A 128442-nucleotide genomic window follows, 5' to 3' on the forward strand; every position below is an offset into this window, starting at 1 on the left:
GTGTCTTGTAGGGTACCTGTGAGACTGCACACGTAGGGGGCGTGTCTTGCAGGGTACCTGTCAGACTGTACAGGTAATGGGCGTGTCTTGCAGGGTACCTGTCAGATTGTACAGGTAGGGGGCGTGTCTTGCAGGGTACCTGTCAGATTGTACAGGTAGGGGGCGTGTCTTGCAGGGTACCTGTTAGACTGCACAGGTAGGGGGCGTGTCTTGTAGGGTACCTGTTAGACTGCATGTAAGATGCACGTCATGCAGGATTCCTGTCAAACAATACCCATATGCTTTTAGCCAAATGTTGGGGAAGTTATAACTTCCCACTGCAGTGGATCTTTAATCTATACATTGCTTGCTCAACGATTTGTGTACAAGTTTCCAAGTCTAATTGAGAGGTCGTTCCTAACTTAAAACATTGAGATATTGAACACATCAAATTGAATTGTTGATTTTTACATTTCTTTAAACAGCGATCGTTAAAAAAAACCCTAAAACCTCTGACTCCCCACCCTAAAACCCTATTTCCCACCCTAAAACCTATGACTCCCCACCCTAAAACCTCTGACTCCCCTCCCTAAAACCTCTGACTCCCCACCCTAAAACCTCTGACTCCCCTCCCTAAAACCTCTGACTCCACCCTAAAACCTCTGACTCCCCACCCTAAAACCTCTGACTCCCCACCCTAAAACCTCTGACTCCCCATCTTAAAATTCTGACTCCCCACCCTATAACCTCTGACTCCCCATCTTAAAATTCTGACTCCCCACCCTAAAACCTCTGACTCACCATCCTAAAACCTCTGACTCCCCACCCTAAAACCTCTGACTCTCTACTCAGACAGGAAAATCCCCCAGTCGATCAAGCCACAGATAACTGTGACCATTGACGTCAACTGTAACGACAGCCCGTCCCCAGAACAGTTTGAGGAGGCGATGAGTAATCGAATAGGTGACCTGGAGTGTAGGAGGGAAAACAAATGTGGTTACGTCATCAAGTCTGAGAGAAGGTGTGGCAGGAAGCGATCAACAGGTGGGTTTGGTAACAATCGATAAGTAATTATAATTATAAATACAAATACAAATACAAATACAAATACAAATACAAATACAAATACAAATACAAATACAAATACAAATACAAATACAAATACAAATACAAATACAAATACAAATACAAATACAAATACAAATACAAATACAAATACAAATACAAATACAAATACAAATACAAATACAAATGCAAATGCAAATGCAAATGCAAATGCAAATGCAAATGCAAATGCAAATGCAAATGCAAATGCAAATGCAAATGCAAATGCAAATGCAAATGCAAATGCAAATGCAAATGCAAATGCAAATGCAAATGCAAATGCAAATGCAAATGCAAATGCAAATGCAAATGCAAATGCAAATGCAAATGCAAATGCAAATGCAAATGCAAATGCAAATGCAAATGCAAATGCAAATGCAAATGCAAATGCAAATGCAAATGCAAATGCAAATGCAAATGCAAATGCAAATGCAAATGCAAATGCAAATGCAAATGCAAATGCAAATGCAAATGCAAATGCAAATGCAAATGCAAATGCAAATGCAAATGCAAATGCAAATGCAAATGCAAATGCAAATGCAAATGCAAATGCAAATGCAAATGCAAATGCAAATGCAAATGCAAATGCAAATGCAAATGCAAATGCAAATGCAAATGCAAATGCAAATGCAAATGCAAATGCAAATGCAAATGCAAATGCAAATGCAAATGCAAATGCAAATGCAAATGCAAATGCAAATGCAAATGCAAATGCAAATGCAAATGCAAATGCAAATGCAAATGCAAATGCAAATGCAAATGCAAATGCAAATGCAAATGCAAATGCAAATGCAAATGCAAATGCAAATGCAAATGCAAATGCAAATGCAAATGCAAATGCAAATGCAAATGCAAATGCAAATGCAAATGCAAATGCAAATGCAAATGCAAATGCAAATGCAAATGCAAATGCAAATGCAAATGCAAATGCAAATGCAAATGCAAATGCAAATGCAAATGCAAATGCAAATGCAAATGCAAATGCAAATGCAAATGCAAATGCAAATGCAAATGCAAATGCAAATGCAAATGCAAATGCAAATGCAAATGCAAATGCAAATGCAAATGCAAATGCAAATGCAAATGCAAATGCAAATGCAAATGCAAATGCAAATGCAAATGCAAATGCAAATGCAAATACAAATACAAATACAAATACAAATACAAATACAAATACAAATACAAATACAAATACAAATACAAATACAAATATATATATATATATATATATATATACTAGAATACCCGTCATCCGTTGGATAACTGTGGGTTTCGGGGGTCATCCATCAAAAAACATCACGTCTGTCACTCAGAGGCATAGCGACCCTTCCCGGCGCCCGGGGCCAAGTTTTCGATTTGAACCCCCCCCCCCCCAAGATTTCGATTTTCAACCCCCCCTCAAACTTTTGATGTGCAACCCCCCCCCCCCCCCCACTCAAACTTTCGATTTGAACCCCCCTCAACCTTTCAATTTATTTTTCCAAACCATTTTGGCGCCCGAACATATGTCGTCCCCCCCCGCCCCCCCTCCACCTCTCCTTCCCCCCCCCCCGCCTCCCCTCCCCCTCCCGCTCCCCCCCCCTCCTCGCTACGCTACTGCAGTGTCACTTATCGTCACAAAAAACAGACCCCACATTCAAAAATATGTTTTTTATCTTTTAAAAACACCGAAAACACCGATTTCGGACTATCCCTTCATATACTAACTTCATAGGTGACCTACTCAACTCTACTTCACCTGCCCAGTGTCCCGCCAAGTCTCAGACAACATGTTTTTATCGTTTAAAAAACGATTCCAGCCGAGCATGTATCTGACCACACTATCCATTCATATGCTTAGGACAAAGAAACAGATGAACTCTACTTCACCTGCCCTGTATCTTGCCAAGTTCAGATAGGCAACGTTATCATTCACATCTAAAAAAAAAAATTGAAAAAAAAAATTTCATTGACATATTGGTCTAGAACCCGTGCCTCCTGCATGAGAGCTGACTACGCTACCATTTTAGCTATTTACTCGTGACGTCACAAGTGAATTTTTATACTATACTATGTGTCTCCTTATGCAACTTTATTTACGCGTATAGATTCTAGATCTAGATCTAAAAATAAGTCTAGTAGTACTAACTTTCAAATTAAATTTTATCTTAAATAAGCCAAACAAAGATTTATATAAAATAATTAAGGCCTGAAATAGATTCTAGATGTAGAATTTACATTGAATCTAGTGACCTACATCTAGGCTAGATCTAGATCTAGGCTAGATTCATAAATTTCCTTCGATAGCTGATCTTTAGATCTAGAGAAATTTATCGTAAAACTAAATGAAAAAGACAGTTGAAAATTGATATAAGTGTTGGAACGTAATAAATACAGCAAACGGACGTATTGTTAAAGCTATGACCGACAGAAAATTAGATTTAGAACGCGTTAAACTTTTGAATGGGAACGCAATTTTCTTCAATAGACGCCGCCATTTTATTGTACTAAAGAGTAAACAAAAACCTGTGACGTCACTATTCCCACAAAGTTTAGTCAAGGTTTTAACATTTTAAAAAAAAATGGGTTATTCTGCGTAGGAATAAATCAATAAATTAATTAACGTCTTTAAATAAATTTGTGATCAACAGTCTGTCTGCATTAAAAAATTATTCTCTACCTGCATACCATTTTACAGCTTTCCAGATAGAGTCGAACATATCACAATTTTCGATCAGGCAAACAAATAAATATTCAAACATGTAAACAAAGTTGACTTTTAGTAGTATATAGATAGATATATATATACATTGTGAAAGAAGGGGGGGGGGAGAAAGAAAGACTGCTCTACCTACTCCCTATTTTATATCCCCAGGTGCTGTGGTCATGACGGTTGACCTTGAGGTGCTGGGTTACGATGATGTCAAGGCCGACTACTTTAGTCAGCTTTCTGGTACTTAAAGATTTTACTGGTTATCTACCATCTCTACCTGTCTCTATGTGTCGAAATTAAATTTCAGCCAACTGTTGGCTTTATGTCTATGTTCTAGATCCGACTTCATTTACCTAAATTTTTCAACTTAACTTCACTTTTTTTAAATGACCATACCAAGGCTAGTTTGATGCGCAGTTGAGCTCCGCCATCTTGGCCTATATTTGTATCCCAAGGATTTGTCTGCTCCACAGAAGAAGAAGCAGAACGCCAGATGGAGCACCTGTACACGCTGGAGAAGATGGTCAAGGAGATCTCGGACAAGAACGAGACTTTGTTCTCGCCTGTCGTGGACGGGGTCGAGTTCAAAGGTCACGTGGAGACCTTTCAGGCGGTGGTGACGTGTCAAGAAGGATCGGGGCTTTTACATGGATTCTGTGGTGTGTGGGTTTGTGTTGTGTGGGTTTGTGTGGTGTGTGAGTTTGCGTGGGCTGTGGGTTTGTGTGGTGTGTGGGTTTGTGTGGTGTGTGGGTTTGTGTTTTGTGGGTTTGTGTGGTGTGTGAGTTTGTGTGGTGTGTGGGTCTGTGTGGTGTGTGGGTCTGTGTGTTTGTCTGGTATGTGGGTCTGTGTGGTGTGTGGGTTTGTGTGGTATGTGGGTCTGTGTGGTGTGGGTCTGTGTGGTGTGTGGGTTTGTGTGGTATGTGGGTCTGTGTGGTGTGGGGTGTGTGGCTTGATGTAGCGTGTGGATTAATGTTATGTGTTATGTGATGTAAGTGTTTTTTTTTTATGTATGTGTTTTGTGTGGCGTATCTTTATGTATGAATTCACTAATTTGTGTCCTCAGTCGACTGCCCAGCCGGAAGTTACTCCACCGGAAACGGCTCATGTCTGCTGTGTGAGAAAGGTTTTTACCAGGACCAGGCCAAGATGTCCGAGTGTTTGCCGTGTCCAAACGGTCAGTACTGGTCAAAGTTGTAGTTTAACGATCAGTAGTGGTCAAAGTTGTAACTTAACGGTCAGTACTGGTCAAAGTTGTAACTTAACGGTCAGTACTGGTCAAAGTTGTAACTTAACGGTCATTACTGGTCAAAGTTGTGTCCAACGGTCAGTACTGGTCAGTTGTGTCCAACGGTCAGTACTGGTCAAAGTTGTAACTTAACGGTCAGTACTGGTTAAAGTTGTAACTTAACGGTCAGTACTGGTCAAAGTTGTAACTTAACGGTCAGTACTGGTCAAAGTTGTGTCCAACGGTCAGTACTGGTCAGTTGTGTCCAACGGTCAGTACTGGTCAAAGTTGTAACTTAACGGTCAGTACTGGTCAAAGTTGTAACTTAACGGTCAGTACTGGTCAAAGTTGTAACTTAACGGTCAATACTGGTCAAAGTTGTAACTTAACGGTCAATACTGGTCAAAGTTGTAACTTAACGGTCAATACTGGTCAAAGTTGTAACTTAACGGTCAGTACTGGTCAAAGTTGTAACTTAACGGTCAGTACTGGTCAAAGTTGTAACTTAACGGTCATTATCTTTCAAAGTTTTAGGTCGTTTGAAAGTAAATTTGAATGTCAAATTAATAATTTAAACTGTTATACAACAGCGTTCCTAAATACAATTAATAAAATTTGAGTTAAGAATAATATTTATTTACTTAAGTAATCAATATAACTCATTTTTAAAATATTTACAAATAGCCTACTGTAAAAATATATTCCTGCACACAATTTAATTTATAAATAAGATATATCTAGAGACGACCTTAAACACCTGATAGGTGTGTTGGACTGTGTATTTAACGGACAACCTTAAAGACCTGATAGGTGTGTTTGTAGTTTACTTGTGGTTTCCTTACACATCTCAGACACGACGACTTCCGGTGTTGGCGCCTACTCCATGGATGAGTGCACATCCACACCTGTTTTGTACGAAGACATCTTCCCACCGGTATATGACGGGGACGTGGGCACTGACGTCACACAGGTGACAGATGTTGACAATAGCACAGGTAAATCAAGGCACCACAGCTACAATACTACACGTTAGAGATAAATCTTCACTCTTACATTAAGTTCGTGTGTTGGTAATTGACTCGTCTGTGTTTATAGTTGACTTGTGTGTCAATAGTTGACTTGTGTGTGTCAATTGTTGACTCGGGTGTGTCAATTGTTGACTTGTGTGTGTCAAAAGCTGTCTTGTGTGTCAATAGTTAACATTTGTTTCAAAGTTGTGTTGGCTGTCAAAAGTTGTCCTGTGTGTCAAAAGTTGACTTGTGTGTGTGTCAATAGTTGACTTGGGTGTGTGAACAGTTGACTTACGTGTGTCGAAAAGTGACTCGTGTGTCAAAAGTTGTCTTGTGTGTGTCCATAATTGACTTGGGTGTTGTTACAAACACCACTCTATCAGCCACAGAGCTGGCGAACGTACCCGGGTTCGTTATACACAGATGGCTTAAAGCCCTATAAAAGGTAGCTGGCACAACAGTTCACGAGGACTCGTACTTAACGTCTAGGGGATACACTCGAGGAACTCCTGATACCAACAACACATTTAATCCATATATAACTTTTAATATGTGTACAAATTCAAGATAAGACTCTAGCTTTATACAGAATAAAATGAATGAGTAGAATAACGAAAACCCAACTTACAAATTGAAGAAAAAACACTATGTTACACTATCACAGGAGATGGCACTTATGAAAATCACCACAGCTTATACGACACTACTTAAATCACACAATATTACTTAAAACCACAAGTAATAAGGGAAAATGCTGCTTAAAACTACAAAGTACAATATGGCGGCTCATACGGCCACCTCTCTCAGAATGACTGATCTGGGCTACTATGGACTGCTGCGGTCGGCTGCTATGGACTGCTGCGGTCGGCTGCCCAGAAAGGGTTCTGCGCATGGATTTCATCAACTTTGGAAACATGTCCGAGTCAACCAATCGTAATTATAGAAGGATTACACCACAACTCGTGATGGAAAAGTACCGGGTATATGTCTTTCTTGAAACAATGGAAAAACACCGGTGATTACACCACAGGTCATTCATGGTTGGGTAATAAATGTAAACTAAAAAAGAATACAAGACCTAAGTAGGTCACAGTGTGTCAATAGTTGACTTAGGTGTGTCAATAGTTGTCCGGTGTGTCAACAGTTGACTTAGGTGTGTCGTTGTCCTGTGTGTCAAAAGTTGACATTTGTGTCAAACGTTCTGTGTGTTCTAGAACTGAATGCAACAGCACCAGGCTGGATAACATCTGGAACATCTGAGACACAAGTGACGACATTAAAAGATGGCACATCAGGTATATCAAATTATTTTTCTCTTATGCATATCTCATTTAATCATGTTACCCATTACAGCTTGGTAGATCCAAGTCAGGTACCTATTACAGCTGGATGAACTCAGGGAGCTTCTATGGGTTCAAACCCGTTAACCTGAATGAATTCAACACTCTATTCCCATACCAATATGCCACTGTCCAAACATTACAACTAAACCATACCAGAAAAGATTACAGTACAAAGCCAATAGCAATGTAAATAGAAAGTTATATTTCAACGCTAAGGGTAGACAAAGGTACAGAATATACAGAATATACAGAATATAGAACAAGTAGAGACAGAGATTTTTAACCCAATGGGATTCAAACCTACAAATTCACACGGCAACAAATCGCCTCGCCCTCCATGCATCAAGTCTGACCTGCAAACACTTCTGTCAATCAGCGCTACAAAAATAGAGCTATCATGGCAGACCACTAACACAGCTTGTGCACGGAAGACGCTGGCTGGCTTGACCTCTGAACCCCGAAGGGTCTGACCGCTATCCACATAATCACAACAAGGACCATTATTCGACCAGATAAGCGACACAAATACAGGCACGATGATACATACAAATAGTAGCTTCCTAAAATGGGTATAGTGTGAACGTGTAGATGGGATGGTGTACACAGTAGGATAACTCGCGACTGAATTAATGTGTACTAAAAAGTATGCTACCTAAATTGGTTAAAAATGTAAAAGATTTTTTTTTTCTAATTTATAACGGTTAATGTAAAACTGAAAAATTAATCTTTTTGATAAAATATATTTTGTGTCTATCTTGCTTTTATTTTAATTTCAAAGATTATTTTGTAGTAATAAAATACCTTATTATTCTACACTTGAGATATACATCAAAACAATATTTGCGTAGCTAACACAAAAATATGTTTAACGCCATTAGATACTGGAATAATGTTTCAATGTTTATTTATCGAGTCAAAATGTTTCTATTTCAAATTTTCCAGACGACCAGACCCTGACTGTTGCTGTTTCCGTTTCTGTTGGAGTTGTTGTCCTTGTTGTCGTCATTATAATCACTGTCGTCATTTACCGAAAGTAAGTTGTACGTCAGAAACTAGCAAATAGAAAGTAAGTTGTACGTCTGAAACTAGCAAATATTTACTAACATAGCCGCAAGATTTAAAAAAAAAAGGATTTACATAGTTATGATTGAATAATTCGACTTTTTGCACTCCTATGATTGAATGATTAAATAACTCGACCTGTTACACACCTATGATTGTATTATTGAATAATTCGACCTTTTACACACCTATGATTGTATGATTGAGAAATTCGACCTTTTACACACTTATGATTGTATGATTGAATAACTCGACCTGTTACACACCTATGATTGTATGATTGAGTAATTCGACCTTTTACATTGAAGGATGAAACAAAGACAGCATCTAGTGGACAGCTTCCAGTGATGGTTTTAACAGCAGCTGCTGACCATGTAAACTGTCTGTCAGTCGTCTGACACGTGTGTCTGTCCTACCCCTGTCCACTCGGTCACCTGATTTTTTTACAACATAACCACACGACCATCCGACCACATGACCACCTGTCCACCTGACCACCTGACCACATGACCACCTGTCCACCTGACCACCTGACCACATAACCACCTGTACACCTGACCACCTGACCACCTGACCACATGACCACATAACCACCTGACCACCTGACCACCTGACCACATCACCACCTGTCCACATAACCACCTGACCACCTGACCACATGACCACCTGACCACATGACCACCTGACCACATAACCACCTGACCACCTGACCACATGACCACATGACCACATGACCACCTGACCACCTGACCACATGACCACCTAACCACCTGACCACATAACCACCTGACCACCTGACCACATGACCACCTAACCACCTGACCACCTGACCACATGACCACATCAACACCTGACCACCTGACCACCTGACCACATGACCACATCAACACCTGACTACATGACTACATCAACACCTGACCACCTGACCACATGACCACCTGACAACCTGACCACCTGACCACCTGACCACATGACCACATGATCACCTGACCACCTGACCACCTGACCACCTGACTACCTGACCACCTGACCACATGACCACCTGACCACCTGACCACCTGACCACCTGACTACCTGACCACCTGACCACCTGACCACCTGACCACCTGACTACCTGACTACCTGACCACCTGACCACATGACCACCTGACCACCTGACCACCTGACTACCTGACCACCTGACCACATGACCACCTGACCACATGACCACCTGACCACCTGACCACATGACCACCTGACCACACCACCACCTGACCACACCACCACCTGACCACATGACCACATGACCACATGACCACATGACCACATGACCACATGACCACCTGACCCTCTATCCACATGACCACCTGACCAATACTTAGAGCCTATTTTTTAATACAAAAATTGTATATTAGAAACTCAATTTAAAAAGTTGGTCTATTTTGATCAATTGTTCCAAACTTATATTTCCTTACTTGAACATGATTTTGTATCATCACTAAATATATTATCACATTTTATTATTATGATGTATATATTTCATATAGAAATGTTTATTATTGTGAAAAAGTGAATTGTTGTCGAAATTATATTGTTGTATTTTATTATGTTCACTAGGTTTGGTTGAAATATTGTGAAACTAATTATCAAAATGTCGTGCACTATGTACTGCTCTGATTATGCAATTAACAATTTTATTTATAGTTGAGTTTTTTTCTTTACATTGATTGTGAAAGAGATCTAGAACTGTTTTTTTCCCACACCAAGACGCTGCCCAGTGTTGTTTGGCGCCACAGGGTCATTTGTGTTAGCTTCAAATAATAAATAACCTTTTCGAACGTGACGGTTCATGAGAGAGGTGAAGGGATTGTATGGTCAGCACCACACCCAGCCGCCTTTGCTTTCCCTGTGTGAGTCAGGTATCCATCAAGTCACAGGATTCGAACTCGAGTCCTTTGGGTTAGCAATTGTATGCTCCACCATCCTACCACAACCCCCCCCCCGCCGTTAGCTATAATGAAAACGTCGTATATTGAGAGTACGGTGAGTTGTGTACTTAACATCAGTCGTATTGTCATCCAAAGTGGCCCCCACCCCAACATAACAATGGATAAAACTTTTTAAAACTTAAATGCTAACTAGTTTGTCTGAAATATATGTGACTATTATTGTCAAACATTTCTAATGCAAATAATAATTCTAAAACCACAGTTATTGCGATTTTCAAAATCGAAATTTCAATTTAAAAAAGTAGGTTATCGTTGATTAAAGTCACCTGTCATAATTGTGTTATACTTGTGTTATACTTGTGTTATACTTGTGTTATACTTGTCATATACTTGTCTTATACTTGTCTTATACTTGTCTTATACTTGTCTTATACTTGTCTTATAATTGTGTTATAATTGTGCTACAATTGTGTTATAATTGTGTTATACTTGTGTTATACCTCAAACAAAATACCACAACATCTTTCACACAATTAAGTGGTATGTTCGTAACATTAGATAACGATTTGATTTAGGACTATACCACAATTTTCGAATAACAATACCAGTAATAAAGATTTCTAAAAAAAATCCAATTCTCAGAGTTTAATTTATATTTCCATTAAGATGATTTCCCACACAGGTCGGTGGTATTTTTTTTCCGGTCAGCCCAGGATATTCACGGTATCTATTTTTAAATATCATCTTTCGCACAAAACATTTTCCCGATTTTAGCGAAATAATCAGCTGCAGCTTCAGTCCATTCGTGATAGGTATATATATATATATATATATATATATATATATATATATATATATATATATATATATATATATATATATATATATATATATATATATATATATATATATATATATATATATATATATATATATATATATATATATATATATATATATATATATATATATATATATATATATATATATATATATGCCTTTCACTCTCTCTACACACACACACACACACACACACACACACACACACATATATATATATATATATATATATATATATATATATATATATATATATATATATATATATATATGCCTTTCACTCTCTCTACACACACACACACACACACACACACACACACACACATATATATATATATATATATATATATAGGCCTATATATATATATATATATATATATATATATAGATAGATATATATATATATAATATATATATATATATATATAAAATATATATATATATATATATGACTTTCTCTCTCTCACTATCTCCCCCTCCCCACCCCCCTAAGATTGCTTTACAAATTCCCAGTAACCATGTGACAAACATTTTATAAAAAAACAAGTACACTTGAGTGGGATGCAATTCAACAGCCTGACAGCTATTTTTAGCTACAAACACAACCCCTGTCAGCTAGGAAGTAAATTTAGAAGTTTTTTTTTTAATTTTTTTTTTTTTGTGATGCAGGTACAAAGGGTTGGCTTTTGGTTAGGTTCACGTCATTATGTGGGTTGGTGAGATGGTGTTTGGTGAGGTTTAGTGTGTGGGTTGGAGAGATGTTGTTTGGTGAGGTTTAGTGTGTGGGTTGGTGAGATGATGTTTGGTGAGGTTAAGTGTGTGGGTTGGTGAGATGGTGTTTGGTGAGGTTTAGTGTGTGGGTTGGTGAGATGATGTTTGGTGAGGTTAAGTGTGTGGGTTGGTGAGATGTTGTTTGGTGAGGTTTAGTGTGTGGGTTGCTGAGATGTTTGGTGAGGTTTAGTGTGTGGGTTGGTGAGATGTTGTTTGGTGAGGTTAAGTGTGTGGGTTGCTGAGATGTTTGGTGAGGTTTAGTGTGTGGGTAGGTGAGATGTTTTTTGGTGAGGTTTAGTGTGTGGGTTGGTGAGATGTTTGGTGAGGTTTAGTGTGTTGGTTGGTGAGATGTTGTTTGGTGAGGTTAAGTATGTGGGTTGCTGAGATGTTTGGTGAGGTTTAGTGTGTGGGTAGGTGAGATGTTGTTTGGTGAGGTTAAGTGTGTGGGTTGGTGAGATGTTGTTTGGTGAGGTTAAGTGTGTGGGTTGCTGAGATGTTTGGTGAGGTTTAGTGTGTGGGTAGGTGAGATGATGTTTGGTGAGGTTTAGTGTGTGGGTTGGTGAGATGTTTGGTGAGGTTTAGTGTGTGGGTTGGTGAGATGATGTTTGGTGAGGTTAAGTGTGTGGGTTGGTGAGATGGTGTTTGGTGAGGTTTAGTGTGTGGGTAGGTGAGATGTTGTTTGGTGAGGTTTAGTGTGTGGGTTGGTGAGATGTTGTTTGGTGAGGTTTAGTGTGTGGGCTGGTGAGATGTTGTTTGGTGAGGTTTAGTGTGTGGGTTGGAGAGATGTTGTTTGGTGAGGTTTAGTGTGTGGGTTGGTGAGATGATGTTTGGTGAGGTTAAGTGTGTGGGTTGGTGAGATGGTGTTTGGTGAGGTTTAGTGTGTGGGTTGGTGAGATGACGTTTGGTGAGGTTAAGTGTGTGGGTTGGTGAGATTGTGTTTGGTGAGGTTTAGTGTGTGGGTAGGTGAGATGTTGTTTGGTGAGGTTTAGTGTGTGGGTTGGTGAGATGTTGTTTGGTGAGGTTTAGTGTGTGGGCTGGTGAGATGTTGTTTGGTGAGGTTTAGTGTGTGGGTTGGTGAGATGTTGTTTGGTGAGGTTTAGTGTGTGGGCTGGTGAGATGTTGTTTGGTGAGGTTTAGTGTGTGGGTTGGTGAGATGTTGTTTGGTGAGGTTTAGTGTGTGGGTTGGTGAGATGATGTTTGGTGAGGTTAAGTGTGTGGGTTGGTGAGATGGTGTTTGGTGAGGTTTAGTGTGTGGGTAGGTGAGATGTTGTTTGGTGAGGTTTAGTGTGTGGGTTGGTGAGATGGTGTTTGGTGAGGTTTAGTGTGTGGGTAGGTGATATGTTGTTTGGTGAGGTTTAGTGTGTGGGTTGGTGAGATGTTTGGTGAGGTTTAGTGTGTGGGTTGGTGAGATGTTGTTTGGTGAGGTTTAGTGTGTGGGTTGGTGAGATGTTGTTTGGTGAGGTTTAGTGTGTGGGTTGGTGAGATGTTGTTTGGTGAGGTTTAGTGTGTGGGTTGGTGAGATGTTGTTTGGTGAGGTTTAGTGTGTGGGTTGGTGAGATGTTTGGTGAGGTTTAGTGTGTGGGTTGGTGATATGTTGTTTGGTGAGGTTTAGTGTGTGGGTTGGTGAGATGATGTTTGGTGAGGTTAAGTGTGTGGGTTGGTGAGATGGTGTTTGGTGAGGTTTAGTGTGTAAGTAGGTGAGATGTTGTTTGGTGAGGTTTAGTGTGTGGGTTGGTGAGATGGTGTTTGGTGAGGTTTAGTGTGTGGGTAGGTGATATGTTGTTTGGTGAGGTTTAGTGTGTGGGTTGGTGAGATGTTTGGTGAGGTTTAGTGTGTGGGTTGGTGAGATGTTGTTTGGTGAGGTTTAGTGTGTGGGTTGGTGAGATGTTGTTTGGTGAGGTTTAGTGTGTGGGTTTGTGATATGTTGTTTGGTGAGGTTTAGTGTGTGGGTTGGTGAGATGTTTGGTGAGGTTTAGTGTGTGGGTTGGTGAGATGTTGTTTGGTTAGGTTTTGTGTGTGGGTTGGTGAGATGTTTGGTGAGGTTTAGAGTGTGGGTTGGTGAGATGTTGTTTGGTGAGGTTTAGTGTGTTGGTTGGTGAGATGTTTGGTGAGGTTTAGTGTGTGGGTAGGTGAGATGTTGTTTGGTTAGGTTTTGTGTGTGGGTTGGTGAGATGTTGTTTGGTGAGGTTAAGTGTGTGGGTTGGTGAGATGTTGTTTGGTGAGGTTAAGTGTGTGGGTTGGTGAGAGGTTGTTTGGTGAGGTTAAGTGTGTGGGTTGGTGAGATGTCGTTTGGTTAGGTTTTGTGTGTGGGTTGGTGAGATGTTGTTTGGTGAGGTTAAGTGTGTGGGTTGGTGAGATGTTGTTTGGTGAGGTTAAGTGTGTGGGTTGGTGAGATGTCGTTTTGTTAGGTTTTGTGTGTGGGTTGGTGAGATGTTGTTTTGTGAGGTTAAGTGTGTGGGTTGGTGAGATGTTGTTTGGTGAGGTTAAGTGTGTGGGTTGGTGAGATGGTGTTTGGTGAGGTTTAGTGTGTGGGTTGGTGAAATGTTTTTTAGGTTTAGTGTGTTGGTTGGTGAGATGGTGTTTGGTGAGGTTTAGTGTGTGGGTTGGTGAGATGTTTGGTGAGGTTAAGTGTGTGGGTTGGTGAGATGTTTGGTGAGGTTTAGTGTGTGGGTTGGTGAGATGTTTGGTGAGGTTAAGTGTGTGGGTTGGTGAGATGGTGTTTGGTGAGGTTTAGTGTGTGGGTAGGTGAGATGTTTGGTGAGGTTTATAGTGTGGGTTGGTGAGATTTTGTTTGGTGAGGTTTAGTGTGTGGGTTGGTGGGATGTTGTTTGGTGAGGTTTAGAGTGTGGGTTGGAGAGATGGTGTTTTGTGAGGTTTAGTGTGTGGGTTGGTGAGATGGTGTTTTGTGAGGTTTAGTGTGTGGGCTGGTGAGATGTTGTTTGGTGAGGTTAAGTGTGTGGGTTGGTGAGATGGTGTTTGGTGAGGTTTAGTGTGTGGGTTGGTGAGATGGTGTTTTGTGAGGTTTAGTGTGTGGGTTGGTGAGATGGTGTTTTGTGAGGTTTAGTGTGTGGGCTGGTGAGATGTTGTTTGGTGAGGTTAAGTGTGTGGGCTGGTGAGATGTTGTTTGGTGAGGTTTAGTGTGTGGGCTGGTGAGATGTTTGGTGAGGTTAAGTGTGTGGGTTGGTGAGATGGTGTTTGGTGAGGTTTAGTGTGTGGGTAGGTGAGATGTTTGGTGAGGTTTAGAGTGTGGGTTGGTGAGATGTTGTTTGGTGAGGTTTAGTGTGTGGGTTGGTGAGATGTTGTTTGGTGAGGTTTAGAGTGTGGGTTGGAGAGATGGTGTTTTGTGAGGTTTAGTGTGTGGGTTGGTGAGATGGTGTTTTGTGAGGTTTAGTGTGTGGGCTGGTGAGATGTTGTTTGGTGAGGTTTAGTGTGTGGGTTGGTGAGATGTTTGGTGAGGTTAAGTGTGTGGGTTGGTGAGATGTTGTTTGGTGAGGTTTAGTGTGTGGGTTGGTGAGATGTTTGGTGAGGTTAAGTGTGTGGGTTGGTGAGATGTTGTTTGGTGAGGTTAAGTGTGTGGGTTGGTGAGATGTTGTTTGGTGAGGTTTAGTGTGTGGGTTGGTGAGATGTTTGGTGAGGTTTAGTGTGTGGGTTGGTGAGATGTTGTTTGGTGAGGTTAAGTGTGTGGGTTGGTGAAATGTTTTTTAGGTTTAGTGTGTTGGTTGGTGAGATGGTGTTTGGTGAGGTTTAGTGTGTGGGTTGGTGAGATGTTTGGTGAGGTTTAGAGTGTGGGTTGGAGAGATGGTGTTTTTTGAGGTTTAGTGTGTGGGTTGGTGAGATGGTGTTTTGTAGGTTTAGTGTGTGGGTTGGTGAGATGTTGTTTGGTGAGGTTTAGTGTGTGGGTTGGTGAGATGTTTTGGTGAGGTTTAGTGTGTGGGTTGGTGAGATGTTGTTTGGTGAGGTTTAGTGTGTGGGTTGGTGAGATGTTTGGTGAGGTTTAGTGTGTGGGTAGGTGAGATGTTGTTTGGTGAGGTTTAGTGTGTGGGTTGGTGAGATGTTGTTTGGTGAGGTTTAGTGTGTGGGTTGGTGAGATGTTGTTTGGTGAGGTTTAGTGTGTGGGTTGGTGAGATGTTGTTTGGTGAGGTTTAGTGTGTGGGTTGGTGAGATGTTTGGTGAGGTTTAGTGTGTGGGTTGGTGAAATGTTTTTTAGGTTTAGTGTGTTGGTTGGTGAGATGGTGTTTGGTGAGGTTTAGTGTGTGGGTTGGTGAGATGTTTGGTGAGGTTTAGAGTGTGGGTTGGAGAGATGGTGTTTTTTGAGGTTTAGTGTGTGGGTTGGTGAGATGGTGTTTTGTGAGGTTTAGTGTGTGGGTTGGTGAGATGTTGTTTGGTGAGGTTTAGTGTGTGGGTTGGTGAGATGTTTGGTGAGGTTAAGTGTGTGGGTTGGTGAGATGTTTGGTGAGGTTAAGTGTGTGGGTTGGTGAGATGTTTGGTGAGGTTAAGTGTGTGGGTTGGTGAGATGTTTGGTGAGGTTAAGTGTGTGGGTTGGTGAGATGTTTGGTGAGGTTAAGTGTGTGGGTTGGTGAGATGTTTGGTGAGGTTTAGTGTGTGGGTTGGTGAGATGTTGTTTGGTGAGGTTAAGTGTGTGGGTTGGTGAGATGTTGTTTGGTGAGGTTAAGTGTGTGGGTTGGTGAGATGGTGTTTGGTGAGGTTTAGTGTGTGGGTTGGTGAGATGTTGTTTGGTGAGGTTAAGTGTGTGGGTTGGTGAGATGTTGTTTGGTGAGGTTAAGTGTGTGGGTTGGTGAGATGTTTGGTGAGGTTAAGTGTGTAGGTTGGTGAGATGTTTGGTGAGGTTTAGTGTGTGGGTTGGTGAGATGTTGTTTGGTGAGGTTTAGTGTGTGGGTTGGTGAGATGTTTGGTGAGGTTTAGTGTGTGGGTTGGTGAGATGTTGTTTGGTGAGGTTAAGTGTGTGGGTTGGTGAGATGTTGTTTGGTGAGGTTAAGTGTGTGGGTTGGTGAGATGTTGTTTGGTGAGGTTAAGTGTGTGGGTTGGTGAGATGTTTGGTGAGGTTTAGTGTGTGGGTAGGTGAGATGTTGTTTGGTGAGGTTTAGTGTGTGGGTTGGTGAGATGATGTTTGGTGAGGTTAAGTGTGTGGGTTGGTGAGATGGTGTTTGGTGAGGTTTAGTGTGTGGGTTGGTGAGATGACGTTTGGTGAGGTTAAGTGTGTGGGTTGGTGAGATTGTGTTTGGTGAGGTTTAGTGTGTGGGTAGGTGAGATGTTGTTTGGTGAGGTTTAGTGTGTGGGTTGGTGAGATGTTGTTTGGTGAGGTTTAGTGTGTGGGCTGGTGAGATGTTGTTTGGTGAGGTTTAGTGTGTGGGTTGGTGAGATGTTGTTTGGTGAGGTTTAGTGTGTGGGCTGGTGAGATGTTGTTTGGTGAGGTTTAGTGTGTGGGTTGGTGAGATGTTGTTTGGTGAGGTTTAGTGTGTGGGTTGGTGAGATGATGTTTGGTGAGGTTAAGTGTGTGGGTTGGTGAGATGGTGTTTGGTGAGGTTTAGTGTGTGGGTAGGTGAGATGTTGTTTGGTGAGGTTTAGTGTGTGGGTTGGTGAGATGGTGTTTGGTGAGGTTTAGTGTGTGGGTAGGTGATATGTTGTTTGGTGAGGTTTAGTGTGTGGGTTGGTGAGATGTTTGGTGAGGTTTAGTGTGTGGGTTGGTGAGATGTTGTTTGGTGAGGTTTAGTGTTTGGGTTGGTGAGATGTTGTTTGGTGAGGTTTAGTGTGTTGGTTGGTGAGATGTTGTTTGGTGAGGTTTAGTGTGTGGGTTGGTGAGATGTTGTTTGGTGAGGTTTAGTGTGTGGGTTGGTGAGATGTTTGGTGAGGTTTAGTGTGTGGGTTGGTGATATGTTGTTTGGTGAGGTTTAGTGTGTGGGTTGGTGAGATGATGTTTGGTGAGGTTAAGTGTGTGGGTTGGTGAGATGGTGTTTGGTGAGGTTTAGTGTGTAAGTAGGTGAGATGTTGTTTGGTGAGGTTTAGTGTGTGGGTTGGTGAGATGGTGTTTGGTGAGGTTTAGTGTGTGGGTAGGTGATATGTTGTTTGGTGAGGTTTAGTGTGTGGGTTGGTGAGATGTTTGGTGAGGTTTAGTGTGTGGGTTGGTGAGATGTTGTTTGGTGAGGTTTAGTGTGTGGGTTGGTGAGATGTTGTTTGGTGAGGTTTAGTGTGTGGGTTTGTGATATGTTGTTTGGTGAGGTTTAGTGTGTGGGTTGGTGAGATGTTTGGTGAGGTTTAGTGTGTGGGTTGGTGAGATGTTGTTTGGTTAGGTTTTGTGTGTGGGTTGGTGAGATGTTTGGTGAGGTTTAGTGTGTGGGTTGGTGAGATGTTGTTTGGTGAGGTTTAGTGTGTTGGTTGGTGAGATGTTTGGTGAGGTTTAGTGTGTGGGTAGGTGAGATGTTGTTTGGTTAGGTTTTGTGTGTGGGTTGGTGAGATGTTGTTTGGTGAGGTTAAGTGTGTGGGTTGGTGAGATGTTGTTTGGTGAGGTTAAGTGTGTGGGTTGGTGAGAGGTTGTTTGGTGAGGTTAAGTGTGTGGGTTGGTGAGATGTCGTTTGGTTAGGTTTTGTGTGTGGGTTGGTGAGATGTTGTTTGGTGAGGTTAAGTGTGTGGGTTGGTGAGATGTTGTTTGGTGAGGTTAAGTGTGTGGGTTGGTGAGATGTCGTTTTGTTAGGTTTTGTGTGTGGGTTGGTGAGATGTTGTTTTGTGAGGTTAAGTGTGTGGGTTGGTGAGATGTTGTTTGGTGAGGTTAAGTGTGTGGGTTGGTGAGATGGTGTTTGGTGAGGTTTAGTGTGTGGGTTGGTGAAATGTTTTTTAGGTTTAGTGTGTTGGTTGGTGAGATGGTGTTTGGTGAGGTTTAGTGTGTGGGTTGGTGAGATGTTTGGTGAGGTTAAGTGTGTGGGTTGGTGAGATGTTTGGTGAGGTTTAGTGTGTGGGTTGGTGAGATGTTTGGTGAGGTTAAGTGTGTGGGTTGGTGAGATGGTGTTTGGTGAGGTTTAGTGTGTGGGTAGGTGAGATGTTTGGTGAGGTTTAGAGTGTGGGTTGGAGAGATGGTGTTTTGTGAGGTTTAGTGTGTGGGTTGGTGAGATGGTGTTTTGTGAGGTTTAGTGTGTGGGCTGGTGAGATGTTGTTTGGTGAGGTTTAGAGTGTGGGTTGGAGAGATGGTGTTTTGTGAGGTTTAGTGTGTGGGTTGGTGAGATGGTGTTTTGTGAGGTTTAGTGTGTGGGCTGGTGAGATGTTGTTTGGTGAGGTTAAGTGTGTGGGTTGGTGAGATGGTGTTTGGTGAGGTTTAGTGTGTGGGTTGGTGAGATGGTGTTTTGTGAGGTTTAGTGTGTGGGTTGGTGAGATGGTGTTTTGTGAGGTTTAGTGTGTGGGCTGGTGAGATGTTGTTTGGTGAGGTTAAGTGTGTGGGCTGGTGAGATGTTGTTTGGTGAGGTTTAGTGTGTGGGTTGGTGAAATGTTTTTTAGGTTTAGTGTGTTGGTTGGTGAGATGGTGTTTGGTGAGGTTTAGTGTGTGGGTTGGTGAGATGTTTGGTGAGGTTTAGAGTGTGGGTTGGAGAGATGGTGTTTTTTGAGGTTTAGTGTGTGGGTTGGTGAGATGGTGTTTTGTGAGGTTTAGTGTGTGGGTTGGTGAGATGTTGTTTGGTGAGGTTTAGTGTGTGGGTTGGTGAGATGTTTGGTGAGGTTTAGTGTGTGGGTTGGTGAGATGTTGTTTGGTGAGGTTTAGTGTGTGGGTTGGTGAGATGTTTGGTGAGGTTTAGTGTGTGGGTAGGTGAGATGTTGTTTGGTGAGGTTTAGTGTGTGGGTTGGTGAGATGTTGTTTGGTGAGGTTTAGTGTGTGGGTTGGTGAGATGTTGTTTGGTGAGGTTTAGTGTGTGGGTTGGTGAGATGTTGTTTGGTGAGGTTTAGTGTGTGGGTTGGTGAGATGTTTGGTGAGGTTTAGTGTGTGGGTTGGTGAAATGTTTTTTAGGTTTAGTGTGTTGGTTGGTGAGATGGTGTTTGGTGAGGTTTAGTGTGTGGGTTGGTGAGATGTTTGGTGAGGTTTAGAGTGTGGGTTGGAGAGATGGTGTTTTTTGAGGTTTAGTGTGTGGGTTGGTGAGATGGTGTTTTGTGAGGTTTAGTGTGTGGGTTGGTGAGATGTTGTTTGGTGAGGTTTAGTGTGTGGGTTGGTGAGATGTTTGGTGAGGTTAAGTGTGTGGGTTGGTGAGATGTTTGGTGAGGTTAAGTGTGTGGGTTGGTGAGATGTTTGGTGAGGTTAAGTGTGTGGGTTGGTGAGATGTTTGGTGAGGTTAAGTGTGTGGGTTGGTGAGATGTTTGGTGAGGTTTAGTGTGTGGGTTGGTGAGATGTTGTTTGGTGAGGTTAAGTGTGTGGGTTGGTGAGATGTTGTTTGGTGAGGTTAAGTGTGTGGGTTGGTGAGATGGTGTTTGGTGAGGTTTAGTGTGTGGGTTGGTGAGATGTTGTTTGGTGAGGTTAAGTGTGTGGGTTGGTGAGATGTTGTTTGGTGAGGTTAAGTGTGTGGGTTGGTGAGATGTTTGGTGAGGTTAAGTGTGTGGGTTGGTGAGATGTTTGGTGAGGTTTAGTGTGTGGGTTGGTGAGATGTTTGGTGAGGTTTAGTGTGTGGGTTGGTGAGATGTTTGGTGAGGTTTAGTGTGTGGGTTGGTGAGATGTTGTTTGGTGAGGTTAAGTGTGTGGGTTGGTGAGATGTTGTTTGGTGAGGTTTAGTGTGTGGGTTGGTGAGATGTTTGGTGAGGTTTAGTGTGTGGGTTGGTGAGATGTTGTTTGGTGAGGTTAAGTGTGTGGGTTGGTGAGATGTTTGGTGAGGTTAAGTGTGTGGGTTGGTGAGATGTTGTTTGGTGAGGTTAAGTGTGTGGGTTGGTGAGATGTTGTTTGGTGAGGTTAAGTGTGTGGGTTGGTGAGATGTTGTTTGGTGAGGTTAAGTGTGTGGGTTGGTGAGATGTTTGGTGAGGTTTAGTGTGTGGGTAGGTGATATGTTGTTTGGTGAGGTTTAGTGTGTGGGTTGGTGAGATGTTGTTTGGTGAGGTTTAGTGTGTGGGTTGGTGAGATGTTTGGTGAGGTTTAGTGTGTGGGTTGGTGAGATGTTGTTTGGTGAGGTTAAGTGTGTGGGTTGGTGAGATGTTTGGTGAGGTTTAGTGTGTGGGTTGGTGAGATGTTTGTTGAGGTTTAGTGTGTGGGTTGGTGAGATGTTTGGTGAGGTTTAGTGTGTGGGTTGGCGAGACCTCGTTAGGTCACTGAATGAAAGATTCAGGTACACAAACAGCGAACTAGTTGATCGAATATCAGCGAGTGTATTTTAGTTCGAATTATCATTACGGCATGACAACACGGTTAAATATATTTCGCTTCATATCTTAATGTTAAAACAGTACCCTTTTGAACCTAACAGTCAATAGGCTAGGTGAAGTAGAGTTCACCCAGCCACCTTTACTTTACCCTAACGTGAGTCAGGAACCCAGTAATGACACAAGGCGTCCTGAGGACTTAAGCCCAGGTTCAGAACGCGAGTCTGTCGTGTTAGCAGTCGAACGCTTTACCTTTCGACCACGCTGTTCCTAAATCTTAATGCAGTGGAACATTTTTTTTAAATAATTTAATAAATAAAAAAAAAAACAATAGGCGTTTGTTTTATTGAAATAGCCATTCAATGTATGTTGTAAACGCATGTGACTACACGATCTAACATTCAAAGATACAAACGCATGTAAAATACAAACATACGGTTTGTAACACGTTTAAGTTGATTGCTTTACACTAATTATTTTTCGAGAAATGTATTGGCCGATTTCCAATTCGCGACATTACAAATTTTATTTTCCGGGAAAACCTGAACATCGTCGTCAGCTCATTACCAATAATTTAAAAATAGAACTACCTCACACTGACGTTAAAAATAGAACTACATCACACTTACGTCTGGTAAATCCCCAACCTTGAAGGTGGTGGTATTTAAGCCGACTGCCGCTCCACAAACATCGTGCGGAGTCTGCTGTTGTTGTCTAGACCTGTGTATAATCAAGATGTCATCACGTGTCAAATCTAGCGAAGTCAACCAAAAACGTAACATGTCGAAGTCAATTTATCTCGTCCTTCTGCTGATTCTGAACTTCACGTCTGGCTATTGTAAGTATCTACCAACAGATTGTACGTCATTGTATTTTTGTTGTAAATATAGACTCGATTACTTACCTTCTAGTTGTAACTTTGAGATAGTTGAATTAGAGTCTTCTAGTTCCCGCGATAAACATTCTAACTATATCATTTTTTGTTATTAGATATACCACATAGCATCTGAATTCGGCCTATCTAGTTAGGGACTTCTTATATTGGGGCTTACATAGAGGTGTTAGGGGCTTACATAGAGGGGTTAGGTGCTTACATAGAAGTGCGAGGGGCTTATCTAGAGGTGTTAGGGACTTATCTAGAGGTGTTAGGGACTTATCTAGAGGTGTTAGGGACTTATCTAGAGGTGTTAGGGACTTATCTAGAGGTGTTAGGGACTTATCTAGAGGTGTTAGGGACTTATCTAGAGGTGTTAGGGACTTATCTAGAGGTGTTAGGGACTTATCTAGAGGTGTTAGGGGCTTATCTAGAGGTGTTAGGGACTTATCTAGAGGTGTAAGGAACTTATCTAGAGGTGTTAGGGGCTTATCTAGAGGTGTTAGGGACTTATCTAGAGGTGTTAGGGACTTATCTAGAGGTGTTAGGGACTTATCTAGAGGTGTTAGGGACTTATCTAGAGGTGTTAGGGACTTATCTAGAGGTGTAAGGAACTTATCTAGAGGTGTTAGGGGCTTATCTAGAGGTGTTAGGGGCTTATCTAGAGGTGTTAGGGGCTTATCTAGAGGTGTTAGGGGCTGAACGAGACAACATAGAACACACTACTTTAGTCAAGCTAGGCACACTTAATTGTGCCCAGCCAAGCATCTCAGTAGCATGACACGCATCGCAACCCACCAGAATCACTGCCTATGGGCTATACAGTGATAGAATGGTTACAATCATGTTTACAGTGACTAACACAACCACTGAAGTTTTCAACTGTGTAACTCTAAATACAGAAAAACTAATACGTTACAGACTTGCTAACCAAAGTCACTCAAATATGTGCCATTCAAATAGGCTGTGTAGGCAATACACATCAGGCAAATAATAACAACATGATTTGCCTCAAAATCCGTCGTATGTGACTAGATCTATACAAATATGCACATCTCATCATATTCTCTCTCCTAATATGCTGTATTAGGCACTACTACACACAATATCACTATAACAGTTTAAGTCTTAGTAATGATGGAGATGCAATGAGGCAATTAGGACAAGTATAATGTATTAATTAAATTAAAACACAGCAAATAAGAACAGATAAATTTATACTGCAGTAACCAGCAAGAAATATAGGGACCATCATACATATAAAAACACTGCATACCAACATAATATAGAGACTTTAGCAACAGTTATACTTACCAATTTCCCACACAAAATTGTTTACAATAGGGACGTCACGGAAAGTTGTTTCCCTTTGGCGTTTAGAAAGGGCAGATAACTTTTCCCCGAGAATGAACGCTACTCATCAGATTTTAAAGCAAATATTTTAGTGGGATACGGTGTCGATTTCAAAGGAAAAAAAGTTCTAGACAGAAGAAAAAAAGAAAAAGAAAAAGAAATGTTTAAAGAAATCATTGTAATAATATTAATAAGCTTTTTATTGTATTGAAAATGAAAAATAAAAAATAGAACTTGCTTTCTTCAGAAAATCATTGGTCATTTTCAAAATATTCATTTGAGCGACCTATACTTTCATTTAAGAAAGCACATTTTTTTTAGTGCATTCAAACCTCATTATCTTAATATTTGGTTGTTTTTTTTTTACTGCTTTAGTAATATCAACAAAGTTGAGTGTTAAGTAGGCCTATAATAATTCTAGAGAAACAACCACATACACAAAACACAGAACAAGCTCAAAGCATTTAAAACATGTAGTTTTCTCCAGCTATAAAAATATTGTTACAAAAATGACTTGCATAATTACAAATATTATTAATGATGTGCACATTTTAAAAATTAATTAACCTCAGGCGCGGAGCAGAAGTTTGGGAACTTAGATAAGCGAGTGGCAGAGCTTGAAGAAATCATGCAAGTTCTGGAGGAAAATTTTGGCTTATCGAAATTCAAGAGCTCTTCGTCATTTACGGGTCGTTTCGTTAACTGGCCTACTCCATATTCAGAATACACATCACTGCCCAAACTGGTGAGTAGATCACACGTCACGTGAGTAGATCACACGTCACGTGAGTAGATCACACGTCACGTGAGTAGATCACACGTCACGTGAGTAGATGACACGTCACGTAAGTAGATCACACGTCACGTGAGTATATCACACCTCACAAACTGGTGAGTAGATCACACGTCACAAACTGGTGAGTAGATCACACGTCACGTGAGTAGATCACACGTCACAAACTGGTGAGTAGATTACACGTCACAAACTGGTGAGTAGATCACACGTCACAAAATGGTGAGTAGATCACACGTCACAAAATGGTGAGTAGATCACACGTCACAAACTGGTGAGTAGATCACACGTCACGTGAGTAGATCACACGTCACGTGAGTAGATCACACGTCACGTGAGTAGATCACACGTCATAAACTGGTGAGTAGATCACACGTCACGTGAGTAGATCACACGTCACGTGAGTAGATCACACGTCACGTGAGTAGATCACACGTCATAAACTGGTGAGTAGATCACACGTCACGTGAGTAGATGACACGTAGTAGATTCAGGTCTCTCTATAGAATCATTTGAGTGAACCAGCGAGTCTATTATAATGGTGTGCATTTTTCCACTAGGTAAAGTGCGAGCGTAATATGGACCCCGACTACCCCCATGCGAGTCTATTATAATGGTGTGCATTTTTCCACTAGGTAAAGTGCGAGCGTAATATGGACCCCGACTACCCCCATGCGAGTCTATTATAATGGTGTGCATTTTTCCACCAGGTAAAGTGCGAGCGTAACATGGACCCCGACTACCCCCATGCGAGTCTATTATAATGGTGTGCATTTTTCCACTAGGTAAAGTGCGAGCGTAACATGGACCCCGACTACCCCCATGCGAGTCTATTATAATGGTGTGCATTTTTCCACTAGGTAAAGTGCGAGCGTAACATGGACCCCGACTACCCCCATGCGAGTCTATTATAATGGTGTGCATTTTTCCACTAGGTAAAGTGCGAACGCAACATGGACCCCGACTACCCCCATGCGAGTCTATTATAATGGTGTGCATTTTTCCACCAGGTAAAGTGCGAGCGTAACATGGACCCCGACTACCCCCATTTGGTGCTGGCCGTTATTGAGGGCGGGCATGTGGTCATGTGTGACACAAAAACAGACGGTGGAGGGTGGATCATCATGCAGGTATGGTGGAGGGTGGATCATGCAGGTATGGTGGAGGGTGGATCATCATGCAGGTATGGTGGAGGGTGGATCATGCAGGTATGGTGGAGGGTGGATCATCATGCAGGTAGGGTGGAGGGTGGATCATTATGTAGATATGGTGGAGGGTGGATCATCATGTAGGTATGGTGGAGTATTGATTCATAGTGTGGTGGAGGGTGGAACACCATGCAGGTATGGTGGAGGATGGATCAATCAACGAACGATACTCAAGTCTGACGACTATCTCTGTAATTGAAAAAAAAAAAAACTATTAAAAAACGATTTTTATCAATGTTTTAATTTTTTTTGAAAAAACACAAACTTTAATTTTGATTCGCTAAGTTAACAATTTGTCGAGTTGGTCTTGCCCGGCGCGCTTAATGTTGGCATGGGTGTAGATGTGTGTGTGTAGATGTGTGTGTGTGTGTGTGTGTGTAGATGTGAGTGTGTAGGTGTAGATGTGTGTGTGGGTGTAGATGAGTGTGTGTAGGTGTAGATGTGTATGTGTGTGTAGATGTGTGTGTGTAGGTGTAGATGTGTATGTGTGTGTAGATGTGTGTGTGTAGGTGTAGATGTGTATGTGTGAGTGTAGATGTGTGTGTAGGTGTAGATGTGTGTGGGTGTAGATGTGTGTGTAGATGTGTGTGTGGTGTAGATGTGTGTGTACATGTTTTCTAGCTCTACACAACTAAAGTGTGTGAGTACAGTGGCTTTATCTCATTCTAACAGCGTCGTGTTGTTGGTGACGTCAACTTTCACCGAGGCTGGCATGACTACAAGCACGGGTTTGGGTCCTACAACGGAGATTTCTGGCTGGGTAACGAGCTCATTCACCAGCTAACTGCCGAGGTACATCCCAACTATTGATTGAATGTAGACAATATATAGTGGCCCTGAGAATGTAGACGAGACTATCAAAAGTGGCCCAGACTTCGACTGTCGAAATACTTCCAAAAAAAATTACTTGAACAAAACCTTAGTAACATTTTTTATTACACCCAAGTTGTGGTTTCAAAATATTCTCTGATTTCCCTAGGGTCAGTTTGAACTACGAGTGGACTTTGTGTACGATCGTTACGACTACACCGCGGTATACGACAGCTTCCGGGTGGAGAGCGAATCTTCTCTGTACAAACTCCGGCTGGGTCAGAGAACCCAGGGCAACAACGACCAACTGACGGTACACAAGGACGCCAACTTCTCCACCATCGACCGCGACAACAGCAACTGGTGCGCCAAGAACTTTCTGGGCGGGTGGTGGTACTTTGATAATGATTCATGCATGGCTGTAAACCCTAACGGAGTCTGGAAATTGAACTCAAAACAGGGGTTATACTGGCAGGGTGTGACGCCAGAGAACTCAGTGAACAGGGTCGAGTTCAAGTTTAGACCAAAGTGTTAGGTCAACGGTCGAACTTGGTCGATCTGAGAGGGAGGTCAACAGTCGAACTTAGTAGATCTGATGGGGGGGGGGGGGGTCAACAGTCGAACTTAGTAGATCTGATGGGGGGGGGGGTCAAAAGTCGAACTTAGTCGATCTGATGGGGGGGGGGGGGGTCAACAGTCGAACTTAGTCGAGATGACAGTCGAGTTGCCTGCGTTACATACGTGTTAGCCCCAATGTTAACTGATACATATAAAACTTATGTGATGTTCCATACATTTACTTATAAACTTATTAACTGATACATATAAATCTTATGTGATGTTCCATACACTTACTTATAAACTTATTAACGGAAACACATAAATCTTATGTGATATTACATTTACTTGCTTAGAATTGTGATTTATTTCTATACATATTGTATAAGCTCATTGTTTATATTTCCTTGTTCGTATTTGCTTTTATGCTCGGTTGTTTTTTTTATACAATAAATGGCTTCCAAACGATACTCATATACATTTATTGTTTTAATAGAGGAAGGTTGGTTGACTGAAAGACTTAAGTCAGGTTGGCTGACTGACGTACACAATCCTACACACAATTCTAAATCTATAATCCTACACACATAATCCTACATCCATAATCCTACATGCACAAAATCCTACTGAAATTAAGATGAGATCTTCAAATGTAGAAAAAAAGCAAGTTGAGAATATGATCTGATCAAAATTTGAGCGTGAAAGTTGTAAGGGCTGAAACTAGAAACCACACACAAAGATAAATGCGTGGTCCTCACAATCTTCCTAAAACAACAACAACACCCCTCACCACACAACACCCCTCACCACACACACCCCTCACCCAAACAACACACCTTCGCCACACCAACACCCCTCACCACAATAACACCCCTCCACCACAACAACACCCCTCCATCACACCAACACCCATCCACCACACCAACACCCCTCACCCCTCACCACACCAACACCCCTCACCACAATAACACCCCTCCACCACAACAACACCCCTCCATCACACCAACACCCATCCACCACACCAACACCCCTCCACCACACCAACACCCCTCACCCCTCACCACACCAACACCCCTCACCACACCAACACCCCTCCACCACAACAACACCCATCCACCACACCAACACCCCTCCACCACAACAACACCCCTCCATCACACCAACACCCCTCCACCACACCAACACCCCTCACCCCTCACCACACCAACACCCCTCACCACACCAACACCCCTCACCCCTCACCACACCAACACCCCCTCACCACACAACACCCCTCACCACACCAACACCCCTCCACCACACCAACACCCCCTCCACCACACCAACACCCCTCCACCACACCAACACCCCTCCACCACACCAACACCCCTCCACCACACCAACACCCCTCCACCACACCAACACCCCTCACCACACCAACACCCCTCCACCACACCAACACCCCTCACCACACCAACACCCCTCCACCACACCAACACCCCTCCACCACACCAACACCCCTCCACCACACCAACACCCCTCACCACACCAACACCCCTCACCCCTCACCACACCAACACCCCTCCACCACACCAACACCCCTCACCACACCAACACCCCTCACCCCTCACCACACCAACACCCCTCCACCACACCAACACCCCTCCACCACACCAACACCCCTCACCCCTCACCACACCAACACCCCTCACCACACCAACACCCCTCACCCCTCACCACACCAACACCCCTCACCACACCAACACCCCTCACCCCTCACCACACCAACACCCCCTCCACCACACCAACACCCCTCCACCACACCAACACCCCTCACCCCTCACCACACCAACACCCCTCACCACACCAACACCCCTCACCACACCAACACCCCTCACCACACCAACACCCCTCACCACACCAACACCCCTCCACCACACCAACACCCCTCACCACACCAACACCCCTCACCACACCAACACCCCTCACCACACCAACACCCCTCACCACACCAACACCCTCACCACACCAACACCCCTCACCACACCAACACCCCTCACCACACCAACACCCCTCACCCCTCACCACACCAACACCCCTCACCCCTCACCACACCAACACCCCTCCACCACACCAACACCCCTCACCCCTCACCACACCAACACCCCTCACCACACCAACACCCCTCACCCCTCACCACACCAACACCCCTCACCACACCAACACCCCTCACCCCTCACCACACCAACACCCCTCACCACACCAACACCCCTCACCCCTCACCACACCAACACCCCTCCACCACACCAACACCCCTCCACCACACCAACACCCCTCACCCCTCACCACACCAACACCCCTCACCACACCAACACCCCTCACCACACCAACACCCCTCACCACACCAACACCCCTCACCACACCAACACCCCTCACCACACCAACACCCCTCACCACACCAACACCCCTCCACCACACCAACACCCCTCACCACACCAACACCCCTCACCACACCAACACCCCTCACCACACCAACACTCCTCACCACACCAAACCCCTCACCACACCAACACCCCTCACCACACCAACACCCCTCACCACACCAACACCCCTCACCCCTCACCACACCAACACCCCTCACCCCTCACCACACCAACACCCCTCCACCACACCAACACCCCTCACCCCTCACCACACCAACACCCCTCACCACACCAACACCCCTCACCCCTCACCACACCAACACCCCTCACCACACCAACACCCCTCACCACACCAACACCCCTCACCCCTCACCACACCAACACCCCTCACCACACCAACACCCCTCACCCCTCACCACACCAACACCCCTCACCCCTCACCACACCAACACCCCTCACCACACCAACACCCCTCACCACACCAACACCCCTCACCACACCACACCCCTCACCACACCAACACCCCTCACCACACCAACACCCCTCACCACACCAACACCCCTCACCACACCAACACCCCTCACCACACCAACACCCCTCACCACACCAACACCCCTCACCCCTCACCACACCAACACCCCTCACCCCTCACCACACCAACACCCCTCACCACACCAACACCCCTCACCACACCAACACCCCTCACCACACCAACACCCCTCACCCCTCACCACACCAACACCCCTCACCACACCAACACCCCTCACCCCTCACCACACCAACACCCCTCACCACACCAACACCCCTCACCACACCAACACCCCTCCACCACACCAACACCCCTCACCCCTCACCACACCAACACCCCTCCACCACACCAACACCCCTCCACCACACCAACACCCCTCACCACACCAACACCCCTCACCCCTCACCACACCAACACCCCTCACCACACCAACACCCCTCACCACACCAACACCCCTCACCCCTCACCACACCAACACCCCTCCACCACACCAACACCCCTCCACCACACCAACACCCCTCCACCACACCAACACCCCTCCACCACACCAACACCCCTCACCACACCAACACCCCTCACCCCTCACCACACCAACACCCCTCACCACACCAACACCCCTCACCCCTCACCACACCAACACCCCTCACCCCTCACCACACCAACACCCCTCACCACACCAACACCCCTCACCACACCAACACCCCTCACCACACCAACACCCCTCACCACACCAACACCCCTCACCACACCAACACCCCTCACCACACCAACACCCCTCACCCCTCACCACACCAACACCCCTCACCACACCAACACCCCTCCACCACAACAACACCCCTCCACCACACCAACACCCCTCCACCACACCAACACCCCTCACCACACCAACACCCCTCACCACACCAACACCCCTCACCCCTCACCACACCAACACCCCTCACCACACCAACACCCCTCCACCACACCAACACCCCTCACCACACCAACACCCCTCCACCACACCAACACCCCTCCACCACACCAACACCCCTCACCCCTCACCACACCAACACCCCTCACCCCTCACCACACCAACACCCCTCCACCACACCAACACCCCTCACCCCTCACCACACCAACACCCCTCACCACACCAACACCCCTCACCACACCAACACCCCTCACCACACCAACACCCCTCCACCACACCAACACCCCTCACCACACCAACACCCCTCCACCACAACAACACCCCTCCACCACAACAACACCCCTCACCACACCAACACCCCTCCATCACACCAACACCCCTCACCACACCAACACCCCTCCACCACACCAACACCCCTCACCACACCAACACCCCTCACCACACCAACACCCCTCACCACACCAACACCCCTCACCACACCAACACCCCTCACCACACCAACACCCCTCACCACACCAACACCCCTCCACCACACCAACACCCCTCCACCACACCAACACCCCTCACCACACCAACACCCCTCACCACACCAACACCCCTCACCACACCAACACCCCTCACCACACCAACACCCCTCACCACACCAACACCCCTCCACCACAACAACACCCCTCACCACACCAACACCCTACACCACATTAACACCCCTTACTAGACTGTTGCTGGTGTTCCCATGCGATGAAATGTATAATACAGTACAGTCCACTTCACGTTCAAGTTAAGCATACATTATTAACGTTATTTAGTGTCACACTCCCATCTGTAATGAGAGGTCACACTGCCAATTAAAACTGATGAAAGCAATGAAGTAATTACGCTGCCAATTAAAACTGATGAAAGCAATGAAGTAATTAAGCACACAATTATCAGTCAAGTGAACCCAGTTAAAAAACAGCCATGGTCTCGTACTTTAATCAAGGCACTTGTCTTACATAAATATAGATAAGTTGATGCATTTCCGGAAATTTAAGTGATATCATGATGTTGAAAATTTAATTAATTTTTAACCCCATAATTATACTAAAGTCGAATCCAATCTATCGTATGGCAATCTGAGAGACTAAGTTTGCGATGTTGAATCATCAAGGGATTCCGAAAATTGAAGTTTGAGACAAATAGACCACTACTTATCTTTAAGGTACAAACAGATAAGAAACAAACGCATTGCTTAAGATTGCTGTGAGATTAAAGTTTAGATGGACAATAGAGTTATTTACACAAGACAATCATTTGAATCATTGCATCGCTTTATATTACAGAAAACTACTTTATACTGGCAGTACACTACGTTATACAACCACTACATCACAGTATTGTCAGTCCAAAATGCATAGAATTTCTAAATTACTTCCTACTTGATTACTTTTCTCAAAAATGTAGCACCACTTTGGACGTTTTTTTTTTGGGAAAAAATATGTTATTTAAATTCGCATATTTTTTTTTCATATTATTACGAATGTTCGCCTTCATTTAGTCAGATAAATTAGGCAGCTTCGGTAGCACCACCTTGGAAGTTTTTTGGGAAAAAAATGTGTTATTGAAATTCGCATATTTTTTTCCCATAATATTGACTTCATTTAATCAGATAAATTAGGCAGCTTCGGTAAACCATGCCTTTGCTTTTATATTGTGAATGTTAACTTGAAGGCCCATATATATATATATATATATATATATATATATATATATATATATATATATATATATATATATATATATATACATATATATATATATATATATATATATATATATATATATATATATATATATATATATATATATATATATATATATATATATATATATATAATATATAACTATATATATATATATATATATATATATATATATATATATATATATATATATATATATATATATATATATATATATATATATATGGGTGTGTGTATGTATTTATATATATATATATATATATATATATATATATATATATATATATATATATATATATATATATATATATATATATATATATACATATATATAAATTTACATAATTTTAAAAACATATATTTTATCCTAGTATGTTACGTTACTGCCACAAAAAATGAACCATTTAACCTATCAACTGCTGATCCTTACTTTGATAGCCGGCCACTGTGGTGCTTGTAATTGTAAGTAACAAACTTTACTCATTTGGGGAAACGATAGCTTATAAACTTTTTCTAAGCGTATTGACAATAAAATGGATAAATATTTTTTTTTTACTTTGATAATAGTTTAGTGTAGGTTTTACTTATATAATAAACAATCTTTGTACTGTTATCTTTTTTGTGTAAGACCATATCATGTAGCCACAATGTTGGATGTGTTTTTGTTCCATGAGGTAGGCGTTCTAGACGACATATTTTCTCTAAGGGTTTTTTGTATGCGTTATAGATTTAAAATTAGGTCTTTCAATTGTGTGATCAATGATAAAATGGGGGTAGAAGATTGTTGTATATGACGCGTTTACCTTTTGGCCAAGTGTGAGTTCTACTCGTGTGTTGCGAGTGACTGCCCCCGGATACATTTCGTGATGTCGCATCCGATAACTACACTTGTTATGTGTGATATCGCATGAGTTCTGGCATCTGTTATGTGTGATATCGCATGAGTTATGGCACTTGTTATGTATGATCTCGCATGAGTTGTGGCCCTTGTTATGTGTGATATCGCATGAGTTGTGGCCCTTGTAATGTGTGATATCGCATGAGTTGTGGCCCTTGTAATGTGTGATATCGCATGAGTTATGGCACCTGTTATGTGTGATTTCGCATGAGTTATGGCACTTGTTTCCTCTACAGCCAGGTCATCGTCCAGGAGCTACAACTCGGCCCCAACGATCGTCTGCCCATCGTTTCCCGCCATCTTGATGACCGCTAAAGGTGACGTCACCAGAAATATTTCCTGGGCCGTGCCCAACGCTTATGATGATAACGGTACACCAAGGTAAGCGTATGGCATGCGTCCCAGGGCGGAACTACAGTGCCGCCAGACCCCGAACTGCATGTATCTGGTCAGTGAATATCTGTGAGTAGAATATCAGTCAAGAGAGTGGTCAGTAAACATCCTTATGTAGCGAACATTTAAAATTTATGTGTGTTCCACTTCAAGGTTAATTAATATAAAAAAATTAGTTTAAAAACTAAGTTTAAAAAATTACTTTATTAACTAGTCTATCACAATAATCACCATTAAAATCAATGATGTTTTTCGTGTTTTAGTCATTTCATGTTTTGTGTCAATTACCGACAAATCAGGTATAAAAATGTAAACAAAACTAACAGATAACAAAGTTAACTTATTGGTTAGCGTTAAATAAAACGGGAAGCCATACAGAGGAAATATGCCTTAGAGTTACAAGGAGAGGTTTCTTTCTCTGCAGAACATAACGTCTCTTGACACAATGTTTCATTTATTTTCTAATTAAAACCTGTGTTCATTAATACACAATGAAAGCTGAAACAAACCAGTCGACAGTTGTATTTATTCACATTTCACCATCAGGTTGAATGTTTTTGAGACAGACAAGTAATATTTTTCATTTGAACCTGCGCATGCCGTGTTAGTTTCACCATTGAGATTTCGGGATTTGTTAGCGATAAACGAAAGAAAGACACAACAGCCTAATTTTTTTTTAAAGCAGATGTACATATATATTCACTCTAGGTTCTACCAGTCTGTGTATTACATCAGGATAAGATAAAATAAACTTCCTAGGTTCTACCCGTCTGTGTATTACATCAGGATAAGATAAAATAAACTCTTCCTAGGTTCTACCAGTCTGTGTATTACATCAGGATAAGATAAAATAAACTCTTCCTAGGTTCTACCAGTCTGTGTATTACATCAGGATAAGATAAAATAAACTCTTCCTAGGTTCTACCAGTCTGTGTATTACATCAGGATAAGATACAATAAACTCTTCCTAGGTTCTACCAGTCTGTGTATTACATCAGGATAAGATAAAATAAACTTCCTAGGTTCTACCAGTCTGTGTATTACATCAGGATAAGATAAAATAAACTCTTCCTAGGTTCTACCAGTCTGTGTATTACATCAGGATAAGATAAAATAAACTTCTAGGTTCTACCCGTCTGTGTATTACATCAGGATAAGATAAAATAAACTCTTCCTAGGTTCTACCCGTCTGTGTATTACATCAGGATAAGATAAAATAAACTCTTGCTACTACCAGTCTGTGTATAACATCAGGATAAGATAAAATAAACTTCCTAGGTTCTACCAGTCTGTGTATTACATCAGGATAAGATAAAATAAACTTCTAGGTTCTACCCGTCTGTGTATTACATCAGGATAAGATAAAATATACTCTTCCTAGGTTCTACCAGTCTGTGTATTACATCAGGATAAGATAAAATAAACTCTTGCTACTACCAGTCTGTGTATAACATCAGGATAAGATAAAATAAACTTCCTAGGTTCTACCAGTCTGTGTATTACATCAGGATAAGATAAAATAAACTCTTCCTAGGTTCTACCAGTCTGTGTATTACATCAGGATAAGATAAAATAAACTCTTGCTACTACCAGTCTGTGTATAACATCAGGATAAGATAAAATAAACTTCCTAGGTTCTACCCGTCTGTGTATTAAATCAGGATAAGATAAAATAAACTTCCTAGGTTCTACCAGTCTGTGTATAACATCAGGATAAGATAAAATAAACTCTTCCTAGGTTCTACCAGTCTGTGTATTACATCAGGATAAGATAAAATAAACTCTTCCTAGGTTCTACCAGTCTGTGTATTACATCAGGATAAGATACAATAAACTCTTCCTAGGTTCTACCAGTCTGTGTATTACATCAGGATAAGATAAAATAAACTTCCTAGGTTCTACCAGTCTGTGTATTACATCAGGATAAGATAAAATAAACTCTTCCTAGGTTCTACCAGTCTGTGTATTACATCAGGATAAGATAAAATAAACTTCTAGGTTCTACCCGTCTGTGTATTACATCAGGATAAGATAAAATAAACTCTTGCTACTACCAGTCTGTGTATAACATCAGGATAAGATAAAATAAACTTCCTAGGTTCTACCAGTCTGTGTATTACATCAGGATAGGATAAAATAAACTCTTCCTAGGTTCTACCAGTCTGTGTATTACATCAGGATAAGATAAAATAAACTCTTGCTACTACCAGTCTGTGTATAACATCAGGATAAGATAAAATAAACTTCCTAGGTTCTACCCGTCTGTGTATTAAATCAGGATAAGATAAAATAAACTTCCTAGGTTCTACCAGTCTGTGTATAACATCAGGATAAGATAAAATAAACTTCCTAGGTTCTACCCGTCTGTGTATTAAATCAGGATAAGATAAAATAAACTTCCTAGGTTCTACCCGTCTGTGTATAACATCAGGATAAGATAAAAAAAAACTCTTCCTAGGTTCTACCAGTCTGTGTATTAAATCAGGATAAGATACAATAAACTCTTCCTAGGTTCTACCAGTCTGTGTATAACATCAGGATAAGATAAAATAAACTTCCTAGGTTCTACCCGTCTGTGTATAACATCAGGATAAGATAAAAAAAACTCTTCCTAGGTTCTACCAGTCTGAAGGCCTCCCGTCTGGAAGTATTTTCTCTGAAGGTTCCCACACCATCCGATACATCGCTACTGACTACTACGGCTCGTCGGGGGCATGCACGGTTTCTTTCAGGCTCAAAGGTAAATAACACACACAGACACACACACACACATATATATATATATATATATATATATATATATATATATATATATATATATATATATATATATATATATATATATATATATATATATATATATATATATATAAGTACACATACAGTATCTATTGTCGTAATTTTAGAGCTTAGATTAATACTTTTAATTACAAGATCTAGTTGGACCAATAGAGAGTGTGTATCTGGTTCAATGTTTAATTAAAAAAAACGTTCGTCCAGTCCGTAGGTGTCGCGCTGACCACCTGACCCTGGCTAACGGAACTGTCCACTGTCATGATGCCAAGGCAGGTAACGTCTACGGCAGCCGGTGCCAGTACGGCTGTGATCCCGGCTACAGACTTGTGGGGAGTTCTGTGGCCGAGTGCCAGGAGAACGAGACCTGGAGCCGCCCCAAGCCGTACTGTAAAGGTTGGTGTTCGAACCTCTGCTCTCAGTTCTACAGGTTTATGTACACAGTGGGTCCCGAACTCTGACCCGAACTCTGACCCGAACTCTGACCCGAACTCTGACCCGAACTCTAAACCTCACGCTAACTCTAACTCAAATTCTAATTCCAACTCTAACCCTAACTCTAATCAAACAATCACTTTAATATTGCTTTCCTAACTCTAAACATACTTCTAAAACTACCTGAATCTGCTGCCATATCTCCAGCCCTAGGTTCTAAAGCCACACCAAGTCCTAACTTTAACCAATGATAGTTTTATATCTTAACACTAAAAGTCTGACTTGATCTCATACATAACTAAATACAAAAAACCTGTACTGCAAGCTAATAAAAACTACATCATTGAACACTTAGAACCGTGCTAACTCTCTCTCTCTCCCTGATACACCAGAGAAAGTCTAACTAACCCTCTCTCTGATACACCAGAGAAAGTCTAACTAACCCTCTCCCTGATACACCAGAGAAGGTCTGCAGGAAGCTCCCACCCCCGGAGAACGGGGCAGTGACCTGCCACAGTGTCAACAGGACCAGTAGGACCTGCCTGCCTCAGTGTGTTCAGGACATGGTCCTCCATGACGTGGCCAACAGGACCTACACCTGCTCGGACCTCAGTGAGGTGTGGTCGCCCAAAGACTTCATTCCCAGATGCATGGGTAGGTTTTCTTGGGGTGTGGGTAGGTTTTTGTGGTGCATGAGTAGGTTTTTGTGGTGCATGGGTAGGTTTTTTGTGGTGCATGGGTAGGTTTTCTTGGGGCGTTGGTAGGTTTACCTCGGACGTGGGTAGGTTTACCTGGGACGTGGGTATGTTTTATTGGGGCTTGGGTAGGTTTACTTGAAGCGTAGGTAGGTTTCTTGGTGTATGGGTACGTTTTCTCGGTGCATTGGTAGGTTTACTTGGTGCATGAATAGGTTTACTTGATGTCTTGTAATCAACACTAGTTCCAATAGTTCGTCAAGTGTAACGATGTCCGTTTAAGATGTCACAGTTTCACCACGTGTAATGATTTACATAATTTATGTCACAATTTTATCACGTGTAGTGATTTACATATATATGTCCCACTTTGCACAGCCCCAAGACGTCCACAAGACGTCATGACGTCACCCAGCTTCTACTACTACAGTAGAGACTGCAGCAGTGACGTCAGTGTGGTCAGGGAAAAATTTCTCACGGCCTTGTCAGGTCTTCAGCTGGTGGGGGCCGGCGGGAAGTGTGACGTCACAGAGGTGGTGGTCACGTGTGGGAAACACGTGACTGTCCGGCATACGGCTGGTGAACACCTGTCTCAATATAAGGTACGTGTTTCTTTTAGAATAAGGGTTGATAAATATTACATTCACGCCATATTGGTGAACATGGGCAACAAATGCTCACGGCATCAAATACGATCTATTTAGACGTATTAGGATGAGCCTTACAGAGCTGTATCGCTTGTAGAAACTGGTGTTGTTTTAGTGTAAGGTTCAATTGTCCTCAATACGTGAGTATAGTAGGTCTCACTTCTCGCTACTCCAGTAGCGTCTCATTAAGCTAATCATAATCATCATATTTGTGTCCAAGACACATGGGGCAGATGTAACAGAGTTCATGTCTTTCAATGTTGTCGGTATAGAGGGGGGTATTGTGTCAGCTCTAGGCCCAGCGCCTTGTTTTCCCCAACGTATGACAGGTACCCATCAGAGCTGGGTGGACTCAAGGACGTACTACAGACTGGAGCCCGGGATCTGAACTCGAGACTTTTGGGTTGGCACTCGTAACCTCTACTTTTTGCCCATGTCGTCCCTTTAGTTAATCATATTTCAGCTTAATTAATTTCTTGACCTTTAAGAAGCTGTATAACAAAATATTTTACTGATTAATTAGTCCAATGGAAGATGTAGGCTCTTATCTCGCTTCAACTCAATTGCTAACCTTCAGAGCTTCTCTGTTTACAAATTGTTAACAGAACAGTTAACACTTCTAAATGTCAACTTCCAGATGACAGCCACGCTGAGGGTGGGGGTCTACAGGAACCAAGGCACCCCCACGGGCAGCTACAAGTTCTACAGCTCCGTGGTCGAGTCCCTGGGGGAGCGGCTGTCTAAGGCGTCCTCGGCTGGTGACCTTGACCTTCCCGGGGTTGGCAGGTTTGGGGAACTGGATCAAGGTCAGGTGAAGTTCACGTGTGAGCCTGGCACGAGGATGGTCTATGACGTCATGGCATGTGGTGAGTCATTGCGTCATGCACAAGCGAATTTGATCTACTGAGTCATGGGGACGAGCTGCTGTGACGTCACTACCGGATCTGTTTCATCACTAGCTTATTTCTTAATCTCGAGACTCAATACAATTGTAACACAAACACTCCTACGTCATTTAGAATGTTAGTGGATTGTAAAATATCCTTCTTGTATTGACTTATTTATTGTACACAACTAACTATTTTTTTTAAATGTTGTATCTATTTTAATGCTCTGTCTCACGTCATCAGTTGGGTGTGGCCAAGGCTACATCTACGACACGAAGACAGACAAATGCAGGGAATGTCCTAAAGACACCTATCAGGACCAGGACATTGGGTTCACCTGCAAGCCGTGTCCTACAGGTACAACGACTGTCTACATGGGGTCAGTCAGTCTCAAGCAATGTCAAGGTCAGTTCTGTTCCCTCAAATTTTGTGTATTTGTATATATATATATATATATATATATATATATATATATATATATATATATATATATATATATATATATATATATATATATATATATATAAAACAAAATAAAAAAATTAGGCACATACATATACACTAAAGAGGTATTGGTGTCCTAAACAGGACACTGTCCTGCTGGTCACTACTCAGACACGGGGATGACGCCATGCCAGAAATGTCCAGCTGGAACCCACCAATCAGAGCGTGGCATGCACGTGTGTGACCTTTGCCCTTTCGGAATGTCCACACCTCAGACAGGAGCCACGTCTGGTCAAGATTGTCAATGTTTGTATTCTAGTGTGTTTGTTCAATGTTTGTATTCTAGTGTGTTTGTTCAATGTTTGTATTCTAGTGTTTGTATTCTAGTGTGTTTGTACAATGTTTTTATTCTAATGTTTGTACAATGTTTGTATTCTAGTGTGTTTGTTCAATGTTTGTATTCTAGTGTGTTTGTTCAATGTTTGTATTCTAGTGTGTTTGTTCAATGTTTGTATTCTAGTGTGTTTGTACAATGTTTGTATTCTAGTGTGTTTGTTCAATGTTTGTATTCTAGTGTTTGTTGAATGTTTGTATTCTAGTGTGTTTGTACAATGTTTGTATTCTAGTGTTTGTTGAATGTTTGTATTCTAGTGTGTTTGTACAATGTTTGTATTCTAGTGTGTTTGTTCAATCTTTGTATTCTAGTGTTTGTTGAATGTTTGTATTCTAGTGTGTTTGTACAATGTTTGTAATCTAGTGTGTTTGTTCAATGTTTGTATTCTAATGTTTGTTAATGTTTGTATTCTAGTGTGTTTGTTCAATGTTTGTATTCTAATGTTTGTTCAATGTTTGAAATCTAGTGTTTGTTTTCTAATGTGTTTGTTCAGTGATTGTATTCCAGTGTGTTTGTTCAATGTTTGTTGTCATTTCGTATTTTTATTCACCTGCTTTTTATAACCATTAAAATATTTCATTTAGTTCAGATTGTCTGTTTGTTTGCGTGTTTGTGGAAAATGTTGAAACTTAATTTTGTGCCTTTTCCAATGCAGCGATTTAGTTCGTACTTTCCAGATGTATTCGTTACCGTCGGCAGTACAAAAATATCTCATTTTTAATCTGCCTGTAGTCACACTTTCGATTCCCCCCCCCCCCCCCCCCCCTCAAGTTTTTCTCTATATATTTTGCTATTTTTTGCCTTGGTGTCACCCCCCTAAATGGTGTCACCCGGTGCGGTCCGCCTGTAGTGGATAGATACTTGCGTAGGCGGTCACGTGTGTTAAATCTAGGGACGTAGGCTTCACGTTAGGTTAATTTAATTTGTAATTTAATTATTTTACTGTATATATTTTTTCTTCTTAAGTTCGTTGTCTATATGAGGTTTTATATATAAAGTTCTGGCTGTAACTATCTGCAATCGACGAAGGCCAATGATGCATGTATTTGTTTAACCGTCCCCCCCCCCCCTCCCACCAGTTGTTGCCGTCAGGTTAGACGAGAACAGCCCAGGTCCAGTTCTAGAGGTCAAGGACGAATCTCCAGTCACCTTCACCTTCATGGCCTGGCTGTCCGCTGACGTCAATCACACGAGATCAAGGCTGAGATTTTCTCTGGAACATTCCACGGTCAACTGGAGCTGTGCTGGTCTGGTGCTGGGTCACGTGACCATCTGTCTGGACACTGACGTCACACATGATACGAACAGGTGTTGTTTTTTTTTTGGCTGCAGCTAAATGATTTGTCTACAGCTAAACTGTTTTTCTACAGCTAAACTGTTTGTCTGATTCAGTATTATTGAATGTTTTACTTTTAAATATAAGCTAGATATTTTTTTCTTCATATTTTGATAAAAAACGTTGTTTTTTTTAAATTGATCATTTATATATTTTAGCAATCAAAGCTTTTTTTGAAGAAAGCAGTTTAGTTTTATTTTCTTATTTTCAGGGCATTTTAAAACTTGTCGCTATGAAGATTTTTTTAAATATTTGTTTTATTTTAGGTTTTAGGTTTTTCCTAATAAACTGCTTTTTTTTTCTTTACCCCATGTGTACATGAATATATGAACTAAATTTACATGAACACGGTGACTAACTTGTACATGTACATGTGAACCAACTTGTACATGAACATATAAGCTAATTTGTACATATACACGTGAACCAACTTGTACATGTACATGTTGACAAACATATTTGTACATGTACATGTGGATCAACTTGTACATGTACATATTGACCAACATATTTGTACACAGTTCCTGGAGCCATCTAGCTGTGACCTGTAACGGCAAAGGGCAAGTTACTCTGTATGAGAACGGCAAGCAAGGCGAGAGTTATCTGTATGTTGATATGACCACTTGGAACAAGATCAACATACAGTTTCAACCTTCAGATAACTTGACCTGTACGTTATTTTTCAACATGTATACACAAAATATTTTTGGAAATATTTTTAAAATAAATTTGTGATAAATATTCTGACCGTCAATATGTAACAGAAATAATTCACATTGTTCTATTTTTAGCTGTGGTGGTGAGTGGTCTACAAATGACACGAACAGAATACACAGACGTGCATGTTGGAACATTCGCGAGGTCATGTCTGGCACAGGTAGACGACAACATTCTGGGTGCCAGACATGGGGACACGCTCAACACGTCGGCAAACACCTGCACAGGTACTCACACCTGCTCCAAACTATGTACTCACACCTGTTCCAAACTATGTTGTTTTCTCTAATAGCAGACTGCCACCTGTATTCACACCTGGGCCAAACTATGTTGTTTTTTAACGTTTTTGTCAAAGCTATTTATTATGTGACTAAAATTGATCATACCCAGAGGGTATTTACTGTATGGTTTCACATTATTTATATGTCTGCATATATGTAGCACATGTATGTATCACTGTCTCTCCTCTTGCTAGTGTAGTTGCTACTTTTCGCATCACTAACTTGACTACTACTACATTAATTATTACTCTAATTAGAAAACCTAAGTCGTCTGTGTTTGTGTGCATAGGTATTTATTAAAAATAGTGGATGCATGCATTCGGTACGTAATGTACAGGAGGCGTTGGTAGGGAAACAGTAAGAACTATTGTGGCAGAACTATTTTGTAAAGAATACGTCAAGTAAGAATTTCTCCACAGTGCCAGTCGCACGTGAGTGGTCAAAGTGGGGCCAGTGGTCAGTCTGTGACGTCACGTGTGGTCATGGCGCCAGGACGAGAACGAGAAAATGTGAGAACCAAGATGGCGGCGACTGCTATGGAGCGGATCAGGAAACGGAAGTGTGTAGGGTCGCCGACTGCGGTAGGTGGTCAAAACGTCCTTGACACTGTGGTAGGTGGTCAAAACGTCCTTGATATTGTGGTAGGTGGTCAATGTTTTATTCTAGCTACATTTGAAGCAGAAACAGTTCAATAAATCCTGAGAGTGCCTATCCTACAGCAGATTTCTAAAGTTTCTTGCCGTGTCTGTGTAACGTCACATTGAATTGTGGTTATTGTTTCATATTGTGTGATCGTGTCAAAAGCGCACCGCGCAGGATTTGAAAGATCTATTTTTAGACTTGTCTCTCTTTAGAAAAAAATACGGAAAATGTTTTTAAAAATCTTAACTCACCCCTCTAACAACCCTCCAACAGCCCGAAGACGTCCTAATGACGTCATGACGTCACCCAGCTTCTACTACTACAGCGGTAACTGCAGCAGTGACGTCAGTGTTGTCAAGGACAACTTTCTCACGGCCTTGTCAGGTCTTGACCTGCTGGGGGCTGACGGGAAGGTTGACGTCAGAGAGGTCAAGGTCACCTGCGGCAAACACGTCCAACAAAGAGAACTGACGTCACTGTACAAGGTAATCTGAAGATTAACATAATCCAAAGATTAACTAATCCACAGTTGATGGTATGATTATCATATTATCATACATTGTTGGCATATAAGTTAGAAACAGTGACAAATGAAATGTCACCCACTGGTTCAGAAATCGGACCATATGACACTAGAGGGATGGGTTGAAAAACAAAACTTTGGGGGTTCTAAATACCTGGGCTGAGGATTATCGCACCAGGCAGATTTAGAAGGTCACAAACATAGAACTATAAGAGTTAAATACTAATCCTAGAACAAAACTAGGATTTGTCAGACATACTTGCAGGGAGACTAGGATTATTGTGTTAAGATAAAAATATCGTAATTAAGCTATTAAAATCTATTGTCTTATATGCTAAGTATCTATGTTGTGGATTGTTGAATTAATAAGTTATAAAGATTTAATTATCAGACTTTATCGATATATAGTTTTATTAAGTTTAATTAATAAGTTATAAAGATTTAATTATCAGACCTTTATTGATATCTGGTTTTATCATATTTAAAAATATCAGAGCCCAACCTTGGTCGAGCTACACATTACACTCTGGGTACACACACAATAATTTACACTAAGACCTTGGTTGACAAATACAAAAACAAAACCACATAAAGTTCAAAGAAAGCCCACAAAGTCAAGCAACTTTCAGGTGACTGCTGTCGTCCATGTCGGTGTCTACCAGCAGAGGAGTGGACCCTGGGGGAGTGGACCCCGGGGGAGCTACAAGTTTTACAACTCTGTGGTCGACTCACTCAATCACCAGCTGCTTCACGTGCACACCTCGGGTAACCTTGACCTTCCTGGGGTGGGCAGGTTGGCAGAGCTTGAACAAGGTCAGGCGGAGTTCACATGTGACCCGGGCACGAGGCTGGAGTATGACGTCATGGCTTGTGGTGAGTCATTGCGTCACGCTTGACTAGAGACTCACAAATATCTATCAACGTTTTATATATTCAGTTAGTACGTTTTCTTTAGTCACAAATTCAATAGATTTTTTTTACCCAAATGTATAACGTACACGACTATGTGAAATTTTAATCTAATCAAAGACTAAATTAGAATTTCTGTAATTAATTAAACAGCGGGCTGTGGTCAAGGCTACATCTACGACACGAAGACAGACAAATGCAGGGAATGTCCTAAAGACACCTATCAGGACCAGGACATTGGGTTCACCTGCAAGCAATGTCCTAAGGGTACAGCGACTGTCAGCACTGCAACTGTCAGTCTAAAGCTTTGTCAAGGTCAGTCTCACACTTTGACAAGGTCAGTCTGAAAATATTTCAAGGTCAGTCTCAAGCTCTGCGAAGGTCAGTCTCAAAATATTTCAAGGTCAGTCTCAAAATATTTCAAGGTCAGTCTCATAACATTTCAGTGTCAGTCTCAAACATTGTCAAGGCCAGTCTCACATTTTGTCACGGTCAGTCACATAATTTGTCAAGGCCAGTCTCATAATTTGTCAAGGCCAGTCTCATAATTTGTCAAGGCCAGTCTCATAATTTGTCAAGGCCAGTCTCATAATTTGTCAAGGCCAGTCTCATAATTTGTCAAGGCCAGTCTCATAATTTGTCAAGGTCAGTCTTACATTTTGTCAAGGTCAGTCTAATAATTTTTCAAGGTCAGTTTCAATCTTTGCCAAGGTCATTCTCAAACTTTAACGTGGTCAACTTAAGCCAATGTAGGTCTTATAGTTAAATAAAAGTGCGAATCTCACATGTGTTCTAGAACTTTCAGCGACCCCTCCCTCCTCCCCCCCCCCCCCCCCCCCAAATCCCCTGCTGCTCAAATTAGTTACCTTATTTGAAGATATATGAACTGTAACCTGTTACCTGTGACCATTGAACTGTCTCCAGATTTCTGCTCGCCTGGTCACTACTCAGACACAGGCACGAGACCATGTCAGACCTGTCCCCCAGGGTCCTACCAGCCACAGGACGGTGGGAGGGGCTGCAGACGTTGTCCCTACGGCATGTCGACCCCCACCCCAGGAGCAAGATCCCGCCACGAATGCCAGTGTGAGAAGCCTTGTTTGGTTTTTCATTCAAACTGTATTGGACGCTTTATGCCAACAGCGAACCCTTTAAGCCATTAGCAAACAGTTTAAGCCAATAGCGAACAGTTTAAGCCAGTAGCGAACACTTTCCATCATCTTCAGTTGAATTTTTTTTTCACCGTCCAGTTGTTGCCGTCAGTTTAAACGAGAACAGCCCAGGTCCAGTTCTAGAGGTCAAGGACGACTCACCTGTCACCTTCACCTTCATGGCCTGGCTGTCCGCTGACGTCAATCACACGAGGTCAAGGCTGAGATTTTCTCTGGAACATTCCACGGTCAACACGAGCTGTGCAGGGCTGGCGCTGGGTCACGTGACCTTCTGTCTAGACACTGACGTCACCAACGCGACCAGGTATTTGAGGTCTATTCTAGTGTCAAGATTTTTAACTGTCTCAAAAACGGTCAAAAACTTTATAATAATGAGTTTTTTTAAAATCTAATTCTGTGTTCACACACAAATTAGCTCTTTTAAGGCCATTGTTAATTTTTATCCCTTGCTAGGTAATGTAATTTGTTTGCCATTGTAACGCAAATGTAAAATCATTCCCCTTGTAAGGTAGCTCGATTATTTCCCCTTGTAAGTTCAGTGTGAATTATTCCCCCTTGTAAGTTCAGTATGAATTATTCCCCCTGGTAATGCCATTGTTTCCCCAGTGATTGGAGCCATGTCGCTGTTGTGTACACAAAGAAAGGGGAACTAACCTTGTATGAAAATGGGAACCTTGTCGGGAGTTACCTCGAGGAAATAAAAACCTGTAACAACATGGCCATTAAATTCAAAAGTTCTGCCCACCTCAAATGTAAGTAGATATTTAAGTGTATTCTCGAATTAAGATTTGACTTTCACATATTGTTTTTACTCATATACCAGCATTTGGAGGGGCGTGGTGATATTGTAGAGCGTTCGACTATTAACCCAAAGGTCTCGAGTTCGAATCTCTTGAACGAGTCTATTAATCATTGCTTCGTCCACTTAGTTCTTTGCCTGACTCCTACATCCAACTGATGAGTACCTGACTCCTACGTCCTCCTAGCTCTGCTGTATGCCTGACTCCCATTAGACTCTGTTAAGGCACATGGGCATAGTGCTGAGTACACGCACTTTATATACCAAACTGACAGAAACAGGTGAAATCTACTTCACCTGCCCCACAGATCACCAGTATGCACATTCTTTAAGAATTTGTCCTCATCTATTTTTAGCTGTGTTGGTGAGTGGTCTACAAATGACACGAACAGAATACACAGACGTGCATGTTGGAACATTCGCGAGGTCGTGTCTGGCACAGGTAGACGACAACATCCTGGGTGCCAGACCAGGTGTAGTCCTTAAAGCAGCACCTGGTTCCTGTACAGGTGAGTACATGATCTTTTGTACAGAAGGGTACATGATCTTTTGTACAGGTGGGTACATGATGGTTTTGTACAAGTGGGTACAGTATCTTTTGAATAGGTGGGTACATGATATTTTTGTACAAGTGGGTACATGATCTTTTGTACAGGTGGGTACATGATCTTTTTGTACAGGTGTGTACACGATGGTTTTGTACAAGTGGGTACAGTATCTTTTGAATAGGTGGGTATATGATCTTTTTGTACAAGTGGGTACATGATCTTTTGTACAGGTGGGTACAGTATCTTTTGTATAGGTGGGTACATGATCTTTTTGTAGTACAAGAACTCTTATATGGTGTGTGTACAGGATCTTTTCCTACAGGTGGGTAAAAGATCTTGTTGTACATGTGTGTACAGTGTTTTTGTCTAAAAACGATCACATTTTATTATCGTTGTAGAAATCAAATTAATTTTACCTAACTACGTTAACAAAACGTTTCAAATTTAATGTAATGTGTTTTGTTTGACCCTTGGTAGTTCCTGATCTTCAAGGCTGGATGAAGTGGGGCCTGTGGTCACCGTGTGACGTCACGTGTGGTCAAGGCACAAGGTCAAGGTCGAGAAAATGCAGGAACGCACACCCAGAGAAGGGTGGTGGCCGATGCACGGGGGAGGGGCAGGAAGCTGAAGTTTGCCACGCCCCACCCTGCGGTAATTAATGCCACGCCCCTCCCTTCGGTCATTGATGCCACGCCCTTCCCTGCGGTCATTGATGCTACCAAGCCTGCAGCATGTATTGATGTGTCACCATCTGTCGTATCCCGACTTTAGTTAACTCTCTAACCACTACAGCCCGACTTTAGTTAACTCACTACAGTACATATATGTATCTTTATTTTCTACACATACGAAACCTATTTCATTAAACCAGCTTTGGCTTCCACCTCTGATTACCGTGTTTGTTAAAATAGATGTGCCTATATTTAAACAAAAATAGAAAAAATATTTAGAAAGACACTTCATTTACCTTTTAAAAAACTATATCCTTATCAGTTCTCCTACTCGGATTCAAAATTGTTCTTTCAAAGTAAATAGGTTCAAAACTTTATAAAATAAACGTCGACTAAAAAAAAAAGGAAAGGGAAGCAACTGCTATATCTCACGCTTTACAGTTGTATTTTCATTGTTGTCTCCCCTTGACCGTAAACTGAAGACATTTTTTAAAACAGCAAATACAAGTACATGAAAAGGGATGCTACTGGTGATTTTTTTATCGGTGAACAATATCAGTATGGCCTCCCTTGGCATACAAAAAAACAATGATTGTTTAAGGATAAAGTAATAAAAGTGCTCTGATTAAAACAAAGCAAATATTTCCGAGTAAATGTAATACTTATTATAACAGGTAATTAATGAGACACGCATAAATTATGCGGTTTACACGTATTCACTAGGTTATTATTATGCTGTTGTTGTTTTTTATAAAGTTGTTAATTAATTAGCGAAAAATTAAAATTAATAATTTGGAAAAAAAAATGTATCTTTTCCAAATCAAACATTTTAATTAGCCGGAAGTTACAAAAATACAATTAATATAAATTTTATTGTTAGGATAGATAATTGACTAATTTAAATTACATTAGGAAGAAATTAAACAGTTTTTCTTATCGGCCATCATCAGGGATGTGGATTTAAAAAACGACAAACTACTCCAACAATGGTTGTACTATTGTACTCAAGACAGCCGGGATTGCGCTACACAAATAGTGGTACAGTACAAAGGTTTACAACAAAATATATGGGTTCTAAATTTAATCCACACACGCGGAGACAGGAGAAAATGTACATCTATAAGCAATGTTGATATATAGTAGTGTGTCCGTCTGATCGTCAAGCTGACCTTTACAATTGGCTAGTACTGTATCCGTCTGATAATTTTGTTAGCTGTTCTTCCTCTTTTAAACTCAAAAGACGTGTGACACAAACACACTCGTACCATTATACATTTGACTTATAAAGGGGGATGGAAGTAACAAAAATTTTAAAACATAAAACGATCAGAAAAATATTTCCGAATAGTTCAGCTAATTAAAATAATACATTTTTAAATGTGTTCTTAATAGATCATTATAAACACAAATTACATGTGTTTAAAAGTTTAATAAAAGTAAAGAAAAACAGAAAATCATCAGTCTAACAGAGAAACACTTTAATATGCTGACGTCAGCCCTATCAAGCCAAATTAGAGAGACGACATGGATAATGACGGGCGACGTAACTTCATCTCCACGCTGTCTAAGGACCAGCCATTGGTGCTGATGTTGTGCCAGAAGATTCCTTTCACCATCTCTTTGCTTGCCCATATCCCATTCAAATGGACCATAAAACAACCATCAAACCACCAGCCGCTGCTGTACTGGTCCATATCCCATTCAAATGGACCATAAAACAACCATCAAACCACCAGCCGCTGCTGTACTGGTCCATATCCCATTCAAATGGACCATAAAACAACCATCAAACCACCAGCCGCTGCTGTACTGGTCCATATCCCATTCAAATGGACCATAAAACAACCATCAAACCACCAGCCGCTGCTGTACTGGTCCATATCCCATTCAAATGGACCATAAAACAACCATCAAACCACCAGCTGCTGCTGTACTGGTCCATATCCCATTCAAATGGACCATAAAACAACCATCAAACCACCAGCTGCTGCTGTACTGGTCCATATCCCATTCAAATGGACCATAAAACAACCATCGAACCACCAGCCGCTACTGTACTGGCCCATATCCCATTCAAATGGACCATAAAACAACCATCGAACCCATGTCTTTACTTGCCCATATCCCATTCAAATGGACCATAAAACAACCATCGAACCACCAGCCGCTGCTGTACTGGTCAGCACAGTTGTGAGAAGCCCTGTCGTTGTCCCGGTCGCGGGTGGAGAAGGCGATGTTGTTGTGGTACTCGAAGCTGTCGCTGGCGTTGGCGTCCTTGGACACGAACTTGATGCGATAGAGCTCAGCCTCGCTGCCCACCGTCACGTGACTGTACACGGCGTAGTAGAGCGTGTCGTCCTTTTTCATGTCGATCCTCAACTCACTGTAGCCCTGGAGATACAGAAGATAACTGTACAACAGTAGTTTATAGCCCTAAAGATACAGTAGATAAACTGTACAACAGTAGTTTATAGCCCTAAAGATACAGTAGATAAACAGTACAACAGTAGTTTATAGCCCTAAAGATACAGTAGATAAACTGTACAACAGTAGTTTAAAGACCTGGAGATACAGAAGGATAGTAGAATAGTAGACACTGTCAAATAGTAGTTCAGTGTTAAGTACCTTGACAATTACCTTGACTATTATCTTAACAATTGCCTTGACAACTACCTTGATAAATACCTTTATAATTTTCTCGAAAATTATATTGACAATTACTTTAATTATTACCACAGCCAAGCTAAAAACTTGCATTATAAAATACTATCTCAATTATTATATGGATGTTTTCTACTGACGGACAGAGAAGGAGCTAGGCATGTTTATATTTCTACACTTCGTGTTATATTTGTTCTACTGGATTATTCGTGGTAAAATAAATTCATATTTTTTTGTACGCCATTCATGTACATGAAAACTAGAACAATATTAGACTGTAAAACTGTTTAAATTAATTTAGCTTAAAAAAACGGTAACGTTCTACCGTGATGATGCATGTATTATCTTCTACCCTACAATAGGCTGGCACCCTCACCATTACAGTATTATAAAACGAAGCAGTTAGCTAGAGTGACGTTCCCTCCGTTATTTTATTTTTTTATACTCTCTTCTTAACATGTAATGTCTAAACATAAACAAATCAAACAGGTTGACAAATATTTGAAAATAAAATGTAACTTTCAAAATGTCTAACAAATGAGCCCACCATCATGGTTAGCAATGCGATCCAGTCATTTCCAATCCAAAAGTCGCCCGAAATAGAACCAAATCCTTGCTTATATTGTCTCCAAGATTTGTCGAAGTCTACGTCACCAATCACACGCCTCTGGAATGGAAACTTCAAGTAAACTTTACAACAGGTCCATAATATTTTTACTGACATAAACTCTGTAGAATTACTAACTTTACAACAGGTCCATAATATCATTACTGACACAATCTCTGTAGAATTACTAACTTTACAACTGGGTCCATAATATTTTTACTGACACAATCTCTGTAGAATTACTAACTTTACAACAGGTCCATAATATCATTACTGACACAATCTCTGTAGAATTACTAACTTTACAACTGGGTCCATAATATTATTACTGACACAATCTCTGCAGAATTACTAACATTACAACTGGGTCAATAATATTTTTCTGCAGAATTACTAACCTAGACGCTGTGAGGATGTGCTAACCTACACCCTCTACAGATGTGCTAACCTACACGCTTTGAACCAGGATAATGTACAATAAACTTTTAAAATACCGACAGTTTAATCATGGCCTAGAAAGCAAATAGCACCTGAATGAGTATCCACCCCCCACCATCAGTTTTAGTATCACACAAAGTAAACTTGTCTTGACTTAGTTGAGCTGGCACTCTATGTGACACCGGCACGGCACCATGCCAGAAGTGTCCAACAGATTTCAACCAATCACAGCCTGGGGAAGAATTACGTCACCTTTGCCCTTATAACCCATCGACGTCATCAACAGGCGCCAGGTCCGTTCTAGACTGCTCAAGTGTGTATCATAACCAGTGCAATAACAGTAACAATAGTTTTAATAACAGAAACAATAGTTGTAATAACAGTAACAATAGTTGTAATAACAGTAACAATAGTTGAAAAAACAGTAACAATAGTTGCAATAACAGTAACAATAGTTGTAATAACAGTAACAATAATTGTAATAACAGTAATAACAATAATAATTTTTTACAATTTAAATTTTTTTTTTTAAAACAAGAAAAAGAGTTATCTTTTACATTTAAGTAGATATTATAATAATATAGTTAAAAGCCATTCTCTAGTTACAGCTAATATTATTGCAATGCCAAAGCTAGACAAAAGTACGTAATAAAGTCCCAGAAAAAAACAGTTACGTCTATGTTATCTCTACATTATCACACACACACACGTTCCCCCACTCCCACCCCACTCACCCCCCCCCCCCCCTCGCCCTTTCAGTGTTTCCTATCCGGCTAGACGAGAACAGCACACTTCAAGTTCTAGAGGTCAAGGACGACTCACCGGTCACCTTCACCTTCTTGACATGGATCTCCAGTGACGTCACATTGAGATTTTCTCTGGAACATTCCACGGCCAACACGAGCTGTGCTGGTCTGGTGCTGGGCCACGTGACCATCTGTTTGGACACTGACGTCACCCACGAGTCAAGATTAGACAGGTAGAACAAAGGACTTCACAGTTCACTCTTAACGTGTAGCTACTGGCATAAAAAGATGCTGCCCAACGCATTTTCTGTGAAAACAAAATTACATAATGATATTGCTGTAAGGCAAAGAGTTATATGTATATGTATATGTATATATATATATACATATATATATATATATATATATATATATATATATATATATATATATATATATATATATATATATATATAATACATATATGTATGTATATATATATATATGTATGTGCATGTATATTATATATATATATATATATATATATATATATATATATATATATATATATATATATATATATATATATATATAATACATATATGTATGTATATATATATGTATGTGCATGTATATTATATATATATATATATATATATATATATATATATATATATATATATATATATATATATATATATATATATATATATATAAATATATATATATATATATATATATATATATATATATATATATATATATATATATATATACAAGAGAGAAGGTAAAACTAAAACCAAATGTTTGTTAGCCCCCCCTCACCCTTCCAATACATGTTTCCTACTTCTGTGTCACAGGGTCTGGCGCCTGCTAGGGCTGGTCTACACCAACAGGTCATTGACCCTCTACAACAACGGTCAACTCGAGGGATGTCTGCAGGCAGAGATGAGGAACTTGAGCAGTTTCATCTTCAGGGGTCATGGGGGTCTCACACGTAGGTTTTAGTGGGGTTGGGGTCGTTTAGTGAAACTTTCATCTTCAGGGGTCATGGGGGTCTCACACGTAGGTTTTAGGGGGGTTGGGGTCGTTTAGTGAAACTTTCATCTTCAGCGGTCATGGGGGTCTCACACGTAGGTTTTAGGGGGGTTGGGGTCGTTTAGTGAAACTTTCATCTTCAGCGGTCATGGGGGTCTCACACGTAGGTTTTAGGGGGGTTGGGGTCGTTTAGTGAAACTTTCATCTTCAGGGGTCATGGGGGTCTCACATGTAGGTTTAAGGGGGGGGGGGGGGGTTGGGGTCGTTTAGTGAAACTTTCATCTTCAGGGATCATGGGGATCTCACATGTAGGTTTTAGGGGGGGGGGGGGTTGGGGTCGTTTAGTGGAAATTTCAGCTTCAGGGGTCATGGGGGTCTCACACGAAAGTTTTAGGGGTAGGGGTCATTTAGTAAAAAAAAGTGTATAAAAAGTTTCCTAACGTTAAAAAATGTGTGGGAAAAGTTGTAAATCAGTGGACATCCCGAAATGCCCAGTAAAGTGTGACGTCACCTTTGAACATGTTCCAATCTACAGACGTGTGGGTGAGTGCTGTACGACTGACACCCACTGAGTTCACAGATCTGCAAATTTTGGAGTTGGCTAGTTCGTGCCTGGCTGAGGGGGAAGGTAAACATTCTAGCGGTCAGCTCGTTCTACGTCAGCAATTGTTACAGTATTGTTACGTTCTTGTGGGATAAAATTACAAAAATGAAATTTTTGAGTTCATCTGTAATGGCTGACGTGAGTGTGACGTAGGTGTGACGTGAGTGTGACGTAGGTGTGACGTGATTATGACGTGGTTGTGACGTGAGTGTGATGTGGATGTGACGTGAGTGTGACGTGAGTGTGACGTGAGTATGAAGTGAATGTGACGTGAGTATGAAGTGAGTGTGACGACGTTATTTTTTTCAGCTCCTGAGAGCCGACGCTTGTTTTTTGACACGCATGACAGTGGTCAGCTCTTGACAGCTGGCCAGAGTCTCGTCACAACTGGCCAAACTGTGACAACAAGTGGCCAGCCTCTGACAACAACTGGCCAGCCTGTGACAACAAGTGGCCAGCCTGTGACAACAAGTGGCCAGCCTGTGACAACGAATGGCCAACCTCTGACCACTGAAGTCACGACACCTGATGAGGTTATAGATCTGGAGACAGCTAACGCTATAGGTGAGCGAGGATATGCTGATGCTGACCCTGGTACTGAACGTTTTGCTGAACTGGCTTCGGACAATCTGTTGACTGTATGAGCTCAGTGTTGTAACCACATGAGACTCTGATAACATGTGTCATGTGTGTACACTTCTGCAAACAACATCAACAACCCCCCCCCCCCCCCCCACTCCACATGTATTTCAACTTATTTTAGACAAAGGTGTGCGCGATGCTCGCTGTAAGAAGGAACTGATTTAGGTTCTTTGTACTATGCGCCAGTGTAATGTATTGCATACACGGGCCTTGTCTAAGCTGTTCATGTCTACCCACTTGAAGTATAACAACAACACTGAGTTGTGAATATATATATATATATATATATATATATATATATATATATATATATATATATATATATATATATATATATATATAATATATATATATATATATATATATATAATCATGGTGCCACACTGTCATCTCAACCCGTGGATTGCCATCAAATCTTTCATCGTTATGGCCAACAAGACAGTATCTTGTGTTGCATATTGTATGTCTGCATAATATGTTAAATGACCGCCACTAAATAAAAAAATACCTTGAATGTGTGTTATTTTATGTTAATCCAACGTATTTCCGGACATTAATGTTTTAGGTAACATACCGACATTACAGAAAAAGTCAACAAAAATGTGGGTTTTTTTTCTTATCGCAACACAGAATGGTAATTTAAACAAACGAACCTCAATTTGATAATGTAGATGTTTAATAATGCCACTGATTAAAATATAGCCATTCATCGTTTACCTAAGTATATCAGCCTGGTGAATTCATTTGATGTTGAATGTAAAGATCTACACTGCAACACAATTTAATTTGCTGCGCAATTTAATTAGTTACACAAGTTAATTAGCTACACAAGTTAATTAGCACGTCTCCGAAACTTAAACTCAATCCTGCTGACTGAGTTAGAACCAGTGAAGCTAGCCCACCTCATGCCCTGATCTGAGTGGGTGTTCCAGAGACCGTTGGGGTTAACATGATGACAGCCAGCGTTGTGGTACCACCAGCCGCCCACCCAAGCTTTAACACATTGACCTGGACTTTCCCTATCGTGTGTGTAGAACTCCATGTCCTTGTGGTTGTACAAATCATTGTAAGATCCAGCAGTTAGAAGACCAAGCCGGAGTTTGTACCACGAGCTCTCGTCCTCCACCCTAAAACTGTCGTACTGAATCACGTGATCTCCGTTGTTGTAATTCATCTCTATCCTCAGGTCAAAGAGACCCTGCCATTGGAGAAAGGGGTAGAGGAATGTGAGTTCGCGCAAGGCATGGGAATAAATCTGTAAGTAAACTCACTCTTCATTATTATCTATAGGATTAGGTTTCAAAAGTAGATCATGGCTTATAAGCTTATTCAAAAAATCAGGTGGTATTTATGCTAATTAGAAACATTTATCTTAGTTAACTTACCTTAGACGTTAAGTTAGAGACGAGCTCGTTACCCAGCCAGAAATCTCCGTTGTAGGATCCGAACCCGTGCTTGTAGTCATACCAGTTTCGTTGAAAGCTGACGTCACCAATTAGTCGACGCTAAAAATACATTTCATAGTGTTCCTAGTGTATGGTGGTTTTTAGAAAATTGTCTAATATCTCCTAAAATCTGCTTTTGTCTTAGATGAACCATTTTTATATATGCTCTGTTACTTCAATTTTTTGTCAAAAAAACTTATGCTTAACAGCACTGAAAACGAAGAAATTAAACTTTATTTCATAAAAGCTTTGATCGCTAAAATAAGAAAGAAATATCATCAACAGCCAAAGCCTTAATTAAAGAAAGCAATGCGGTATTTTTCACTACATTTAAAAGTTTATTATTATAAAAGTTTTTATATTTGTTTAATTTCATTTTACAACAATGACATTGTTAATGTTAGGGTTAGGGTTTTATTTTCGTCGAATTCACACATTTTACCGACCAATTCTCTTAGCAATTTTCTGAATTTCAGTGCATTTTCGGTTTGGCTCAGTGATTGAGAATAGAAACAAATTTTTCTTTGAGTGAATATTTAAACAAGTCGTAGAAGAATAACTGTCATGGGCAATATAGTTCTACTTTCACATCTTTTGGTCGGGTATTACGTACCTCTACCACTGGTAAAGATAACGCAATACCCGGATTCTTTTTGGATGGTCCTAGACTGAGGACTTACGAAACTAAAAGATTACTAGACAACAAAAACTCTCCATGGACTCGAATATAATGTCTAGGGTAAAAACACACACGAAGACCTTCTGCAACTAATAATACTTTTAATCAATTTACAACCTTCTAATATGTATACAAGTCTAAATAATAAATAGCTATGTAAAACAATAGAAATATACAAATGAAATACCCAACTTACGATCCAAAGAATAACACAATGAAACTACTAACACTGGATATGGTATCTAAGTAATAAACACAACCTACACGTTATTAAATTGAGACACAGAAAAATACTAAGTACAATGGTACTTAAAGATAATAGCTGCTTAAACTAGAAAATACAACATGGGGGTCGTACGTGGCTCTCTCTCCTGTGGATATATAGTGGGCTGTCCGCGTGTGTGGAATATTCCGGCCTTATATACCACTCTGAAATTATGGGATGCCGATCTCAATGACGTGGACCATTGGGGAGGAAGGAGCCACAGCACGGGTCACACTCAGCGGTGAATACTATCACATGAGCGTGATGGACAATTACTTGTTTTAACCACAGACCACTCAAAGCCATTTGAAAAATTAATATAATTAATAATAAATAAAAAGAAGACCTAAGTAGGTCACACGGGAAATATATTTACCTGATAGTCTAAGTTACGATGATCATCTCAAACTCGCACCTGCCTCCACCTACCTGCATGACGATCCACCCCCCTCCGTCTGTTTCAGTGTCACACATGACGACCCTCCCGTTCTCAAGGACAACCAAGGTCATCTTTGGGTAACAGGGGTCCATGTTCCGCTCACATTTGATCTAGTGGCCAAACATACCAATACAAATATTGAAAGATATAGGCCTACCTGCGTTACAACTTCAACAAAGCAATGTGAATCACATTAAAAAAGAAAAGTTAAACCAAAGCATACATAATAAACCTCACATACTACACACAATAATTCCAGCCACCCTGATTAATAACTAATTAATTAAGATATGAATGAAGTAAAGTGTAACTAGCAACAAAATTGCCTGACACAGCCTCTACTCACTCGCTTAGGTTGTGAAATAAACTCAGCGTACGAGAAAGGCCAATAGATGAAGCTACCGGTCTGGTTGTGACTCTCGTTTTTGGAAATGTCGAGTTGTTGATGCAGGAGTTGAAACATGTTTTCAACGTCTAAAACTCTCATCTCGAGCTTGTGGGTTAAGTTTTGTACAAGTGTTTGTTGCGCCTCGAGAATCTTTAAAAACCTTTTCTTCAGGTCAGTTGCACTCTCAGAATCGTTCATCAGTGCTGACGTATCTATATCAATCAGCTGAGTTGATCTTCGTTGGCGATCATTTCTTTTGAGAGCTGGGGTTAAGTCTCTTGATTTTTCTGGGGTTATCGGAATTGTGGAAGGGGGGACAACTTTTTCCCTGACACCAATCTGTCCCTTGTCGTCAGCAAACATCACCTGACAAACAAACGCCGTGTCCTGACAATATGACGTCACTGACATCAACACCTCCATGTCTGCTGATGTTTTACCAATTGACCCATTGACCTTGACCCCGGTGTGACCCTGATGACGTAGTTGACCGTCCACCTCTGTGAGTGAAGCCAGCAGCATCCTGTCACGTGACTCTCTGTAGATCGATATGTTGACCAGTGAATACGTCACAGGGTCAGTGTCCAGGTTTTCTTGACAAGACAACCTGGCACAGAAGGCGCCAGGAACTCTGGGAGACGTTCGGTCAATCTGGAACTCGAGACCTGGATTAACGGTATTGTAGATAAGGGATTCACATTCATAATTGAAAATAATGTATTTATTGCATGGAACTATTGGACACATAAAATAAAGTTGGCAGACGTCCCTAGCAGATTTGCGAGAAGGGATTTAGAAATATCAGTGTTAAACGATGGTCGATAAACTGGGACGAGAAATTTAATTAATACGGTAAGACTGAGTGCTGGGTACACGTCTTTTACGGGGATAAAATTCTATTAGCTTTCCACCTGATTACCTGACCATCTAGCCAGCTGACCCGCTGACCACCTGACTAGGGGTCATAGAGCTGAATTTCCCAGAGATTTATAAAGCTCATAATGTACTACTTACTGTTGTTAGAAAACTAGGCTCCTATAAATGTTATGTGAATACTCACTGTCTTATCTAATTTTGATAATCTAAAACCTGATTACAACGATTGTTTTTTTAAACGAATAGGCGAAGTCCATTAAATGTTTAAGGATAAAATACCAGTATAAAATACTATTTTTATCAACTTGTTAATTAAAATAAGAATTTTTCTTTATCTTACAAGCTCTCTGCGAAATTTGGTAAGAGTATTTTCAATCATCTCGGAAACACCCAAAGCTTACAATCGGCTTTACAAATTACACAGATGTTATTTTCGAATTTCATGACCTACTTTTCTTTACTTTTTGCTGTTTTTCTCAGTTCGCAGGTTTTGTATTTATTAAACAATGCCCACAATATTTTCAGCAATTGTTTTTCATGTAGAAATAAATTTTTGTCACGAAGGAATTGTGATAGCTTTCATAAAAAAAGGTTTATGGTAATAAAATGCAAATTTTGTAACTTTTTAATACTAAAAAGTGTACAATTTTTTAGACCTTGTAAAATTCTTACTAGTAGCTATTTCAAAAATGTTTCGTGGCAAAAGTTTTAATATATACTATTATTATTCTTAAATATATACTGAAATATAAGCAGTTTAAATTCCATTGCCATGAGTGCATACATAGAAAAGCCTTAGCATATTTTAAAGTACCGAAAAATTCAAAATGGCTAAGGTTTTTTTGGGTTTCCTTGACAACATCAATTGTTTTCAACCCATATTTTTGCTGTTTAATATTTACTTTCATGTGCCAAACATAGTAATCAAAAGGCTTTAGGTCAGAAATTGTAAAAAAATAATAGAAAAAAAAAAACGAGCATAACCCCTTAAACTATCACTGCCATCAGCAAAAAAATAAACCGGAAGTGATCTCCCCTAATCTTTCTCGAATATTCTCATATAACACTACGGGGGATGGCAACTCGGGATAAAGACAATACTTTAAATCCATTTTTAATTACTTAAACTTTTTAAAATAGAATAGAATCTCGTAGAAAAAATAATTGTGCACCAAGTGAACGCCAAACAATCTATGCATAATAGTGCGGAATATTATTAGTAATTTTTAAATTCACAAGCGTATTTTGAGAAATCGGAAATAGCCTAAAATATTACTTCCGGTCAACGGAAGTTACTCAAAATTTGACAGAAGGCAAAGAATTACTCAAAATTTGATAGAAGACAGAGAATTATATCTTTTAATTATATGTGAAATATCATTTATCTATATATATATATATATATATATATATATATATATATATATATATATATATATATATATATATATATATATATATATATATATATATATATATATATATATATATAATTCTCTTCATGGAGACCATAGAAAACACCACGCAGCTTAGCCACCACCCTCATCCCCACCTGTCAAGTGAGCTGTGGTTCACCCCGAATGTTTACAATCGTAGAGCCAGGTTAGTGACGGCTATTAGGACAGATAATTTAGTATTAAACGATTTGAAACGAAGGGGAGGTAACAATTTCTGATTTATCTTTTCTTTGTCTGTAAACGGCTGCTTTTACTGGGCGGGAGGGGGGAGGGAGGGGGTAGTGTTGAATTCACAAATTATGAATTGCTGATAAGCAGAAAATAAAACAACTAGATGGCGGCGTATACTACGTCGCGGGTCAGCTCGTCTGAAATTGTACTCAAGTTATAGGCTTTTGAAAAATTGAATGTAGAAAAAGTTCCACTTCCGGTTATCGGAAATCGGAAATCGCTGAAAAGTTGATACGGATCTACAAATTTAATATAATACTTATGTATGACATTTCATCAACCTAGCTATATTGGTACTCAAGTTCTTGTGTTTACAGACACACACATACACAAACACGCACACACACACACACATACGCACAGACATACGGACAATATTACAAATCTATGTTTTTCCGACTCATGTAGGTGTAAAACGTCGAGATTTGCAAAAATCTCCATTTTTTTTTTTTGCACGATTGCCATATTTTCTTTATACTTCGTATATACGAGAAAGTAAAAAAAAAACTCACATTCAATTGGAATACAAGCCACTACGAACACACACAAGTAAGTCAGAGGTCGTATCATGACGTCACTAATAATTGATCACTGTCTACAAATGACGTAGGCTTTTTAACGTCTGCTGCGCGGTACCAAAGTTGTTTCCATGTCATGAATGGGGAAGCAGTTTAAATATTCAGCACCTGTACAGCTAATCTGTAATTATTATTTTTTGGGTTGGCTGGGTGGAAGGGGGAGGGGGGATAATGGTGTCTTAAAACTATGTCGACCTGTCTAAAATAAAAAATGGAGCAAGGTCAAGAACACTGAAATTAAAAACACAGAAAAAATATTGGGGGTGGGAAGGGGTGTGAGGCAAGAAGTTAGGTAATGTTAACAACTATGTTAACAGCAAATGATAAAAATTATTTTAGGTTATCTTATGTTTAAATTTTTTTTTTAAATATTTCACAATATTTTTTTTTCAAGCCTGGGTTTACCCTAAAGTGGGTTACTTTAACTTTAAACCTCTTTAATTACCATAATGGACCATAAACAAACAAAGTTTTATAATTACAACTTTCTAGAAAGCAAGTTATATAGGTATAAAATATATATGTTTATCCTAAACCAGTGTAAAAATATAACTAACTAGCCGTCCCGGCCAGGCACTGCTCTGGCTTCTGTGAAAAACCTTTCTGTTAAAGACCATTACCTGTGTGTTTAGTAATCATCATAAACCCGGCATTGCCCACCCAAACCACAACCAACCAAAACAACAAAACGCAAACATAACGCTAACACAATTACAAATACAAACGAAAACAAAAACCTAACAACAAACCCAACCACAACCACAAACACCAATACAAACACAAAGAAAAAACAAACAAAAAAGCAAAAGAAAACAAAAACCTAACAACAAACCCAACCACAAACACCAATACCAACAAAAAAAAAACAACGAAAAAGCAAACGAAAACAAACCAAATCCAAACGCACAACCAACCAAAAACACAAATACAAACCCAAACAAAAAAACACAAACAAAAACGAAAAAAGAAAGAACAAAAACGAACCAAATCAAAACGCAACCACTAACGCAAACCCACCTAAACACAAAGAAAACACTAACGCGAACATAAACGCCCGGGGCGGAATCACCTGTTTTAGCTTAATGAACGACTATAGTACACCAACTTATTCATAGTCTTTTGCACTCACTTAAACGAACGCGCCTGTTTCAATTTAATGAACAATTTTAATACTCCAAGCTTATCCGTAAAATACCTACAACATTTGCACTTGATCAATCCCCGCTAATTATGTAATTATTTTTTTCCCAACACCAAAACAAAGTAATAAAAAGTAAATTATTTTCTACTAATGCAATGGTTTCATAAAGGGAAGTAATTGTGTTTTCCTAATTTATCAAAGGGAAGTAAGTGCTATAGGACTAAATAAAGACATAATTAGAATTTTTGTAAAAGATGATATTTTTTTAAAACTTGTGTTTAATGAACATGCCGACAATTATTACTATAATTTGAAAAATGAAAACTATTTCCCAACACTTTCAATAGTAATTTTTTAACTCATAAATTTAGACAAATGCGCACGATAATTGTCTAACACTTAAATCCATCCAAGACCAACGACAAACATATGCGTTACATACAGAACTGAGCTTTATATATTAGATTCGAATACTTTTTAAAATTATTAAAACAATCGAAAAATCTCAAAGAGTTGGTTGCAAATATACAACAGATCATTAAGATACCCACACTCATCAAACATACCCACACACAACAAAGAAAAAGCACACTCAACAAAGACACCCCTCACACAACAAAGATACCCCTCACTCAACAAAGATACCCCTCACACAACAAAGATACCCCTCACACAACAAAGATACCCCTCACACAACAAAGATACCCCTCACACAACACAGATACCCCTCACACAACAAAGATACCCCTCACACAACAAAGATACCCCTCAAACAACAAAGATACCCCCCACACAACAAAGATACCCCTCACACAACAAAGATACCCCTCACACAACAAAGATACCACATATCCTATGAACGTGTCAATTATTTACGCTGTGAAACAAATTCAATAAACCGGAAGTGATCTCCCCTAAACTTTCTCGAATATTCTTATATAAAACAACAGTGGATGGGAACTCGAGATATAGTTATGATTTTTAATCCATTTTAAATAACTTTTTAAAATAGAATAGAATCTCATAGAAAAAAGAATTACGCACCAAGCGAACGCCAAAACAAAATGTGCATAATAGTGCGGAATATTATTAGTACTTTATACATTTACAAGCGTTTTTTTGAGAAATCGGAAATAGCGTAAATTACTACTTCCGGTCAACGGAAATTACTAAAAATTTGATAGAAGGTAGAGGATTAGATCTTTTACTTACATGTGAAATTTCATTTATCTATCTGAAATATGACTCAAGTTATAGGCTTTTGAAAAATTCAAAGTGGAAAAAGTACCACTTTCGGTTATCGAAAATCGCTCAAAAGTTGATACGGATCTACGATTTTGATAAAATACTTATATATGAAATTTTATCAACCTATCTGTAACGGTACTCAAGTTATCGTGTTTACACACACAGACACACACACACACACAGACATACGGACAAGATTGCAAAATTATGTTTTTCCGTATCAGTGAGGTGTAAAACTTGTAAAAATCTAGATTTTTTTTTCACGATTACAAGACTTTATACTTCGTATATACGAGAAAGTAAAAAATGAAAATGGCTGCTTGATAAAATAAAGCGGGAGTGGTCTCCCCTAAACCTTCTCGAATATTCTTATATAACACTACGGGAGATGGCAAATCGGGATATAGACAATATTTTTAATCCATTTTTTAATGATTTAAACTTTTCAAAAATAGAATAGCCTCTCGTAGAAAAATGATTTGCGCACCAAGTTATTGGCAAACGATATGTGTATAATAGTGCGGAATACTAGTACTTTATAATTTAATATGCGTTTTTTTTTTGTTGTTTTTTTTTTTTTTTTTTTGGTTTTTTTTTTGGGAAAATCGGAAATTGCTTAAATTACTACTTCCGGTCAATGGAAATTACTCAACATTTGCAAGAAAGCAGACAGTTAGGTAATTTACTTTTTTTTAAAATTTCGTTTATCTATATGAAACAGTACAAGTTATAGACTTTTGATAAACTAAAAGTAGAATAATTTTTACTTACGGTTACTGGAAATCGCTGAAAGGTTCATACAGAACTACAAATTTAATATAATACTTTTATATGAAATTTCATCAACCTTGCTGTAACGGTATTCAAGTTATCGTGTTCACAGACACACATACACAATACACACACACGGGCAGAATTGCAAAGTCCAGTTTTTCCGACTCGATTAAACGTAAAACGGCGAAATTTTGATAAATCTTTATTTAGAATTTTTGCCCGATTAAAATAAATACCCCCACTCAGTTGAAAATTGTCAAAATTTCATGTGATTTCTTGTGGACGATTACAATACTTTCTCTATACTCTGTATACGAGAAGTAAAAAACCATTCATTTCTAACCGATGTTAAACTTATGTTTTTTAAGATATTAAGTTTGATATAAAGTTATAACGAGACCTGAGTTATGCTTGTGACGCAGGCTGCAGTTGTTTCGCTATTAGCCCAGCTTCTAACAACAGATACTATCGCCCTGTTATGGTCCAGTAGCGTGTCATAGACTTAAGAAGTTTTACAGTAAAGTTTAGCTGTAAAACCTTTACATGGTTTACGAATTCTAAGTTTCGTACATTCCAACTGGTAGCTTTAAAACGATAGTTTTGACAACCACTTTTCACAAAGACTTGAGTCATTCAACCAGTTATTGGTGAGGGATTTGTTTACATTAATTAAGCCAGGTCACTATATTTGTATAAAGACACAGAGGTATGGCGGAGAACGTTGAAGATTTGTTTGCTATTTAGTCGAGAGAAAACTTGGTGATAAAGCGTAGAATCTTTGACAAAATTTAACTGGGTAAATTGGTGTAAGGCGCATGCCCCAAGACTTTAGCTTGTCAAATTAGTGCATTTCAAGCTAATTGTTATAAGCTTTTTTTAGCGCAATTTCCATACTGGACAATTGCGATTATTAACTCGTTATTTCTGGATGGATGGATGGATGTGCGCAGCTTTAAGTCGTATCTCCTCCTCAACAAAGCAATATCGAGGACTAGTTCCAAAGCAAATATGTTAAGCAAGTTCTGAGGATGATTGTGGGCCAAAACCATTCCCGGAATTCCTTCCTGGATTTCCCGGAAAAGCCAAAAAAACCTCGGAAAAAAGGGATTTTTTTGCCACTTAGCGACTTGAAACATGTACCAATCGATTCCTGCCATCATTTAGAACAATATTGCAGAAGAAAGTTTTCAAAAATATTCTTTCGTTTGGTCACAAAAAATTAATTAAGGAAATTGCGCTTAAATTGTCACTAGACTTTTTATTAACTTGTTTTTATTTCTTTTTTTTTTTTTATTTTTAGTAGTTCGTTGTAAATGAAATTGACAGCACATACGACATAAAATACACACGCTAAAATCCCAATCATTAGCTTGCCATTCTAAAAGACAACCATATCCCCTTAATCCATGATCAACACTTAGGCCAGAAATCAGCCAAACTTGACCAAAAGGCTCACCGCCTACAGACGGCTGATATAGTGATCGCTAGAATTAATTACTCTTGTTATCTCTCCATGTATGATTAAATATAATCAATTTTAAATCAATTTTAAATGCCTAACCTTGTGTCTAATTAGAGTTAACAATTAATTCATTTGCATTGCTATTGGAGATGAATGCATCTGGTTAGTTTGAATAAAATCGCTGCATTAGAAGTGGATTAAAATTGAGTTACAAGGTATGCCACAATACAAAAATAAAACAAAACAGACATTGTAAACTAAATAGTTTTAATAAAAAGTCGACAAAATATCTTTTTATTGTTTAAAATCATGTTAGGTAAGTTCATGATATAAACCAAAGCTTTGAACACCTGTTCAGATGTGCAGGCGACATTCTGAGGTACTGATAACAATTAAAAATTTTATTTTTTACGTCGAGGTTCTAGTTTGATTTAAGTCTTTGCCGCTCTATAATTTAATTAGCACGTCTCCGAAACTTGAGCTCAATCCTGCTGACAGAGTTGGTTGATGTGAGGCTGGCCAACTTTATCCCCTGATCAGTGTGGGTGTTCCAGAGACCGTTGGGGTTGGAGTAATGGCCACAGTTACAGAACCACCAACCACCGGTAAAAGCTTTAACGTATTGGCCTGGGCTATCCCTATCGTAAGTGTAGAACTCCATATCCTTTTGGTAGGCCAAATCATTGTAAGATCCAGCAGTATGCTGACCAAGCCGGAGTTTGTACCACGAGCTCTCGTCCTCCACCTTAAAACTGTCGTACTGTATGATGTACTCATTGTTGCTGAAACCAATCTCTATCCTCAGGTCAAAAAGACCCTGCAAATTGAAAAAGTGACATTCACAGTTAGCAGTGAACAAATGTTTATCTGCGTTTATTATGGAAATAAATCTACGAGTAAACTCAGTCTTCAGTATTAAATCTAGGATTACGTTTGAAAATTTCGATTTATACACCTATTCCATTTTCAAAAGACCAAATGATAGTTATGCTAATTAGAAACAATTACTTTAATTAGTTTACCTGAGATGTTAGGTTAGAGACGAGCTCGTTACCCAGCCAGAAATCTCCGTTGTAGGATCCGAACCCATGCTTGTAGTCATACCAGTTTCGTTGAAAATTTACGTCGCCAATTACTCGACGCTATAAATACATTGAAATATTTTACCTTATGATAAATTTGAGAAAATATTCTATTACGATAAATGTCATGTGAATTCTGTTTTTTCCCTCAGATTTACTATTTAATGAATAATCTCAAACTCGCACCTGCCTCCACCTACCTGCATGACGATCCACCCCCCTCCGTCTGTTTCTGTGTCACACATGACGATCCTCCCGTTCTCAAGGACAACCAAGGTCATCTTTGGGTAGCTGGGGTCCATATTCCGCTCACATTTGATCTAGTGGCCAAACATACCAATACAAATATTGAAAGATATAGGCCTACCTGCGTTACAACTTCAACAAAGCAATGTGAATCACATTAAAAAAGAAAAGTTAAACCAAAGAATACATAATAAACCTCACATACAGCATATAACTATTCCAGCCACCCTGATTAATAACTAATTAATTAATATATGAATGAAGTAAAGTGTAACTAGCAACAAAATTGCCTGACACAGCCTCTACTCACTCGCTTAGGTTGTGAAATAAACTCAGCGTACGAGAAAGGCCAATAGATGAAGCTACCAGTCTGGTTGTGACTCTCGTTTTTTGAAATGCCAAGTTGTTGATGGAGGATTTGAAACATGTTTTCTACGTCTAAAACTCTCGTCTCGAGCTTGTGGGTTAAGTTTTGTACAAGTGTTTGTTGCGCCTCGAGAATCTTTAAAAACCTTTTCTTCAGGTCAGTTGCACTCTCAGAATCGTTCATCAGTGCTGACGTATCTATATCAATCAGCTGAGTTGATCTTCGTTGGCGATCATTTCTTTTGAGAGCTAGGGTTAAAAATCTTGATTTTTCTGGGGTTATCGGAATTGTGGAAAGGGGGACAACTTTTTCCCTGACACCAATCTGTCCCTTGTCGTCAGCAAACATCACCTGACAAACAAACGCCGTGTCCTGACAATATGACGTCACTGACATCAACACCTCCATGTCTGCCGATGTTTTGCCAATTGACCCATTGACCTTGACCCCGGTGTGACCCTGATGTCGTAGTTGACCGTCCACCTCTGTGAGTGAAGCCAGCAGCATCCTGTCACGTGACTCTCTGTAGATGGACATGTTGACCAGTGAATACGTCACAGAGTCACTGGCCAGGTTTTCTTGACAAGACAACCTGGCACAGAAGGCGCCAGGAACTCTGGGAGACGTTCTGTCCATCTGGAACTCGAGACCTGTAGTTTGGGGTAACTAGAGCATATAATACGCAGGCTACATCACATGTATAAACAGATTTGATTAGATCATGTTATACACAAGCTATATGACGTGTATAGAGAGAATAGGAACTACCCCTTAAAATTACCCCAAAAAACGTTGTCTGTAGAAAAATTGCATTAAAAAAAAAATCGAAATATCGTAATTATTATGGAAATTGTACATTTGAAAATATTTTTAAACTGTTTTTGCTAACGATTTTTTAAAAATGTAATGTAAAAAAAGAGTAAATTATTAACTAAAAAAAAATGCGTGTAAAAGAAATTAAATAAAAACGATTATATTTAAGTTTTGTCGTTTCACATAAAGCAGTATTTTTGTGAATATCAATTAGTTTGTACACTTGTGTACACATATACTGCTCAACACATGTAAATTGTTGATTCTGTCAAAATCACAATTTACAAAGTTGGTCATTAAACTAATAAAATACTTTAAAAAAACTTTTTAAAAAAACACGTTTTTCTTGTGGACTAAAAAGTAGAAAATAAATTTTCATACATTTGATGACAAAAAACGTGGGTACGTTCACCATCAAATTTCCCGACCCATCTGCCCGACCCACGTTTTTTGTCATCAAATGTATGAAAATTTATTTTCTACTTTTTAGTCCACAAGAAAAACGTGTTTTTTTTTAAAGTTTTTTTTAAGTATTTTATTTTCTCCTTTTTAGTCCGTTGCTACACATGAAAAACGTGGTTTTTAAAAAGTTTTTTATATAGTTTATTTTCTACTTTATCTAATCACTTGATTAAGTATGACTTGACTAAGTGTTTTTAAATACACGGACTAAAAAAATCTTGAGCGACCGATACGCTTTAAACAGAGAAAGGGTGTAATTTACGTTGCTGGCGTGGAGATCTACTCACGAATCACGTGATCAAATCTCCCATAAACAAACAAATAAACGCGAAGCTGAGTTAAGGAAAAACGTTTTTATGTGTATTTTAGCATGCCCAGCGTACCAACCGTGTCACCGTTAACAATGTGTTATCGTGTCCGTTCTCCTTTTTAGTCCGTTGCTACACATAAAAAACGGGGTTTTTTAAAAAGTTTTTTTTAAGTATTTTATTTTCTCCTTTTTAGTCCGTTGCTACACATGAAAAACGTGGTTTTTAAAAAAGTGTTTTTAATACACGGACTAAAAATCTTGAGCGACCAGGATTCGAACCTGGGTTGTCGCGGCCACAACGCGAAGTACTAACCACTATACGATCACGGCCAGCGCGCTCACATCGATTGGGGCCGAAGTAACTGTGTCAATAGGCCTCAAGTCTTGTCGGTATCTTTAGAAATCATGTCCTCAATTTTATGGTCCTTGGGGCGTAATTAAATTAAGCTAATTACGGTCACTAATTGCTAGTTTTTATGATTGCATCTGAAATTGTTAGGCGAAAGTAGCATGCATGCCAAATTTCAGGTCTCTAGAGCAATCAGAAGTGGGCTAATTTTCGATGTCAATTTTAACAACAAACATTCAAACAACCAAACAACCAAACAAACAAACGCGAAGCTGAGTTAAGAATAAAATACTTTTAAAAAACTTTTTAAAAAACCACGTTTTTCTTGTGGACTAAAAAGTAGAAAATAAATTTTCATACATTTGATGACAAAAAACGTGGGTACGTTCACCATCAAATTTCCCGACCCATCTGCCCGACCCACGTTTTTTGTCATCAAATGTATGAAAATTTATTTTCTACTTTTTAGTCCACAAAAAAACGTGGTTTTTTAAAAAGTTTTTTTTAAGTATTTTATTTTCTCCTTTTTAGTCCGTTGCTACACATGAAAAACGTGGTTTTTAAAAAAGTGTTTATAAATACAGGGACTAAAAATCTTGAGCGACCAGGATTCGAACCTGGGTTGTCGCGGCCACAACGCGAAGTACTAACCACTATACGATCACGGCCAGCGCGCTCACATCGATTGGGGCCGAAGTAACTGTGTCAATAGGCCTCAAGTCTTGTCGGTATCTTTAGAAATCATGTCCTCAATTTTATGGTCCTTGGGGCGTAATTAAATTAAGCTAATTACGGTCACTAATTGCTAGTTTTTATGATTGCATCTGAAATTGTTAGGCGAAAGTAGCATGCATGCCAAATTTCAGGTCTCTAGAGCAATCAGAAGTGGGCTAATTTTCGATGTCAATTTTAACAACAAACATCCAAACAACCAAACAACCAAACAAACAAACGCGAAGCTGAGTTAAGAAAAACGTGTTAAAAACGTGTTAAAAACAGAGTGGTCAGTAGATGTTAATTAATGCAACATATGTTGCTGCATTTCGATATACGCAACAGCTGCATTCGGAGACCAGTGTATGTGTGTCTACTACTGGTGATACTTCAAACAAGTGTGCCGAGCAATGTTTCATGTTTAAACATTTTCTAACAGATATCTTTTGAAACATTTTGTGTGGAATTAGTCATAGGCAATGGGTCTTACAGTGACAAATAATGGAAAATTAACGATACTTGCCTACTAGAGAAACAGATAACTTACATTTAATTGGAATACAGGCCACAACAATCACGCAGATGTAAGTTAGAAATCGCATCATGACGTCATTGATCTCTGTCTACAAATGACGTCTGCTGTGCTGTACTAGAGATGACTGTTTTCAAGCCGTGAATGGGGGAACAGTTTAAATACCCAGCACCGTACATCTGTATTTTCTTTTAGGTTGGCTGGGTAGGGGGGGGGGGGTTGGGGGGGGGGTGGATGAGGTGATAAACACACAAAAAAATATTCTTTCAAGAAATTACGATGAAAAATGGAGCAAGGTCAAGGAGGCTTGAGTATAAAAATAGACATTGGGTAGGGGGTGTAGTTTTTTAAGCCGCTGTCATTTCAACATACAGTTGATAAACTTCTGTTAAAATGAGAAAAATATATTTAACCATGTTTACATTTAAAGACTGGGTTGCTCGAAAGTGGGTCTTACAAAAATTCCACTAAATATCACCGAAAGAATTTAATAATAAGCTTTTAATAATTAATAAAGCCCTAAAATGTAGAAAATAAATGTTTTCGTTAAACATATAATAGTAGGCCTATAATTCAATTTAAACAACTATAAAGAAAAGCGTGTTTATTCGATCTATATGCAGTGCTTTATATTGTAAAAAAAAAAATAGGTAACGGTATGGACTGCCTAACTTTTAACAATAATAAACGTTAAAATACAAGAAAAGTAATAATTTTTTCCCACATTGAAAAAGGTGCCGGTACGCCTTCCCCTTGCGTAGCGTCACCAAAAAAAACCCTGATTATATGTGTATTGTTATATATACTGTATCATAGCCTATTTAAAGAAAATCAAATTCTACTTTTTAGTTCATTATTACATAAAAGCTTGTTATTAAATTTTTTACTGCTCTAAAGAATTAAAAAGAGCCTTGACCTCTTTGCTTAGGTCTGAAAAATATTTTTAAAACCCATGCGGTTATCGCAAGGATGCCAGATGAAAAAACTTTTGCATGAAGAAATAAAGGTCAAGGCCAGATGTGACGTCCAGACCTGGGGTCACTGTAGCTGCACTCACAGCGGCTTCTATTTTTAGCATCATCTCAAGGTCATTTTATTTTGTTTTAAAAATATTTTTGTTTTCTTTTTTTTTCCGTGGGAGCGATGACATACAAAGACACAAAGTTTATTACTTGTGCACGGTTTCTGGTTAGTTTCACCTGCAAGCTTTGAAATAGCACGAGCTGGTATTTGGTTATGTAGATCAACTAGCCTTTGATGTTCTTAACTAAGCAACATTTTCACCTCTCTTACTATACGTATATAATAAGCATCAGAAAATCGCTTATAATGACGGCACCAGAGTTATCTCCTCACCAGAGGCGTCGCAGAGGAGGAGGAGGGGGAGGCTGTGTACCGCACCGTGTGACACCATTTAGAGGGTGACACCAAGGCAAAAGTAGCAAAATGTTTAGAGAAAAACAATTATCGTTCCATTTAAATGAATGATTAATTTGAGTTAAATAGTCTTCTTAGACTAAGAGATGGGTGGGGGGGGGGGGGGGGGGGGGTGAAACCATGACGTTAACCAGTTAACGCTAGAGAAAACACTACCACGTCCAGCCGTATTAATAACCTACTATAGATAAACATCGTTAGTATTATCTGAGTACAGTTTAAAGCTATCACGGGAGGGGGGGGGGGGGTCGGGATGACACCAACTAAAAGTTGTAACATTAAAATCTTTTGTTGAAGATTTTAATAACTGATATGTCAATCGACGCTAGGATAGCTGTGGTATTAAAATCAATAAATTTTATTACATAATTTATTATTTTTCCACTTGAATTAATAACCGTTTGAATTAGGCCCATCAATGCTGTTCTAGGTGAATTAATATAAGTTGACGCCACTCGACAAAAAGGTTAGGGGCAGGGCGTGACACCAAATACACCGTCCACCGAAGTGGATTGGGGTGAAATCACATTGGAAATTTACAAATCTACATATCGATAGGTAATAAAAGTGAGCATCAGATATATAATAAGACACTGCGATGCAAGTAAAAAGCACGACATGTGATGAGTTTACTATTCTGGTTCCAAAATCTATAGCGATGACGGACTGACACACTACCACCAGCGTTATCTACACACTACCACCAGCGTTATATATATATATATATATATATATATATATATATATATATATATATAAAATTATTTCGGGTGAGGGGGTGACACCATCAGTTTCCGCACTGGTGCCACCCGACTTAGCGACGCCACTGCTCTTTGCAAAATTTCAAATTTATATGTGTCGCATCAGCAAGTGGTCGATCTACTTTAAGTACTTAAAAAATGTATAGTTTATATAAGGCAGCGGTAAGTCTAGGTCAGTTTTCGGCCCCTTTAGACTCGATTATTGAGATTGCTATAACTTGCCCGTTAGCTTGATGTTTCCTATCGCTTTTTTGCAAGAACATTACCTTTGAAACTTTCTTTCAAATACCCGATCGCATTGGTGTTATGAACTGCGTGAAAGTGTAACAACCCCCACTTTGCTTTTATAGATAAAGAATAAGGGATCGTGCACATATAATTGTTTCGTACAACATTGGACATTTCTGAAACAACTGCATTGCGCTACTGGCAGCTCCAGTTGGTATATGCCGCCTCGTACATATAATTTCCAAACTTTCCTTTCCTTGTTTTACTGATTTCAATATAGCTTTAAGCAAACTTTTCCCGCCACAAATACATTCAAACCGTGGCATATTTTTTTAACTACAGTCAAACGTTTCTCCCACGTTTAACAAGCAGACAAAAGTCTGCTATTGTATGTCTGATTAACGTCTGATAAGATCGCCCCAAGCCTTGTATCGTACTGGTCATTCTCTCGTTACAGCTGTCACAACAAGCACCTCATTCGACAGATTAACGTAAGATATTGTGTGTCCGTCCGGCATTGATTGCGGTCAGTTTAAGGAGTTTTCCAGATTTTCCGAAAGTTCATATGGAAGAAACACTAGTTGGTGTAAGTTGATTTTATCTTTATTATTTATCTTATTTAGCATTTTAATAACTGGCTAGTCCTACATTTTTAAAAACTAAATTTTAAAAAGCTACATTTTTTTTTCTTTTGACAAAGATCTTTTCCAACTGGACAAGTATCACATTGGACCCCAAAATTCTGATTGGTTATTATATAACCAGAATCGACATAATTTTTGTTATCTATTAGTTACACATTTGCCTGTTTGGTCGTCAGTTTATCTGCATATCTAATTGTCTACTGTAAATAAAGCACGGGTCATTATATTATCTATTGAATACTTTTACTGAAACTTTAAAAAAGCGACCCACGCTTTTCTTTACAGTTATGTAAGTAGTAGTGTATTTGCAGAAAATCATTTTATTTCTCTTTTTCATTTAATTATTACATAAAAGCTTATTATTAAAACTTTTTTATGAATTTTATTTTTATATTTCGATAACTTAGTTTTAGAAAAAAAAGTTCACACCTCTAAAAATATGCAATTGGAAACATTTTCTTGAAGTGTTCTTAAAATGTTGCGTCAGTGTTGCATTTCCTTGCTCCTGAGATCGTAGGATAGCACGAAGCATGTGCTAGTCTCAATAGTTAAAACGCAAATTTATCGAATTAGTACAAAAGTGATATAAAAATTATATGAGCCCCGAATTCTATGCACATTGTGAGAGTGTGATCAAATAACACTAACTTGCTTTGGTTTCAATATTTTATTGGCGTGTGTGTCAAGTTTCAGAAGTAAAGACCAACGCAGATGAGAAATTCAAATTCGCAGGTGTTTATTGCTGTAACACATATCATTGTTACCAGCCAAGGGGGATAAATAATAAGTTATAATTTATTGGGTTGCGGCCCATGTGGGACCGCAACTGTTGATGTAGTTTTTATTTGTTAAATTTTCAGTGCCGTCTCCTGAATTTGAACTCAATCCTGCTGAGTTGCACATGTTCATGGAGTATGTACCACGTGATTGTGTTCCAAGGACCGTTAGGGTTGATGCCATGACAATATTCGTTCCACCAGCCACCCTTATGTCGTGTAGCACAACGAGAGACACCATCCCTATCGTAAGTATAAAATTCCCTCTCTCTGTAGTAATCAAAGTAGTCATCGAATGAGAACTCAGTCGGCCCGCCAACCCGTAGCTTGTACCACAAGTTCTCGCCCTCTACTTTAAAACCGTCGTACACAGCAACGTAGTCATCGTGATTGAATTTCATCTCTACCCTCAGCTCAAAGTGGCCCTGCAATAAAAGAATAAACACGAATACTGTCGACACATTGGTGTATATAGGTTTGTTTATTGTGTGTGATTTGTCATGTGTGACTTGCATGTGTTGTGTTTGTTACGCTTCCCCAATAATTAGAAAAATAAATGGATTAAATTAACAGATAAAGCAAAAACTACCCAAAAACAAACTAAACGCTCTGCTTGGCTGCCTGACAGTTAGGATTAAACAAAAGTTCGATAACAAAATAGTAAGAAGGCAAGACCCCAGAGTTAAATGTTAGAGAATAAAAAGAAGCTTGAAGATGTTTTCAACATCACAAAAAAAAACATATGTAAACACACGCACATGAAGATAACTTCGCATCCGCTCCCCTAACACCATTACCTATTAGGAATTGTGGGAGACAAAGAAAATGGCGATGGATGTGCCATACACTTTTAAGTCGACGAATACCATAGTTAGACATGTCATCCCAGAGCAACTTGTAGAGTGAGACATGAATAGCATTACCACAGGGTACAGTACAGAGCAACTTGTAGAGTGAGACATGAATAGCATTACCTCAGGGTACAGTACGGAGCAACTTGTAGAGTGAGACATGAATAGCATTACCTCAGGATACAGTACGGAGCAACTTGTAGAGTGAGACATGAATAGCGTTACCTCAGGATACAGTACGGAGCAACTTGTAGAGTGAGACATGAATAGCATTACCTCAGGATACAGTACGGAGCAACTTGTAGAGTGAGACATGAATAGCGTTACCTCAGGATACAGTACAAAGCAACTTGTAGAGTGAGACATGAATAGCATTACCACAGGATACAGTACAGAGCAACTTGTAGAGTGAGACATGAATAGCATTACCTCAGGATACAGTACGGAGCAACTTGTAGAGTGAGACATGAATAGCATTACCACAGGATACAGTAGAAGAAACAAGCTCAAGAGCCAGTTACTTGACCTGCGACCAAAGACCTAGTGAGACAACAAGCTAGCTATCTGTGCTAAGTTCGATAACTCACCTCAGAGGTCAAGCTAGAGACGAGTTCATTACCCAGCCAGAAATCTCCGTTGTAGGATCCGAACCCGTGCTTGTAGTCGTGCCAGCCTCGGTTGAAATCAACGTCACCAATTATACGACGCTGTAAAACATTAGTCTAAGAGGAAGATACTCGACAGCCAAAGTATGATTTGGTTGAATGATACTTGAGAGGTTAGGATAAGGTTAAGTCATCAGACAGACAGAAAATAGTAAGGGGTTACGGTGAAGGGGTATTAGACATAATCTCTTCACCTTTATATGTAGACAACGGTTAGGAATAAGGACAGAATAGTAATTAGTCTAGTTGTTTTTATCAGTAACGTGGTTGTGCTTATTTTATAAAGAAATTATTTGGCATCTACAAGGGAAAGGAGAATCAAGCGTGATTGTACTCAATGTTCTACCTAGCAGTACATCACGCTTGACATCAGTGCAAGTCGCGCAACAGTTCACGAAATATCTGTTGACATACAACTAGTGTCCATTAAACCACGAGTAAACCACGAGTGATCAGATGTTTGAATCCGATGACTGGACCTGCCTCCCCCTACCTGCATCACGATCCAGCCCCCACCATCTGTTTTGGTGTCACACAAGACGACCTTGCCGTTCCCCAATTGGACCAAGATCATCTTTGGGTATTCAAAATTCATGTTTCGCTCACACTTGATCTTCAAGAAATATTGGATGATAAATTGGTTAAAGCAATACACAAACCAACAATGTCTGTTTTTTTCATTTAAAATTGTACCAAAAAATAAGTGTTAAAAACTGTCAAGCCGGTAGAACATAGCCCACATTCTCATACCCTATTTATGTATTATGGCTTGTAGCCCATGCTCCACCCACTTGTATGGCTTGTAGCCCATGCTCCACCCACCTGTATGACTTGTAGCCCATGCTCCACTCACCTGCTTGGGCTGTGAAACAAATTCAGCCAATGAAAATGGCCACTCGATAAAACGACCCAATTCATTTACATCCGATGTAAAAACTTTGTTTTTTGAAATGCCCAGTTTTTTATCCAAAATCTGAAGCATATTTTGAACTTCTACAAGTCTCCTATTTTGCTCCTCAATGGTTTTTAACTCAATTTGAGGTGTCTGATTAAATGTGTCTGTTTTCTTCTTGTCTTCCTCATCGTCTGGTAAAGATGTGTTCCTCTTTACTGAGGGATCAATGCGAAGCTGTTCTGATGATCTACGCCTGCGTTGATCTATTGCCCGGGTTAACGACCTTGATTCCTGTGATGTTGTTGTTATAGTTTGTGTGTCAGTAACGCCGTCTTTATTATTGGCACTAATCTTTCTCGTTGAAGGGGGGACAACTTTTTCCCTGACACCAATCTGTCCCTTGTCGTCAGCAAACATCACCTGACAAACAAACGCCGTGTCCTGACAATATGACGTCACTGACATCAACACCTCCATGTCTGCCGATGATTTGCCAATTGACCCATTGACCTTGACCCCGGTGTGACCCTGATGACGTAGTTGATCTTCCACCTCTGTGAGTGAAGCCAGCAGCATCCTATCACGTGACTCTCTGTAGATCGACATGTTGACCAGTGAATACGTCACAGGGTCACTGGCCAGGTTTTCTTGACAAGACAACATGGCACAGAAGGCGCCAGGAACTCTGGGAGAAGTTCTGTCAATATGGAACTCGAGACCTAGATTTAGAGTTGATTTTAGAATCGTGTTGAAATGGTATGAGTGGAACGCTTGGAAATGTTGAACTAAGTTGAAGCACAGTGTCGATTTAGAACTTGAGTATTATACACGTAATTACATAATGATTGTATTTATTGCATTTCACGCAGTTCAAACTTGTTTAAGATAGATTACTTACTCGCTTTAAAAACCTCGAGCTCATGTAGTAGATTGGTGTTACGTGACACAGGGTTGCTAGCCTTATAATCAACCCTGAGGTTGCTAGTTTTACAATCAACCCTAAGGTTGCTAGCTTTACAATCAACCCTGAGGTTGCTAGCTTTACAATCAACCCTGAGGTTGCTAGCCTTACGCTCAACCCTGAGGTTGCTAGTTTTACAATCAACCCTGAGGTTGCTAGCTGTACAATCAACCCTGAGGTTGCTAGCTTTACAATCAACCCTGAAGTTGCTAGCTTTACAATCAACCCTAAGGTTGCTAGCCATACGCTCAACCCTGAGGTTGCTAGCTTTACAATCAACCCTGAGGTTGCTAGCCTTACGCTCAACCCTGAGGTTGCTAGTTTTACAATCAACCCTGAGGTTGCTAGCTGTACAATCAACCCTGAGGTTGCTAGCTTTACAATCAACCCTGAAGTTGCTAGCTTTACAATCAACCCTGAGGTTGCTAGCTGTACAATCAACCCTGAGGTTGCTAGCCATACGCTCAACCCTGAGGTTGCTAGCTTTACAATCAACCCTGAGGTTGCTAGCCTTACGCTCAACCCTGAGGTTGCTAGTTTTACAATCAACCCTGAGGTTGCTAGCTGTACAATCAACCCTGAGGTTGCTAGCTTTACAATCAACCCTGAAGTTGCTAGCTTTACAATCAACCCTGAGGTTGCTAGCTGTACAATCAACCCTGAGGTTGCTAGCCATACGCTCAACCCTGAGGTTGCTAGCTTTACAATCAACCCTGAGGTTGCTAGCCTTACGCTCAACCCTGAGGTTGCTAGTTTTACAATCAACCCTGAGGTTGCTAGCTGTACAATCAACCCTGAGGTTGCTAGCTTTACAATCAACCCTGAAGTTGCTAGCTTTACAATCAACCCTGAGGTTGCTAGCTTTACAATCAACCCTGAGGTTGCTAGCTTTACAATCAACCCTGAGGTTGCTAGCTTTACAATCAACCCTGAGGTTGCTAGCTTTACACTCAACCCTGAGATTGCTAGCCTCACCATCAACCCTGAGGTTGCTAGCCGTACGCTCAACCCTAATTTCTTTCTCCAAGCTCCAGCCGTTTAGATGAAGCTGTAGACTGATCTACGCTAAGTTTGATAGATTCATAGTGTAACTGAAAGTATTTAAAATCGGAAATAAAATTTTGCGTTTTTGGCGTTTATCAAATTGCTATTTTCATTTATTCATTTTCACTTGCAAAAACTGAAAAGAAAATATACGCTTTATTTGTAATAAAGCATAAACAGATTTTTATCTAAATTATATATTTTCGAGCAATTATCCATTCAGGGCCTTCGGCGTTAGGATAAAATTTTTCTCGAAAACGTTCGTTAACCGGATATGGAAAACATCATGTGACCTTTTAAACTTTCCAATGTGAAAAAAAATGTAATATCGATACTCTGTATTTTAACATGACGTCATAAAAACATACATCAAACGTCAAAACGAAAACTTACATCCACTGGGAATACACGTTACAGCCACCACACAGATGTAAGTCAGAAGTCGCATCATGACGTCACTAATGGTTGATCTCTCTGGAGAAATGACGCAGGCTTTTAGTTCGTCTGCTGCACTGTGTCAGAGATGTTTTTTACACTGTGTCTGGGAGTAAGATTTCAAGCTCAGACTAGCCGCGCAGTTGGGGTTTTTTTCCCTGTCAGAAAATATCAACTTGTCTTTATGGGGAGCAATGTCAAGGCTACTAGAAGATATAAACAAATAAAATGAAGCGTGTGCGGGTGTTTATATCAAAAGATATCATTTATCAAATTCTTACATTCATATTTTTATTAAATAACATATTTTGTTTAAATGTTGTAAAAAATAGTTTAAAATATTTACCATTACAGCACGGGTTATCTAAACGTAGGATTTTAGGAAAATAAATTGTTGCGCTAATTTGAATATAACTTATGTATAGCGCTAGATGGGGGTATAATATATCGAGAATCAGAGGCGTAGCGAGGGGGGGGGGGGGGCGGGGGGGGACATATGTCCCCGGGCGCCGACCTTAGGGGGGGGGTGGCGCCTAATTGAAAGTTTGAGGGGGAGGGTGCAAATGAAAAGTTCGAGGGAGGGGGTGAAAATCGTAAGTTTGTCCACGGGTGCCGGGAAGGGTCGCTACGCCTCTGTCGAGAATGTAATTATCTTTAAACCAACCATTCCAGAATAAACCTAACTAAAAACCTCATAAATGTAATTATCTTTAAACCAACCATTCCAGAATAAACCTAACTAAAAACCTCATAAATGTAATTATCTTTAAACCAACCATTCCAGAATAAACCTAACTAAAAACCTCATAAATGTAATTATCTTTAAACCAACCATTGTATAATAAACCTAACTAAAAACCTCATAAATGTAATTATCTTTAAACCAACCATTCCAGAATAAACCTAACTAAAAACCTCATAAATGTAATTATCTTTAAACCAACCATTCCATAATAAACCTAACTAAAAACCTCATAAATGTAATTATCTTTAAACCTACCATTCCAGAATAAACCTAACTAAAAACCGAATAAATCAGACATGTGTCAGGAAGAAGCGCTTAGAAAAAATACTTTAAAAAAACTTTTTTTAAAAACCACGTATTTCATGTGTAGCATCGGACTAAAAAGGAGAAAATAAAATACTTAATAAAAACTTTTTAAAAAACCACGTTTTTCTTGTGGACTAAAAAGTAGAAAATAAATTTTTCTTCCGACCCTAGGGGATCTACCAATGACTGCTCGTAGATTTTGTTCATACATTTGATGACAAAAAACGTGGGTACGTTCACCATCAAATTTCCCGACCCATCTGCCCGACCCACGTTTTTTGTTTCTTGTATTTATTTGGATGCTCGCTCTCTTTTTTTTTCTGTGACTTTATTTCTGTGACTTTTCCGATAAAATATTTCAATAGTGACATTTTTTCTGAGACTTTTTTTCCTAGCAAAAACTGACTTTTTTTCTGTTTTTTTTTTTCGTGTCTTTTTTCCCGCTCACCTAAAAGTTACCCGCAAAAAATATTCTTCACCAAACCCTCCCCAACACCTTGCCCAGGTAACGCCGCTAATTTTGATTGCCACAAACCAACAAAAGAATGACGTCACCCGAACAGAGACATTCTACAGGGCGATTGTGGACACCATCAACCATCAACTTTTCTTGATGTCCACTTTACGTGTCCTTGACCTACCTGGTGTCGGCAGGAACCCGGAGTTTAAAAATGTACGGCTAGAATTTAGCTGTGAACCCGGCAGAAGAAGGTCTTGTCATTCTTTCTCCTGCGGTAGGTCATGTTGGGTCACGTGGTAGGTCATGTTAGGTCACATGGTAGGTTATATTAGGTCAAGTAGTAGGTCATAACACTTCACGTGGTAGGTCATGTTAGGTCATATTGGTGTCAGTGTGTGTGGCAGTGTGTGTGTCAGTGCGTGTGTCCGTGTGTGCGTCAGTGTGTGACTCACTCAATTCACACTACTAAAATGTATTTAATTTACACTACTAAAACTCACTAGATTTTTAAAAAAACTAAAATTCACTCAATGAAAAAAGCAAAAACTCACTCAATTCACAAAATTAACACTCAATTAACTCACACGATTCACAAAACTGAAATTCACTCAATTCACAAAACAAAAAACTCAATTCACTCAACTAAAACTTACTCGTCGCACACAACAAAATTTCTCTCAGTTCACTCAACTAAAAATCACTCAATTCACACAACTAAAACTCACTCAATTCTTACAACAGAAACTCAATTAATTCAAACTACTAAAACTCATGTAACATTAATAGTTTTCCCCGGGTACCGCAATGGGTGATACGCCTCTGCTCTACTGTGTGATGGACTGTGAGAGGGACTGTGTGGGGAGATGGACTGAGAGAGGGACTGTGTGAGGGACTGTGTGAGGGACTGTGTGAGGGTTATTTCTTTGAGTTTGGAAGTAGAAACGTAAAATTATTCAACACAAGTCGACACACAGAAAAGCTGCATCAAACGTTTTAATCACTGTAAAAAAAAATTTTTAAATTAGAAAAAAAAAAGAGAACTTGCTTTCTTTTTACTTTTTTATTTTTAGCGTTCAGTAGATGAATCAAGTTGAGCCAAATATTCTACGTGCTCATTCTAGATTTGATGGTCATTAATGTGCATGAACTTTTTTTATTGTAGCCTGCACGGCCGCCCCGTAGGCCACGGCCTCGTCCGGGTTGATGGACTTGTTGAGCTCCTTGTCGTTGAAGAAATCCGAGAGAAGTTTCTGCACCTTGGGGATCCTGGTGGAGCCTCCCACCAGCACCACCTCGTGGATCTTGCTTTTGTCCAGCTTGGCGTCTTTTAGGGCCGTCTCCACCGGCTGGATCGTTGATCGGAATAGATCGATACACAGCTCTTCGAATCTGGCTCGCGATATTTTTGTGTAGAAGTCGATTCCTTCAAAGAGAGAATCGACTTCGATGGAGGCTTCAGTGCTGCTGGACAGAGTTCTTTTGGCGCGCTCGCAGGATGTCCGCAGACGGCGGATAGCTCTGGCGCTGCCGCTCATGTCCTTGTTGTGCTTCCTCTTAAACTCCTGCACAAAATGGCTGACCAGACGGCTGTCAAAGTCCTCCCCTCCCAGGTGGGTGTCGCCAGATGTCGCTTTCACCTCAAACAACGAGCCCTCGTCGATGGTTAAAATGCTGACATCAAAAGTGCCGCCACCCAGGTCGAAGATTAAGACATTTCTCTCTCCTTTCATGCCCTTGTCGAGCCCATACGCCAGCGCTGCGGCGGTTGGTTCGTTGATGATCCTCAGCACGTTCAGACCGGCAATGGCGCCAGCGTCCTTGGTCGCCTGCCTCTGTGAGTCGTTGAAATAGGCCGGCACCGTGATGACGGCATCCGACACTCGCTGCCCCAGGAACGCCTCGGCCGTCTCCCTCATCTTGGTCAGCACCATCGAGCTGATCTCCTCCGGAGCGAAGAGCTTCCTCTCACCTTTGTATTCCGCTTCAATCTTCGGCCGACCTTCAGACTCCACGACCTTGAAAGGCCAAAGTTTCATGTCACCCTGCACCGTTTTATCCTTGAACTTGCGGCCGATGAGACGTTTGGCGTCGTAGATGGTGTTGGTGGGGTTCATGGCCACCTGGTTCTTGGCGGCGTCCCCCACCAGACGCTCCGTGTCGGTGAAGGCCACGTAGCTGGGCGTGGTCCTGTTGCCCTGGTCGTTGGCGATGATCTCCACCTTGCCGTGTTGGAACACCCCCACACACGAGTAGGTCGTCCCCAGGTCGATCCCAATGGCTGGCGCTTGCTTTGGCATCTGAAATCATCCAATTGGTCAGATACTTTAACGGGGAGTTTAGACCAAATTGGTCAGATACTTTAACGGGGAGTTTAGACCAAATTGGTCAGACACTTTAACAGGGAGTTTAGACCAAATTGGTCAGACACTTTAACCGGAGTTTAGACCAGTTTTGTGAGACACTTTAACCGGAGTTTAGACCAAATTGGTCAGACACGTTAACCGGAGTTTAGACCAGTTTTGTGAGACACTTTAACCGGAGTTTAGACCAAATTGGTCAGACACTTTAACCGGGTGTTTAGAAATTGGTCAGACACTTTAACGGGGAGTTTAGACCAAATTGGTGAGACACTTTAACCGGGTGTTTAGAAATTGGTCAGACACTTTTACCGGGGAGTTTTAACCAAACTGGTGAGACACTTTAACCGGAGCTTAGACCAATTTGGTCAGATAAATTAACGGGAGATTTGATCGGGTCTGCAGCCAATCATATTATTGCACCCCAAGAACGATAGTTTTAGTCACAAATCTTTGGTAAATTTAAAACAGAGTCAAACGTTTAATGTAGTCGCTTATAAAAAAAAATAATTCAGAAAATATATACTTTAATAACCCCCACCCCCCACCCCCACCCCCGGGGAAATATGTTTAAAACAAAACCTGATTTAATGTATAATCGCTTCTACGGGAAACCTCTCTGCTGTTAATATAAGCTCTTGTAATCTAACATGGGGAAGAAAGGACTCGAATACAAGAAGAACTAATTAAGACACATCAAATCAAACATTCTTCCCTTTCAAACATCTATATCTATAGCAGTCCTCCCACCGTTTTTTACATTTTTGAAATTTATTTTAACCCTTAAATGAATGATTTTTAACAAATACTTGAAAAAATGTATTACAATCGTTTTGATTGATATATGCATAATATTGTGAAGAAAAATTTAGATTGAACATGTACTTTAATTTTTAAAAATGGTTGCATATGGTGTAACATAATATTTGGAGGAGGTGTAATATGGTGGTAGGGTGGTGTGAAACATAGTTCTAGATCTTTAATAACAGATGTAGGTGTAGAATAACATAGATGTAGACGTAAAATAACATAGATTATGTAGATGTAGAATAACATAGATGTAGATGTAGAATAACAAATGTAGATCTAGAAAAACATAGATGTAGACGTATATATATATACATACCCAGTCAATATCGAAATTATCCCCTAAATAGCCAGGGTGGCTGATAGTTAGGATGGGGTCGAGGAAATAGCCAAAGCCGCACATTGTGGCAAACAACGCCTAGTCTGAAAATTAATTGTTACTTAATAAAAAGTAATTTTACCAAGCTTAAGGTTTCGAAAAAGTGTACGTTTTCAAAATTTCTTCATGATTTAAATTTGTTTATTTTTCGTTCACTTATCAAAATGTTTTAAATAAGCAGAAAGTAAAAAATAATTACTCACTTTGCAGTAGGTTTCCGAAAAAGGAACACAGCGATTGTCTTAATCAATTCTAGAAAAAAAAATTACCTAGTATTAGGATATAGCAATGACAAATGATCAAAAGACAAGTAATCTCAAACACAATACATTAGACAAAATAACTCAATGACAAAATAACTCAATGACAAAATATCTCAGGATAAAATACATTAGACAAAATAACTCAATGACAAAATAACTCAATGACAAAATATCTCAGGATAAAATACATTAGACAAAATAACTCAATGACAAAATAACTCAATGACAAAATATCTCAGGATAAAATACATTAGACAAAATAACTCAATGACAAAATAGCTCAATGACAAAATATCTCAGGATAAAATACATTAGACAAAATAACTCAATGACAAAATAACTCAATGACAAAATATCTCAGGATAAAATACATTAGACAAAATAACTCAATGACAAAATATCTCAATGGCAAAATAACTCAATGACAAAATATCTCAGGATAAAATACATTAGGATAAATTATATCATCGACCAAATATACCAAAAAATTTTCTCATACAAGGTAACCTACGGCACAATAATTATCGTATTTAAAATGGTTTTAATCAATGCGATTATCTTTTAGTAATTGTATTACTTCTTTTTACTTTCTCGTATATACGAAGTATAGAGAAAGTCTTGTAATCGTGCAAAAAAAAATCGAGATTTTTGCACATCTCGACGTTTTACACCTCCCTGGGTCGGAAAAACATAGTTTTGCAATCTTGTCCGTATGTCTGTGTGTGTGTATATGTGTGTGTGTCTGTAAACACGATAACTTGAGTACCGTTACAGCGAGTTTGACGCAATTTCATATATAAGTATTATATTAAAATCGTAGATCCTTATCAACTTTTGAGCGATTTCCGATAACGGGAAGTGGGACTTTTTCTATTTTAATTTTTTTTAAAAACCCACAACTTGAGTACTATTTCAGATAGATAAATGAAATTTCACTTGTAAGTAAAATATTTAATTCTCAAAGTTTGTCCCGGGGGGGGGGGGGAGGTCAGGGTTATAATAGGGTTAGGGTTATTATAATTATAATTAGTATACGTAGACAAAACCGAAATTATTATTATATTCTTGATGATTATTTGTAGAATACGGGATAGTACAGAATAATAGTTCTAACAATCCAAAAAACTTGCATTTTACATTGTAAAATCACAACGCTATGGACTGATTTTTTTTTTCAAAAGAATTTTTCCGAAAACAGCGTGTGTTCACAGTGGTTTAAAAAGAAAGGGAAAAAGAATATACAAGAGCGTGGGATGGTGACTATAGAATAAAGACAACCAAACCGCAGCTACAGTAATCTTTTTACAAAAAAACCATCAAGTCAGAAATGCAAGAAAATTAAATATGTTTAACTATAAAAAATTCAATTATGGTCGGCTGTGGGCCCCTAAATGGCGAGCCCCCCACCCCCGCATTGCGGGGTCTGGCGGCACTGTAGTTCCGCCACTGTTACCAGGCCGATACCTAGATCGTAGGTTTCTATTTATGTTTCTGGAAAAAAAAACATATTGAATGCTAAACTTGGTTTAATTATTTATACTTAGGTCTACTAATTGTTGCAGGTGCCAATATAGCTAATTAAAACAGTTCTGTACTAAGCGAATTAAAACACAATTTCTTCTCTTAATAATTATTAAATGTAAGTATCCTGACGAATGACTACGGTATAAAAAGTAATTATATATATATATATATATATATATATATATATATATATATATATATATATATATATATATATATATATATATTGTGACCTACTGAGGTCGAGTCATTTTTATTTTGACATTGTATAATTCCTTATATGGAATGATTGTGTAACACCTGGGGTTTTTCCACTGACTTATTAAGGTGTTTGAGACATAGAAAATTTCCATTAAAATCTGATTGAATGATTCTGATCAGATGATTATCCCAACCAATGGCGACATGAGTTGAGGATAACCTCCCCTGTCACAGAAGTCTTTAATTGCCCCGCACACTCGCAACACGAGGCAGTTTTTCTTGACCTAAAAGTCTACGAGGCCGTTTTACCTTAGTCAGGCAGCCGTCCATATTGTCCGGCTATAGACTCTGACCATTTGAACGTGAGAGTACTTAAGACCTGTGTGTGCCTTGCTTTCTTCAGTTGATTTAGTCTTCTAGTTTAATATTACTTGTCGCTAAGTAAGTCTTGAAGCTACAGCAGTGTTGTGTGGCCAGTAGCTGTTCTTTAGACAGTGTAGAAATCTGTGATAGTGTTTTTTCCTACATTGTGTAAGTTGGGTTTTTGATATTTTATACATTAAATATTTTATCTAGTTCATCTTTGTGTTTTGCCACATCTGAGTTCGCTGATTAAATGGTCGTATGTAGATTGGATGAGTGTTAATTACAATAGTATCACTAGCTCCCCTAGACATTAATTTCGAGCCCTAGTGGTCGTTGTGTTAAGTGTTCATCCACTTAGGCCGTAAGGCATTTGCATATGACCCCGAAAAAAGAATCCGGGGACGTTCTCCTTCTATTTGGCTGATAGAAAGGTTAACGTTACAAAGTGGGGTCTCGCCGAGATTTAATCTGTCGTTCCAGTTGTTGGTTATATCAGTTAAGCCCTAAGTTTAGTTGGGTCTAGTTGTTTTTATATCTAGTGTAGCGCCGTGGTCTTACAACGCGCGCTCAGGCTAGAGTATCTAGGTCAAATAAGCAGACGTGTCACGTCCTACATTTAGAGGTCAAGTACACGGCCCAACGCTGTGTAGTAATTTAAAGAATCCAGGCTTGTTGTGATTTTCAAGTTAGGGTTATGGAGTCTTTTTTGGCTAATCCTACTTTTGAAGGTGTAGAAAAGTTGAGTAGAAAAGTGTTGATTAGTCTTGTTAAGGAATTGAAATTGGATTATTCTGTTACGCAGAAGTCAGAGGTGTTGAGAGATAAAATTATTGTTCATTTCATTAATGAAGGAGTATTTGATGAAAGTTTGTTGGCTGGTGTGTTGCTCCGCGAGGAGAAAACTCTAGAGAAGGTAGAATTAGAAGCTAGAATTGCTTTAGAGAAGGAGAAAGTTGCTTTAGAGAAGGCTTTAAAAGAAAAGGAGTTTGAAACTAAAAGTGCTCTAGAGAAACAGGAGTTAGAGGCTAAAATTGCTTTAGATAAGAGGAGGTTGGAATTAGAGTTTGGTCAAGTTAGTGATGTTACTTCTCTGGTAGATCCAAAAAAGTTGTCGGTAGGGCAAGTGATTACCAAATTTGGGAAATTAGTTCCTAAATTTGATGAAACAGATTTGGTCGTTTTCTTTAACTCGTTTGAGAGTTTAGCGAAGACATGTGAATGGCCCGAAACTTCCATTACTGCTTTATTGAGCTCTGTCCTTACTGGGAAAGCTGCAAAAACATACCAGGCACTCTCTCACGACGTTCAAAATAACTATAGTTTGGTCAAGACTGCCATTTTAAAGGCCTACGCACTGACGCCCGAGGCCTATCGGACAAAATTCCGAACACTCCGCAAGTTACCCACACAATCATATGTGGAATTTCTCTTTGAAAAGGAGAAAATATTCTCAAGGTGGCTACACTCTGAGGAAGTTTCTGAGTTTGAGAAACTCAGGTCACTTATCCTAAGGGAAGAATTCCTATCGTCCCTGCCTGAAGAGATACGACTACACATACTGGATAACAAGATAACTGACATCCAGAAGGCTGCTGAGTCGGCTGACACATATATGTTGGTGCATAAGAAACCACCAGTGTCAGGAAACCGCCTCAACCCCGTGCTTCCCCTTTTTGGCAGCAATCATCCTGTTGGCCAACATTTGAAGGCATCACAGTCCAGAGAGAAACCAAGATCAACTCTCAATCGTCGAGCAGTATGCCAGTTCTGCAAAAGGTCTGGGCATCTTGTCAAGGACTGTTACAAACGTCGCCAATATAACAGAGAGGTGGTGCGTACTTCCGCGCACTATGCTCTATCCCCTCAAGCAGCCAGTTCAACTATGAACTCTAGAATTCTAAAGGACTCTAATCCTAAGTGTCCGCAAGAAGGTAGTCAAGTCTCCACACATTATGTGCAGTCACATTTTGACTGTTCTCGCCACCATCCAGTTTCTTCCGAGTCTACCGATCTCGAGGGATCGAGAAAAGTTGACTTTTCATCTTTTATTGCCGAAGCCATCATTAGCAAACCAGGTGATCCGTTGTCTCAGCGGAATATCACCGTCCTAAGAGACACAGGAGCGTCACAATCACTCCTTTTGAAAAGTTCAATGGACATTACACCAGAGACGAACACCGGAAGGATTTCCATTATCCAGGGAGTGGGGACAAAATCTACTGTCGTCCCTCTACACAAGTTTGCCCTGAAACATCATCTCGTCGAAGGTGAGGTCATTTTAGGTGTGATAGATAGTATTCCTGTCCCAGGAGTACACCTACTTCTAGGGAATGACCTTGCGGGAAGCAAAGTATACCCCTGTACGGTTTCAGACCCTTTGTCAACAGTTCCAGATAATGATTATGAACTGTATCCTGCATGTGCGGTGACAAGAAGCCAGACCAAACAATTGGCTGACATCACGTCTGAACCACACCCGCCATCATCGTCAAGAAATTCGACTCTCAAACTGGAGTCTATGCTTCCAGAGAACACAAGCCTGGGCTTACCCCTGAGAATATCTCAGGAAGACATCATTAAAGCTCAACAAGTCGACGCGGAACTCAAAGCAACGGTCGAAAAATCTCTATCATCTGACGATGGAGAATATTTCGCCGAGAACGGCCTTTTCTTTCGTCGCGCTATACCAGTGATTGCCTCACCGGCCGAACCATGGTTGGGTAAAAACCAGCTGTGGATCCCTCCACCTTATCGGCATGAAATACTTAAGCTGGCACATGACCATCCAATGTCAGCGCACCCAGGTGTCACTAAAACGACGGCGAAGATCAAAGAACTGTTCTTTTGGCCCAAAATGAGAAAAGATGTGTCGCGTTACTGTAGAAGTTGCACGAACTGTCAGTTGGCCGGAAAGCCAAACCAGACAATTCCTAAGGCCCCTTTGAGTCCGATTCCTGTATTGGAAGAACCTTTTTCTAAAATCGTCATGGACTGTGTAGGTCCCTTGCCTAAAACCAAGGCGGGCAACGAGTACCTACTTACCTTTATGTGTTCAAGTACCCGTTTTCCCGAGGCGATTCCCTTACGGAACATTAAGGCAAAGACTGTAGTCAGAGCCATGACCCGGTTCTTCACTACCTTTGGATTACCTAGAATCGTGCAAACAGATCAAGGCAGCAACTTCACCAGTCACCATTTTCAGGAAGCGCTAGCCAAGCTAGGCGTTACCCACATCACCAGCTCAGCCTACCACCCTCAGTCTCAAGGCGTACTTGAGAGGTTCCACCAAACCCTCAAAACCATGCTAAGGACATTCGCTAACAGTAACACCCAATGGGATGAGTCTGTTCCTTGGATTATTTTCGCCGCGAGGGACTGTGTCCAGGACTCTTTAGGCTACTCGCCTTTTCAACTTGTGTTTGGACATTCTGTCCGTGGCCCCCTGAAGCTGATACACGAACGTTGGACAGGTACCAGTGATCATCCTGTGGAAAACTTCGACGATTTTCACGTTCGACTGAAAGCCGTGTGCGAAATGGCTCACAAGAACTTAAGAAAGGCCCAAGTTAGAATGAAAGAACTGTATGATAAGAGTTCTTGTAAACGAACATTCAATCCAGGCGACAAAGTTCTTGTGCTAGTACCTAATCTGAACAATGCGTTATCCTTGAGATATTGTGGACCCTTTACTGTGCATTCAAAATTAAGTGATTTGAACTATGTTGTCAATACGCCCGACAGAAGAAAGAAACAGACAGTGTATCATGTCAACTCACTGAAAAAATATTATGATAATTGTAACAATTTTCAATCCACAGCTAAAACTACTTTACCTGTATGTTCAAATGTTTCTGATGATGTGATACATGATAAATTGAAACCCCCAAAATTGGTAAATTCTTCCTTTTTAGATAATTTGAATGTCCACCTTATGCATTTGTCCACAGAGGAAAGCCATAGATTGTCTCAAGTATTTGAGACATTTCCCTCTATTTTTGGGGATGTCCCCAAAGAAGCGAAGGTTCCACCTCATGATGTAGACGTTGGTGACGCAAAACCCATTAAACAACACCCCTATAGAGTTAACCCGGAAAAAGCTGCTTTGATAAAAGATGAAATTGATTATATGCTCAAGAATGATATCATTGAGCCCAGTTTCAGCAACTGGAGTTCCCCATGTCTCCTAGTCCCGAAAGACGGTGGATCTTTCAGGTTTGTGACCGACTTTAGGAAGGTGAATGCGCTCACCAAAGCTGATTCCTATCCCTTTCCTCGGATAGAGGACGTTATTGATAAAGTTGGTCAGGCTAAGATAATTTCCAAAATTGATTTACTTTCAGGATACTGGCAAATCCCCTTATCTGACCGTGCAAAAGAAATATCTGCTTTTGTAACCCCTAATGGTTTTTATAGATACAAACGCATGCCCTTTGGTATGCGAAATGCTGGTCAAACTTTCCAGAGGGTCATTAACTCTGTCATTGCTGACATAGACCAATGTGAGGCCTACATAGATGATATAGTTGTATTTTCTAATACTTTTGAAGAACATATTGTTCAATTGACTGACCTTTTTAGAAAATTGTCTGAAGTTAATTTTACTGTAAACTTACATAAAAGTGATTTCTGTAAAGCTTCAATTACCTATTTGGGTTATCAAGTGGGAACGAACCAAGTTCGGCCCATTGAAGCTAAAGTAGATGCTATTGTAAGGTTACCACCTCCCAAAAATTGTAAAGAGATCAAAAAGTTCCTTGGGATGGCTGGTTACTATAGACGGTTCTGTCAAAACTTTTCAGCTATTGCTGAACCTCTTACTGCATTATTGAAAAAGGGTGTTGAGTTTGAATGGTCAGATAAATGTCAAGAAGCTTTTTTAACCATTAAGTCATTTTTATCAAATGCTCCTGTTATGGCTGCACCAAATTTTAGCAAGCCCTTTAAACTTGCCATTGATGCTAGCAACTTAGCCATTGGCTCAGTCCTATTTCAAGAAGACAACATGGGAATTGACCATCCCATTGCCTTTTTTTCCAGGAAGTTAAATGAAAACCAAAAGAATTATTCTACTATTGAAAAAGAAGCTTTAGCTTTGGTTTTATCATTACAACATTTTGAAGTCTATGTCTCTTCTTCAACCAATCCAGTCAGAGTGTTTTCTGACCATGATCCCCTGAAATTTACCTCTAAGTTAGGACAGACAAATCAAAGAATATTGAGATGGTGCTTATATTTCCAAAATTTTAATCTGGAAATTTCACACATTAAGGGTAGTGATAATGTTGTGGCTGATTGTTTGTCAAGGATGTAAAATCTTGTTACACACATTGATCATGTGACATGCTTTGTGGTTCATTAGGACCATAAACAGGTTTTGTTTGAGTGTCACTCATATGAAAATGAGTGGTGTGAGTTTTGAATTTTTTTCAAAATTCCAACCCTGTTGAATATTTTGTTTATTTTCAGGTGAACCTTAATTAAAGGTGGTTTTTGATTATATGTAATCTTTTATAATAATATGTCTCATATGACTCAATTGATATTGTAGCTAGTCATTGAAATAAAGGTCTTACCCTGGCGGGTTTACCACTTTTAATATTCTCATGGAAAAATTGTAATACCCTTTTTTGAGGAATTTTCATGTATAATTACCTTTTGAAGGGTTACTCCCCTTTCACCAATTGTAAAAGTTGGAGTTACTTCCCTTTTATGTTCAGGGATATTTTCATCTGGTGTTATGATTTTGATTGCCTACATTTGTAAAACATTTTTGTTATTTCATTGCCAGATTGGTTCCTTATGTATGTTTTTTGTGGAACCTATCTGTCACTTCCAAAAAGGGAGGGGATGTGACCTACTGAGGTCGAGTCATTTTTATTTTGACATTGTATAATTCCTTATATGGAATGATTGTGTAACACCTGTGGTTTTTCCACTGACTTATTAAGGTGTTTGAGACATAGAAAATTTCCATTAAAATCTGATTGAATGATTCTGATCAGATGATTATCCCAACCAATGGCGACATGAGTTGAGGATAACCTCCCCTGTCACAGAAGTCTTTAATTGCCCCGCACACTCGCAACACGAGGCAGTTTTTCTTGACCTAAAAGTCTACGAGGCCGTTTTACCTTAGTCAGGCAGCCGTCCATATTGTCCGGCTATAGACTCTGACCATTTGAACGTGAGAGTACTTAAGACCTGTGTGTGCCTTGCTTTCTTCAGTTGATTTAGTCTTCTAGTTTAATATTACTTGTCGCTAAGTAAGTCTTGAAGCTACAGCAGTGTTGTGTGGCCAGTAGCTGTTCTTTAGACAGTGTAGAAATCTGTGATAGTGTTTTTTCCTACATTGTGTAAGTTGGGTTTTTGATATTTTATACATTAAATATTTTATCTAGTTCATCTTTGTGTTTTGCCACATCTGAGTTCGCTGATTAAATGGTCGTATGTAGATTGGATGAGTGTTAATTACAATAGTATCACTAGCTCCCCTAGACATTAATTTCGAGCCCTAGTGGTCGTTGTGTTAAGTGTTCATCCACTTAGGCCGTAAGGCATTTGCATATGACCCCGAAAAAAGAATCCGGGGACGTTCTCCTTCTATTTGGCTGATAGAAAGGTTAACGTTACAATATATATATATATATATAATATGGGGACCTAAAAAATTGGGGGGGGGGGGGGCGTGTTAATAATTTTTGCCTAGGGCGCTAAATAACCTGGCACTGGCACTGGTTGTTCGTCAGGAAGAGCTCTCATATTTGTCGTCAGTGTAAGTACATGAATGTGACGCCACAAAGGTTGCTTGTTAATGCAACTGGCGTCAGTGTAAGTACATGCATGTGACGCCACAAAGGTTGCTTGTTAATGCAACTGGCGTCAGTGTAAGTACATGCATGTGACGCCACAAAGGTTGCTTGTTAATGCAACTGGCGTCAGTGTAAGTACATGCATGTGACGCCACAAAGGTTGCTTGTTAATGCAACTGGCGTCAGTGTAAGTACATGCATGTGACGCCACAAAAGTTGCTTGTTAATGCAACTGGCGACAGTGAGTGCTCGGGAGCCACGCAGATGACGGGGAGTATTTGTCGGAAATCTCAATAGAATTGTTTTCCCTCCAAATGGGTGCGTCTCACCTGTGAGATCACGTAACAACCTGTCGACTGCCTGAAATGCGTATGCATGTGTCATTGGCACCTCGTCCTATATAATTAATTTGGATTGCAGAATATGTTGCGCGTGTTGCGAGCTATTGCATGTGGAAGCAGTAGTGAGCTTTAACGGTATTTTAAATACCGAATTTGCAGTACGTCCACCCGGTAACAATGTTGCTGCTATTCCTGTAGATGCAACGATCATAGGTTCTCCCCTGGCTCTGATGGTATGGATCAGGGTTTTATAGACAAAGGTTTTCCCTGTTTCTGCCGGACCATCTAAGAAGAATCAGGTTTGTCGCGGTCGGGAGTCTGTGTATGCAGCGTCAAAAACAGTGTCAACAGCGTGCTTTTGTTCTGTGTTGAGTTTGTCGTAGTGTTCCATAGCGTGCTTTTGTTCTGTGTTGAGTTTGTTGTAGTGTTCCATAGCGTGCTTTTGTTCTGTGTTGAGTTTGTCGTAGTGTTCCACAGCGTGCTTTTGTTCTGAGTTGAGTTTGTTGTAGTGTTCCATAGCGTGCTTTTGTTCTGTGTTGAGTTTGTCGTAGTGTTCCATAGCGTGCTTTTGTTCTGTGTTGAGTTTGTCGTAGTGTTCCATAGCGTGCTTTTGTTCTGTGTTGAGTTTGTCGTAGTGTTCCATAGCGTGCTTTTGTTCTGTGTTGAGTTTGTCGTAGTGTTCCATAGCGTGCTTTTGTTCTGTGTTGAGTTTGTCGTAGTGTTCCATAGCGTGCTTTTGTTCTGTGTTGAGTTTGTCGTAGTGTTCCACAGCGTGCTTTTGTTCTGTGTTGAGTTTGTCGTAGTGTTCCATAGCGTGCTTTTGTTCTGTGTTGAGTTTGTCGTAGTGTTCCATAGCGTGCTTTTGTTCTGTGTTGAGTTTGTCGTAGTGTTCCATAGCGTGCTTTTGTTCTGTGTTGAGTTTGTCGTAGTGTTCCATAGCGTGCTTTTGTTCTGTGTTGAGTTTGTCGTAGTGTTCCATAGCGTGGGAGTGTTCAGCCTGAGCGTCGAAGACGGAAGATGAATGACACATCGGAATAATGTCTGTGAGGGGTAGGTGTAATTTGTGCAGGTTGAGGCCATGTGGTTGAAGCATGTCATTTATTTCTGCTAGAGCATGCATGCAAGCGGTCCGTGTGGAATATGTTCTGAGAAAGTCCCCAGAAAGGGAGAGTTTATGCGTGTCCCAAAGGTGTGGAACGTTTTGTGGTTCGCCGAAGACACAGATTAAAACGAAAAGTTGTCGCAAAAAAACGCTGGCATTCGTATCTCAGATGCCTCTATAAGTGTATCATGCCATATCTTCTCGTCTTTAAGAAGACCCAATAGTTGGCACGCCTCTTTGAAAGTGTTACATTCCACGCCGTTGACAGTTCGTAGATGCTTGAAACTCGTGATGCTTACGGAACGGGTAAGGAGAAGCCTGAGATAATAACGTTCGGTGTCGTGAATGGCAACAACAGGCATTCTACCGATCACCTTTGCACCTCTTCTAATTCTCTTTTGCTATTGTCCAGAGTATTGTTGGAATGTGTAATGTTGGGGAACATCAGTGCTTCACTGAGTAAGAACAACGTACAGGGCGTCGCCATAGTTAACCCAATGTTCGCAAACAAAGCTTACAGCCATCTTGCGAAGTTCGAGATTAACAGTTTTGTCGATGAAATTTTTCCAGAAATATGCGAAGAATAGAAATAACAGTTACCTGATGAAGGAACTTCGACTACAGTGAAAGACATGTTGACTCAACGAAATATATGTGAAGCGGTGGCCATTGTTAGGAAACAAAGGGGAAAAATCAAAACAAAGCTTCGGGGAGAAATGTGGCTCAGACGACTGTAGGATATAACAAAGCAACTGAGGACACAGGAGCGACTGAGGGCATACTTCTGCGGATACACACTGTTTCGCATGCCTCCTTCCACAGTCCCCCCCCCCCCTTCGTGAGAGCAGCGTCCGTGTTTACATAAGACTATTAGAAGATCAAGCAGAACTTGTATTTACCTCCCCATTGTTTCAAATCGTTTAAAAACAAACTAAATTATCTGCCCATGATTGTCGTCACTAAATCGACCCAGCTCTACGATGGTAGAAGAGAATTATATAGGTCTAGGTCTAGAATCTACAATCTAGATCTATATAGGTCTAGGTCTAGAATCTAGATCTATATAGATTATTATAGATTAAAAACTCAACAAACAAGACGACATTATTTTCGGCAGAACGGATGGAACTTACTATTAACAATAGGCAACAAAATACTTAGGATTAGCCAACACAAAATGGCCAAAATGATGTAGATAAACATTTTTTCATGTTTTGATGGAAACTTTTCCCTTACAAAATAGTTTTAAGAAGAAAATTACCATTGTGTTCATTCCGTGTTATTCTAAGTGCGCACTGGATTTGCGTTAAGACTTTTTATTGGTATAACAGGAATTTGAGTTGGAAAAACTCTAAGCTTTTGTTAGTGCGCAAGTGTAATATAGATAAACATATTCGCTTAGGAAAAATATATTCCTAAAATCGTACCCTTTACAGATATGGTGTAATAATTTAACCAACACTCAAATTAGGACCACTGCTAATTAATACCAATATTAATTTTTTTTTGTCTTCGCTTAACTGCTTTAATAAATGTAGGTGGGATAACGTTGTCTGATGAGAGATAGAGAGAGGCAAAAAATCGAAATCGTGATTTTCACAAAAATGGACGTTTTACACCTACCTGAGTCGGAAAAACATAGTTTAGCAATTTTGTCCGTATGTCTGTGTGTGTGTATGTACGTATATGTGTAAGTGAGTATGTGTGTATGTTTGTATGTGTGTGTGCGATAGACTATTGATAAGAGAAGTTACTATAGTCTTTAACAAAATCGAATCCGGGCGTCCTCCGGCGCCCCAACATGGGCTAATTGGCGCCCCGGGCCGTACCTTGAACGCTATGACACATGCGTTCGGTTTAGTGAGTTTGATAGACTATGGATAAGAAGGGTTACTACAGTCCTTAACAAAATAGAATCCGAGCATCCTCCGGCGCGCAGCGGGGTCCTATTTGGTTCACGGGGGATCTAACCGTGAGCGCTATGGCGCCTACGTTCAGTTTAGAGAGTTCTAAAGACTTTGGATAAGATGGGGTATCATAGTCGCTTACTAAGTTGAATCAGGTGAGTTGGCGCCACGGGCTATACTGTGAACACAATGAGTTTATGTTTGCATTAAAATTTAGGTTTATGTTCTGCGTCATTTTTTTTTTGCGTTTAGGTTTGCGTTTGCGTTTGTGTTTGCATTTGATTTTGGGTTGTGTTTGTGTTTATGTTTCAGTTTGTGTTTGCTTTTGTGTTTGTGATTTGCTTTGATAATTGCGTTAGTGTTTGCGTTTTTATTTTCTCGTATATACGAAGTATAGAGAAAGTCTTGTTATCGTGCAAAAAAAAAATCGAGATTTTTACAAATCTCGACGTTTTACACCTCACTGATACGGAAAAACATAATTTTGCAATCTTGTCCGTATGTGTGTGGCTGTGCGTGTGTCTGTGTGTAAACACGATAACTTGAGTACCGTTACAGCTAGGTTGATGAAATTTCATATATAAGTATTTTATCAAACTCGTAGATCCTGATCATCTTTTGAGCGATTTCCGATAAACGGAAGTGGTACTTTTTACTTTCTCGTATATACGAAGTATAGAGAAAGTATTGTAATCGTGCACAAAAATAAATTGAAATTTTAACAATTTTCACCGTATTACACCTCAGTCCTTCTTCACATCCGAAGTATAGAGGACTTATTTTAATCGGGCAAAAATTGTCAATCCAGATTTATCAAAATTAAAAGGTTGTATGCGTAATCCAGTCTGAAAAACTGGACTTTGCAATTCTGTCTGTATGTCTGTGTGTCTGTGTGTGTGTCTGTGTGTGTGTGTGTAAACACGATTACTTGAGTACCGTTACAGCTAGCTTTCTGAAATTTCATATATAAGTATTTTATCAAAATCGTAGATCCGTATCAACTTTTGAGCGATTTCCGATAACCGGAAGTGGTACTTTTTCTACTTTGAATTTTTCAAAAGCCTATAACTTGAGTACTATTTCAGATAGATAAATGAAATTTCACATGTAAGTAAAACATCTAATTTTCTACCTTCTGTCAAATTTTGAGTAATTTCCGTTGACCGGAAGTAGTAATTAACGCTACTTCCGATTTCTCAAAAAACTAATGTAAATTTTAAAAGTACTAATAATATTGCGCACTATTATGCGCTTTTTTATTTGGCGTTCACTTGGTGTGCAATTAATTTGTCTACGAGATTTTATTCTATTTTAAAAACTTTAAGTATTTAAAATGGATTAAAAATCATGTCTATAGCCCGAGTTCCCATCCCCTGTTATTTTATATAAGAACGAGCCGACCCGCTGCGTATCATACGCCGCTATTTAGTTGTTGTTTTTCTACTTTTCAGTAATTTATAATTTGTGAATTCGACAGTACCAATGCTGCCATTGAAAATATTTGCTTAAAATCACTTACCCCCCCCCCCCCCCACATGAAAGCAGCCTCCTCTTAGTTACCTCCTCTAAGTTTAAAATCGTTTCAAACTAAATTATCTGCCCCTAATAGCCATCACCAAACCCGTCTCTATGATTGTAAAATGTAAACAGAGTGAACACCGCTCACCAGACAATGTGGGGGTGGGGTGGGGGTGGTAGTGATAGTGATAGAGAGGAAGAGAGGGGACTGCAAAGGCGCGCTTGCAGCTTGTTTTCTAACTGATCCCAGAAGAGAATTATATATATAGATATTCGAGAAAGTTTTGGGGAGATCACTCCCGGTTTATTCTACTTTGAATTTATAAAAAGTCATGATTGTGTTCTTGTATGATTGTCTTCTGTCATGATTGTATGAACAGTATTCTGGCAGTAGAGTCTGCTAGTTATAAAACACACTTGAAAACATGATTGTTCTGGTGTTGCTTTGTTTTATTTTTCAAACTAAGCTTCAAACATCCAAATAAATACAAGAGACATAAAAAATTATAGCAAATAATTACATTAATTACAAATAGGGCTACATGTATTGTAATAAAACTGTACAAACAGGGCTAGAGGTACTGTAATAAAACTGTAATAAAACAAAATGACTCTGATCTTACTAGAGAAGCGTTGAACTGTGGCAAAACTATGAGGGGCAGGGTTGTAGCTATGTGGTTTAGAGGGGTGCATCGAGTGTGGGTGTGGGGGTGGGGTCTGTGAGGGTTCTGGTACCCCTAGGCGTACCCCACACCGCTGGCGGCGCTGTGCGGGTGGTTGCACCAGCCGAACGTCTGCCGGTCGAGGTTGTAGGCCGGGGCTTTTATGTAATGATGCATAAAAAGTAGAAAATAAATTATACACTACTATTTAAATTACTATAAAGAAAAGCGTGGGTTTTTTAGTACTTTAGTACCTATTGGATACCTTTACTAATATTTGAGAAGAGACCCACGCTTTTCTTTATAGTAATTTAAATAGTAGTGTATAATTTATTTTCTACTTTTTAGTGCATCATTACATAAAAGCTTGTTATTAAAACGTTTTTTATGAATTTTTTTTTCAGTACTTTACATGTTTTATTTGCAATAGTGTTACAAGACTAAAAACCATTGCGCGTCTATTGAACGTGATAGCGCAGCTATTAAACCTGATTGAACGTGATGACGTATGTGGTGTGGTTGGATAGACATGCCTACTAATTCGGTCCAAATTTTAATTAATTCATAAAAAATTAATTAGGCATCCAATTAAGTCAAATTTAGATTCAGATTGCATTGTCTTCATGTCTTGACCCACGTGCCAACTGTGAATCGTATCGATCGGTCAAGTAGAACTGTCCGAATTTTCACTCCTGCGTTTCCATCTAGACTGACGACAGACAGTCGACAGACTGTCGACAGAGGAAGTGAGTTAAATAAATGCTTGTAAAAACGTTTTAATAATAAGCTTTTCTTTATAGTAATTTAAATAGTAGTGTATAATTTATTTTCTACTTTTTAGTGCATCATTACATAAAAGCTTGTTATTAAAACGTTTTTTATGAATTTTTTTTAACTTTATTCCCCTTACGTAAATAATGTGTTTTTATTTATTACTTGTTTCGTCAGTCTGTGGTTCAGACTTGCCGCCCCTTGTACCCGACCGATTTATTGTGAGTCAAGGCCTATGACCTCGCAGTTTTACTTTCTCGTAAACGAAGTATAAAGGAAGTATTGTAATCGTGCAAAAAATCGGAAAAACATAGTTTTGCAATTTCTTACTTCTCTCTCTCCCTCCCTCTCTCTCTCTCTCTCCCTCTCTCTCTCTCTCTCTCTCTCACTCTCTCTCTCTCTCTCTCCCTTTTTCTGTGACTTTATTTCTGTGACTTTTTTTCCGATAAAATATTTCAATAGTGACATTTTTTCTGAGACTTTTTTTTCTAGCAAAAACTGTGACTTTTTTTCTGTGGTTTTTTCCCGTGACTTTTTCTCCGCTCACCGAAAAGTTACCCGCAAAAAATATTCTTCACCAAACCCTCCCCAACACCTTTCCCAGGTGGCCTTGACCTACCTGGTGTCGGCAGGAACCCGGAGTTTAAAAATGGACGGCTAGAATTTAGCTGTGAACCCGGCAGAAGAAGGTCTTGTCAATCTTTCTCCTGTGGTAGGTCATGTTAGGTCACGTGGTAGGTCATGTTAGGTCATATTGGTGTCAGTGTGTGTTAGTGTGTGTGTCAGTGTGTGTGTCAGTGTGTGTGTTAATATGTGTGTCAGTGCGTGACTCACTCAATTCACACAGTTAAAACTCATTCAATTCACACTACTAAAACTCACTCGATTTAAAAAAAAACTAAAACTCACTCAATTAAAAAAACTAACTATTAATTCACACAACTAAAACTCTAGAAAAAAAAAGAGAACTTGCTTTCTTTTTAGCGTTCAGTAGATGAATCAAGTTGTTCATTCTAGATTTGATGGTAATTAATGTGTATGAACATTTTTTTTATTGTAGCTGTAGGCCTAAGTATCGCTCAACTATTGTAGGCTAATGTGGTGTCTTGACGGCTAACTGTGGTGTATGGACGGCTAACTGTGGTGTATGGACGGCTAACTGTGGTGTATGGACGGCTAACTGTGGTGTATGGACGGCTAAATGTGTGTGTGGACGGCTAAATGTGTGTGTGGACGGCTAACTGTGGTGTATGGACGGCTAAATGTGGTGTGTGGACGGCTAACTGTGGTGTGTGGACGGCTAATTGTGGTGTGTGGACGGCTAAATGTGGTGTATGGACGCCTAAATGTGGTGTGTGGACAGCTAAATGTGGTGTATGGAGGGCTAAATGTCGTGTGTGGACAGCTAAATGTGGTGTATGGACGGCTAAATGTCGTGTGTGGACAGCTAAATGTGGTGTATGGACGGCTAAATGTGGTGTGTTGACGGCTAACTGTGGTGTATGGACGGCTAAATGTGGTGTGTGGACGGCTAAATGTCGTGTGTGGACGGCTAACTGTGGTGTATATACGGCTAAATGTGGTGTGTGGACGGCTAACTGTGGTGTATTGACGGCTAAATGTGTGTGTGGACGGCTAACTGTGGTGTATGGACGGCTAAATGTGGTATGTGGACGGCTTAATGTGTGTGTGGACGGCTAAAATGTGATGTATGGACGGCTTAGATGACATTTGTATATGGACGGCTAAAATGACATTTGTATATGGACGGCCAAAATGACGGGTTCTATGAAACGCTAAATTGACGTGATGTATGGACGGCTAAACGTATTGTGCGGAGTGGTGTATGGACGGCTAAATGACGTATTGTATGGACGGCTAAACGTATTGTGTGGACGGCTAAATGACGTATCGTGTGATCCATCAATCCACCTCTTCTACCGTGGGCCCGCCTTGCTTTGAGCAACCACTCTATGAGCACGGGTGGAGCTTGGTCATGATGGGTGAGCAGATCTTCTGCAGGTGCTTGAGCCTGTCTTCAAACTCCTCTTTCTCGACCAGCGTGTTGGCGTTCATCCAATCCAGGGCGTCCTTACATGCGGTCAAGGCCGTGTTGCGATCCGATTTTGACAGTTTCTCCCCCACAGTTTCCACAGCTTGCTTGACACTAAAAATATAATTCTCAAAGCGGTTTTTGGCCTCGACCCGATCGCGTTGTTTCTCGTCCTCGGCCTTGTAGCGTTCAGCATCGGCCACCATTTTGTCGATCTGCGCCTGCGTCAGCCTCCCCCTCTCGTTCTTGATCTTGATGTTGTTAGACTTGCCCGTGGTCTTGTCCAGGGCGGTCACGTTCAGGATGCCATCGGCGTCGATATCAAACGTCACCTCGATCTGAGGCACCCCCCGGGGCGCGGGGGGAATCCCCTTCAGCTTAAACGTCCCCAAAAGGTTGTTGTCTTTGGTCATTGAGCGCTCGCCCTCGAAGACCATGATATTAACGCCGCGTTGGTTGTCTGTGTAGGTCGAGAAGAGCTTTGACGTTTTAGTGGGGATCGTTGTGCCTCGCTTGACCAGCACGGACATGACTGAGCCGTGGGTCTCGATCCCCAGGGAGAGGGGCGCCACGTCCACCAGGAGAACGTCCCTGATGGCCTGGCTCTGGTCGCCAGTCAGCACGGCCGCCTCGACGGCCGCCCCGTAGGCCACGGCCTCGTCCGGGTTGATGGACTTGTTGAGCTCCTTGTCGTTGAAGAAATCCGAGAGAAGTTTCTGCACCTTGGGGATCCTGGTGGAGCCTCCCACCAGCACCACCTCGTGGATCTTGCTTTTGTCCAGCTTGGCGTCTTTTAGGGCCGTCTCCACCGGCTGGATCGTTGATCGGAATAGATCGATACACAGCTCTTCGAATCTGGCTCGCGATATTTTTGTGTAGAAGTCGATTCCTTCAAAGAGAGAATCGACTTCGATGGAGGCTTCAGTGCTGTTAGACAGAGTTCTTTTGGCGCGCTCGCAGGATGTCCGCAGACGGCGGATGGCTCTGGCGCTGCCGCTCGTGTCCTTGTTGTGCTTCCTCTTAAACTCCTCCACAAAATGGCTGACCAGACGGCTGTCAAAGTCCTCCCCTCCCAGGTGGGTGTCGCCTGATGTCGCTTTCACCTCAAACAACGAGCCCTCGTCGATGGTTAAAATGCTGACATCAAAAGTGCCGCCACCCAGGTCGAAGATTAAGACATTTCTCTCCCCTTTCATGCCCTTGTCGAGCCCAAACGCCAGCGCTGCCGCGGTTGGTTCGTTGATGATCCTCAGCACGTTCAGACCGGCAATGGCGCCAGCGTCCTTGGTCGCCTGCCTCTGTGAGTCGTTGAAATAGGCCGGCACCGTGATGACGGCATCCGACACTCGCTGCCCCAGGAACGCCTCGGCCGTCTCCCTCATCTTGGTCAGCACCATCGAGCTGATCTCCTCCGGAGCGAAGAGCTTCCTCTCGCCTTTGTATTCCGCTTCAATCTTCGGCCGACCTTCAGACTCCACGACCTTGAAAGGCCAAAGTTTCATGTCACCCTGCACCGTTTTATCCGTGAACTTGCGGCCGATGAGACGTTTGGCGTCGTAGATGGTGTTGGTGGGGTTCATGGCCACCTGGTTCTTGGCGGCGTCCCCCACCAGACGCTCCGTGTCGGTGAAGGCCACGTAGCTGGGCGTGGTCCTGTTGCCCTGGTCGTTGGCGATGATCTCCACCTTGCCGTGTTGGAACACCCCCACACACGAGTAGGTCGTCCCTAGGTCGATCCCAATGGCTGGCGCTTGCTTTGGCATCTGAAATCATCCAATTGGTCACACACTTTAACGGGGAGTTTAGACCAAATTGGTCAGATACTTTAACCGGGAGTTTTGACCAAATTGGTCAGACACTTTAACAGGGAGTTTAGACCAAATTGGTCAGACACTTTAACAGGGAGTTTAGACCAGTTTTGTGAGACACTTTAACCGGAGTTTAGACCAAATTGGTCAGACACTTTAACAGGGAGTTTAGACCAGTTTTGTGAGACACTTTAACCGGAGTTTAGACCAAATTGGTCAGACACTTTAACCGGAGTTTAGACCAGTTTTGTGAGACACTTAAACCGGAGTTTAGACCAAATTGGTCAGACACGTTAACCGGAGTTTAGACCAGTTTTGTGAGACACTTTAACCGGAGTTTAGACCAAATTGGTCAGACACTTTAACCGGAGTTTAGACCAGTTTTGTGAGACACTTTAACCGAAGTTTAGACCAAATTGGTCAGACACTTTAACCGGAGTTTAGACCAGTTTGGTCAGATAAATTAACGGGAGATTTGATCGGGTCTGCAGCCAATCATATTATTGCACCCCAAGGATGCCAGTTCTATTCACAAATCTTTGGTAAATTATTTTAAAGCAGGGTTAAACGTTTAATGTAGTTGCTTATAGAAAAAATAATTCAGAAAATATATACTTTAATAACCCCCCCCCCCCCACCCCCGGAGAAATATGTCTAAACCAAAACCTAGTTTAATGTATAATCGCTTCTACGGGAAACCTCTGCTGTTAATATAAGCTCTTGTAATCTAACATGGGGAAGAAAGGACTCGAATACAAGAACAACTAATTAAGACACATCAAATCAAACATTCTTCCCTTCCAAACATCTATATCTATAGCAGTCCTACCGACGTTTTTTTACATTTTTTAAATTTATTTTAACCCTTAAATGCATAATTTTTAACAAATCCTTAAAAAAATTATTACAATCGTTTTGATGGATATATGCATAATATAGTGACGAAAAATTTAGTTTGAACATGTACTTTAATTTTTTTAAATTGTTGCATGTGGTGTAACATAATATTTGGAGGAGGTGTACTCCGGTGGTAGGGTGGTGTGAAACATAGTTCTAGATGTTGAATAACAGATGTAGGTGTAGAATAAAAGATGTAGACGTAGAATAACAGATGTAGATGTAGAACAACAGAGATAGGTGTAGAATAACAGAGGTAGGTGTAGAATAAGATCCGGGGTTTGTGTAACGGTCAATAGAGTCGGACTTATGTAGAGAAAACAAATGATTGCAACTAACAAAAACTAGAGCTACCAGGAAAATCTGGAGCTGAAATAACGTGACAGATTTTTTTTTCGTTGCGTTTGTGGGAAAGTACATGCCTGGACAACTCACCTGTAGCGTGTCTCTGTCTCTGACCAACTCACCTGTAGTGTGTCCCTGACCAACTCACCTGTAGTGTGTCCCTGACCAACTCACCTGTAGTGTGTCTCTGACCAACTCACCTGTAGTGTGTCTCTGACCAACTCACCTGTAGTGTGTCTCTGACCAACTCACCTGTAGTGTGTCCCTGACCAACTCACCTGTAGTGTGTCTCTGACCAACTCACCTGTAGTGTGTCCCTGACCAACTCACCTGTAGTGTGTCCCTGACCAACTCACCTGTAGTGTGTCTCTGACCAACTCACCTGTAGTGTGTCTCTGACCAACTCACCTGTAGTGTGTCTCTGACCAACTCACCTGTAGTGTGTCTCTGACCAACTCATCTGTAGTGTGTCTCTGTCTCTGACCAACTCACCTGTAGTGTGTCTCTGACAAACTCACCTGTAGTGTGTCTCTGACCAACTCACCTGTAGTGTGTCTCTGACCAACTCACCTGTAGTGTGTCCCTGACCAACTCACCTGTAGTGTGTCCCTGTCTCTGACCAACTCACCTGTAGTGTGTGTCTCTGACCAACTCACCTGTAGTGTGTTTCTGTCTCTGACCAACTCACCTGTAGTGTGTCTCTGACCAACTCACCTGTAGTGTGTCTCTGACCAACTCACCTGTAGTGTGTCTCTGACCAACTCACCTGTAGTGTGTCTCTGACGAACTCATCTGTAGTGTGTCTCTGTCTCTGACCAACTCACCTGTAGTGTGTCTCTGACCAACTCACCTGTAGTGTGTCTCTGACCAACTCACCTGTAGTGTGTCTCTGACCAACTCACCTGTAGTGTGTCCCTGACCAACTCACCTGTAGTGTGTCCCTGTCTCTGACCAACTCACCTGTAGTGTGTGTCTCTAACCAACTCACCTGTAGTGTGTTTCTGTCTCTGACCAACTCACCTGTAGTGTGTCTCTGACCAACTCACCTGTAGTGTGTCTCTGACCAACTCACCTGTAGTGTGTCCCTGTCTCTGACAAACTCACCTGTAGTGTGTCCCTGACCAACTCACCTGTAGTGTGTCTCTGACCAACTCACCTGTAGTGTGTCTCTGACCAACTCACCTGTAGTGTGTCTCTGTCTCTGACCAACTCACCTGTAGTGTGTCTCTGACCAACTCACCTGTAGTGTGTCTCTGACCAACTCACCTGTAGTGTGTCTCTGTCTCTGACCAACTCACCTGTAGTGTGTCTCTGACCAACTCACCTGTAGTGTGTCTCTGACCAACTCACCTGTAGTGTGTCCTTGTCTCTGGCCAACTCACCTGTAGTGTGTGTCTCACCAACTCACCTGTAGTGTGTCTCTGTCTCTGACCAACTCACCTGTAGTGTGTCTCTGACCAAATCACCTGTAGTGTGTCTCTGACCAACTCACCTGTAGTGTGTCCTTGTCTCTGGCCAACTCACCTGTAGTGTGTCACTGACCAACTCACCTGTAGTGTGTCTCTGACCAACTCACCTGTAGTGTGTCTCTGACCAACTCACCTGTAGTGTGTCTCTGACCAACTCACCTGTAGTGTGTCTCTGACCAACTCACCTGTATTGTGTCCTTGTCTCTGACCAACTCACCTGTAGTGTGTCTCTGACCAACTCACCTGTAGTGTGTCTCTGACCAACTCACCTGTAGATTGTCTCTGACCAACTCACCTGTAGTGTGTCTCTGACCAACTCACCTGTAGTGTGTCTCTGACCAACTCACCTGTAGTGTGTCTCTGTGATGGTTCGGATGGGGTGGAGGAAATAGCCAAAGGCACACATTGTGGCAAACAACTCTTAGTCTGAAAATTAATTGTTACTTAATAAAAAGTAATTTTACCAAGCTTAAGGTTTCGAAAAAGTGTACGTTTTCAAAATTTCTTCATAATTTAAATTTTATTTTTCGTTCACTTATCAAAATGTTTTAAATAAGCAGAAAGAAAAAAATAATTACTCACTTTGCAATAGGTTTCCAAAAAAGGAACACCGAGATTTTCTTAATAAATTCTAGAAAAAAAAAAGTACATAGTATTAGGATATAGCAATGACAAATGATCATAAGACAAGTAATCTCAACCACAATACATTAGACAAAATAACTCAATGACAAAATAACTCAATGACAAAATATCTCAGGATAAAATACATTAGACAAAATAACTCAATGACAAAATATCTCAGGATAAAATACATTAGACAAAATAACTCAATGACAAAATATCTCAGGATAAAATACATTAGGATAAATTATATCATCGACCAAATATACCAAAAAATTTTCTCATACAAGATAACCTACGGCACAATAATTATCGTATTTAAAATGGTTTTAATCAATGCGATTATCTTTTAGTAATTGTATTACTTCTTTATACTTTCTCGTATATACGAAATATAGAGAAAGTCTTGTAATCGTGCAAAAAAAAAATCGAGATTTTTGCACATCTCGACGTTTTACACCTCCCTGGGTCGGAAAAACATAGTTTTGCAATCTTGTCCGTATGTCTGTATGGTTGTGTATGTGTGTATGTGTGTCTGTAAACACGATAACTTGAGTACCGTTACAGCGAGTTTGATGAAATTTCATATATAAGTATTATATTAAAATCGTAGATCCTTATCAGCTTTTGAGCGATTTCCGATAACGGGAAGTGGGACTTTTTCTACTTTAAATTTTTTTTTAAACCCAGAACTTGAGTACTATTTCAGATAGATAAATGAAATTTCACTTGTAAGTAAAATATTTAATTCTCAAAGTTTGTCCCGGGGTGGGGGGCGACAAATTGAAAGTTTGTCCCCGGGCGCCTGGAAGGGTCGCCACGCCTCTGCCTCGGGGGTAACTTGCAGTAAGTCTGCAGTTCAAACAGGTTTAGCTTATTTTCAAAATCTGTCATACTTAATGTAGACAAATGCAGACATAATTATAATTAGTATACGTAGACAAAACCGAAATTATTATTATATTCATGATGATTATTTGTAGAATACAGGATAGTACAGAATAATAGTTCTAACAATCCAAAAAACTTGCATTTTACATTGTAAAATCACAACGCTATGGACTGATTTTTTTTTCAAAAGAATTTTTCCGAAAACAGCGTGTGTTCACAGTGGTTTAAAAAGAAAGGGAAAAAGAATATACAAGAGCGTGGGATGGTGACTATAGCATAAAGACAAGCAAACCGCAGCTACAGTAATCTTTTTACAAAAAAAAAACCCATCAAGTCAGAAATGCAAGAAAATTAAATGTTTAACTATAAAAAAAAAATTCAATTATGGTCGGCTGTGGGCCCCTAAATGGCGAGCCCCCCACCCCCGCATTCCGCCACTGTAGTTCCGCCCCTGTAGTTCCGCCCCTGTAGTTCCGCCCCTGTAGTTCCGCCCCTGTAGTTCCGCCCCTGTAGTTCCGCCCCTGTAGTTCCGCCCCTGTAGTTCCGCCACTGTAGTTCCGCCCCTGTAGTTCCGCCCCTGTAGTTCCGCCCCTGTAATTCCGCCACTGTAGTTCCGCCCCTGTAGTTCCGCCACTGTAGTTCCGCCATTGTAGTTCCGCCACTGTTACTAGACCTATACTTAGAACAATTAGAATATTTTATTCCGGTTGCTTTCCTTTATGACATGTATACAATATCAACCAAAAGACACCTGCGGATAAACTTACTGACTGCAAACATTTAGAAACGTCGTTGACGCATAACGCAGGCCGTTTAGGGAGGGGGGGGGGGAGCCAAATCCGACAAAAAAAATTATATTTTTCTGCACCTTAAACAAAAAAGCTACAAAATGTGTATTATGAAATACGAGCCGGCCCGCGGCATAACATACGCCGCTATTTAGTTGTTTCTAATTTTCAATAATTCATAATTTGTGAATTCGACAGTACCAACGCTGACACTGAAAATATTTCTTTAAAACACTATAAGTAGCTCGTTAAGGACCATAACCCCCCCCTTCCTTCCCCCCCCCCCTACGTTTAAAATCGTTGGCTCTGCTTGTAAACATTTAGAGTGAACACAGCTCACTAAAACCATGTAGGGGTGGGGAGGTAGGGAGAGCGTTTGCAGCTTGTTTTCTAACGGCTTGAAGAAGAGAATTATATATATAGATAGATAGATAGGAAAACTTTTAAGCCAGTTATATGACTTTTTGCTCTACTTTAAATAGTCGAATAGTGGTGCCGATATAGGTAATTAAAACAGTTCTGTACTAAGCGAATTAAAACAAAATTTCTTATCTTAATAATTATTAAAAGTAAGCATCCTGACGAATGACTACGGTATAAAAAGTAATTATAAATACACACACACATATATATATATATATATATATATATATATATATATATATATATATATATATATATATATATATATATATATATATATATATATATATATATATATATATATATATATATATATATATATATATAATATGGGGACCTAAAAAATTGGGGGGGGCGTGTTAATAATTTTTGCCTAGGGCGCTAAATAACCTGGCGCCGGCACTGATTGTTCGTCAGGAAGAGCTCTCATATTTGTCGTCAGTGTAAGTACATGCATGTGACGCCACAAAGGTTGCTTGTTAATGCAACTGGCGACAGTGTAAGTACATGCATGTGACGCCACAAAGGTTGCTTGTTAATGCAACTGTCGTCAGTGTAAGTACATGCATGTGACGCCACAAAGGTTGCTTGTTTATGCAACTGGCGTCAGTGTAAGTACATGCATGTGACGCCACAAAGGTTGCTTGTTTATGCAACTGGCGTCAGTGTAAGTACATGCATGTGACGCCACAAAGGTTGCTTGTTAATGCAACTGGCGACAGTGTCAGTACATGCATTTGACTCAACAAAGGTTGCTTGTTTATGCAACTGGCGACAGTGAGTGCTCGGGAGCCACGCAGAATGACGGGGAATATTTGTCGGAAATCTCAATAGAATTGTTTTCCCTCCAAATGGGTGCGTCTCACCTGTGAGATCACGTAACAACCTGTCGACTGCCTGAAATGCGTATGCATGTGTCATTGGCGCCTCGTCTCATATAATCAATTTGGATTGCAGAATATGTTGCGCGTGTTGCGAGCTATTGCATGTGGAAGCAGTTGTGAGTTTTAATGGTATTTTAAATACCGAATGTGCAGTACGTCCACCCGTTAACAATGTTGCTGCTATTCCTGTAGATGCAACGGCTATAGGAATTTCTCCCCTAGCTCTGATGGTGTGAATCGGGGTTTTATAGACAAAGGTTTTCCCTGTTGCTACCGGACCATCTAAGAAGAATCAGGTTTGTCGCGGTCGGGAGTTGGTGTATGCAACGTCAAAAACAGTGTCAACAGCGTGCTTTTGTTCTGTGTTGAGTTTGTCGCAGTGTCCTATAGCGTGCTTTTGTTCTGTGTTGAGTTTGTTGTAGTGTTACACAGCGTGCTTTTGTTCTGTGTTGAGTTTGTCGTAGTGCTCCACAGCGTGCTTTTGTTCTGAGTTGAGTTTGTCGTAGTGTTCCATAGCGTGCTTTTGTTCTGTGTTGAGTTTGTCGTAGTGTTCCATAGCGTGCTTTTGTTCTGTGTTGAGTTTGTTGTAGTGTTCCATAGCGTGCTTTTGTTCTGTGTTGAGTTTGTTGTAGTGTTCCATAGCGTGCTTTTGTTCTGTGCTGAGTTTGTTGTAGTGATCCATAGCGTGCTTTTGTTCTGTGTTGAGTTTGTTGTAGTGTTCCATAGCGTGCTTTTGTTCTGAGTTGAGTTTGTCGTAGTGTTCCACAGCGTGCTTTTGTTCTGTGTTGAGTTTGTTGTAGTGATCCATAGCGTGCTTTTGTTCTGTGTTGAGTTTGTCGTAGTGTTCCAAAGCGTGCTTTTGTTCTGTGTTGAGTTTGTCGTAGTGTTCCATAGCGTGCTTTTGTTCTGTGTTGAGTTTGTCGTAGTGTTCCATAGCGTGCTTTTGTTCTGTGTTGAGTTTGTCGTAGTGCTCCATAGCGTGGGAGTGTTCAGCCTGAGCGTCGAAGACGGAAGATGAATGACACATCGGAATAATGTCTGTGAGGGGTAGGTGTAATTTGTGCAGGTTGAGGCCATGTGGTTGAAGCATGTCATTTATTTTTGCTAGAGCATGCATGCAAGCGGTGCGTGTGGAATATGTTCTGAGAAAGTCCTCAGAAAGGGAGAGTTTATGCGTGTCCCAAAGGTGTGGAACGTTTTGTGGTTCGCCGAAGACACAGATGAAAACGAAAAGTTGTCGCAAAAAAACGCTGGCATTCGTATCTCAGATGCCTCTATAAGTGTATCATGCCATATCTTCTCGTCTTTAAGGAGACCCAATAGTTGGCACGCCTCTTTGAAAGTGTTACATTCCACGCAGTTGACAGTTCGTAGATGCTTGAAACTCGTGATGCTTACGGAACGGGTAAGGAGAAGCCTGAGGTAATAACGTTCGGTGTCGTGAATGGCAACAACAGGCATTCTACCGATCACCTTTGCACCTCTTCTAATTCTCTTTTGCTATTGTCCAGAGTATTGTTGGAATGTGTAATGTTGGGGAACATCAGTGCTTCACTGAGTAAGAACAACGTACAGGGCGTCGCCATAGTTAACCCAATGTTCGCAAACAAAGCTTATAGCCATCTTGCGAAGTTCGAGATTAACAGTTTTGTCGATGAAATTTTTCCAGAAATATGCGAAGAATAGAAATAACAGTTACCTGATGAAGGAACTTCGACTACAGTGAAAGACATGTTGACTCAACGAAATATATGTGAAGCGGTGGCCATTGTTAGGAAACAAAGGGGAAAAATCAAAACAAAGCTTCGGGGAGAAATGTGGCTCAGACGACTGTAGGATATACCAAAGCAACTGAGGACACAGGAGCGACTGAGGGCATACTTCTGCGGATACACACTGTTTCGCATGCCTCCTTCCACAGTCCCCCCCCCCCCCCCCCTTCGTGAGAGCAGCGTCCGTGTTTACAGAAGACTATTAGAAGATCAAGCAGAACTTGTATTTACCTCCCCATTGTTTCAAATCGTTTAAAAACAAACTAAATTATCTGCCCATGATTGTCGTCACTAAATCGACCCAGCTCTACGATGGTAGAAGAGAATTATATAGGTCTAGGTCTAGAATCTACAATCTAGATCTATATAGGTCTAGGTCTAGAATCTAGATCTATATAGATTATTATAGATTAAAAACTCAACAAACAAGACGACATTATTTTCGGCAGAACGGATGGAACTTACTATTAACAATAGGCAACAAAATACTTAGGATTAGCCAACACAAAATGGCCAAAATGATGTAGATAAACATAGTTTCATGTTTTGATGGAAACTTTTCCCTTACAAAATAGTTTTAAGAAGAAAATTACCATTGTGTTCATTCCGTGTTATTCTAAGTGCGCACTGGATTTGCGTTAAGACTTTTTATTGGTATAACAGGAATTGAGTTGGGAAAACTCTAAGCTTTTGTTAGTGCGCAAGTGTAATATAGATAAACATATTCGCTTAGGAAAAATATATTCCTAAAATCGTACCCTTTACAGAAATGGTGTAATAATTTAACCAACACTCAACTTAGGACCACTGCTAATTAATACCAATATTAATTTTTTTTTGTCTTCGCTTAACTGCTTTAATAAATGTAGGTGGGATAACGTTGTCTGATGAGAGATAGAGAGAGGCAAAAAATCGAAATCGTGATTTTCACAAAAATGGACGTTTTACACCTACCTGAGTCGGAAAAACATAGTTTAGCAATTTTGTCCGTATGTCTGTGTGTGTGTATGTACGTATATGTGTAAGTGAGTATGTGTGTATGTTTGTATGTGTGTGTGCGATAGACTATTGATAAGAGAAGTTACTATAGTCTTTAACAAAATCGAATCCGGGCGTCCTCCGGCGCCCCAACATGGGCTAATTGGCGCCCCGGGCCGTACCTTGAACGCTATGACACATGCGTTCGGTTTAGTGAGTTTGATAGACTATGGATAAGAAGGGTTACTACAGTCCTTAACAAAATAGAATCCGAGCATCCTCCGGCGCGCAGCGGGGTCCTATTTGGTTCACGGGGGATCTAACCGTGAGCGCTATGGCGCCTACGTTCAGTTTAGAGAGTTCTAAAGACTTTGGATAAGATGGGGTATCATAGTCGCTTACTAAGTTGAATCAGGTGAGTTGGCGCCACGGGCTATACTGTGAACACAATGAGTTTATGTTTGCATTAAAATTTAGGTTTATGTTCTGCGTCATTTTTTTGCGTTTAGGTTTGCGTTTGCGTTTGTGTTTGCATTTGATTTTGGGTTGTGTTTGTGTTTATGTTTCAGTTTGTGTTTGCTTTTGTGTTTGTGATTTGCTTTGATAATTGCGTTAGTGTTTGCGTTTTTATTTTCTCGTATATACGAAGTATAGAGAAAGTCTTGTTATCGTGCAAAAAAAAAATCGAGATTTTTACAAATCTCGACGTTTTACACCTCACTGATACGGAAAAACATAATTTTGCAATCTTGTCCGTATGTCTGTGTGGCTGTGCGTGTGTCTGTGTGTAAACACGATAACTTGAGTACCGTTACAGCTAGGTTGATGAAATTTCATATATAAGTATTTTATCAAACTCGTAGATCCTGATCATCTTTTGAGCGATTTCCGATAACCGGAAGTGGTACTTTTTACTTTCTCGTATATACGAAGTATAGAGAAAGTATTGTAATCGTGCACAAAAATAAATTGAAATTTTAACAATTTTCACCGTATTACACCTCAGTCCTTCTTCACATCCGAAGTATAGAGGACTTATTTTAATCGGGCAAAAATTGTCAATCCAGATTTATCAAAATTAAAAGGTTGTATGCGTAATCCAGTCTGAAAAACTGGACTTTGCAATTCTGTCTGTATGTCTGTGTGTCTGTGTGTGTGTCTGTGTGTGTGTGTGTAAACACGATTACTTGAGTACCGTTACAGCTAGCTTGCTGAAATTTCATATATAAGTATTTTATCAAAATCGTAGATCCGTATCAACTTTTGAGCGATTTCCGATAACCGGAAGTGGTACTTTTTCTACTTTGAATTTTTCAAAAGCCTATAACTTGAGTACTATTTCAGATAGATAAATGAAATTTCACATGTAAGTAAAACATCTAATTTTCTACCTTCTGTCAAATTTTGAGTAATTTCCGTTGACCGGAAGTAGTAATTAACGCTACTTCCGATTTCTCAAAAAACTAATGTAAATTTTAAAAGTACTAATAATATTGCGCACTATTATGCGCTTTTTTATTTGGCGTTCACTTGGTGTGCAATTAATTTGTCTACGAGATTTTATTCTATTTTAAAAACTTTAAGTATTTAAAATGGATTAAAAATCATGTCTATAGCCCGAGTTCCCATCCCCTGTTATTTTATATAAGAACGAGCCGACCCGCTGCGTATCATACGCCGCTATTTAGTTGTTGTTTTTCTACTTTTCAGTAATTTATAATTTGTGAATTCGACAGTACCAATGCTGCCATTGAAAATATCGCTTAAAATCACTTACCCCCCCCCCCCCCCCCCACATGAAAGCAGCCTCCTCTTAGTTACCTCCTCTAAGTTTAAAATCGTTTCAAACTAAATTATCTGCCCCTAATAGCCATCACCAAACCCGTCTCTATGATTGTAAAATGTAAACAGAGTGAACACCGCTCACCAGACAATGTGGGGGTGGGGTGGGGGTGGTAGTGATAGTGATAGAGAGGAAGAGAGGGGACTGCAAAGGCGCGCTTGCAGCTTGTTTTCTAACTGATCCCAGAAGAGAATTATATATATAGATATTCGAGAAAGTTTTGGGGAGATCACTCCCGGTTTATTCTACTTTGAATTTATAAAAAGTCATGATTGTGTTCTTGTATGATTGTCTTCTGTCATGATTGTATGAACAGTATTCTGGCAGTAGAGTCTGCTAGTTATAAAACACGCTTGAAAACATGATTGTTCTGGTGTTGCTTTGTTTTATTTTTCAAACTAAGCTTCAAACATCCAAATAAATACAAGAGACATAAAAAATTATAGCAAATAATTACATTAATTACAAATAGGGCTACATGTATTGTAATAAAACTGTACAAACAGGGCTAGAGGTACTGTAATAAAACTGTAATAAAACAAAATGACTCTGATCTTACTAGAGAAGCGTTGAACTGTGGCAAAACTATGAGGGGCAGGGGTGTAGCTATGTGGTTTAGAGGGGTGCATCGAGTGTGGGTGTGGGGGTGGGGTCTGTGAGGGTTCTGGTACCCCTAGGCGTACCCCACACCGCTGGCGGCGCTGTGCGGGTGGTTGCACCAGCCGAACGTCTGCCGGTCGAGGTTGTAGGCCGGGGCTTTTATGTAATGATGCATAAAAAGTAGAAAATAAATTATACACTACTATTTAAATTACTATAAAGAAAAGCGTGGGTCTTTTTAGTACTTTAGTACCTATTGGATACCTTTACTAATATTTGAGAAGAGACCCACGCTTTTCTTTATAGTAATTTAAATAGTAGTGTATAATTTATTTTCTACTTTTTAGTGCATCATTACATAAAAGCTTGTTATTAAAACGTTTTTTATGAATTTTTTTTTCAGTACTTTACATGTTTTATTTGCAATAGTGTTACAAGACTAAAAACCATTGCGCGTCTATTGAACGTGATAGCGCAGCTATTAAACCTGATTGAACGTGATGACGTATGTGGTGTGGTTGGATAGACATGCCTACTAATTCGGTCCAAATTTTAATTAATTCATAAAAAATTAATTAGGCATCCAATTAAGTCAAATTTAGATTCAGATTGCATTGTCTTCATGTCTTGACCCACGTGCCAACTGTGAATCGTATCGATCGGTCAAGTAGAACTGTCCGAATTTTCACTCCTGCGTTTCCATCTAGACTGACGACAGACAGTCGACAGACTGTCGACAGAGGAAGTGAGTTAAATAAATGCTTGTAAAAACGTTTTAATAATAAGCTTTTCTTTATAGTAATTTAAATAGTAGTGTATAATTTATTTTCTACTTTTTAGTGCATCATTACATAAAAGCTTGTTATTAAAACGTTTTTTATGAATTTTTTTTAACTTTATTCCCCTTACGTAAATAATGTGTTTTTATTTATTACTTGTTTCGTCAGTCTGTGGTTCAGACTTGCCGCCCCTTGTACCCGACCGATTTATTGTGAGTTAAGGCCTATGACCTCGCAGTTTTACTTTCTCGTAAACGAAGTATAAAGGAAGTATTGTAATCGTGCAAAAAATCGGAAAAACATAGTTTTGCAATTTCTTACTTCTCTCTCTCCCTCCCTCTCTCTCTCTCTCTCCCTCTCTCTCTCTCTCTCTCTCTCTCACTCTCTCTCTCTCTCTCTCTCCCTTTTTCTGTGACTTTATTTCTGTGACTTTTTTTCCGATAAAATATTTCAATAGTGACATTTTTTCTGAGACTTTTTTTCCTAGCAAAAACTGTGACTTTTTTTCTGTGGTTTTTTTTCCCGTGACTTTTTCTCCGCTCACCGAAAAGTTACCCGCAAAAAAAATATTCTTCACCAAACCCTCCCCAACACCTTTCCCAGGTAACGCCGCTAATTTTGATTGCCACAAACCAACAAAAGAATGACGTCACCCGAACAGAGACATTCTACAGGGCAGTCGTGGACACCATCAACCATCAACTTTACTTGATGTCCACTTTCCGTGGCCTTGACCTACCTGGTGTCGGCAGGAACCCGGAGTTTAAAAATGGACGGCTAGAATTTAGCTGTGAACCCGGTACAAGAAGGGCTTGTCAATCTTTCTCCTGTGGTAGGTCATGTTAGGTCACGTGGTAGGTCATGTTAGGTCATATTGGTGTCAGTGTGTGTTAATGTGTGTGTCAGTGTGTGTGTCAGTGTGTGTGTTAATATGTGTGTCAGTGCGTGACTCACTCAATTCACACAGTTAAAACTCATTCAATTCACACTACTAAAACTCACTCGATTTAAAAAAAACTAAAACTCACTCAATTCAAAAAACTAACTATTAATTCACACAACTAAAACTCTAGAAAAAAAAAGAGAACTTGCTTTCTTTTTAGCGTTCAGTAGATGAATCAAGTTGAGCCAAATATTCTACGTGTTCATTCTAGATTTAATGGTCATTAATGTGCATGAACATTTTTTTTATTGTAGCTGTAGGCCTAAGTATCGCTCAACTATTGTAGGCTAATGTGGTGCCTTGACGGCTAACTGTGGTGTATGGACGGCTAACTGTGGTGTATGGACGGCTAAATGTGTGTGTGGACGGCTAAATGTGTGTGTGGACGGCTAACTGTGGTGTATGGACGGCTAAATGTGTGTGTAGACGGCTAACTGTGGTGTGTGGACGGCTAATTGTGGTGTGTGGACGGCTAACTGTGGTGTATGGACGGCTAAATGTGGTGTATGGCGGCTAAATGTGGTGTGTGGACGGCTAAATGTGGTGTGTGGACAGCTAAATGTTGTGTATGGACGGCTAAATGTCGTGTGTGGACGGCTAACTGTGGTGTATGGACGGCTAAATGTCGTGTGTGGACGGCTAACTGTGGTGTATGAACGGCTAAATGTGGTGTGTGGACGGCTAACTGTGGTGTATTGACGGCTAAATGTGTGTATGGACGGCTAACTGTGGTGTATGGACGGCTAAATGTGGTGTGTGGACGGCTAACTGTGGTGTGTGGACGGCTAACTGTGGTGTATGGACGGCTAAATGTGGTGTGTGGACGGCTAACTGTGGTGTATGGACGGCTAAATGTGGTATGTGGACGGCTTAATGTGTGTGTGGACGGCTAAAATGTGATGTATGGACGGCTTAGATGACATTTGTATATGGACGGCTAAAATGACATTTGTATATGGACGGCCAAAATGACGGGTTCTATGAAACGCTAAATTGACGTGATGTATGGACGGCTAAACGTATTGTGTGTAGTGGTGTATGGACGGCTAAATGACGTATTGTATGGACGGCTAAACGTATTGTGTGGACGGCTAAATGACGTATCGTGTGATCCATCAATCCACCTCTTCTACCGTGGGCCCGCCTTGCTTTGAGCAACCACTCTATGAGCACGGGTGGAGCTTGGTCATGATGGGTGAGCAGATCTTCTGCAGGTGCTTGAGCCTGTCTTCAAACTCCTCTTTCTCGACCAGCGTGTTGGCGTTCATCCAATCCAGGGCGTCCTTACATGCGGTCAAGGCCGTGTTGCGATCAGATTTTGACAGTTTCTCCCCCACCGTTTCCACAGCTTGCTTGACACTAAAAATATAATTCTCAAAGCGGTTTTTGGCCTCGACCCGCTCGCGTTGTTTCTCGTCCTCGGCCTTGTAGCGTTCAGCATCGGCCACCATTTTGTCGATCTGCGCCTGCGTCAGCCTCCCCCTCTCGTTCTTGATCTGGATGTTGTTAGACTTGCCCGTGGTCTTGTCCAGGGCGGTCACGTTCAGGATGCCATCGGCGTCGATATCAAACGTCACCTCGATCTGAGGCACCCCCCGGGGCGCGGGGGGAATCCCCTTCAGCTGAAACGTCCCCAAAAGGTTGTTGTCTTTGGTCATTGAGCGCTCGCCCTCGAAGACCATGATATTAACGCCGCGTTGGTTGTCTGTGTATGTCGAGAAGAGCTTTGACGTTTTGGTGGGGATCGTTGTGCCTCGCTTCACCAGCACGGACATGACTGAGCCGTGGGTCTCGATCCCTAGGGAGAGGGGCGCCACGTCCACCAGGACAACGTCCCTGATGGCCTGGCTCTGGTCCCCAGTCAACACGGCCGCCTGCACGGCCGCCCCGTAGGCCACGGCCTCGTCCGGGTTGATGGACTTGTTGAGCTCCTTGTCGTTGAAGAAATCCGAAAGAAGTTTCTGCACCTTAGGGATCCTGGTGGAGCCTCCCACCAGCACCACCTCGTGGATCTTGCTTTTGTCCAGCTTAGCGTCTTTTAGGGCCGTCTCCACCGGCTGGATCGTTGATCGGAATAGATCGATACACAGCTCTTCGAATCTGGCTCGCGATAATTTTGTGTAGAAGTCGATTCCTTCAAAGAGAGAATCGACTTCGATGGAGGCTTCAGTGCTGTTAGACAGAGTTCTTTTGGCGCGCTCGCAGGATGTCCGCAGACGGCGGATGGCTCTGGCGCTGCCGCTCATGTCCTTGTTGTGCTTCCTCTTAAACTCCTGCACAAAATGGCTGACCAGACGGCTGTCAAAGTCCTCCCCTCCCAGGTGGGTGTCGCCAGATGTCGCTTTCACCTCAAACAATGAGCCCTCATCGATGGTTAAAATGCTGACATCAAAAGTGCCGCCACCCAGGTCGAAGATTAAGACATTTCTCTCCCCTTTCATGCCCTTGTCGAGCCCAAACGCCAGCGCGGCGGCGGTTGGTTCGTTGATGATCCTCAGCACGTTCAGACCGGCAATGGCGCCAGCGTCCTTGGTCGCCTGCCTCTGTGAGTCGTTGAAATAGGCCGGCACCGTGATGACGGCATCCGACACTCGCTGCCCCAGGAACGCCTCGGCCGTCTCCCTCATCTTGGTCAGCACCATCGAGCTGATCTCCTCCGGAGCGAAGAGCTTCCTCTCGCCTTTGTATTCCGCTTCAATCTTCGGCCGACCTTCAGACTCCACGACCTTGAAAGGCCAAAGTTTCATGTCACCCTGCACCGTTTTATCCGTGAACTTGCGGCCGATGAGACGTTTGGCGTCGTAGATGGTGTTGGTGGGGTTCATGGCCACCTGGTTCTTGGCGGCGTCCCCCACCAGACGCTCCGTGTCGGTGAAGGCCACGTAGCTGGGCGTGGTCCTGTTGCCCTGGTCGTTGGCGATGATCTCCACCTTGCCGTGTTGGAACACCCCCACACACGAGTAGGTCGTCCCTAGGTCGATCCCAATGGCTGGCGCTTGCTTTGGCATCTGAAATCATCCAATTGGTCACACACTTTAACGGGGAGTTTAGACCAAATTGGTCAGACACTTTAACAGGGAGTTTAGACCAAATTGGTCAGACACTTTAACAGGGAGTTTAGACCAGTTTTGTGAGACACTTTAACCGGAGTTTAGACCAAATTGGTCAGACACTTTAACAGGGAGTTTAGACCAGTTTTGTGAGACACTTTAACCGGAGTTTAGACCAAATTGGTCAGACACTTTAACCGGAGTTTAGACCAGTTTTGTGAGACACTTAAACCGGAGTTTAGACCAAATTGGTCAGACACGTTAACCGGAGTTTAGACCAGTTTTGTGAGACACTTTAACCGGAGTTTAGACCAAATTGGTCAGACACTTTAACCGGAGTTTAGACCAGTTTTGTGAGACACTTTAACCGAAGTTTAGACCAAATTGGTCAGACACTTTAACCGGAGTTTAGACCAGTTTGGTCAGATAAATTAACGGGAGATTTGATCGGGTCTGCAGCCAATCATATTATTGCACCCCAAGGATGCCAGTTCTATTCACAAATCTTTGGTAAATTATTTTAAAGCAGGGTTAAACGTTTAATGTAGTTGCTTATAGAAAAAATAATTCAGAAAATATATACTTTAATAACCCCCCCCCCCCCCCCCACCCCCGGAGAAATATGTCTAAACCAAAACCTAGTTTAATGTATAATCGCTTCTACGGGAAACCTCTGCTGTTAATATAAGCTCTTGTAATCTAACATGGGGAAGAAAGGACTCGAATACAAGAACAACTAATTAAGACACATCAAATCAAACATTCTTCCCTTCCAAACATCTATATCTATAGCAGTCCTACCGACGTTTTTTTACATTTTTTAAATTTATTTTAACCCTTAAATGCATAATTTTTAACAAATCCTTAAAAAAATTATTACAATCGTTTTGATGGATATATGCATAATATAGTGACGAAAAATTTAGTTTGAACATGTACTTTAATTTTTTTAAATTGTTGCATGTGGTGTAACATAATATTTGGAGGAGGTGTACTCCGGTGGTAGGGTGGTGTTAAACATAGTTCTAGATGTTGAATAACAGATGTAGGTGTAGAGTAACAGATGTAGACGTAGAGTAACAGATGTAGACGTAGAGTAACAGATGTAGACGTAGAGTAACAGATGTAGACGTAGAGTAACAGATGTAGACGTAGAGTAACAGATGTAGACGTAGAGTAACAGATGTAGACGTAGAGTAACAGATGTAGACGTAGAGTAACAGATGTAGACGTAGAGTAACAGATGTAGACGTAGAGTAACAGATGTAGACGTAGAGTAACAGATGTAGACGTAGAATAAAAGATGTAGACGTAGAATAACAACTGTAGATGTAGAACAACAGAGATAGGTGTAGAATAACAGAGGTAGGTGTAGAATAACAGAGGTAGGTGTAGAATAAGATCCGGGGTTTGTGTAACGGTCAATAGAGTCGGACTTATGTAGAGAAAACAAATGATTGCAACTAAAAAAAACTAGAGCTACCAGGAAAATCTGGAGCTGAAATAACGTGACAGATTTTTTTTTCGTTGCGTTTGTGGGAAAGTACATGCCTGGACAACTCACCTGTAGCGTGTCTCTGTCTCTGACCAACTCACCTGTAGTGTGTCTCTGACCAACTCACCTGTAGTGTGTCTCTGACCAACTCACCTGTAGTGTGTGTCTGACCAACTCACCTGTAGTGTGTCCCTGTCTCTGACCAACTCACCTGTAGTGTGTCCCTGTCTCTGACCAACTCACCTGTAGTGTGTCTCTGACCAACTCACCTGTAGTGTGTCCCTGTCTCTGACCAACTCACCTGTAGTGTGTCTCTGACCAACTCACCTGTAGTGTGTCCCTGTCTCTGACCAACTCACCTGTAGTGTGTCTCTGACCAACTCACCTGTAGTGTGTCTCTGACCAACTCACCTGTAGTGTGTCTCTGACCAACTCACCTGTAGTGTGTCCTTGTCTCTGGCCAACTCACCTGTAGTGTGTGTCTGACCAACTCACCTGTAGTGTGTCTCTGTCTCTGACCAACTCACCTGTAGTGTGTCTCTGACCAACTCACCTGTAGTGTGACTCTGACCAACTCACCTGTAGTGTGTCCTTGTCTCTGGCCAACTCACCTGTAGTGTGTCACTGACCAACTCACCTGTAGTGTGTCTCTGACCAACTCACCTGTAGTGTGTCTCTGTCTCTGACCAACTCACCTGTAGTGTGTCTCTGTCTCTGACCAACTTACCTGTAGTGTGTCTCTGACCAACTCACCTGTAGTGTGTCCTTGTCTCTGGCCAACTCACCTGTAGTGTGTCTGACCAACTCGCCTGTAGTGTGTCTCTGACCAACTCACCTGTAGTGTGTCACTGACCAACTCACCTGTAGTGTGTCCCTGACCAACTCACCTGTAGTGTGTCTCTGACCAACTCACCTGTAGTGTGTCTCTGTGATAGTTCGGATGGGGTGGAGGAAATAGCCAAAGCCACACATTGTGGCAAACAACTCCTAGTCTGAAAATTAATTGTTACTTAATAAAAAGTAATTTTACCAAGTTTAAGGTTTCGAAAAAGTGTACGTTTTCAAAATTTCTTCATAATTTAAATTTTATTTTTCGTTCACTTATCAAAATGTTTTAAATAAGCAGAAAGAAAAAAATAATGACTCACTTTGCAATAGGTTTCCAAAACAGGAACACAGCGATTTTCTTAATCAATTCTAGAAAAAAAAAGTACATAGTATTATGATATAGCAATGACAAATGATCAAAAGACAAGTAATCTCAAACACAATACATTAGACAAAATAACTCAATGACAAAATAACTCAATGACAAAATATCTCAGGATAAAATACATTAGACAAAATAACTCAATGACAAAATATCTCAGGATAAAATACATTAGACAAAATAACTCAATGACAAAATATCTCAGGATAAAATACATTAGACAAAATAACTCAATGACAAAATATATCAGGATAAAATACATTAGACAAAATAACTCAATGACAAAATATCTCAGGATAAAATACATTAGACAAAATAACTCAATGACAAAATAACTCAATGACAAAATAACTCAATGACAAAATATCTCAGGATAAAATACATTAGGATAAATTATATCATCGACCAAATATACCAAAAAATTTTCTCATACAAGATAACCTACGGCACAATAATTATCGTATTTAAAATGGTTTTAATCAATGCGATTATCTTTTAGTAATTGTATTACTTCTTTATACTTTCTCGTATATACGAAGTATAGAGAAAGTCTTGTAATCGTGCAAAAAAAATCGAGATTTTTGCACATCTCGACGTTTTACACCTCACTGGGTCGAAAAAACATAGTTTTGCAATCTTGTCCGTAGGTCTATATGGTTGTGTATGTGTGTGTGTGTGTCTGTAAACACGATAACTTGAGTACCGTTACAGCGAGTTTGATGAAATTTCATATATAAGTATTATATTAAAATCGTAGATCCTTATCAACTTTTGAGCGATTTCCGATAACGGGAAGTGGGACTTTTTCTACTTTTAATTTTTTTTAAACCCAGAACTTGAGTACTATTTCAGATAGATAAATGAAATTTCACTTGTAAATAAAATATTTAATTCTCAAAGTTTGTCCCGGGGTGGGGGGCGACAAATTGAAAGTTTGTCCCCGGGCGCATGGAAGGGTCGCCACGCCTCTGCCTCGGGGGTAACTTGCAGTAAGTCTGCAGTTCAAACAGGTTTAGCTTATTTTCAAAATCTGTCATACTTAATGTAGACAAATGCAGACATAATTATAATTAGTATACGTAGACAAAACCGAAATTATTATTATATTCATGATGATTATTTGTAGAATACAGGATAGTACAGAATAATAGTTCTAACAATCCAAAAAACGTGCATTTTACATTGTAAAATCACAACGCTATGGACTGATTTTTTTTTCAAAAGAATTGTGCCGAAAACAGCGTGTGTTCACAGTGGTTTAAAAAGAAAGGGAAAAAGAATATACAAGAGCGTGGGATGGTGACTATAGCATAAAGACAAGCAAACCGCAGCTACAGTAATCTTTTTACAAAAAAAACCCATCAAGTCAGAAATGCAAGAAAATTAAATGTTTAACTATTTAAAAAAATTCAATTATGGTCGGCTGTGGGCCCCTAAATGGCGAGCCCCCCACCCCCGCATTCCGCCACTGTAGTTCCGCCCCTGTAGTTCCGCCCCTGTAGTTCCGCCACTGTAGTTCCGCCATTGTAGTTCCGCCATTGTTACTAGACCAATACTTAGAACAATTAGAATATTTTATTCCGGTTGCTTTCCTTTATGACATGTATACAATATCAACCTAAAGACACCTGCGGATAAACTTACTGACTGCAAACATTTAGAAACGCATAACGCAGGCCGTTTAGGGAGGGGGGGGAGCCAAATCCGACAAAAAAAATTATATTTTTCTGCACCTTGAAAAAAAAGCTACAAAATGTGTATTATGAAATATAGGAAAACTTTTAAGCCAGTTATATGACTTTTTGCTCTACTTTAAATAGTCGAATAGTGGTGCCGATAAAGCTAATTAAAACAGTTCTGTACTAAGCGAATTAAAACAAAATTTCTTTTCTTAATAATCATTAAAAGTAAGCATCCTGACGAATGACTATGGTATAAAAAGTAATTATATATATATATATATATATATATATATATATATATATATATATATATATATATATATATATATATATATATATATATATAATATGAGGACCTAAAAAATTGGGGGGGGGGGGGGCGTGTTAATAATTTTTGCCTAGGGCGCTGAATAACCTGGCGCCGGCACTGGTTTTTCGTCAGGAAGATCTCTCATATTTGTCGTCAGTGTAAGTACATGCATGTGACTCAACAAAGGTTGCTTGTTAATGCAACTGGCGACAGTGTAAGTACATGCATGTGACTCAACAAAGGTTGCTTGTTAATGCAACTGGCGACAGTGTAAGTACATGCATGTGACGCCACAAAGGTTGCTTGTTAATGCAACTGGCGACAGTGTAAGTACATGCATGTGACGCCACAAAGGTTGCTTGTTAATGCAACTGGCGACAGTGAGTGCTAGGAGCCACGCAGAATGACGGGGAGTATTTGTCGGAAATCTCCACCCAATAGAATTGTTTTCCCTCCAAATGGGTGTGTCTCACCTGTGAGATCACGTAACAACCTGTCGACTGCCTGAAATGCGTATGCATGTGTCATTGGCGCCTCGTCTCATATAATCAATTTGGATTGCAGAATATGTTGCGCGTGTTGCGAGCTATTGCATGTGGAAGCAGTTGTGAGTTTTAATGGTATTTTAAACACCGAATGTGCAGTACGTCCACCCGTTACAATGTTGCAGCTATTCCTGTAGATGCAACGGTTACAGGAAAGTCTCCCCTGGCTCTGATGGTATGGATCAGGGTTTATAGACAAAGGTTTTCACTGTTCCTGCCGGACCATCTAAGAAGAAGCAGGTTTGTCGCGGTCGGGAGTCTGTGTATGCAGCGTCCAAAACAATGTCAACAGCGTGCTTTTGTTCTGTGTTGAGTTTGTTGTAGTGTTCCATAGCGTGCTTTTGTTCTGTGTTGAGTTTGTTGACGTGTTCCATAGCGTGCTTTTGTTATGTGTTGAGTTTGTTGTAGTGTTCCACAGCGTGCTTATGTTCTGTGTTGAGTTTGTTGACGTGTTCCATAGCGTGCTTTTGTGCTGTGTTGAGTTTGTTGACGTGTTCCATAGCGTGCTTTTGTTATGTGTTGAGTTTGTTGTAGTGTTCCACAGCGTGCTTATGTTCTGTGTTGAGTTTGTTGACGTGTTCCATAGCGTGCTTTTGTTCTGTGTTGAGTTTGTTGACGTGTTCCATAGCGTGGGAGTGTTCAGCCTGAGCGTCGAAGACGGTAGATGAATGACACATCGTAGGATTTGTCAGTGAGGGGTAGGTGTAATTTGTGCAGGTTGAGGCCATGTGGTTTAAGCATGTCATTTATTTCTGCTAGAGCATGCATGCAAGCGGTGCGTGTGGAATATGTTCAGAGAAAGTCCCCAGAAAGGGAGAGTTTATGCGTGTCCCAAAGGTGTGGAACGTTTTGTGGTTCGCCGAAGACAGAGATGAAAACGAAAAGTTGTCGCAAAAACGCTGGCATTCGTATCTCAGATGCCTCTATAAGTGTATCATGCCATATCTTCTCGTTTTTAAGAAGACCCAATAGTTGACACGACTCTTTGAAAGTGTTACATGCCACACCGTTGACAGTTCGTAGATGCTTGAAACTCGTGATGCTTACGGAACGGGTAAGGAGAAGCCTGAGGTAATAACGTTCCGTGTCGTAAATGGCAACAACAGGCATTCTACCGATCACCTTTGCACCTCTTCTAATTCTCTTTTGCCGTTGTCCAGAGGATTGTTGGAATGTGTAATGTTGGGGAACATCAGTGCTTCACTGATTAAGAACAACGTACAGGGCGTCGTTAACCCAATGTTCGCAAACAAAGCTTACAGCCATCTTGCGAAGTTCGATAGTAACAGTTTTGTCGATAAAATTTTTCCAGAAATATGCAACTAATAGAAATAACAGTTACCTGATGAAGGACTTTCGACTACAGTGAAAGACATGTTGACTCAACGAAATATATGTGAAGCGGTGGCCATTGTTAGGAAACAAAGGGGCTAAATCACAACAAAGCTTCGGGGAGAAATGTGGCTCAGACGACTGGAGGAGATACCAAAGCAACTGAGGACACACTGCTGCGGATACACAGTTCCGCATGCCTGGAGAGCGAAAGGCCGATATCCTTCCACAGTCCCCCCTCCCTCCCCCCCCCCCTCTCCCCCCCCCCCCCCCCCCCCCCTTCGTGAGAGCAGCGTCCGTATTTACAGAAGACAATTAGAAGAGCAACTTGTTTTTACCGCCCCATAGTTTCAAATCGTTTAAAAACTAAATTATCTGCCCATAATTGTCGTCACTATATCGACCCAGCTCTACGATGGTAGAAGAGAATTATATAGGTCTAGGTCTAGAATCTAGATCTAGGTCTAGAATCTGGATCTAGGATATAGATCTATATAGATCTAGGTCTAGAATCTAGATCTATATAGATCTAGGTCTAGAATCTAGATCTATATAGATCTAGGTCTAGAATCTAGATCTATATAGATCTAGGTCAGGGGTCGGCAACCTTTTGAAGCGGAAGAGCCAAAAGTTACAATTTTCAAAATTTCCCTGGTTTTAAAGAGCCACTAACATTTTTTTATTTCAAATATTTTACTTTTTTATTAAGATTATTAGTATTTGTTCAAGGAGCTGGAGAGCCGCATATTGATATCAAAATAGCCGCATGCGGCTCGCGAGCCGCAGGTTGCCGACCCCTGATCTAGATCTAGGTCTAGAATCTAGATCTAGAATATATAGATCTAGATTTAGAGATCTAGATCTAGGTCTAGAATATAGATCTAGATCTATTTAGATTAAAAACTCAACAAACGTGACGGCATTTTTTTCGGCAGAACGGATAGAACTTACTATTAACAACAGGCAAAAAAATACTTAGGATTAGCCAACACAAAATGCCCAAAATGTAAATATACATTGTTTCACGTTTTGTTGAAAACTTTTCCCTTACAAAACAGTTTTAAGAAGAAAATCACCACTGTGTTCATTCCGCGTTATTCCAAGTGCGCACTGGATTTACGTTAGGACTTTTTAATTGGCATAACAGGAATTGAGTTGGAAAAACTCTAAGCTTTTGTTAGTGCGCAAGTGTAATATAGATAAACATATTCGCTTAGGAAAAATATGTTCCTAAAATCGTACCCTTTACAGAAATGCTGTAATAATTTAACCAACACTCAACTTAGGACCACTGCTAATTAATACCAATATTACATTTTTTGTCTTCGCTTAACTGCTGTAATAAATTTGGTGGGATAACGTTGTCTGATGAGAGATAGAGAGAGACTATTGATAAGAAAAGTTACTATAGTCTTTAACAAAAACGAATCCGGGCGTCCTCCGGCGTCCCAACATGGGCTAATTGGCGCCCCGGGCCGTACCTAGTGAGTTTGATAGACTATGGATAAGAAGGGTTACTACAGTCCTTAACATGCGTTCGGTTTAGTGAGTTTGATAGACTATGGATAAGAAGGGTTACTACAGTCCTTAACAAAATCGAATCCGAGTATCATCCGGCGCGCCAACGGGGTCCTATTTGGTGCACGGGGGATCTACCCGTGAGCGCTTTGGCGCCTACGTTCAGTTTAGAGAGTTCTAAAGACTATGGATAAGATGGGGTATTGTAGTCGCTTACTAAGTTGAATCAGGTGAGTTGGCGCCACGGGCTATACTGTGAACACAATGAGTTTATGTTTGCATTAAAACTTAGGTTTATGTTCTGTGTAATTTTTTTGCGTTTAGGTTTGCGTTTGCGTTTGCATTTGTGTTTGGGTTGTGTTTGTGTTTATGTTTCAGTTTGTGTTTGTTTATGTGTTTGTGATTTGCTTTGATAATTGCGTTAGTGTTTGCTTTTTTACTTTTTCGTATATACGAAGTATAGAGAAAGTCTTGTAATCGTGCAAAAAAAAATCGAGATTTTTACAAATCCCGACGTTTTACACCTCACTGATACGGAAAAACATAATTTTGCAATCTTGTCCGTATGTCTGTGTGTCTGTGTGTGTGCGTGTGTCTGTGTGTAAACACGATAACTTGAGTACCGTTACAGCTAGGTTGATGAAATTTCATATATAAGTATTTTATCAAAATCGTAGATCCTGAACAACCTTTGAGCGATTTCCGATAAGCGGAAGTGGTACTTTTTCTACTTTGAATTTATAAAAAGTCATGATTGTGTTCCTG

General features: G+C 40.4%; 8 protein-coding genes across 12 annotated transcripts in view; 3 read left to right on the forward strand and 5 right to left on the reverse strand.

Annotated features, from left to right (window-relative positions):
- The window catches only part of LOC131942419 (uncharacterized), a 38368-nt gene extending 27401 nt beyond the window's left edge, over positions 1–10967 (forward strand). Inside the window, exons 27-34 of the mRNA XM_059302297.1 lie at positions 832–1023; positions 3938–4015; positions 4249–4434; positions 4839–4949; positions 5852–5995; positions 7225–7305; positions 8296–8386; positions 8724–10967. Of these exons, the coding sequence (XP_059158280.1) occupies positions 832–1023; positions 3938–4015; positions 4249–4434; positions 4839–4949; positions 5852–5995; positions 7225–7305; positions 8296–8386; positions 8724–8763 (923 nt within the window). The 3' untranslated portion in view covers positions 8764–10967. The remainder of the gene's footprint in view (positions 1–831; positions 1024–3937; positions 4016–4248; positions 4435–4838; positions 4950–5851; positions 5996–7224; positions 7306–8295; positions 8387–8723) is intronic.
- Positions 10968–21967: 11000 nt separating this feature from the next.
- On the forward strand, positions 21968–26924 carry LOC131942423 (ficolin-1-A-like). Of its 2 annotated transcripts, XM_059302300.1 has the most exons (5): positions 21968–22128; positions 24090–24262; positions 25321–25440; positions 26191–26310; positions 26498–26924. In XM_059302300.1, the coding sequence occupies exons 1-5, from the start codon at positions 22026–22028 to the stop codon at positions 26861–26863; spliced, it is 882 nt and encodes a 293-aa protein (XP_059158283.1). In that variant the 5' UTR covers positions 21968–22025; the 3' UTR covers positions 26864–26924. The 2 variants fall into 2 exon arrangements, with proteins under 2 accessions (XP_059158283.1, XP_059158285.1); XM_059302302.1 differs by lacking the exon at positions 25321–25440.
- Positions 26925–32273: 5349 nt separating this feature from the next.
- On the forward strand, positions 32274–47869 carry LOC131942421 (uncharacterized). Its single transcript, XM_059302298.1, has 22 exons — positions 32274–32390; positions 32838–32928; positions 33601–33745; positions 36373–36497; positions 36758–36946; positions 37448–37639; positions 38059–38282; positions 38965–39193; positions 39458–39619; positions 39803–39964; positions 41132–41360; positions 41910–42058; positions 42180–42332; positions 42806–42967; positions 43302–43513; positions 44181–44424; positions 44614–44775; positions 45385–45546; positions 45711–45936; positions 46239–46384; positions 46788–46940; positions 47457–47869. The coding sequence occupies exons 2-22, from the start codon at positions 32862–32864 to the stop codon at positions 47636–47638; spliced, it is 3675 nt and encodes a 1224-aa protein (XP_059158281.1). The 5' UTR covers positions 32274–32390; positions 32838–32861; the 3' UTR covers positions 47639–47869.
- A 7192-nt stretch (positions 47870–55061) lies between these two features.
- Positions 55062–60790, reverse strand: LOC131942432 (uncharacterized). Its single transcript, XM_059302320.1, has 5 exons — positions 60658–60790; positions 57540–58246; positions 57184–57303; positions 55751–55870; positions 55062–55563 (listed from the first exon to the last, which is right to left on the reverse strand). The coding sequence occupies exons 1-5, from the start codon at positions 60713–60715 to the stop codon at positions 55198–55200; spliced, it is 1371 nt and encodes a 456-aa protein (XP_059158303.1). The 5' UTR covers positions 60716–60790; the 3' UTR covers positions 55062–55197.
- Positions 60791–65598: 4808 nt separating this feature from the next.
- LOC131942433 (angiopoietin-related protein 2) lies at positions 65599–79026 on the reverse strand. 4 transcript variants are annotated; one of them, XM_059302324.1, is made up of 5 exons: positions 78879–79006; positions 66987–67693; positions 66631–66750; positions 66371–66490; positions 65599–66165 (listed from the first exon to the last, which is right to left on the reverse strand). In XM_059302324.1, exons 1-5 carry the CDS (start codon positions 78934–78936, stop codon positions 65803–65805), a joined length of 1368 nt encoding a protein of 455 aa, XP_059158307.1. In that variant the 5' UTR covers positions 78937–79006; the 3' UTR covers positions 65599–65802. The 4 variants fall into 4 exon arrangements, with proteins under 4 accessions (XP_059158307.1, XP_059158306.1, XP_059158304.1 ...); XM_059302323.1 differs by lacking the exon at positions 78879–79006 and adding an exon at positions 70239–70379; XM_059302321.1 differs by lacking the exons at positions 65599–66165; positions 66371–66490; positions 66631–66750; positions 66987–67693 and adding exons at positions 73992–74494; positions 75508–75642; positions 76079–76198; positions 76439–77199 and having other exon boundaries at positions 78879–79026.
- Positions 79027–81505: 2479 nt separating this feature from the next.
- On the reverse strand, positions 81506–95827 carry LOC131942434 (heat shock protein 70 B2-like). Its single transcript, XM_059302325.1, has 4 exons — positions 95714–95827; positions 84178–84226; positions 83915–84018; positions 81506–82728 (listed from the first exon to the last, which is right to left on the reverse strand). The coding sequence occupies exons 3-4, from the start codon at positions 83996–83998 to the stop codon at positions 81565–81567; spliced, it is 1248 nt and encodes a 415-aa protein (XP_059158308.1). The 5' UTR covers positions 83999–84018; positions 84178–84226; positions 95714–95827; the 3' UTR covers positions 81506–81564.
- Positions 95828–100409: 4582 nt separating this feature from the next.
- Positions 100410–106413, reverse strand: LOC131942404 (heat shock protein 70 B2-like). Its single transcript, XM_059302269.1, has 2 exons — positions 106358–106413; positions 100410–103254 (listed from the first exon to the last, which is right to left on the reverse strand). Exon 2 carries the CDS (start codon positions 103252–103254, stop codon positions 101410–101412), a length of 1845 nt encoding a protein of 614 aa, XP_059158252.1. The 5' UTR covers positions 106358–106413; the 3' UTR covers positions 100410–101409.
- Positions 106414–116700: 10287 nt separating this feature from the next.
- Positions 116701–119543, reverse strand: LOC131942405 (heat shock protein 70 B2-like). Its single transcript, XM_059302270.1, has one exon. The coding sequence runs from the start codon at positions 119541–119543 to the stop codon at positions 117699–117701; it is 1845 nt and encodes a 614-aa protein (XP_059158253.1). The 3' UTR covers positions 116701–117698.
- Between the last annotated feature and the right edge of the window lie 8899 nt (positions 119544–128442).

The sequence above is a fragment of the Physella acuta genome, unplaced genomic scaffold (assembly GCF_028476545.2).
Source record: "Physella acuta isolate Inbredline_101_S28 unplaced genomic scaffold, ASM2847654v3 ptg000405l, whole genome shotgun sequence".
Lineage (NCBI taxonomy): Eukaryota > Metazoa > Mollusca > Gastropoda > Physidae > Physella > Physella acuta.

What these genes read in the sequence shown, in the direction of transcription:
- LOC131942434 (XM_059302325.1), bottom strand. Translation starts at nt 83,998, where the DNA reads ATGTGCGGCTTTGGCTATTTCCTCGACCCCATCCTAACTATCAGCCAC. An exon ending in ATAATTTCGATATTGACTGG is followed by an intron (nt 82,729 to 83,914) that starts GTATGTATATAT and finishes GGATGATTTCAG; the next exon opens with ATGCCAAAGCAAGCGCCAGC.
- LOC131942405 (XM_059302270.1), bottom strand. Translation starts at nt 119,543, where the DNA reads ATGCCAAAGCAAGCGCCAGCCATTGGGATCGACCTAGGGACGACCTAC.
- LOC131942423 (XM_059302300.1), top strand. Translation starts at nt 22,026, where the DNA reads ATGTCATCACGTGTCAAATCTAGCGAAGTCAACCAAAAACGTAACATG. An exon ending in GAACTTCACGTCTGGCTATT is followed by an intron (nt 22,129 to 24,089) that starts GTAAGTATCTAC and finishes AATTAACCTCAG; the next exon opens with GCGCGGAGCAGAAGTTTGGG. An exon ending in GAGGGTGGATCATCATGCAG is followed by an intron (nt 25,441 to 26,190) that starts GTATGGTGGAGG and finishes TCATTCTAACAG; the next exon opens with CGTCGTGTTGTTGGTGACGT.
- LOC131942433 (XM_059302321.1), bottom strand. Translation starts at nt 78,936, where the DNA reads ATGATGCGACTTCTGACTTACATCTGTGTGGTGGCTGTAACGTGTATT. An exon ending in AACGTGTATTCCCAGTGGAT is followed by an intron (nt 77,200 to 78,878) that starts GTAAGTTTTCGT and finishes CTCTAAATCTAG; the next exon opens with GTCTCGAGTTCCATATTGAC. An exon ending in GGGGCTGGATCGTGATGCAG is followed by an intron (nt 75,643 to 76,078) that starts GTAGGGGGAGGC and finishes TCTTCCTCTTAG; the next exon opens with ACTAATGTTTTACAGCGTCG.
- LOC131942432 (XM_059302320.1), bottom strand. Translation starts at nt 60,715, where the DNA reads ATGATACGACCTCTGACTTACTTGTGTGTGTTCGTAGTGGCTTGTATT. An exon ending in TTATTTCACAACCTAAGCGA is followed by an intron (nt 57,304 to 57,539) that starts GTGAGTAGAGGC and finishes TTTGGCCACTAG; the next exon opens with ATCAAATGTGAGCGGAACAT. An exon ending in GGGGGTGGATCGTCATGCAG is followed by an intron (nt 55,871 to 57,183) that starts GTAGGTGGAGGC and finishes ATGTATTTTTAG; the next exon opens with CGTCGACTAATTGGTGACGT.
- LOC131942421 (XM_059302298.1), top strand. Translation starts at nt 32,862, where the DNA reads ATGAACCATTTAACCTATCAACTGCTGATCCTTACTTTGATAGCCGGC. An exon ending in GTCGGCAAACACCTGCACAG is followed by an intron (nt 42,333 to 42,805) that starts GTACTCACACCT and finishes ATTTCTCCACAG; the next exon opens with TGCCAGTCGCACGTGAGTGG. An exon ending in AGCACCTGGTTCCTGTACAG is followed by an intron (nt 46,941 to 47,456) that starts GTGAGTACATGA and finishes GACCCTTGGTAG; the next exon opens with TTCCTGATCTTCAAGGCTGG.
- LOC131942404 (XM_059302269.1), bottom strand. Translation starts at nt 103,254, where the DNA reads ATGCCAAAGCAAGCGCCAGCCATTGGGATCGACCTAGGGACGACCTAC.